We start from the raw sequence: 144,179 nt of genomic DNA, 5'->3' as shown, positions 1-144,179 counted from the left end.
GGTTAGGGTTAGGATTGTTTTTACTGCTAAGACAAAAGCTGAGATCCAACCCCCTGCAATAGCACAATAAAACTCACTAATCTGGAGGGAAGATCTCACAGAAAGACTGTGGGACATCATCAGCCTGCCCAAACCTTCTCCCCTCTCCAGGGACGGACTGGGGCTAAAAAACAGCCCTGGACTTTCTCCCAAATAGGCCCATCATCCGGCCATTCGCCCCTAGCCGTGCGCAACAGAAACTAGCAAGGATGTAGGCTACTATGCCACAATACTGTCAGACTATCAGACAAGGTATTCACAACAAGTGACATCTCAAAACCTATGGCTAGGCCCTATTAATTTTGTCTGTGAAGCTTTCACAAACAACCACCATGTCTTTGCCAATTCCACAATAATAAACACAAATATGAAAGACAAGGAAAAACTGCACTCTGATGGAAGACAGAAAGTGCAAGCTAGGATTTTTTGGTTAAACAAAAACGTAGTCAATTATTTAGCCCCCTTCCTTGTATGTTAGCATGTTTACAGTGGTAGCAATGCATGCCTGATGTTTTCCCGTTTAATTCAATCCCTTAGTCTTCATTCCACCAGAAAATGTGAGCTCACTACAACCTCTCATATACAACAACGTGAATGAAAGAAATGAAAACCAATGCAATACGATGATGAATGTCCAAAAGATGACACCCACAGACTGTTTTTAAATGAGTTTGGATACATATTTTTTTCTTTTAAACTGTGTGTGTGTGTGTGTGTGTGAGAGAGAGAGAGAGAGAGAGAGGAGAGAGAGAGAGAGAGAGTGAGTGGTGTGTGTGTGTGTGTGTGTGTGTGTGAGAGAGAGAGAGAGAGAGAGAGAGAGAGAGAGAGAGAGAGAGAGAGAGAGAGAGAGAGAGAGAGAGAGAGAGAGAGAGAGAGAGAGAGAGAAAGAGAGAGATATTTTGGTTAGATCACAGTTGTAGGTTACAGTTTGACAAAAGCACAATGTTTTGTTTTATTGCGAGTGTACACAAATAGGCCTATAAGCAAACACTTTGCAGTTTGAATGATGTCCTGTATGAACAAAATTACGGAGTATGTATTGTTTTTATGTTTCCACTGTTCGATCGCGGCATCGCGTCCGGGCCTCATCTCTCTCTCTCTCTCTCTCTCTCTCTCATCTCTCTCTCTCTCTCTCTCTCTCTCTCTCTCTCTCTCTCTCTCTCTCTCTCACACACACATCACGTCTCTCTCTAACAGTAGTTCTCCGCATTACATTAATTTTCGCGCAAGTTTTATTTATTTTTATATCGTGTATTCTCCGTGTAAATTCATGCACCGAGCCGTGACGCCCGTGCCAATTCTAGAAATCCGGGGACCAATCACAAACTGGCTACTAGTAGGCCGACTCTTCTTTCTCAGGTTTTTTCTTTTGCGCAAAGCAGCATATAAGTGATTGTATTAGTGCCCCTGCTGTTGGCTGTTCATATTGCGTTATTAGAGTATTTCTTTCTCTCTTTTTTTTTTTTTTTGCCGACGGCCGGGTGACGGCCCTCGGTTGGACGGCCGTTCTGGACTTTTCCAGAACGCACAGATTGTCAATCCGTCCCTGCCCCTCTCCCTCGCCCGACTCCCTGCCCCCTGATTCAAGACACGGAAGCTGTAAAACCACAGATGATGTGTCTTGTGAATCTATTGTTTTTTCCCTTTTATGTTTGGTATCTTTTTAAAGGTCTCAGTGCGATTGGCAAAATTATCTTAACTTCACTGCAGTCACTGGTAGGATGAGGAAGATTGAAACTTATGTTAAAACTAAATGTTAATGTTAACTCAAATGTTAATCTTGATTTATCTTGTATTATTCTGAAATCATTATTCTAGTATAGATCGATGTGGAGTCCTTTATTTCCGCAAATCTCTGTCAGGATAGATCATACCGAGGACCCAATGGATGGAGCATGGGGCACACCATTAGGGCCGAATCCGATTTCTGACTATCACTGTAATAGTTGCAGCTTTCGTGTATATTCCTAAAAATGACATGTGCCATGTACAAGCATGGGCAGGGCCGTCGCTAGTGGGGTGAAAGGTGTGACAATTATAGGGGCCCCCACTGCCCAGGGGCCCTACTAAATTCAGTAGTTATGCTATATATTCCTCTACTCTTATGCATCATTATAATATATACATTTGTATGCCTGATTGTTCAATGAAAACCCCAAAACATGCAATTTAGTTAAACAAGTTTTCCAAAACTCCTCTCTCTCCCCTCCCTAAGAATGGTTTAGTCTGATGGTTTTTAATTATTTCAGCTTAATCAGCGGAAAACAGCAGAGAGACCCAATAAAACCGCAAGTCTCACCCCAGCTAGTAAACAGAAAAAACAATCACAGTTGAGGCTGCTCCGAGAACAGTTGAAGTTAGAAGCAAACTTACAGTGGAAGTGAAACTGACTGAAAATGCAAAGAAAAAAATCTGGGTACCAGTAACGTCATGAAAAGGAAAGGGAGGCCAGGAAAATTGGAAAAGTCTATCAAAACGTTCTTTAACAAGGCAAGTCGGTGTGATGGGATGCCGTGCACCGATATTTTCTCTGCCCGATTTACTCTGCGGGAATCGGTGCGCACCGCTCGAATGATTACGCTCAAAGTCCTCGTCTTTTTTGCGCTATTATGTAGTTTTGTTGGTTTGTATAACATGCAGAAATATTTGCATGTCACAAGCATTACAGACCTGCCGGCTGCTGATGTGATAGATTTAACAATACTGTCAAGAAAACGCGAATACAACTGCTATTGATGGATACATTTATTAGCTTTATTTAATAAAATAGCACATTATCTTCATCAGAAATTAAGACAGTGAGAAACTTCAGTGGTTTTATTCTACATTTGACTGCATACATTTTCATTTCTGAATATTTATCTCAGCTGTTAGACAGACTGACTGGAAAGACATTTTATACTTTTAAAAGAAGTTTATTTTATCATTTTTATCTATTTCTTGTCTTTTGTTGTTATTTTATTTGTTTGTCTTGCATAATTGCTTGATGACTGTAAACAAAGTTATTAATCACTGGCACATAATGGCATTTTTATATAATGTTTTATATACAACTTTGTATATAAAATAAGTAAAAAACAATAACCTTTATTTGCATTTATTTATTTGTCTGTTTAGTTATTTTGCAAGAAATCCCTATTAGAAGCATGGCACCAGAAGTGGGCCTCCATGCCCATATCTTATAGGCCTACCGTTACCGTATATATACCGTATATGATATATGAGTGGAGGGCGTTGGGGGCCCATAATTCCCTCGCTACGGCCCTGAGCATGGGCGGTCTGACATGGTAAAACTTTCACTCTGCAATCCTGGCTATCAGAACTCGCCAATTTGTGTCCGTGAGCTAGCGAATCGCGACGCTTATTTTCTGTGTAATATCGGGTCCCTTGATTAATGAATATTTGAAAATAATAGATACTAGAAAAATCAATGATCTAAATTAAATCACAACTAATCTTATGAGCAGCTGTTAAGTTACAAACGTAAGAAATTTAACGAAGTTACATAAAATTGGAGTCAGATAAAATTATTAATGGAGTCAGAGTTAAAATTGGATATCAATAAATGAAGTGAACTTCACAGAAATGCTGAAAAGGCTCACAAGCAGAATTCCTTCAACCAAGCCATTGGATTCCGTTTTTTGAGATGAACCTTACAAACAGCCAGAGTAGATATAGGAACATCACTAGTGTTTTAGGAGCACCAGTAACAGTTCTGGCTCTTCTTCCTGTGCTGTGAATCATGATACTCAAAGTAATGTTAGAATGGCTCATAAAGATGACGCGACCGTGAACTGATTCGTTTCTGCCCTTTCAACTCTTGAACAGCAAAACAACATGGACACTGTGATTTTTCTGGACCTCAGCGATGAACTTCTCTGCGGTGTTGTCTGTCATTTTAAATGCGCGAGCACTTCAATTAGAATGGATTCTGATTGGCTGACAGTGTTTTATAGCTCAACATAACCGTAGCTCTATATCTTTATAGTTATTGCTGTGGTGTGAACTCTGCTTTTCTTTAATATTGAGAATGATTTTGAGAACTATATCTTTATCGTTATCATTATAGTTGTCATGAACAGGCCTTTAGACATTATCACAAAAGGCTGTTAAATGGATAAAACTTGCCTCATTAAGTACTAAATACTGTTTTATTTGAGTTATGCTGGCAAATTCATATTTTGTGAAGTTGAGCAGATTTCCCCAACCACAGTCAAAAACTCAAATTCACCAAAAGGCAATGGTTGTGGGACTCTATAGAAATTGTAAAAATATTTAATTTTGTCTTTTAGTCTCTAACTCAAGGACCAAATTGGTGATCACCTAAACACTGGATTGTGGAGTTTTGAGGATTTCCATTCCAGAATACACACTTTATTGGATTATCACTGTGGATTGTATATACACCGGTGAACACATTCACATTGGGACTTTCAACACACTAGGGCTGAATCCGAAATTGCCCCATAAACCCTCATTCACTATTGCCTACGTAAGTCCACTAATCAAGTTAGGCCAAGAAGGTTTGTCTGTAAGGATACTGTCTAAACGCACAGTTACCTGACAAATATTTTTAAAGTAAACCTGACTCTCCATTTTCTTCCACCCCAGATAGGGGATTTCATCATTTATTTTATTTTCATTCCTATTATAACTGTTATACTATATTTTATTTTATTTTATTCACTTATGATTATTTTAACTTAATTTCTGTGTAAAGCACTTTGAATTGCCACTGTGTATTAAATGTGCTATACAAATAAACTTGCCTTGACTTGCCTTGCCTACAGTCCACTTGAAGGAGTGTCTCATCTTTTTAAACACTCCCAACATCACACAGTTTAATCTGACCCCAATTTTAACTTCTGTAACTCAGTGTATTGGGCTGAGTGTTACAACTGTTCCACCATCTGACGAATGTGTGAGGAAACACAGCGGCCACCAGACTGAGTGTTGTGCTCTGGCATGGCACTTTATCATCCGCTGGAGCCCGTCATGTATTTTTGTCAGAATCTCTTTCTGCAATGTCTCTGGAATGACACCTGTCATCTTCAACCGCATGTCATCAGGTACAGTCAGTTCTGCTCTCACATGCCAATATGGCATCAGCTCTTTGCTCACTGTGTGTTTTTCTGGCCATCCAGCAAGACAGTGTTCTTCACCTTTTTGTGTTTCTCTTCTTCTTGAGCTTGCTTTATCTGCTCCAATCTGCTGTCTGTTACCGGAAAGCAAGACATTGAGATCTCTGTCTAGCTGTAAGTCAGCCCGTGAAGGACACACATCCAGAAGCACGTGTGAAAGTGTGTCTGCTGTGATTACACTTTTCCCTGGAACATGTTGGATGTTAAAACTGAATTTCCTGTGATTTAACCTGAATAGAATATGATGCTTGATCTCTTTAACTGTTTTTTACACTTTTTTTCCTCTAATGAGGCTTGAGATCACTTTTTTCTTGCTTAAGCATGTAACTAATCCTAAGGAAAGTGTAAATTTGGCGCCTCCTAGTGGATCGTTAATTTTTGCATCTAAAGGGCTGAATTATTGGTTTTGTTGAGACGCATGCAAGGAAGTAAGGAGGAAGATCACATGTCGCTCGGAAATCGTATAAATAAGAGGATATTTAAGCACCTAGCTGGAACGGGAACAAGGTATTATGTGTTTGATTTGTTTCATGTTTATGTCAGTAATATGTGTGTGTTAATCTATTCATCTGTGAAAAGGTGTTTAACTGTATTGTTATCCCTCGTGTTTCAACGTGAAGTCATGCTAACATAAGCCTTTAGCATTGTTAATACTGTCAGAGGTAATGTCACAGAAAGTTGTATTTTTATAAAGTGCTATTTGTAAGGTTAATGTGGACTTTGTGAAATGTGTATGATTATAAGAGCTAATTTTATGTTATTTATCTGTTCTGTAGCTCTTACGGTGTTTCACGGAGAAACGGTGTAAGAAAGGAAAGATATATTTGTGTTTCAAACCAAGGCTGACGGCTGAACATAAATAAAGGCTTCTGGAAACATCAGTACGCTTCACCATTGTCTAGCTTGGGTTTTGCTACAGTAAGAGCTTGACCCGCATCGATACCAACGACTTGTTGTCTACGACGGGCACGGAGGGTCTTCACGGCGCCGGCTACAGCTTCCGCTACATCGCCACAAGGTGTCAGCATTAACCCATCAAGCTGACATCCTCACGCCTCGTGCTTGACCTACTTTGGACAGCGGTCTCACGGAATCGGTGCAATGGTCGAGTACAGCCATACTCACAGACATTGAAGAAGGACTGTGAGTATTAACCCATTATTATACAGTCTATAGTGCAGCAATAAGGCGAGCAACGGATGAATTGCTTCTTGGACTGAACATTTAATACTCACCGGCTCAGCAAGGAGAGCAACAAAAATTGTGGTTGCATCTACACTCATGCCTGCACGCATCCACAAGGAGATATATGCATTTTATTTTGGACTTTGCACTTATCAACTTCGTTAACTGTGTTTATTGAGGCTCACATTTACATTTCTCGCTCTTTGGATTTAAGAACTTATATAACTTTGTTTATTGTGGTATTTTCAGTGACATTTGCAGTTATTTGAGTGTTTATATGTAAATGCATATTTGCTAGCTATTTTTTACACTAATGTTCTGATATTTTATGTTTATGCTGTTCATAACAAGGGCTTAATCATATCTGCTAAGGGGTCTTCTTCCGCCATTAGAGTTAAATTTAAATAGAGAGAACATTTTAGGTGATAATGTCAGAGTCAGGTAATGAGAAGGAGGTGGAGGAGCAGATGGCTGATTATCAGCATGAAGATTTACAAAGTGAAGTCCAGACAATGGTAGACTCATCAGAGAGGCTGTGTCTGAAGGAAACAAATGAAGCTAAACAACAAAGTCCAACTGATCTAAAGGAGCAGTTTAATGAGGATGATAATGCTCTTGAAGGTCCTAGACGCTCTGAACGCACACGCCATCCTACAGAGAAGATGCGCGCGCATCAATATGAAGAGGCCAAGAAAAAAGAGAAAAGGCTGTATGCCATGTACGAGCAGTGGAAGCTCCACACACGCAAGGCAAGAGATCAGCTAAAGACTTATATGTCAGAGAGTCAGCTCTGGCCTCTCATTGAAGAGCTTAAGAAAGATAAAGAAGACATAAAGAAAATTTATTATGAAATTCGAAATCTCACCACACCTTCCACCGACATAAGAAGAAGAGTTGATACGTGTGAATCGGTGACCACAGAAATCACCAACATTGCCTATAACAGGGCTATAGATGATGAAAGCGAGTTTAATGAGCAGCAGGAAAGACGCCGCCTTCATGAACTGCTCCGCCATGACTATGCAAAGTCTGTATATGGATCTGCAGCTTCTTTGATAAGTCACAGCCAGTCTGACAGCAGCATAACTACATCCATGTCAGCAAAACGCGCGGATGCAGCAGTTGAACTAGCAGTAAAGGAAGCAAATTATCAGATGCTGCTAGAGGAGGAAAGGAAAAGGGAATCCATAATGGAGTTAGAGGAACAACAACGCAAAGTTCTAGAGGCACAAAAGCGTGAGTTGGAGCGATTGCAGGCGGAGAAAGAGATAAGGGCAGCTCAAGCCAAGTTGAGGATCTACGATAAGGAGACAGAACACAAGGATGCTAACTATGTTAAAAGGGAAAGGAACATGGAAGCAAAGAATGTGTCTGTAACTACAGTACCCCTCTCACAAGTTGCATCGCCCCGTTATACAGACATTCCCTCTCTCGCTCAGATCCTTCAAGACAACATGGTCTTAAATAGGCTTCCTGTTCCTGAACCATTTGTTTTCAATGGTGATCCCATACAATTCATTGAATGGAAGGCAGCATTTGAAAGATTATATGTGTATATATTCTGTGTATGTTTTCTGCAAACTTCATTTCTGTGAGCATGAAAGAAGAAACTGGTGTCTCCTGTTTTTTCAGCTCTTGGTGTGTGCGCAAGCACATTCCATTATCAGGCCGTGTGTACAGAAACGCACAAACCTAGCTGTTATCATTTCTATGCGACCAGTCTGTTCCTATTTTTTGCTACTACCAAGGACGTTCAACCGTTGAACTTATCTCTACTCTTCTGTTCTTATAACGGACACACACACCTAACTGTAAGGGCGTGGATGAATGGTATAAATATCACTGTCTTTTTGCTGTATCTCTGAGAGCTGCATTCTGAATAAACCATATTGACTTCATTCGTGTGGTTCGTTGACTTGCACTCTCCCAAGATCTTGAAGCTGTAACTGATTGCTGAGCAGAGACTGAAACACACAAAGACACAGGGAATCAAATTTCTTACAGTGTTCTGGGGGCTACGTCCGGGATACATCCAGACAGGTAAGAGATAAATTTAATTTTTTACCTGTTCTGGTTGTATCTCAAACTTAAGGGAAAAATTGTGTAAATTCTACACGTACAATTATAGACTAAGTAAACTGTGTGTGTCAGTGCCTGGCCAGTTAATTTGGGACAATGGGTCAAACATATCCAGAACCAGAACCAAGCGAAATCCCTAAGGGATGGATGGAAAGATATAGTTGGGGATATTACACAAATCCATATTTGGATAATTTAGCCGGCTGGACAGAGGGTACACAATGGCGTAGTTATCCCAGGGAAGGAACTTTCGACCCTGGATTCCTACGAAGTGCGTTCGACCTAATTTATGGGCGACAGGGCGACCCAAATTGGGATTATGACTACATAAAAGGGGAATATGACGTGTGGTATAAAATGGCTGATGTATGGCGAGACAAAACTCGAGCATATGTCCCAAAAGCCGTCTTAAAGACTGTTCCTAACCCTGAGAAATTTAAAAAGAAAAAACCTACAGCTGATAAGTCAGAAGATTTTGCCTTGTCACGGGAAAATCCTCCCCCTTATGTTCCACCGCCTAATTTAGTGTGTGTTTCGAAATCGTCGACGTCTGCGCCTCTGCAAATTCCTAAAAACCCAGAGAAATACCAAAAATCTACCCTTCAATTCTTACAATCAGGTTGAGGGGGGATTGTGTACCAATGTTTATGGTCTTACAAAAACAGATCAGTTGTTAAACTTAAAATGACGAAATAGGTCGACAAACCTGGCAATGTTGGGAAAGAGTTGACCAGGTTTGATGAAAGTATTATAAAAACTCTGTTTATCCTGTAAACCCCGGCGTAATGAAAGATAAAAATGTCTGGAGTCAAAGATCTCAGTGTGTGTCAAAAGTGTGTCAAAGTGTGTGTATAATTTCCGCATTTGAGAGGTTTGAGTGCTGCGCACCTTCTCTGGACCGTCACTTAAGTGTGACCTGGTAGGAACGGACGCAGTACTCGAGCAGCTCAGAGAGGAAGAGAGATTGATGAGACCTCTTGAACTAAGAGGGTCAGAGTGAATGTAATAAAACCGAGTGATTGAGTGTGTGTGAAGAGATCATAAATAAATTGTATTAGAAGCATTGCTATCAAGACAGACAATGCGTATCAAGAATGCACCAAAGTGTTGGATGTGTACAGGTTATTAAGGTTAAGTATACTTGGGTGTATACAGGTCTGAGGAATAAAAGAGAGAAAAACTAGGTGACACAGGTGCGTCAAATATAGGGCAGGTTGCACTGGTGTGCAGTTTTTAAAAAAAAAAAAAGAGAAGAGAAGAGAAGAGGGAGCAGGAATTACAAATTGTTGGAATGAATTAAAAATTCAACACAATTGGTCAGATGAGACAATAGGAAAAGGTGATTTGGCTGAAAATATTAGGTAGGCAGCTGTTATTAGCGAAACGAAATTTGGATGAGACCAAAAGGGGGAACAAAGGGTCATTCTTATGATAACACGAAGGAAGCCAGAGGCAACTCCTTAGCTGACAAAATGGCAAAAGAGGGGGCTTTATCAGGAAAAATGCCTCCATGGTTAAACATAACTGCTGTATCAGCTGACCCACAGGTCCTTACCTGTGGCATGATACCAAATACAGACTTAAGAGCAATGCAGGCCTCGGCATCTGACTCTGACAGGGCTTATTGGGACTACATGGGTGGTGTTGAAAATTCGTTAGGTGTTATTATTGACGGTCATGGCCGCGTTTGTGTGCCAGCCTCATGTGCTTACTTCCTTATTTGGGAGTTTCATGGTGTCACACACCGCGGCCAAAGAGGGGTATATGAGGATATGTCTAAATTTTTATGTATTCAAGATTTGGCAGCAAGAATACAGGACACATTAGGGAGATGTGTGACATGTGCAATGAATAATACTACGAAACCAGTAGCGAAACATCAAATTTTACCGCTACCTGATAGTCCATTACAACAATGGCAAGTAGACTTTACACATTTACCTAAGAAAGGTCCGTACAAATACCTATTGGTATTCATTGATAAGTTTTCAAGGTGGATTGAGGCTTTCCCGTGTGCTAAGGAGGATGCGAAGACAGTTGTAACACACTTAATGAAGGAAATTATACCTAGATATGGCATACCACTCGCCATAGACTCAGACAAAGGCCCTGCTTTCATCGCAAAATTGCTAATGGACAAATTGAGAAAAGCAATGCACACAGCTGGTCATAGTGACTGGCCAAAATTGTTACCTGTTGTCCTAGCCGAAATGAGAATGGCACCCCATAAGGGTCTAAAAGGGTTATCTCCATATGAAATGGTGATGGGTCGTCCATTCCCCGCCCCCTGGAAAGGAGGTGGGATTCTTGGAGGTGTTGGATGTGATGTGCCCCTGGGGGAATATGCTAGATTATTATGTGAGGTACTCCATGAAAACTGGAGGAAGCTGCATTCGAGTTCTGCACCACTACCATTAGACCCAACACACCCATTCAAAATTGGGGACGAAGTGATGGTCAAACAATTCTTAAAGATGGGGGATTCTTTTGAAACTACAAAGTATAGCTCCCCGACAAAAATTGTGGCGGTAACTCGAACTGCAGCACTAACTGAATCTTTTCTACAGTGGATCCATGCTACGAGAATGGAAAAAAATCCCTGGACAAACTGCTAACTAATTTTGTGTGTTACAGGTGTCCCAGGACGTGTGCATTAATGGAAATGCAATAGCAATAATTGTAGGGAATAACCATGTCTGTCTAGGTTTACTAGAGCTGTCCAATACCTGAACAAGGGGCCACTTGGGTAGGGTTTGAAGAAACCACTACTGCGTCAAAGGGCGGAGAGGCTGGGGCTGTGCGTGACCTGGACTGACTGGGACTGACCACGATTCTTTGCTGGCTGACTGTCTGTTATCGCATAGCAGAGGAGCTGAACACGCAGCGCTGCTCATGAAATAACACTCATCAGCACCAATATCTTTTCTGATTTTATTTTTTGCTTTGGTACCATTTTAGCATCATCATCATCATTATTTTCTGTATTGTTATTATTGTTGTATTGATATTAAGCATACTCTCAGAATGCAGCCGTATTATGTGTATGTAATTGTTCTCTGTATGACATGTACCTTGGCTGTAAAGCCAACGGATAATTTGTTTTGGCAATATGCTAGTTCTGTCGCTCGAGACGTCACCGATGAATCATGTTACGTATGTCAACAAATAATGTCATCTGTAATCGGTATCTCTATGCCCGTGCTAGACCAATCTTTATACGATCATTCATGCACATATGTGTACGTATGGCCTGGAGGAAGAGATTATGCATGGCTCCCTCGAGCCCGATGCATGGACCACTCTCAGAATGGCTCCCGGCCCCAACACCCCTTCCTACCTGAACATATCAAAATCAGGCCCGTCTTTCCAAAGAATTTTATATTTACTAAATGTTATCAAGGTATTAGCACCAATCCATCCGACCCCAGGGGTCGGATTAGGCGAGAGATGTGTAAAGAGGTGATCAGTGAACAACCACTCTGGACCTCTTTCAATGCCACCACCGTACACGTCAACACGATGAAAAATACATTATTAAAGGTATTTGAGTCATATGGTAAAATTACTTTCAGATTACACATTGATTGGTGGTGGTATTGTGGCCCAGGAGACCTATCCAAAGATATACCGGAAAACTGGTCTGGTCTGTGTGCCCCACTTCAGTTATCCTACCCAATCCAGATATTCCAGCAAACTAACCAGCCTAGGCCCACGCATCGTCGACTGAGAAGGGACGTATCCATGGATGAAGTCCTAAAGACCACCGCCTGACCTCCCACTGGACTCGTTGGTGGACCTCTATGTTCCCCCAAAAGGGAACTGCAGATCAATGGGTTCACATCGAGGTCCTTCACTATCGACTGGCAAAGTTTGTCAATGACACCACTGATGGTATGACCGGGGTGAGAAAAGAACTAGGTGCCCTGCGCCTGATGACCATGCAAAACCGCCTGGCATTGGACATACTCCTGGCTGATAAAGGGGGCGTCTGTGCCATGGTGGGGGATCAGTGCTGCACCTTTGTCCCAGCTGAGGATGAAGCTGAAGGAGCTGTGGGCCATGCTGTGGAAGAGATGAGAAAAACAGCGAAGAAGTTATATGAGGATGAAACTAGAGAAAAGGATTGGGGTTGGGGCTTCCTGCATTCCGTATTTGGTTGGGTCACGCCATTTGTAACTATGTTAATGCCAATATTGCTGATTCTACTGGCTGTCTGTATTTTTGGGCCATGCTTACTGCAATGTTTGATGAATTGAGTGTACGCTACTGTCTCTAGCTTGACACCATCACATCGTTATGAACCAACTGCTAAACGTTAAGCTTTCAGCTTAAAAGAGGGGATTGAAAGATTATATGTGCATATATTCTGTGTATGTTTTCTGCAAACTTCATTTCTGTGAGCATGAAAGAAGAAACTGGTGTCTCCTGTTTTTTCAGCTCTTGGTGTGTGCGCAAGCACATTCCATTATCAGGCCGTGTGTACAGAAACGCACAAACCTAGCTGTTATCATTTCTATGCGACCAGTCTGTTCCTATTTTTTGCTACTACCAAGGACGTTCAACCGTTGAACTTATCTCTACTCTTCTGTTCTTATAACGGACACACACACCTAACTGTAAGGGCGTGGATGAATGGTATAAATATCACTGTCTTTTTGCTGTATCTCTGAGAGCTGCATTCTGAATAAACCATATTGACTTCATTCGTGTGGTTCGTTGACTTGCACTCTCCCAAGATCTTGAAGCTGTAACTGATTGCTGAGCAGAGACTGAAACACACAAAGACACAGGGAATCAAATTTCTTACAGCATTCACCTCACTTATTGACCAAAGGGCAATCACACCAGCTGAAAAACTATACTACCTGAAAAAATATGTTGGTGGCCCAGCACGGCAGGTTTTAGATGGCAACTTCTACCGAAATGACAATGACGCCTACCAAGACGCCTGGGACAAACTAAATCGTCGCTTTGGCCAGCCATTCGCCATTCAGAGAGCATTCAGAGAGAAGCTCATCAACTGGCCGAGAATTCCATCAAAGGATGCTGAAGGACTGAGACGCTTCTCAGATTTTCTGATTGCTTGTCAAGATGCCATGCCTCATGTCAAGGGTCTCGACATATTAAATGACTGTGAAGAAAATCAGAAGCTCGTTCACAAACTACCTGACTGGGCAGCTTTACGCTGGAACCGACAAGTCACGCAAAGCCTAAATGAAAATCAAGAATTCCCAAGTTTCAAGGAGTTTGCTAGATTCACGGCAACTGAAGCTGAGATTGCTTGCAATCCCATTACGTCGTTTCATGCCCTTCGTTCATCAGATTCTAGCACTGAGAAGAGAAATCTCAGAGACGTGAAGAAAAACAAGGCCAGTGTTTTTACCACTCAAACAGTCACTAAAAATGAAAACCACAATTCAGAACAGAGAAAGGTTAAGACTTCGTGTATCCTTTGTGAAGATAATAGACACCAGCTTCATTCATGCTCCAAGTTCACTGAGATGGTGTTGGTTGAGCGACGCAACTACATAAAGGAGATGAAACTCTGCTATGGATGCCTGAAACCTGGCCACGGCGTGAGAGAATGCCGTCATCGTCATTTCTGTGACCACTGTAAAGGAAAGCATCCTACAGTCCTGCATGATGACAACTATAAAAGAGAAAGGTCTACAACAAAACCAGAGACAAATCGAGGTGCTGCTGCAATGGCACTCAGTGTAGCAGGTGAAGGCTCATCCAACACATCCATGGTGATACCAGTCTGGGTTTCATCTAAAAATGATCCAACCACTGAGAAACTTGTCTATGCGCTACTTGACACTCAAAGCGATACTACGTTTATTGACCAAGAAGTAAGTGATGGTCTTAATGCTGACAAGTATCCAGTGAAACTGAAGTTGACGACTATGAGTGGTAAGGATACAGTTCTCACAAGCGAAAGTGTTTCTGGCCTTCGTGTTAGAGGATATAGTTCTGCAATTCAAGTCGATCTTCCAGTTACCTATACGAAGGATTGCATACCTGTTAATCGCTCTCACATTCCCACTTGTGAGACGGCTAAACAATGGAGTCATCTTGCAGAGATAGTGAATGAAATCCAACCACTGAAGGACTGTGTAGTAGGCCTTTTGATCGGCTACAACTGCTCAAGAGCTATGGCACCAAGACAAGTCCTTTTAGGAGATGACGATGAACCCTACGCTGTAAGGACGGATTTAGGATTACCTCCGGTAACTCCTACCGACGTCATTCGCATTTTAGAGTCTGATTTCAAAGATGGCAGTGACGACAGCAAAATTGTGTCACAAGACGACATCACATTCCTCAACATACTGGATGAGGGAATAAGGAAAAATATACATGGCCATTATGAAATGCCTCTGCCCTTCAAAACCAGACCCAGCTTGCCTGACAACAAAGGCTCAGCTATGACACGCCTCCTTCACCTTAAAAGGAAACTGCAACAGGATGAGAGGTATAAGGAGCATTATGTTGAGTACATGGAGGAAGTCATCGGAAATGGAGATGCTGAGCAGGTTAAGGACGATGGAAGAGAAGGTTAGAAATGGTACATTCCCCATCATGGTGTGCATCATGCGAAGAAGCCAGATAAACTTTGTGTAGTGTTTGATTGCTCAGCCAGATATAAAGGAGCAAGCTTGAATGATCACCTTCTCTCTGGGCCTGACATGTTGAACAACTTAAGTGGAGTTCTCATCCGTTTCCGAAAGCACCCCGTTGCATTGATGTGCGACATTCAGAAGATGTTCCATCAGTTTCATGTGAACGAAGCTGATCGCAACTACCTGCGCTTTCTTTGGTGGAAGCAAGGAGACTTGAAGTCACAGCCCAGCGAGTTTCGCATGAAAGTGCATCTGTTCGGTGCAACTTCCTCTCCGGGATGTGCAAACTATGGGATGAAACATCTAGCTAAGGAGAATCGCGACATCTACACTCAAGGCTCGAAATTTGTTATGAGGGACTTTTATGTAGACGATGGTCTCGTAAGTGTTGAAAACACTGAAGATGCTATTCAGCTTGCCAGGGAAGCTCGCGAACTCTGCGCCACGGGTGGTCTACGACTACATAAGTTTGTGTCTAACAACAGAGAGGTACTAGAGAGTATACCACCCTCCGAACGAGCAACCAACGTGAAGGATATGGACCTCGCTTTTGATGATTTGCCACTAGAGAGAGCTCTCGGGATTCAATGGGATGTGGAGTCTGACCACTTCAAGCTTAACGTCAGCCTCAAGGAGCAGCCTGCAACACGACGTGGTATTTTATCTACAGTGGCTTCTTTGTACGATCCTCTTGGGTTTGTGGCACCAGTCGCCCTTAAAGCAAAGATCATTCTTCAGGAGATATGTAGACGGGGCACTGGCTGGGATGATCCTCTCACTGACGTGCTTCGCCCGAAATGGGAACAATGGAGAAGTGATCTAGCCCACTTGGATAACTTCACCATATCCCGTACCTACTCACCTGCTGGATTTGGAAAGGTCTCGAAGACAGAGCTGCATCACTTCTCTGATGCCAGTATGAAGGGTTACGGTCAGTGTTCATACCTGCGACTTCAAAATGAAGAGGGAGACATTCATTGTGCCTTCGTTGCAGGAAAATCACGTGTCTCTCCAACCAAGATTACAACCATCCCCAGATTAGAATTGACAGCAGCAGTTGTTTCAGTGAAGATAAGCAACATGCTCAAGGAGGAATTGGGATGTATTAACGCTGAGGAGTTCTTCTGGACCGACTCTAAAGTGGTCTTAGGTTATATAAGAAACGAAGCACAACGATTTCACACGTTTGTGGCTAACCGTGTTCAGAAGATTCAGCTCAGCTCAGTCCCACAACAGTGGCGATATGTCCCAACAAATGAGAATCCTGCTGACCATGCTTCTAGGGGCTTAACTGCCAGCGAGCTTTTGTCATCTACCTGGCTCACTGGGCCCAGGTTTTTATGGGACAAGGAAATAAAGCTGACTACAGATGAAGCACCAGAGTTAACCGTCGGAGATCCAGAGGTCAAAAGTGTTCTAGCGCTCAGTACAAAAACCACTGAACGCGTGAGCCTCGTTGATCGCTTGTCCAAGTTCTCTTCTTGGTCGCTAGCTATGCGAGCAGTTGCACGCATTCTCAGGCGCATAAGCAAGAACAGATCAAACAGTCTCACCACTGTAACAGAACGAGAAGAGGCAGTACATCGCCTAATCAAAGATCTGCAGAAAAATGTGTACCAAGAAGAGTTGAAACTGCTGAGCAAAGGGATCCCCCTACCAACTCGCAATCCGTTACACGCTCTTGATGCTTTTCTCCACAATGACGGCGTCCTCAGGGTGGGAGGGAGGCTGTGCAACTCCTCTCTTCCCAACTTCATCAAGCATCCTGCAATCATTCCCAAAGATCATCACATCACAAGGATGATTATTGCCTATCACCACGAAAAGATGAAACATCAAGGTAAAGGTCTTACCATTAATGAAATAAGGCGCAGCGGCTACTGGATTACAGGAATCAACCGGGCAGTCGCATCCTACATTCATCAATGTGTCACCTGTAGACGGCAGCGCAAACCTATGGAAGAGCAAAAGATGGCCGATCTACCCCCTGAACGGTTGGAACCATCACCTCCCTTCACTTTCTGTGGCATGGACTGCTTCGGGCCATTCCTTACAAAACAAGGAAGAAAGGAGAACAAGAGGTACGGCCTTCTTTTCACTTGCCTTAGCTCCCGTGCTGTTCATATTGAGACTCTTGAAAACATGTCGACAGATGCCTTCATAAATGGCCTTCGATGTTTCATCGCCATACGTGGTGCTGTTCGTCAGATCAAATCTGATCAAGGAAGCAATTTCGTCGGAGCAAAAAATGAGCTCAGAGAAGCTCTAAAGGAAGTTGACGCAGATCGTCTGGCTGTATTTCTTGCAGAGAAGCAATGCGACTTCATCATGAACGCTCCCCATTCTAGTCATGCAGGAGGGGTGTGGGAAAGGCAAATAAGAACAGTGAGAAACGTTCTAAGGTCCACTCTTGTTCTTTCCTCTGGAAGACTAAATGATGCTTCGCTACGGGCCTTTTTCTATGAGGCTATGGCTATAGTCAACAGTCGTCCTCTGACTGTTGACAACCTCAGTGACCCCCATAGCCTCGAACCACTCACCCCAAATCATCTTCTGACAATGAAATCTGTTCAGGCCTTGCCTGCCCCAGGTAAATTCGTCAGAGAAGATGTGTATGGCAGGAAAAGGTGGAGACAAGTTCAATACCTCGCAGAACAGTTTTGGAGTCGCTGGCGAAAGGAATACCTTGTCAACATAGCTCTCAGACAGCGCTGGCATGCTCCAAGAAGAAATTTACAAGTTGGAGATGTTGTAATCATGAAGGGAGAGGATGTGCACAGGAATGAGTGGAGATTGGGTAGAGTTTCAGAAACCACTACCGACAAAGATGGGCTTGTACGGAGAGTTAAAATTCGGCTTGGTGACAGTAAGCTTGGCAAGAAAGGGGAGCGTCTTCACAAGGTGTCCGAAGTTGAGCGCCCGGTCCAGAAGCTTGTTCTGCTGTTGGAGACTAGCTAAATCTGCTCCCTCCCTCCATAGTGCATAATATTACATAGTTCTAGTTAAGTTTCTAACTTTAGCTAAGTTATCTTTGTTCTTATACAGGCTTCAAGGAAGGCAACTTTCAGTTAAAATCATTCGTGCCTAATGCAGACTGTATACCGTTCCATTATACACTCATGATTGGTGGGAGTGTAACTAATCCTAAGGAAAGTGTAAATTTGGCGCCTCCTAGTGGATCGTTAATTTTTGCATCTAAAGGGCTGAATTATTGGTTTTGTTGAGACGCATGCAAGGAAGTAAGGAGGAAGATCACATGTCGCTCGGAAATCGTATAAATAAGAGGATATTTAAGCACCTAGCTGGAACGGGAACAAGGTATTATGTGTTTGATTTGTTTCATGTTTATGTCAGTAATATGTGTGTGTTAATCTATTCATCTGTGAAAAGGTGTTTAACTGTATTGTTATCCCTCGTGTTTCAACGTGAAGTCATGCTAACATAAGCCTTTAGCATTGTTAATACTGTCAGAGGTAATGTCACAGAAAGTTGTATTTTTATAAAGTGCTATTTGTAAGGTTAATGTGGACTTTGTGAAATGTGTATGATTATAAGAGCTAATTTTATGTTATTTATCTGTTCTGTAGCTCTTACGGTGTTTCACGGAGAAACGGTGTAAGAAAGGAAAGATATATTTGTGTTTCAAACCAAGGCTGACGGCTGAACATAAATAAAGGCTTCTGGAAACATCAGTACGCTTCACCATTGTCTAGCTTGGGTTTTGCTACAAAGCAAGATTCTATAAAGACACAATTGAAGATCACTTTGCTCCCTGTTTGTGACTATGGTCTATTTCTTTGTTGTGATCTGCTAATGCTCTTGGCAGATCATCACACCATGTAACACTGTTTGCTGCTCTTGACTGTTTCATTTTGCATACTTTTTGAATAACTTTAGCTAATCTTAGCTCTGGATCCAATTGTAAGTGCTCTGACAGTCCCATGTCTCTGATTCCCACAACTATCCGTCTTGGATTAATTCCTCTTTTAACGTTCTGTCAGTTTGTGAACTGCTGTTATAAAATGCTCTGCAGTTTCACCATCATTTTGGAATCTATGATTATAACTGGCATTACGCCGACACAATGCTGTCTAAATGCTTCCACCACAGTCATGTCTGTTTCTCTCTGACTCGCTCAGTGGTAATAGTGCAAAGATACCGTCGGCATCGTCTCCCATGGCATAACAAAGAGCTGATTTGGTATTCCTCAGGTTTTGCACTCAGTCCTGATGCTAGACGAAAGGGCTCGAACCGTCTGATTCATCTTGGTAATCCGCTGAATTGAAGTCAAACTGCTCCGGATGTGATGTCTGTACGGCCAGAGGTGGGTAGAGTAGCCAAAATCTGTACTCAAGTAAAAGTACAAGTACTTACTGAAATATTTACTCAAGTAAAAGTAAAAGTAACAATCGTAATATTTACTTGAGTAAGAGTAAAAAAGTATTCGATGAGAAAACTACTCAAGTAGTTAGTTACTAGTTACTTTCGATCTGATTGATAACGAAAACCCTGAATTTCAGGCTACTTGGAGAGCTTTCACACACCTCTCTGTAACACTTTACAATAAGGTTGTATTAGTTAACATTAGTTAATGTATTAGTTAACATGAAGTAACCATGAACAACACCTCTGTTCAGCATTAGTTAATCTTTGTCAACGTTAGTTCATAAAAATCCAGCTGTTCATGGTTTATTCATGTTAGTTCACAGTGCATTGACTAATGTTAACAATATTTTAATAATGCATTAGTAAATGTTTAAATTAACATAAAGATAAATAAGTGCTTTATAAGTGCAGTTCATTATTAGTTCATGTTAACTAATGTAAGCTAATGAACCTTATATATATATATAATATATATATGTGTGTGTGTGTGTGTGTGTGTGTGTGTGTGTGTGTGTGTGTGTGTGTGTGTGTGTGTGTGTGTGTGTGTGTGTGTGTGTGATTAATGGTTAAACAGTGTAAATTAATGGTGTGCTGGGCTAACTAGAGCTCTTCTTAAAACATACTTTGTTCTTATATTTGTATAAGTATATAGGCTATTCTTTAGGTAGGAATAAAATACAATACCGTTTTTATTTGTATGTATTTTATACACTTCAGACAGGTGTCTGTCCGGATTTGTGTATAAATGCAAGACGTCACATTAGGCTATTCAATTTGTTTCGTTTTGTGAAGAAAAGGAAATGTAAATGTGAAGATGAGAACGTTTGTTCGTGGACGTGTATTGTTTGGAGGATTCAAACGATTCATTGCTTGCACAAGAGCGCATATGAGGAAAACACTCGGACAGTGTGTGAAATAGTATTATAATAAGGGAAAATTTCCCATAGTTACCAAATGACCGTTAATAGTGTTCAAATATAGGCATCATTGTGACACTTACCGCTACATGTTCTTTTCAGGGTGGAATTCTTGTATGCTGAGAGATGTCAGTTCGTTGTGGTGCACACAACATGCATCGCATTATGAAACTATTCTTTTTGACATCTTGGAGTGAAAACATAGACTGAACTTGAGGCCACGGGCAATCTGCCTCCCGTAGCTCACACACATCTTCCGACTAAACGCGCGCTAATTATAAGCGGGTGATGCGTAGCAACCTCTCGCGAAGCAGCCTCTCCAACGTTTCGCGAGACTTGCGAAAGTCATATTCACTTATTTTAATATATATAATATAATTATTACCATTTGACAGTAACGGAGGAACGCCACCGAATGTAACTAAGTAAAAGTACAGTTTTTTCACAAGAAATTTACTTGAGTAAGAGTAAAAGTACCCATCTTTAAATCTACTCTAAAATTACAAGTTACCCAAAAAATGTACTCAAGTAAATGTAACGAAGTAAATGTAATTCGTTACTACCCACCTCTGTGTACGGCTGCAACAGCCATGCTTCAGTTTCTCTCCTGAGTGCGGTTCTGTGTAACCTATTCTTAAGGTTCACTTCTGACACCACATAATATATCCTATAATATCTTTCAAAAAAGCACGTAGTCATGTCTCACTCACATGTGGAACGTCTTTTCTTTATTTACGTCACTGTAATGAAGTCCCTATCCTTACACAAACCACAAGACTTCTGGAACAATGTCCTCTGGACAGACGAGACCAAAGTGGAGATGTTTGGCCATAATGCACAGCACCACTTTTGGTGAAAACCAAACACAGCATATCAGCACAAACACCTCATGCCAACTGTCCATCAGCTGATGGAGGGGTGATGATTTGGGCTTGTTTTGCAGGCATCTTGGGCTGCGTTCACACTGCAGGGCTTAATGCTCAATTCCGATTTTTTGAAAAAATGCGATTTTTTTGCAAGGCCGTTCACATTTCCAATTAAATGCGACCTTTTGTGATCTCCTGTGTGAACGTGAAATGACCCAGAAGTGACCCGCATGCGCAGAAGAGTACTCAACGGTCAACGACGTCACTTGTTGTTTACGGAAGTAGCCAAATATGGGTGTCAGCATTGGAGTTCGTTTAGCTTTATTAAAGTTATTTTCACAACGGAGCCAGCACCATTACAACCTTCTCATTTTAAGAAGAAAATTAAAAAAGAGGAGGAGAGCAAGGTTTTTGGCCATGGCGTTTTGTGGAGCAGTGGTAGCAACGTCGGTACAGAGAACCGTGTGTGTGCGGAGTCGCAGCCAGGAGTGGTGGGATACTGATGTGAGTGGCTTTACTGATACCGAATTCGTCAGTAACTTCAGAATGACCAGATCCACCTTCAATTATGTTTGTGAGCGCCTTCAACAAACTTTGTCACGGGAAGAGACACGTCTGCGGCGGCCCATAACAGTGCAGAAACGCGTTGGAGTTGGAGTGTATTGGCTAGCAACAGGTGCGTACTTCTTCTTTCATTGGCGGTTAGCAACTATTTCTTGTGCATTACCGCCACCACTGGACTGGAGTAAGGAACGGGAGTTACTGACTATTCTGTACTATTTTAAACAAACAAAACTAACAAATAAAACAAAAAAATAAAAACAAATAAAGTAGAGTTTATATCCTTTTAAAAAGGCCTGTACTTTTCAAAAAAGAAAGTAAGAAACCAAAAATGTATCCTAAACTTCTTTTCAATAAGGTCTTAGTATCTAGAGACACTTTCTTTGCTTCCAGCTGAGTAACAAGCCTTTGCCTAGCCTGATTGTATTTATGACAGTAAATTATTACTGTGCTCCCATTGTCCCAGATATATTGACACTTTTGAATGATTTTAACAGGTGCGTGCTATCGTACGATAGCTAACTTGTTCGGCATAGCCAAGTCTACGGTCTGCTCCATTGTACACGAGTTCTGCAAAGCAGTTCGCCGTGTCCTCATGCCCCATTACATAAAACTGCCCAAAGGGGATGACCTGCAAGAGGTCATGGAAGGCTTCCGCCAGAGATGGGGTTTCCCGCAGTGTGGAGGAGCTATTGATGGGAGTCATATCCCCATCATTGCTCCAGAGGATAACCACGCAGAGTATTTCAACCGCAAAGGGTGGCACTCGGTTCTGCTCCAGGGTGTCGTGGATCATCGGTTTTGGTAAGAAATATAGATATTGTTATTATAATAGTTTCAAATTACTGTACTTGCCTCACTTTGTTGTGGTACAACCATACATCTGCAATAAATCTTATCCTTGAAAATAAATAAATTCTACCATGGCATATTCAGTATTTTAACACTGTCTTCCAACAGCTTCACCAACATCTATGTTGGATGGCCAGGGAGTGTTCATGATGCGAGGGTACTCCGGAATTCCCATGTGTACTCACTCGCAGAGAGAGGGGAGCTTTTTCCACCAGTGAGTAATCTAGTAATAGTGATTTATAACGTATACAATCTGTCTTTAATTATTTAGATTTTTTTGTGCTTTTAAATCTTAAGGACACTGAGGAGATAATGGGCGTTCAAGTGCCAATTATGCTGCTCGGTGACCCGGCTTATCCCCTTCGAAGCTGGCTGTTAAAAGGATACTGTGACACAGGGACCCTGACAGTTGAGCAGAAGTACTTCAATGAGCGCCACAGCAGAGCCAGGATGACTGTGGAGTGCGCATTTGGCCGACTGAAGGGCCGGTGGAGGTGCCTTGCTAAACGGCTGGATGTGGACGTTTCCCTCGTCCCCACCATAATCAGTGCATGTTGCACACTCCACAATGTGTGTGAAATGCACGGGGAAAGTTATGAAGAGGCTGGTGGAACTGTTCCTCATGTTGAGAGATGGGCTGAAGGAGGGGGATTTGTAGATGTGCAGCCAGCAAGAGTCAGAGAAGCACTGGCTCAGCTTTTTGTTAGCCAACGTTGAGCTAATATATTTATCTGTACATATATTTGCATTTTTTTTTACACATTTTTCTAATGTAATACTATATTTTTTAACCTGCGTAGGTTGCATTTAATCGTAGTTTGTTTATAGTGGGATATTTTAAGTGTTTAAGTACTTTTCAGCTTTACTGTCATTTTTTGGCTTTAGAGTTAGTTTCTGTTTCATTACAAGGTCTTCAATATCATTTATCGCAATATTTTAATGTCTCAATATATTGAATTCTGTTATCTTGACAGGCCTAACCACAAATTAGTTTTGTGCTGCTTTGCTGAATTGTTACCATAGCTGCAATAAGTTTATAAATAACATTTTCAATACTGTTATTGTTGTTGTTTCATTTTTATTAAGAGAAAATAGTGTGGCTATAATAGTGCAAATTTTTTCCACGTTCTAACACCACAGAATAATAACACTGACAGGAAAACTTCAGTGTATTAGCAAACAAATACAATACAACATATTCAATGTAGCGTCAGGTATTTTCCATCAAGTATTTGCCATCAACAAATCAAAATTACCTTGCATTTCAATAACCTTCACACTTCAACCTGAATATTGTGCAAAACTGCATCATTGGTTATAAAACGTTAATGACAGTCATTCATAACATTGTAAAGTGGGTTTCATCTTCTTCAGACTGGAAAGGTGGCTGATGATCCTCGTTGTTGAAAGCCTGTTGACCCTGAGTATTTGCCGGTGCCTGGAAAAATGACTGCGTGAGACGGGGATGTGGATGAGTATTATTGAAGGGCAGTGGTTGATTTAAATCTTGAAAAAAGGGCAGGGGCTGGGTGGGAGATGGAGAGGAAGCCACAGGAAACCGTGAGGAATGATGAGTAGGAGGATGAATTGGATTGTAAAGCTGAGAGGGCTGAATTGGTGCCTGGTAGAAAGGTGGCTGTGGAGGCTGGGTTGATCGCTCCATAAACTGAGATATCATGGCGAACATTTTACGATCATGCTCATGCTGAGCTGCTTGCATCTTCAACAAAAGATCTGTGTCGTCATCTTTAAGGGCACTGGTAATCTTGTCAGCAAACACCTCCAGCGTTGCCTCCATCTTGGATTTTCTTGTTCTCTTCTTGGCAGTAGTAGCTGTAAAAAGAAAAAAAGAACAGATCAAAATAAGGACTACAATGTTTATTTTTTTTATTAGTATAACAGTAAAAGCGCCAAGATCTCCAGTTTATATCTAGTAATAATTATGATTATAATTAATATGATTATAATTAATATGATTATAATTAATAATTATGATTATTTCTGATTATTTATGGCCATTTATAAACAATACTAAGCTGTTCAGGAGTAGAAGCCAGTTCAACATTCAATTCAAACAAATTAATTTCATATAACATGTTTTAGGTCGAAGGTTGCCAAGACTTATATCAACCTCTTAACTTCTGCCTTAACCGAGTGCATTTTCTTGGGCTTTACCCAAATATAAAAGCTTACATTGATCTCACATTGTCGTGTTGCCGTCACTTTTTGACTGTTTTTTATGATCACTCGACTTTATCATATTTGTTATTTCTTTTTGTCATGTTTTTGTCACTTTTTATTGCATTTTTGTAACATTTTCGTTGCTTTTTTTTTTTTCAAGAAGCTTTTAGATTTGGGTAATGACAAACTGTAGAAAATGTGCTCGGCTCAGGTGGGGGTTGAGAGGTTAATTGAGTAGGAAAACGATCAAAATACAGCCAAGAACTTTCTTACAAGCAGTGGGTGTGGAAGATGCATAGCTGTTCACAGATGTATCTTCACTTGCTGCAGAACTTTCTTCGGAGGTAGAGGCAGAAGGCGAAAAAGCTGCAAGGGTCCCATCACCTGTGTGTGCATTTAACAAACTGTCACGCATCGTATTATAATGTTATAAAGTTAAGTCACAGGTAACTATAGGCCATGTGCAAATAACCCACCTGTATCACCGCAAGAGCTACTAGCTGGGCTGGCCGCGACAGCTGCGGGACCTGGGCTGTTCTCCTCGGGCTCCTCTTGGGCAAAGCAGCTGTCCAACAGTTCTAGTGGCTGAACGCTGGGCTTATCCCCCAAAAGGCGGTCCAGCTCTTCATAAAATGGACAGGTGATACGTTGACGGCCACTTCGTTTGTTCCAGTCTTTAACCTCCTTGTATTTGGCTCGGAGGCTTTTTATTTTTCGCTGGCATTGGAGCCAGGATCGCCTGTAACCACGCTCGGCCATTTCGCTTGAAATGTTTTCAAAGACCGCCCGGTTCCGATAAGAGCCCTCGAGTTTGGCCTGAATAGAGCTGTCCCCCCAAATATGAATTAATTCAGAAATCTCGCTTCCCTTCCACTGACTGGTCTCAGCATCGTCCGCCATAGTTGTTTATTTTTTTTTATTTCCCGCCTACTTCAACGTACAATGATGACGTTTGTCGCGTATCAACGACGTGCGGGTCGGATACATGTGACCTGGCAGTTCAGACTGAAGACGCATTTGAAAAGATCGGATATGTATCGGATTTGGACCACATACCCAAGTGGCCTGGGTCGCATTTGAAAAGATCGGATCTGTGTCGTTCAGACTGTCATGAAAAGATCAGATACAGGTCGCATAAGGGCAAAAAAATCGGAATTGGGTCGTTTCAGCCTGCAGTGTGAACACAGCCTTGCAGTCGTTGAGTCGACCATGAACTCCTCTGTATACCAAAGTATTCTAGAGTCAAGTCTGAGGCCATCTGTCCCACAGCTAAAGCTTGGCCGAAATTGGGTCATGCAACAGGACAATGATCTCAATTTTATATTTATATTTAAACCATTCAAAAGTGTGCCCTTTCTTTTTCACAGGACTGTATATCAGCTGCTTGCCAATCTTTGCACAAAGTCGTTTCACAGAGGCTTAGTAACTTAACCTGCAGGTAATCATTAAAGTGAAAATATTTGATCACACTTTCTATTTAATCATCAATACAAGGCCTATTACAACAGAACAACACCAACAGAAACGAGTAGTATGAAGCTGCAGACTCGGAGCCTGCTGCATCTACAGTCCCGCACCCAGAGTCCCGCATTCTCAGGCCCCTCGTTTTTCGCCTTCTATCAAATTGGATCGTGTAAACAATGCAATTGCAATGTGAAGGATTTAGGCCGAAACGTGAGTATCATCAATTTTATTTAACACATTTATTTTTTAATCAAACCACTTTATAGTCATCGACACCAACATGAATAGCTCATTTAATATTTGTAAAGATAGTTTTTTCCCGAAAATACTTTTTATAGGTTAGCAGACTTTTTGTAGACAAGCCATTGTAAAATCCGATTAAAATTAAGGTAGACCAATTAAATACATTGAGTGTGAGTGTATTAATATCAAAGAATGTCATCATTCATTATTTAATCAGATTTACAGTTTGACCTTTTTTTTATTACCTTTTATCTTAAAACTATAAATTGAATTAATTAATGTCAAATGGAGTAATTTTTTACTTTATATAATTTATGTAGCCTACTTAAATGAGTAGCCTATACTTATACAACTTACATATTAAAATTAATCCATGTTAATTAAACTGTGATATGAAGTTGTTGATATGAAGGATCCTGCAAATGGTGAAATAACTGTATCTGAATATATAAATATGTGAATATATATATATATATATATATATATATATATATATATATATATATATATATATATATATATATATATATATATATATATATACACACACACACACATATATAATGAATATAAATGTATATAATATAAATATGAAATAATGTATATAAAATAACACTTTTTGTTTGCCCCACAGGATGTTCTCAATGGGAAACCAAAGTGGTTTCCCCCAAACCCACCTGTGCCAGTCTACATGGACAATAAGCAACAGCAGACATTCTTTCTGAACCCCTCAAAGCTCTGCTGGTTAAGTCTAAAACTCAACTGAACTTCACAGATGAAGTGGAGTTAATTTGTAGTTTTCTTTTCCTGAGGTGGGCCCAAACATGTTTGTCAATTGGATTGTTTCTATTATTGCCATATATGCAATGTTTTATATGTTAATTAATTAATTAATTTATGTGGACAGGCCATCATTCATGGCCTATGTGAGATGCAGGCATTGTCCTGGCAGGAGGCTGAGGAGGTGTTCCTCAGTGGCCTTACTTATAACCCTAGGTATGCTTGTAATTTGCATTTGCAAAAAATATATAATTTATTATTACACAATATTTTTGACAATGGCAATTATTTTAGTGAAGTCGAGGAATTTGACAGAGCGACTGCCAAACGAATGAAAAAACAGTCACCTACCAGAAAGTAAAGTTATTATTTTACCTTATGCAATTGAAGATGAAAAGTAAAGTCACTAACAAAATTCTTTCTTACTTTTTTCTTTGTCCTTTTTACAGCAACATGATGTTTAGGTGATCGTTAAATAAAGTACAGAATTGTTTATTATTGGTGTTTTGTCTATTCTTATTTGAGTTTTGAGCTTTGCATTGCATTCAAAATATCAAAAAAAAAAACGTTTGTAATGGCATGGTATATGTTAATTAGACCATTAGGTTGAACTGAAAGAAACATTGGAATTTGAAAAACATTGAGGCAATATAATAATCACACAATATTAATATTGATAATAAGATAGTTCAATCTGTAATTGAATCTCTTCCATCAGTAATTTTCTTTCGATTAGGCTAGCCTACCACCCACACTCAAAAAATAACTACTGGGTAATTTGTTAGTCAGAGAACACAGTGTGTTTTTTGGAACATGCACTGAGCAGGGAACGCAAATATGTTATTTTGTTATTATTTTGTGTTAATTTATGTGAAAAACTTTAAAAGAAGCGAGACCGTTATATTGCATCCGGAGTCTGAGAATGCGGGACTCTGTGTGCAGGTGTTATACGATCTTCCGAACAGCAGGAGGCGCTGTCTCGAAAAACGAGGGGCCTGAGAATGCGGGACTCTGGGTGCGGGACTGTAGATGCAGCAGGCTCCAGCTTCATAATGTTGACAGAAACTCAGAAATCCAGTCTGTCTTCAGAAGCTCCACCCTCTTACAAAACCAGGAAATGACTAGTCATTATTTCTAACTTTCATTTTTACTGAAAGCTGAATCGAGTCAGTGTTGTGAAGAACAGAGGACACTTTATATTAGGATACTTGTGTATTTCTGAATTATCCCAGATTAGATTTTGATTGTAATGGTTATTTACTTTTCAAACCAAAGACCAGAAAGTGAAACTAAACTGTAGATCATTGGATATTTTACAAGACGAGGAAATGGATTCAAAATCTGCAGAAGAGCTTTATTGTCCTATTTGCTGTGAAATCTTCAAGATTCCTGTTTTATTGTCCTGTAGTCACAGTATTTGTAAAGAGTGTCTACAACAGTTCTGGAAAACTAAGGAAACTCAGGAGTGTCCCGTTTGCAGGAGAAGATCCTCAAGAGGTGATCCTCCAGTTAATCTTGCATTAAAAAACTTGTGTGAGTTGTTCCTGATGGAGGGAAAAGAGAGGCGTTCATCAGAGTCTGAGGAGATCTGCAGTTTACACAGTGAGAAACTCAAACTCTTCTGTCTGGAGGACAAACAGCCTGTGTGTTTAGTGTGCAGAGACTCAGAGAAACACACCAAACACACATTCAGACCCATCAGTGAAGTGGTTTCATCTCACAAGGTAAGACAAATGTCTCTCATTTCATGCTAAATACAGTGATAAACATAGAAACAGTAATAAATCAGTATTTATTTTTGCTCTGACTAAATCTCCATGACTTACTACTGATATAAAACTCTGCACTGCTTCGACCGCTCGGATGTTCAAATCTTCTTGAATGTAACAGCATTGGCACAAAACATGTTTTGAAAACAATAGAAATGTCATGAGTTATTCATATTTTTTCATTGATAATATGTGATTTATTACAAGACACACCTAAAAGTGATAGTAGTATCTTTTACAACTGCATGGATATAATAATTAAGAATCGGCCGTTGCAAAATCCACATTTGTTTGGTGAAAACAAGATTTCTTGATGTTCAACCTTTCCAAATTATATAAAAAATTGTCCTGAGAATGACCCATTCAACATATAAATAATATAACACGAAAAACATCCAGACACACAATGTTTAAACCTCTTATAGCTTCACAAGTTTCACAGATTTTCATCTTAACCTGTAGGAGGAATTTAATACAGCGCTGACGTCCTTACAAAACAAGCTCAAACATGGAGAAGAAATGAAAGGAGAGTGTGATAAAACAATCCAACACATCGAGGTGAGGATGTGTAAAGAGTTAAACACTCAACATTCACACACACAGTTTATTATTGACATTAGTGGAGTGTGTGTTCACACAGAGCTGACTGAAGTGAATGTGATGTGATTTCAGTCTCAAGCTGAGCACACAGAGCGTCAGATTAAAGAAGAGTTTGAGAAGCTTCATCAGTTTCTCAGAGACGAAGAAGAAGCTACAATCACTGCACTGAGGGAGGAAGAGGAGCAGAAGAAGCAGATGATGAAGGAGAAGCTGGAGGAGATGAACACACACATCTCAGCTCTTTCACACACAATCAGAGACATGGAGGAGATGATGAAAGCCAATGACGTCTCGTTTCTAAAGGTGACCAATCAATCTGGCTTCATTCTTTGAGCAGAAAACAACTTGAGACTCACTGACAATGAGAGTGTTTGATAAGATATTAACATGTTTTCAAACTCTATATTTTCCAGAACTTTAGCGTCTCAATGGAAAGGTGAGTGAGCTGCTCGTATCTCTTCTCTCAGTGGATCTGAACTCAAATTCACTGCAGTTCTGACTCCTGAATGTTCCTCCAGAGTCCAGATCTCACAGCCGGATCCACGGATGAGTTCTGGAGCTTTGATTGATGTGTCCCGTTACCTGGGTAACCTGCCGTTCAGAGTCTGGAAGAAGATGCTGGAAACTGTCCAACACAGTGAGTCTCAGCAGATCTGACACCAGCGCAAAACATCCTTCAGATACAAACACACACAACATTAACATCTGAGAGAAATATATTCAATAATCTCTTGAATTTGTGAGTGAATCTGAACTGTATTTCAGAAGATCATCAGATCATACAGTGAACTCATAATGACTACAGAAGTCTGTTCCTCATGGTCTCTGCTTATGTATTAGGATACAATAGTGTTTATTAAGTTGGCCTGGAAGAGCCAATTAATTAAATTTAATCGGCCAATCCGATTAAACGTAATATTATTATTATTATTTTTCTTACTCTAAATTTCTGACTCTAATGGTGCGTTCACACCGGACGCGAATGACGTGATTGCTCTAGTAGTGACAACAATGAGGAGAAAATCTGTATATTAAAAGATTAGTTCACTTTTAAATAAACTTTGCTGATAATTTACTCACCCCCATGTCATCCAAGATGTCCATGTCTTTCTTTCTGCAGTCGAAAAGAAATTAAGCTTTTGGATGAAAACAGTCCAGGGGTTTCCTCCATATAATGGACTTCAATGGGCTCCAAACGGTCCAAGGTCCAAATGACAGTTTCAGTGCAGCTTTAAACGACACCAGACGATGAATAAGGGTCTTATCTAGCCAAGCGATCAGTTTCTGCGAGAAACCCAGCAGTATTTATGCTATTATTTTACCTCTTAACAGACGAACGTGATCATCTCTGAGCTCCGCCATAACTTCCGCTAAGTGAGGTCAAATACGATCGTGGTCATAGATATATCGATAGTAGATGCCTCATTCTACTGGACCGTGCAGGCGCTAATGAGGCATCTACGTATATACATCTATGACCACGCTCGTATTTGGACCGTTTGGAGCCCATTGAAGTCCATTATATGGAGAAAACCCCTGGAATGTTTTCATCCAAAACCTTAATTTCTTTTCGACTGCAGAAAGAAAGACATGGACATCTTGGATGACATGGGGGTGAGGAAATTATCAGCAAAAGTTTATTTAAAAGTGAACTTATCCTTTAATATCTGGTTCAGACAATATAATTATCACTGTGATAACATGAAATTACATGAAACACAACCCAGTCTCTTTTCGTTAAATGCAATGTATGATCAATAATACAAAAGTAGAAGTAAAAGGTATAATAAGCAGTGTTGGGGAAGCTACTCTGAAACAGTAGTTTGACAAGCTACAAGCTACTTAAACATGAAAGTAGTTCAACTACAGCCAAGCTACCCTTCTGAAAAAGTAGTTAGATACACTACAAGTTACTACCAAAATGTAACTAGCTACATCGAAACTACTTTTATTTATTTATTTATTTTTTACAATTAAATGCATATTTACAAATAACTGAATAATCGTTAATGAAGAATGTTTTAAGTTAAATGTTTGGGGTTTAAAACAACACAATGCAATACAATTATGATAAGAGTAAAGTTTTATTTTGTAAACTATCCAAATATACAATACTCAAATGTAGTCTATATCTCAAACTGACTGTCAAGTGCAAAATCGCTACAAATGTCATGTCCCATCAATGCAGGAACAAAATATAAGCAACTTTGATACACAGGAGTAGACAAAAATGCATATATATATATAGCAGGATAATCAATTTAAAAAGGCTATTATTCACCTGTATGTGCTTTAAGTCTTCGACGCAGACAGCGTTTAAATCTTTTGTTTGTATGAATCAAGTGTGACCTTTACTAGTCGATTTGTGTGAAGTTATCAACCCACTCCTGTACGTCCTTTACATAATCATCAGACGATCTCTTCTCTGTGAACCGTAAAGCCGCAAGATGCGCCATGAAATAAAGATGGTAGTAACGCGCGATTTTATTATGTGATCAAATAAGAAGAAAACACTGAGCTGCTTCAATGCATTGCAGGCTCGTCAAAACACAAAACGTAATGTAGCTTTTGGTCGCGCTACACCGCTACTTGCTGGAAAAAGTAGTTAGCAACTGGAAAAGCTACAGTGTTTTAAAAGCAACTGAGCTACTGACAAGCTACTGAAAAATGTAGTTAAGTTAGTAGCTTAGCTACTTGTAGTTAAAGGGGTGATGAATTGAGAAATCAACTTTCCCTTGAGCTTTTGATTTATAAGAGGTTATGGCAAATATAAGAATATCCTGTAAATTTCAGAGCTGAAAACTTTCTTGTTAGTCAAAGAAAAGCTTTTATAGACACCAGACCCTGAAAACGATCTTGTGCTTCACCTTTACGTCATCGCACGACGAAACACCGCCTCTACAGAATAATAAGCAGGTGTAATTCAGTAGCCCCGCCCACCGACTCATGGAGCTGGTCGGATTGTGCTAACCAGCAGCAATAAACATGCAGAGGATATCACGATATTGCGCTATTCCTGGTTGTGGAAGAACACAGTCGCTGCATAAGCTTCCCTCGGATCCTAATATTAGGAACATGTGGTTGAACTTTATTTTTAATGAAGTTCCAGCTCACGTGGGGATTTGCAGACATATTGAGATTGAAACAATGCTGTGCCTTCTATATTGGATCCGAATGGTGCAGCACACTTATGTGAGTAAAACATGTTTTTTATACGTGATGGTATTGCATTGTTACAGATCGTTTGATATGTGTACGATTGTGTATTGATTATGTGTAGAGAGACTTGTTGTAACATTATGTGTGTCTCTGCGCGAGTGTGTGTGTCTCCGCGCAAGTGTGTGTCTGTGTGTGTCTCCGCGCAAGTGTGTGTGTGTGTCTCCGCGCAAGTGTGTGTATCTGTGTGTCTCCGCACGAGTGTGTGTGTCTCCGTGCGAGTGTGTGTGTATGTGTCTCCACGCGAGTGTGTGTGTGTCTCCATGCGAGTGTGAGTGTGTGTCTCCGCCCGAGTGTGTGTGTGTGTGTGTGTGTGTCTCCGTGCGAGTGTGTGTGTGTGTGTGTGTGTGTGTGTGTGTGTGTGTGTCTCCCCACGTGAGAGTGGGCATGTTTTTGCGAAATATCAGGACAAAAATGTGTATAATGACATGGGTATTACAAAAAGAGGGTGAAATATGAGGACGTTCCCCATGTCCTCACTTTTCAAAATGCTTATAAATCACACAGAACACGTTTTTTTTTCACAGAAAGTGAACTGCACAGTCTCCTGTGAGGGGTAGGTTTAGGGGCAGTGTGTGTGTGTGTGTGTGTGTGTGTGTGTGTGTGTGTGATGGGTAGTTTTAGGGGCAGTGTGTGTGTGTGTGTGTGTGTGTGTGTGTGTGTGTGTGTGTGTGTGTGAGGGGTAGTTTTAGGGGCAGTGTGTGTGTGTGTGTGTGTGTGTGTGTGTGTGTGATGGGTAGGTTTAGGGGCAGGGGCAGTGTGTGTGTGTGTGTGATGGGTAGGTTTAGGGGCAGGGGCAGTGTGTGTGTGTGTGTGTGTGTGTGTGTGTGTGATGGGTAGGTTTAGGGGCAGGGGCAGTGTGTGTGTGTGTGTGTGTGTGTGTGATGGGTAGGTTTAGGGGCAGGGGCAGTGTTTGTGTGTGTGTGTGTGTGTGTGTGATGGGTAGGTTTAGGGGCAGGGGCAGTGTGTGTGTGTGTGTGTGTGTGTGTGTGATGGGTAGGTTTAGGGGCAGGGGCAGTGTGTGTGTGTGTGTGTGTGTGTGTGTGTGTGTGTGATGGGTAGGTTTAGGGGCAGGGGCAGTGTGTGTGGGTGTGTGTGTGTGTGTGTGTGATGGGTAGGTTTAGGGGCAGGGGCAGTGTGTGTGTGTGTGTGTGATGGGTAGGTTTAGGGGCAGGGGCAGTGTGTGTGTGTGTGTGTGTGTGTGTGTGATGGGTAGGTTTAGGGGCAGGGGCAGTGTGTGTGTGTGTGTGTGTGTGTGTGTGATGGGTAGGTTTAGGGGCAGGGGCAGTGTGTGTGTGTGTGTGTGTGTGTGTGTGTGTGTGTGTGTGTGTGTGTGTGTGTGTGTGTGTGTGTGTGTGATGGGTAGGTTTAGGGGCAGGGGCAGTGTGTGTGGGTGTGTGTGTGTGTGTGTGTGATGGGTAGGTTTAGGGGCAGTGTGTGTGTGTGTGTGTGTGTGTGTGTGTGTGTGTGTGTGATGGGTAGGTTTAGGGGCAGGGGCAGTGTGTGTGTGTGTGTGTGTGTGTGTGTGTGTGTGATGGGTAGGTTTAGGGGCAGGGGCAGTGTGTGTGTGTGTGTGTGTGTGTGTGTGTGTGTGTGTGTGTGTGTGTGTGTGTGTGTGTGATGGGTAGGTTTAGGGGCAGGGGCAGTGTGTGTGTGTGTGTGTGTGTGTGTGTGTGTGTGTGTGATGGGTAGGTTTAGGGGCAGGGGCAGTGTGTGTGTGTGTGTGTGTGTGTGTGTGTGTGTGTGTGTGTGTGTGTGTGATGGGTAGGTTTAGGGGCAGGGGCAGTGTGTGTGTGTGTGTGTGTGTGTGTGTGTGTGTGTGTGTGTGTGTGTGTGTGTGTGATGGGTAGGTTTAGGGGCAGGGGCAGTGTGTGTGTGTGTGTGTGTGTGTGTGTGTGTGTGTCTGTGTGTGTGTGTGTGTGTGTGTGATGGGTAGGTTTAGGGGCAGGGGCAGTGTGTGTGTGTGTGTGTGTGTGTGTGTGTGTGTGTGTGTGTGTGTGTGTGTGATGGGTAGGTTTAGGGGCAGGGGCAGTGTGTGTGTGTGTGTGTGTGTGTGTGTCTGTGTGTGTGTGTGTGTGTGTGTGTGTGTGATGGGTAGGTTTAGGGTCAGTGTAAGGGGATAGAAAATATGGTTTGTACGGTATAAAAACCATTACGCCTATGGAATGTCCCCACATCTCACAAAAACAAATGTGTGTGTGTGTGTGTGTGAGAGATTTAGTGTTTGTTTTATATTTTGCGAGTTCTCTGAGCATTTCCCCTAGACGATTCCTGGGACAGACGGTAGCTGAAGCTCATTAAATATGCAAATATTATCCAATCCTAGCCGTGGGCGTTTACTTTCAAGTCTTCAGTTCGACACGCCCATCAAATCCTAGTGTTTCTCAGAGAGCCTCAAAACCAAGGCAGAAAATAGCCTATTACTTATTCATTATGATGTTTCTGAATGTAAAAACCACATAAACGCCATAAGTTGACCTCAGATAACAGTATAAAAAAATTAAAAAAGCCAGTTCATGACCCCTTTAACTACTCCCCAACACTGATAATAAACTATACATGAAATAAAGCAAACAATTCAGTCAAACATTCAAAGTCAGCGCTAGTCGGCTACAACGGTAACGTAAAGCTAAATAGCCTAAAAATAAAAAAGTAATGAAACTTCACTTTGCCCTCAGCCTAAACGATTTGCCAGGGAACAAATTATAGATCCATGAGACCAAAGATCGGCCGTTACATCATCACAAGACGAATTATATCTGGAGCCGCCACAGAGTCATCAGAGCAGCGGCAGAAGAACTGGCTGAGGAAAAGCTGCTCTGTTGTGAAGTGAATGTCACGCGAATGAAGCGAGTAAACTCAAAATGTTCAAGCGTCCAACTTCGCATGAATTATTCGCGTCATTCGCGTCCAGTATCAGACCTTCAGACGGTTCTGGCTTGAGTTGCTATATCTTTTCTAACTGATCGGACTTACGCTTTTCCTAAAAATGCTGATTAAAACTCGGAAAAACTCCCATAGACTTTCATTGACGGAATGTTCAGATTTTCAAACTGTCCAACTGTCAAAAATTAAAATCTAAACACTGAAGCCCAGACTCACTCCAACTGACATTCAATGAACTAAACCATAGAGACTCATTAAACTCTCTATCTATCTATCTATCTATCTATCTATCTATCTATCTATCTATCTATCTATCTATCTATCTATCTATCTATCTATCTATCTATCTATCTATCTATCATAGCAACCACCCAGAACACCGTAGCAACCACCCAGAATACCCTAGCAACCACAGAACATCCTAGCAACTGCATAGCAACCACCCAGAACACCATAGCTACCACGCCAAGTGTACCCTAGCAACCACATAGCAAGACCGTAGCAACCACTCAGAATACCCTAGCAACCGCATAGCAACACCCTAGCAACCACCATAAGTACCCTAGCAACCACATAGCAAGACCTTAGCAACCACCCAAGTATCCTAGCAACCACATAGCAAGACCCTAGCAACCACACAGAGTACCCTAGCAACCACCCCAAATACCTTAGCAACCGCATAGCAACCACCCTAGCAACCACACACCCCCCAAGTACCTTAGCAACAGCATAGCAACCACCCTAGCAACCACATAGCAATACCTTATCAACCACCTTGAGTACCTTAGCAACCGTATAGCAACCGCACAGCAACCACCTGAGTACCCTAGCAACCACGTAGCAGGTCTAAACTACTAACTAATACTCAAACTATTTCAAACTTTAAACTTTTCAAACTATGTCAAACTTTAAACTATTTCAAACTTTTTCAAACTTTCTGGTCTGTCTTTTTCAAGCCAACTTAAAGTTTGTCTCGACTAACTTTTTAATCTAGTTGAATACCGATATTAAACCTGAAGCCTCAATCCATTCTGACAGAAACTGAGAGACCATTGTTATGATTTATGATCTCTTTCAACAAAGTCTTTATATGTGTTTTATATCTACATTTCTGATCATATTTCCTCCTGTAATCTGATGTTCTTCTCTTTGCAGCTCCGTTGACTCTAGATCCAAACACAGCAGCTCCTGATCTCACACTCTCGTCTGATCTGACCAGTGTGTCGCTCAGTGATGAAGATAAAACACTTCCTGATAATCCAGAGAGGTTTGACTGGTGTTCATGTGTCCTGGGATCTGAGGGCTTTAACTCAGGAACACACTGCTGGGATGTGGAGGTTGGGGACAATACAGACTGGATTCTTGGAATAACCACAGCATCAAACCAAAGGAAGGGAGAGGTTTTCTTTAACTCTAATGTCTGGCGTGTGGATTACTGGGACAGCGAATACTTCTCTCAATCCCCAGATCAACCCTTCACTCTCATTACTGTTAAAGTGAAGCTTCAGCGTGTGAGAGTTCAGCTGGACTATGACAGAGGAACAGTGTCATTCTCTGATCCTGTCACTAACACACATTTACGCACATTCAGGACGTCCTTCACAGAGACTGTGTTTCCATTCTTATATAATCTCTGCACAACTTCTCCTCTGAGGATCTTACCAGTTAAACTGATCATTACAGCAGAAAATCACAGTTAAATCTGATTCTGCTTCCAGATTAATTCAGTTTTGCAAATTATGCTTCAATAACACTCTCTAATCAAAGTGTCTTATTCAATCAATTTTGGCACAAGTGTGTATTTTTGTATTTTCTCATTTCCTTTGATAAATATGTTTTACACTGGATACAGAAAAGAGTTACACTCATGAACTTAAAGGGCATATTAAAGGTTAATTTCTTTTTTTCAAAATGAATATAACCTTGTATGAAAATACCATATGAAAAATTTATGCAGGATTTAAAATGTTTTAAAAAAGACATAAGGGCACAAATTTAGTAGATAAAGTGATTAGTTCATCAGAACAAATTTACAGAATTTGGAAAGATCTTTAGATTGTACAGTGTCTTCACTTTTATCTTTTTACACATTCGTTTCCCACATATAATTGAATGAGGAAAGGAAAAACAACAAAAAACAGCCACAACAGACTAGCATGTTGACTATTTGAACTTAAATTTTGCTCTCCTTTCTCTCTGGCCAGCAAATTTCTCAATGACTCTCTGATTAGAGTCAGTCATCTCAGTAGAGTCATGACGTTTGCGTTGTTCAGTCAGATATTTGAGGTCTCTTACCCCCGTTGTTGTCCACAAAACTTCAGTACAGACACTTTGAATAAAAGACAGGGAAAGCAATAAAGGGCATTGCTAACAACACATCCAGCAGCCTCCTCCGTTTCTCATCACAAGCGTGTGGATCTCCGAGTGCAGCTCCTCTGACTCCGGCTGCTGCTGCTGGACCCGTTGGTCCGGTTCGGGATCCCTGGCTTCCCTATTTAACGTATCCCGGTAAATTCCACATCCTTTTCGGGAATTTAACGTAGTTTTTCTTTCTCCCAACTCTGCTTCTCCTCGTTCGATTTGCTGTATGTTTACATTCGCGAGGCCATCAACATGGCCGCCACGTCCCAGAATGCAACGCAACGCCCAAGCCCAATTATTGCAATAAATTGCAAAAAGTTTTCTAATATATGCACGGATTGATTCGGCGCCATCGGCTGGACACTATTCGCTTGTTAGTCAGGGTTCAAAGTCCAAAGGGCGGAAAAATCGACGCTAAAACGCACTCGTCAGTTGCCCGCTAACCTTTTTGTGAATGGATGGATTTGAGAATGCGCTATATGGTTTAGTGCGAATATATTGTCTGACTTGTTTTGGACAGAGTAGACAGCATAGCTTCCAGTTTCTCCCTTGAAATGATAAGTTGTGTAGCCTACATTTTGGAAGTTTTTATTTAGAAAATAAAAAGGTTCTTTCTACACAGTCGAATGGAATACAAAAAAAAAATTTTTATTTCCGCCAAAATAAAAGCTCTGTTTAATGTTTGAAAGAAAACAACATTTCTTGTTTTTAAAATAAGTCTCTTCTTCTCACCAAGGCTGCATTTATTTGATTAAAAATACAGTAAAAACAGAAATATTGTAAAATAATATTATAATGTAAAACAGCTGTTTTCTATGTGAGTGTATAGTAAAGTGTAATTTATTCCTGTGATCAAAGCTACATTTATCATCATGAGGCTACTCCAGTCTTCAGTGTCATATGATTCTTCACAAAACATTCTAATATGATGATTTGATGCTCAACAAACATCTATGATTATCAGTGTTGAACAATGTTTTTAGGATTTTTTTGTAAAGCTTTCTATTTCAGAGAAATGCTGTTGTTTTGAACCTTCTATTCATCAAATAATCCTGGGGAAAAGTGAGCATATTCAGCATAAGAGACTACTTAAAAAAAGTACATATCCCAGTGTAAACAATATTGTAAGACTTACTGTAAGACTTTGAATATTAACGCCTGATCAGTCTTGTGGGTTTGCTACTGTTACAATTAAAAACCGTATAAGGATAAAAACATGACAGGCAGACATGATGTAACCAACACAACTACAACTAATACAATTTATACTGAGCTTGGGCCGGCCCTGAGCTGAAGTGAAATAAATGCAATATTTGGCAATACACGGATGTTTCAGAGACATTATTGTCATGTTATACTTTATATACTGCTTAATACAGCGTCTCTTTGTACAAGAATAAAGTTCAACATATAAGCCTACACTATCAATGAAGTGCGGTCTACATTTTTAATCAGTTTTATTTTGATAAACATGACAATATATCATCGCGACTACATAAAAAGAGGTTTTACCGCTATAGCATTAGTGTATTAGCCGACTGCTCTCGAATCGCTCTCGCTGTACTTTGGATTGTGGATTGTGACACAAATGGATTGTGTCACTACAAGTCAATGGAATCATTGTCCCGCTTAAACTTGATACAGGAGAAAAGGCCAATCTCATAAGCATAAGTGACAAAAAGGAAATGAAAATCAAGCCACAGATAAAAAGAAACCCTGTGTCGCTCAAAACCTACAACGGACAGGACATAAAGACTCCAGGTGTGTGCAGACTCAGAGTGTGTGTCAAGAACAAAACTCATCACCTGCTCTTTGTTGTTGTTGTCCCAGATGATCATCAGTCTCTCCTTGGTGACAAAGCCTGCCAGGAATTAGGACTGGTGAAAAGAGTGTATCTCAACAGGAAACTACAAATAACATTGTTTGCAAATTTGGTGATGTTTTCAAAGGACTGGGATGTGATGTATAGATAGATAGATAGATAGAGTGATAGATAGAGTTGACAGAGTGATAGAGAGTGATTGTAAATATTAATAATTAACTATTAATTAGGCTAAACTTAAACAACCTTTTTTAAAATGCAATATAAAGAGCTAGCCTAGTAAGTGCTCGGCTGTTTGGCCGCTTAAGTGAACCGGCAAGTCTAAATCTAAGTCTTATCTTATCTTGATCATGTAAATGGGAAGCAGAAATTCAGAGCATTGATTGGCGTTTCCATATAAGTTTTGCCCAGTTATTCACAGGATTTTCAATTTTGTTATTTCGTTTCGTATTCGCCTTAAAAAAAATCGAATTATTAACATAGGCTAGGCCGAATAGACATATTAACAACAATAATATTAAATAAAATTTATTTATATAACTTTGTTGTTTTTTCGATATCTTTTGAGTTTAATAGGAATAATGGAACAGTTTTTGTCATTGTTTGCAACCCATTTTTTGTAGAATAAATTATTCAAAGTTTCAGCAAGTTGCGTTTGGACGAGTGTGTTTATATCCACAGACTTTTACCTGAAAAACAATGTCTAAAGAAATAAGAATCGAAGTTTAGCACAACTCATCAGAACTAAGCAATGTTAGGGCAGGTTGAGCTCGACTTGTTCTTTCTGCAGCTTTCTCTTCTTTTCTCAACGGTACGGAATGGCGCCATTTCTTCAGCCAAATAGCGAGTCATGAATAATGTCGTCTGGTGCTAGTGCCATCATCTATTGCCTAAACCGCATAAGAGAAGATCGCCACTTGCAATTAAAATCTATCTCCAATTCTTTACGTTATGCTTTTGTCTTTTATGCCTGTGTTTGTATGTATTTAATTTAACATTATGTGTAAACATCACACGTAGCCTAGGGATGCTCATTCGGTTAATTTTCCCGACCGACAACCGCTGCTCATTATCCGATTATTAACCGTTGACTGATAAGAATTGGCATTAAATAAATATACAATTAATGAATGTCTGTGACCCGTTAAAAAGACGGGTGTATTTACTGTGCAAACAGCAGCATAGGCTACAGAACAGACTGAACAACAGAACCTGGATTCACATGTCCACGCACTTGCAGCGTTTCTGACAACAGAAATATTAATAAAAAGCATAAAATAAATAGGCATACACTAAATATTTTTTAGATATATTATCTAAATTTTGACAAAACGAAAATACACTGAATCCGTTTGAAGCTTTGAAGAACCGGAATTGTTTTTTTCCGTCAAATAAAAATAGCAGGCCTACCTCAATCCTCACCTTGTATGGTTTTTATTTTTTAAAAGTAACATGTCTAAGTGATGTGGGTTAGTCTGGAGCACAGCCTGTTGACAGTTAGACCCGCGGCAGAAAACAGCCTCTCAAGCCTTGCTTACTTTCGTCTCGCTCCGCAGCGCAGGCGCCTTCTCTGAGAAAAATCTTACTTTCGGTTAACGGTTAAACTGTCAATATGAGCATCCCTAATCACAAATACTGAAACCTAGCAGTTAATTCATAATAGGCTAATCAGACACACACACACACAATAAATCCCCAATGTGTTTAATGGACTGTCCCTCCCTTGCTCAGAAAGGTTTTGTTTTCTCCAGAAGCCCTTGAACATATAAAGAGCTCACGGAATACAGTAAATTATAAGCAATGATTATTGTGTTTATAGTTCATATCAAGCACTATATATGCACTCCTGTAACTTTCACCACAGCAAAAAAATAAATAAAAATTGGGTGATGACCTCACACCGCGGTAGGCATCTCATTCCCGCAATATTGTGGTGATGCGGTTATCATCACACCCCTAACCGACAGCCAATGAGAGAGCAAGATACAGGGCAGCTGGAGGTTCAGGGAGGAGTTATAGACCATAATATCAGTATTTAATAGATATATTTACAATTATATTAAACAGAAACAAAGCACAAACATTTGCTTGACCAGCCGCAACAGTAGCACATTGCAAAATGATTTATGTACCTCCAACTCAATCATTGCTCCCTGTGTCTCCCCAACCATTTCCTCCTCCATAATCTTTTTTAATTTTCTCCTTTTTTGCTGCAAATCAGCGCACAGACAATTTGGATCACAAGTTTCTGCACTGCAGTCTATATTTTTAATAACAATTACAGTCTCGCGTGAGAACTCCAGTCTGACGCACTTGTGATCTTGCGCTGTTTCCTTCTCACTTCTTGTGTGTGTTTTGTTGTGAAACGTAATTTGCGGACGGGACAGAGCTGTCTGCGATTCTTCCTCTTGTACAGTCATGCAGTGTGAAACTCCCTGTGGCCGATCCATCGGTCAGTGTGAACACAGCAGAGACTGAATGCTGGCCCAGATAGTCATACAGTGTGAAAAGAGCAGTGATCCGACGAGTTTGAAAATCGTGCAGCCTGAACTAGGCATAAGAGTATCAAAATCTCCACGGACGCATCAAAGGATGGTCTCTAGGCGCAGTCTTACTAAAGCAGATGCTGACGGCTGGAAACCGATAGCCTATGCCTCTAGGACGATGACGCAAACTCAATGCAGATATGCTCAGATCGAAAAAGAATGCCTTGGGCTCGTCTTCGGATTTGAGAAATTTCATGACTATGTCTATGGCTTACCATCGTTCACAGCAGAACAGCATCATAAGCCTTTAACTGCGATTATCAGAAAAAATCTGAATGAGATGTCTCCACGCATTCAGCATCTAATGATGAGACTGCAACGGTATGACTTTGAATTAGTCTATACTCCAGTGAAGATCGAAATTTTATTGTTTAATGTTATTTTTATTTAGTATTATTATGTTTTATTATTTTTCATAATTATTTGTATAATGTACAATGTAAGTCAGACAGTGTTGAACATTGTGTCCCAAGGAGAGACTTGGATGAGCTATATCTGTTACAGGAATGTGTATACTTATAGAACATGTTTCCACTGATGCATACAGTAGCATGCATCTGTTCTATGATGTATTGTAAACTGATTCTTTATAAGGAAAGTGGATTGTGCAACTGATGTAAGCATGATGTATACGCTCTATTTTAAACATAGGACGCATGTTTCTCTTCCTTCTAAGGAAGTCTCTTCCTAGTGAGATCCTCTGTTAGTAGTATATATAATATTCAAATTGAGTGTCCAGCCTCAGATACGAGACTCAGAGGAGAGACGAGACGAGATGAGAGATGGACGAGGGACGAGGAGAGGATGAAGAAGGGAGAGGGGAGAGAAATGGAGGAATGGAGAAACATACAGCTGGCATGAGACAATAACTTTTTAATGTCTCAACTATGTCTGATATATAAAATAATAAAAAGAGATCTCTTGGCAAATTACTGGTATTCCGGTCCTGTGATTCAATCATAACGGGGACAAAAGCTGAATTTTCAGATCTACAATTGGCGTCACGAACAGGATCTGCATTTCAGGCATTTATCATCAGGTAAGACATTTTCTTTTTCTTAAAGATTCTAAGTCTGCCTGATGATATATAAACTGTTGAGACAGTGACTGAAACTGCTAAAAAGAACTGTGTTATTTTGAAATACCAGTTTTGTTGCCAATGAATATGTGTCAGACATAGTTACATTTTAAGTAATTTAATTTGATGTGATTTATTTAAGTTATTCTGATCAGCATTCTGACCTCCAAAATATTGAATGAAGCTGGGTTAAAAGTGGATTCTTTTGTGCAAAAGACCATTTTGTCAAATTTTCGGGAGATTAATCCGTAATGCGATTTAGCAATTAGTTCGTTGTGACTGTAAGGTGGTCGGAACACGGCGAGACTGCAGTTTTGTTTTATTTTTACATTTTGTTATTTTTGGGCAGAGAAAAATCTCTAATGTGTCCTTCGGGCCTTAGAACCGTGCTTAGAAGAAGTACGGGGAAGTGCAACGAACTGTGAGATTAAAGCGGTTTAAAGTGGCGGGTCTGCGCTAAAGGTTGCGCAGCTTTAGAAAGCCCTAAAACGTTTAAACACGCTAAAGGTATAAGGCGCCTTTATGAATAAAAGTGGCTAGAATCGTTGGCCTTCTGATTTTGACAGTAAAGCTGTTCAATATTTGGGGATGAGACTGATCTGAGTTCAACTGAAAAGAAAAATGAAAAGAAAAAAAAAGAGAAAAAATGTATTTGAGTTAAACTGAATTTTAAAGTAAAATACAATTGAAAATATATGAGTTAACTTTTAACTGTTTCTTTTTCCTTTCCTCGAGTTTCTCAAGTGTTCATAAGGGAGAGCAGCCCCTCCCTTTGGAATTCACCCTGTACCCTCTTCTCTCTCTCTCTCTCTCTCTCTCTCTCTCTACACACACACACACACTCATAAATAGATAGCCTGCTGTTTCTCTAGTTCACATAGAGAAATATACAAATTATTTGCAAAATGGCTGCAAACAAAGAAAGCATCTGCAAGATACATTTCTAGATGAGATCAAATGACAGAAATGTCTGGTGTTAATATATATATATATATATATATATATATATATATATATATATATATATATATATATATATATATATATATATATATATATATATATATATATATATATATATATATATATATATATATATATATATATATATATATATATATATTTAAAAAAAAAAAAAAAGGAAAAAGAGAAAAGACAAATATAAACAAAGATGCAATCGAAAACATGAAATTTCTGGTTAAGCCAGAGTAAAAAAAATTGTAGTATGAAACTATGTTAAAAGTTTATGAAAATGCAGTCCTGGGGCATTCTGGACTTTGCCTCAGTGGGTTCTCTCTCATTCATAGACAGCTGAATGCGATTTGAGCCTGTGCTATGAGTGATACGTTATTTATAGTAAAGCACAGTGTTTCAGTTGGAAATCATAGACACAGAGATGTTAAAGAAATGATACTAGGCAATTGATAATTAAATGTTTCAAGCAAAACTCATTCACTCAATCTTTTAAATGAATACAGACCTTAAATGATATAAGTGATCATTTTGGATTTGTTACTCTATGACCAGTAACTTCTTTGTCTCATCTTTGTCTTCACCATGTACAGGGCAGATGGCTCCGGTTACAGATGAAGCAGAACTTTACTATGAACGAATGGCAGTAATAACTAATTGATTTAAGTTATTAATAGTGCTGTTATTAATCTGTCTCCATGTTTTGAAACTATTAGGCATTCCAAATGGTTCTGATGGCTCTTGAATGCAATTCCTTGATTCTGTTGAAGAAAATGCCTGTCAAAGGTTCCGTAATGGAAAGAGTGGTTACCAGTGAGCATGAGGTGATTTCTCAATGACGGATAAGATCCTCTATGGCCAAAAAGGGGACAATCTAAGGCAGAGATTTTACCGCCGATACTGGGCATCTCCTGAAGGGAGGTGTGATTGTGAGATGTGTATGAGAGTGAGAAGATGTTTGTAAGGCCAACAGCATCATTGAAGGGAGAGCTGTGAGAAGTTACAGTAGTCTGCCCTAGAAATGGGAACTCCTCCATACCAGATCACCAGCAACCACATTCCTTGGATGGTGTGACTATGCCAGGGGGACACCCTGGGAAAGATGATCATTCATAAAGAGATAAGGGGAATGGGTTTTCAAGAACCAGCTGAGACCATGAGGGATTGTAATTAATTACTTTGGAGACCATAACATAAAAACTTCTTAATTTATATTAGGAACATGAAGTTGGTTGCCTTATGTGCAATTATTGTTTAGAAGTTTCAGATTCAGCATAATGGGAAATCTCTGAAAGTGTGATATTGAACTAACATGTCTCTGTCAAAGTTTTCACTCCTGTAAATCATTAAGACATGACAGGATAATTCCAAGACATGGTGGTGGTTAAAGATGAAGACTGCTTTTGCTGATTTAAGAGAAGTTCTGGATAAAAAAGGTCAAGTGAATTTAACATTTTGAACTAAAGAAAACCTTAGCAAGATCTTAGCATAAGTTATTTTAGATTGTTGGAATCATTCCAATGCAAAACAATTGAGTTGACTTTTCTACACAACTGACAAACAATCAACACCTGCTTACTGATTTACAACCCCAAGGGATAGGATTCTTTAATATCAACGTTTCTTTTAGTTTGTTATTTTGAACCAGGAACTGAAGGAATTCAGGTATATTTACTGAAAAGTTCAGGTACTGGCGAAGATTTATTAATGTTTCCTTTCTTAGATGTATGGGGTACATTTTAAATGCATACACATAGATGATAAAAGACACATAGTATGCGGGGACATATCATGGGTTTGGGTTATTTGTTTTGTTTGTTTTCTGTTTGTTGTTTTCCTTTCTTTTGCCTTTCCTTTTCTTCACTATTGCTCCACTAGATGGCCACTGGAGGGGTGACGGTGTGGAACTGACTGTCGTAGTTCCAGAGGAGGGACTGAAGATCGAAATTTTATTGTTTAATGTTATTTTTATTTAGTATTATTATGTTTTATTATTTTTCATAATTATTTGTATAATGTACAATGTAAGTCAGACTGTGTTGAACATTGTGTCCCAAGGAGAGACTTGGATGAGCTATATCTGTTACAGGAATGTGTATACTTATAGAACATGTTTCCACTGATGCATACAGTAGCATGCATCTGTTCTATGATGTATTGTAAACTGATTCTTTATAAGGAAAGTGGATTGTGCAACTGATGTAAGCATGATGTATACGCTCTATTTTAAACATAGGACGCATGTTTCTCTTCCTTCTAAGGAAGTCTCTTCCTAGTGAGATCCTCTGTTAGTAGTATATATAATATTCAAATTGAGTGTCCGGCCTCAGATACGAGACTCAGAGGAGAGACGAGACGAGATGAGAGATGGACGAGGGACGAGGAGAGGATGAAGAAGGGAGAGGGGAGAGAAATGGAGGAATGGAAAAACATACAGCTGGCATGAGACAATAACTTTTTAATGTCTCAACTATGTCTGATATATAAAATAATAAAAAGAGATCTCTTGGCAAATTACTGGTATTCCGGTCCTGTGATTCAATCAAAACGGGGACAAAAGCTGAATTTTCAGATCTACACCAGGAAAATACATAGTCCTAGCAGATGCATTATCTCGAGCAACACTAACATGCAAATCCACAGATGTGAGTTCCACGGAAGATGATGTGAAAGTGTTTAGTGCCCACATGGCTTTTCTAAGAGGGTCCGATTTAACAACATCCACATCCAGAGCAGAATTAAAGAAACAAAATTCAGCCACAAATTCACTTTCATTCTGTGAGAACTTGAAAAGTGTCCATGATTTGAAGAGTGATCTGTAAAAGAGACTCAGTCCAGACAAATCCAGTTTGTTAAAGGATTAGTTCACTTTTAAATAAACTTTTGCTGATAATTTACTCACCCCATGTCATCCAAGATGTGTCTTTCTATCTGCAGTCGAAAAGAAATTAATGTTTTGGATGAAAACAGTCCAGGGGTTTTCTCCATATAATGGACTTCAATGGGCCCCAAATGGTTCAAGGTCCAAATGACAGTTTCAGTGCAGCTTCAAAGGGCTTTAAACGACACCAGATGATGAATAAGGGTCTTATCTAGACAAACCATCAGTTTCTGAGAGAAACCCAGCAGTATTTATGCTATTATTTTACCTCTTAACAGGAGAAACGCGATCATCTCTGAGCTCCGCCATAACTTCCGGGGAGTGAGGTCAAAATAGATCAAAGGTGCAAAGGTGAACTTTTATAATACAAGTTTGAAGAGGCGACCTCATTAAACACAATACAACAATCCTCAATAGTGTCAGAGTTCATAGCACGACACCTGTAAGTGGACACACATGATTTCTCCACAGGGTATGAAAGGGAAACGTTGAAAGAATAAGCAGAGTTAACAAGGTAATGAGACAGCTGAATATAATCAAGCATAATGAGTCCAGGCAGTGGGTTATGGGTAATGTAGTCCATGATAAGATAGCACAAAAGTCAGGAGGAGAGCCCCCTAGTGGAGATCATGAGCACTCCAGCTGGAGGAGGAGACAGTCTTATAGTATGACACACTAGCAGGTCATCAAAGGACAATCGGTTTTGTTTTTGGTATCAAATTATGCCAATGTACATGTTTATGTGACTTAAAGTTATGAACAGTCTTAAAGAAAAGAAAAAGAAGACTAACTTGTGACTAGTTTTAGTGGTTTATGTAACCCCAGAAACTCCACCCTCTTACAAAACCTATCAGGAAGTGACTAGTCTTATTATTTCTTACTTTCACTTTTACTGAAAGCAAAAACGAGTCAGTTGTGAAGAACAGAGGAGGACATTATATTAGGATTATTGCGCATTTCTGAATTAGATTTTGATTGTATTGGTTATTTACTTTTCAAAGCAAAGTTTAGAAAGTGAAAGTGAATTGTAGATTATTGGATCTTTTACAAGACGAGGAAATGGATTCAAAATCTGTTGAAGATCCTACATGTCCTATTTGCTATGAAATCTTCAAGGTTCCTGTTTTTCTGTCCTGTAGTCACAGTATTTGTAAAGAGTGTCTACAACAGTTCTGGAAAACTAAGGAAACTCAGGAGTGTCCCGTCTGCAGGAGAAGATCCTCAAGAGGTGAACCACCAGTTAATCTAGAGTTAAAAAACTTGTGTGATTCATTGATAAAGGAGAGAAATGAGAGGCGTTCATCAGAGTCTGAGGAGATCTGCAGTTTACACAGTGAGAAACTCAAACTCTTCTGTCTGGAGGACAAACAGCCTGTGTGTGTAGTGTGCAGAGACTCAGAGAAACACACCAAACACACATTCAGACCCATCAGTGAAGTGGTTTCATCTCACAAGGTAAGACAAATGTCTCTCATTTCATGTGCTAAATACAGTGATAAACACACAGTACTATTTGTGTGTACAATAGACTAGTAGCCTATTTACTTTTGCTGAGACTAAATCTCCATGACTTACTACTGATATAAAACTCTCCACTAAGCTTCAACTGCTCTGATGTTCATATCCTGAATGTAACAGCATTGGCACAAAACATGTTGGGAAAAAATAGATGGGTTATTAATATTTTTTCGATAATAATATGTGATTCATTACAAGACACACCAAAGTGTTTGACACTAACAGACACTATATTGCCAAAAGTATTGTGACGCTCCTCCAAATCACTGAGTTCAGGTGTTCAATCCCTTCATGGCCACAGGTGAATAACTCAAGCTCTAGGCCTGCAGACGCTTCTACACACATTAGTGAGAGAATGGGCCGCTCTCAGGAGTGTGTGTGTGTGTGTGTGTGTGTGTGTTTGCTTCTACACACATTAGTGAGAGAATGGGCCGCTCTCAGGAGTGTGTGTGTGTGTGTTCGCTTCTACACACATTAGTGAGAGAATGGGCCGCTCTCAGGAGTGTGTGTGTGTGTGTGTGTGTGTGTGTTCGCTTCTACACACATTAGTGAGAGAATGAGCCGCTCTCAGGAGTGTGTGTGTGTGTGTGTGTTCGCTTCTACACACATTAGTGAGAGAATGGGCCGCTCTCAGGAGTGTGTGTGTGTGTGTGTGTGTGTGTTCGCTTCTACACACATTAGTGAGAGAATGGGCCACTCTCAGGAGTGTGTGTGTGTGTGTGTGTGTGTGTGTGTGTGTGTGTGTGTTTGCTTCTACACACATTAGTGAGAGAATGGGCCGCTCTCAGGAGCTCAGAGAACTCAAGCGTGGGGCCGTGATCGGTGGACACCTGTGCAATAAGTCCATTCGGGACATTTCCTCACTACTAAATATTCCACGCTCAACTGTTAGTGGTGTTAGAACAAAGTGGAAGCAATTCAGCCACGGAGTGATAGTAAAATCATACAGCACATGCTGAGGGTCACAGAAGTCACCAACTTTCTGCAGAGTCAAGAGCTCCAGACCTCCAAACTCCTGTGTGTCCTTCAGATGAGCTCAAGAACAGTGTGTAGAGCTTCATGGAATGGGTTTCCATGGCCGAGCAGCTCATCCAAGCCTTACATCACCAAGTGCAATGCAAAGCGTGGGATGCAGTGGGGTAAAGCGAGCCGCCACTGGACTCTAGAGCAGTGGAGACGTGTTCTCTGAGTGACCAATCACGCTTCTCTGTCTGACAATCCCTTGGACGAGTCTGGGTTTGGTGGTTGCCAGGAGAAGGGGACTTGCCTGACTGCATTGTGCCAAGTGTAAAGTTTGGTGGAGGGGGAATTATGGGGTAGGGTTGTTTTTCAGGAGTTGTGCTTGGCCCCTTAGTTCCAGTTAAAGGAACTTTTAATTCTTTACCATACCAAGACATTTTGGACAATTTCATGCTCCCAACTTTGTTGGACCAATTTGGGGACGGCCCCTTCCTGTCCCAGCATGACTGACCAGTGCACAAAGCGTCTCCATAAAGACATGGATGAGGAGTTTGGTGTGGAGGAACTGGACTGGCCTGCACAGAGTCCTGACCTCAACCCGATAGAACAGCTTTGGGATGAATTAGAGCGGAGACTGAGAGCCAGGCCTTCTCGTCCAACATCAGTGCCTGACCTCACAAATGCGCTTCTAGAAGAATCCCCATAAACACACTCCTAAACCTTGAGGAAAGCCAGAAGAGCTGAAGCTGTTAGAGAATGGTTATTAAGAATGGGATGTCATTAAAGTTCATGTGCATGTAAAGTCAGGCGTCCCAACACTTTTGGCAATATAGTGAACTTTCACTTCCTGTATTTGCATTTGATCAACCACAAATTTACAACTGCATGGATATAATAATTAAGAATTGGCCATTGCAAAAACCACATTTGTTGATGAAAACATGATTTCTTGATGTTCATCATATGTTCAATATATGTCCTGCCATTTTCAGGCACAAATGCTTCTGAAATTAACACATTCATCATAAAAATATTTATATAACAATAAAAACATCCAGACACACAATGTTTAACTCCTCTTATAGCTTCATAAGTTTCACAGATTTTCATCTTAACCTGTAGGAGGAATTTAATACAGCGCTGACGTCCTTACAAAACAAGCTCAAACATGGAGAAGAAATGAAAGGAAAGTGTGATAAAACAATCCAACACATCGAGGTGAGGATGTGTAAAGAGTTAAACACTCAACATTCACACACACAGTTTATTATTGACATTAGTGGAGTGTGTGTTCACACAGAGCTGACTGAAGTGAATGTGATGTGATTTCAGTCTCAAGCTGAGCACACAGAGCGTCAGATTAAAGAAGAGTTTGAGAAGCTTCATCAGTTTCTCAGAGACGAAGAAGAAGCTACAATCACTGCACTGAGGGAGGAAGAGGAGCAGAAGAAGCAGATGATGAAGGAGAAGCTGGAGGAGATGAACACACACATCTCAGCTCTTTCACACACAATCAGAGACATGGAGGAGATGATGAAAGCCAATGACGTCTCGTTTCTAAAGGTGACCAATCAATCTGGCTTCATTCTTTGAGCAGAAAACAACTTGAGACTCACTGACAATGAGAGTGTTTGATAAGATATTAACATGTTTTCAAACTCTATATTTTCCAGAACTTTAGCGTCTCAATGGAAAGGTGAGTGAGCTGCTCGTATCTCTTCTCTCAGTGGATCTGAACTCAAATTCACTGCAGTTCTGACTCCTGAATGTTCCTCCAGAGTCCAGATCTCACAGCCGGATCCACGGATGAGTTCTGGAGCTTTGATTGATGTGTCCCGTTACCTGGGTAACCTGCCGTTCAGAGTCTGGAAGAAGATGCTGGAAACTGTCCAACACAGTGAGTCTCAGCAGATCTGACACCAGCGCAAAACATCCTTCAGATACAAACACACACAACATTAACATCTGAGAGAAATATATTTAATAATCTCTTGAATTTGTGAGTGAATCTGAACTGTATTTCAGAAGATCATCAGATCATACAGTGAACTCATAATGACTACAGAAGTCTGTTCCTCATGGTCTCTGCTTATGTATTAGGATACAATAGTGTTTAATAAGTTGGCCTGGAAGAGCCATTTAATTAAATTTAATCGGCCAATCCGATTAAACTTAATATTATTATTTTTCTTACTCTAAATTTCGGACTCTAATGGTGCGTTCACACCGGACGCGAATGACGTGATTCGCTCGAGGGATTTACATGTTAAAGGTCCCATGGCATGGCATTTTTCTATTATTTTATAGTGTTTTCTGAGGTGTACTTATATTATTAGTATGATTTTTACATCATAAAATGTCATAATTTAGAAATAAAAGGCATTTTTTCTATACTGCTGTTTGCCCTGTGGCTGAATGCCCTGCTTCAAGAGGCGTGTCTGCTGTGAGACTTCAGTAAAAACGCCCACTGTTGTGATTGGCTGACATCTTTGCATTTTAAATGAGCGGAGGGGGCGTGGTTTAACGAGGTCTACGACGCACGAGCTGCTGCCAGAGAGACGGATGGACCTGAGTTCACTTCTCATCAGTTCTCTCAGCATGTCTCAGTTCAGGGTGAACTGTTGTAGTTACTAGCATATACTTCAGGTTATTAGTCTATTTCTAGTCGGAGGGACTGTCACTCATGTCAGAAAGTTAGTAACTTTAGTAAATTATGGATCAGCGCTGACTCGAGACGCGAACCGTTTAGAACGATTCAGTCCGATTTGGTGAACTGGTTCGGTTCACTAAAAAGAACCGATTCAAAAGAATGATTCGTTCGCGAACCGGACATCACGGAGACGGAGCGATTGCTAACAAAGTTATTTATAGTAACTACTGAGTTATGAGAGCGCTGTCAGTCAGCGCGAGTTTATTGTGTTTGTATCTGAGAGTTCTGAATAAACACGAGTCCCAGTCACACCGAGTCCTCTTCATCATTATTCTACCAACTTTGTAACACATGCAATGTACCATTACAGCGAGATGAACGAGTTAGTAAGTGTTGAGTATAGCATTATTTCTAGATATGTTCCAATCATATGAATAGCGTCATTGACGCGCATAGAGTAACGTTCCACAGCGCAAACAAAGACACAACAGCTGTAATCGAATGTAATCCAGTTTATTGTGGGGAAAGCTGGCTAGCCTAGCCGGATACCCTCACGCTTACCCCCCTTCTGCTTAAACTCACGCCGCGTTTGGTGCCTCCGCAGTGGGCCAGATGCAGTACTGGGGGTCGGGGATGTTGGAGGCCGAGCTTCGGCGTGTGTGAAGTTTATCTCTAAAGATGTGACTGCTGATGTTAAACAGAAAAGACTGTATGCACATTTTAGAACAGATAGACGCGACAAGGACGTACAAAAACACTGACTCACAAGATAGAAAACACGAAAACACCGTTCTGACGGGAGAGAGAGAAGCCACAGCGTGTGCACAAATAATAAATAATAAGCTACACATAAGAAATCAATGATCACAGATCAGAAGGAACTGAAGAAAGACTTCTGTTTTCATTTGTACATCCAAACACTGAGAAACTGCCAGTGTTCACTCGTTCACAAGTAACGTTAATGATCTCTCGAGTGTTTGCTTGGGCGTGCCAGATTCTCTGGGTGGAGGAAAGGGAGGAAACCGTTCCTGCTTGGACGTCAAACCAGGAGACTTCAGGATTGGCTCGTCTGGCCTGTCATTTTCTCAAAGGCAGAGAGAGACAGCCAGAACTCGGGTTTACACCGATCAACATTTCTATCCACTTGGGGACAATATTCAGGCTAGGGGAACTCATATTAATGTTGAAATACCTCATAAAATGAAAATTTCATGCCATGGGACCTTTAAGTCAATGCAAAGACGCGAATAGACATTCTGCGGTGCGATTCGCGCGAATGAGGCGGCGAGAATTGAGCGTTTGACGCGTGAATGGCGCGAATCGCCCAAGTTGAAAAATCTGAACTTTGGCGGATATTCGCGCCACGTTAGCCAATCAGGAGCTTGCTCTAGTGACAACAATGAGGAGAAAATCTGTATATTAAAAGATTAGTTCACTTTTAAATAAACTTTTGCTGATAATTTCCTCACCCCCGTGTCATCCAAGATGTCCATGTCTTTCTTTCTGCAGTCGAAAAGAAATTAAGGTTTTGGATGAAAACAGTCCAGGGTTTCCTCCATATAATGGACTTCAATGGGCTCCAAACGGTCCAAGGTCCAAATGACAGTTTCAGTGCAGCTTTAAACGATATCAGACGATGAATAAGGGTCTTATCTAGCCAAACGATCAGTTTCTGCGAGAAACCCAGCAGTATTTATGCTATTATCTTACCTCTTATCAGACGAACGTGATCATCTCTGAGCTCCGCCATTGCTTCCGCAAAGTGAGGTCAAATACGATCGTGGTCATAGATATATCGATAGTAGATGCCTCATTCTACTGGACCGTGCAGGCGCTAATGAGGCATCTACGTATACATCTATGACCACGCTCGTATTTGGACCGTTTGGAGCCCATTGAAGTCCATTATATGGAGGAAACCCCTGGAATGTTTTCATCCAAAACCTTAATTTCTTTTCGACTGCAGAAAGAAAGACATGGACATCTTGGATGACATGGGGGTGAGGAAATTATCAGCAAAAGTTTATTTAAAAGTGAACTAATCCTTTAATATCTGGTTCAGACAATATAATTATCACTGTGATAACATGAAATTACATGAAACACAACCCAGTCTCTTTTTGTTAAATGCAAGTTTATGTATGATCAATAATACAAAAGTAGAAGTAAAAGGTATAATAAGCAGTGTTGGGGAAGCTACTCTGAAACAGTAGTTTGACAAGCTACAAGCTACTTAAACATGAAAGTAGTTCAACTACAGCCAAGCTACCCTTCTGAAAAAGTAGTTTTATTTTTTTTATTTTTTTTTTACAATTAAATGCATATTTAAAAATAACTGAATAATCGTTAATGAAGAATGTTTTAAGTTAAATGTTTGGGGTTTAAAACAACACAATGCAATACAATTATGATAAGAGTAAAGTTTTATTTTGTAAACTATCCAAATATACAAAACTCAAATGTAGTCTATATCTCAAACTGACTGTCAAGTGCAAAATCGCTACAAATGTCATGTCCCATCAATGCAGGAACAAAATATAAGCAACTTTGATACACAGGAGTAGACAAAAATGCATATATATATATATAGCAGGATAATCAATTTAAAAAGGCTATTATTCACCTGTATGTGCTTGAAGTCTTCGACGCAGACAGCGTTTTAATCTTTTGTTTGTATAAATCAAGTGTGACCTTTACTAGTCGATTTGTGTGAAGTTATCAACCCACTCCTGTACATCCTTTACATAATCATCAGACGATCTCTTCTCTGTGAACCGTAAAGCCGCAAGATGCGCAATGAAATAAAGATGGTAGTAACGTGCGATTTTAGTATGTGATCAAATAAGTAGAAAAATGTAGTTAAGTTAGTAGCTTAGCTACTTGTAGTTAACTACTCCCCAACACTGATAATCAGCTATACATGAAATAAAGCAAACAATTCAGTCAAACATTCAAAGTCAGCGCTAGTCGGCTACAACGGTAACGTAAAGCTAAATAGCCTAAAAATAAAAAAGTAAGGAAACTTCACTTTGCCCTCAGCCTAAACGATTCGCCAGGGAACAAATTATAGATCCATGAGACCAAAGATCGGCCGTTACATCATCAGAAGACGAATTATATCTGGAGCCGCCACAGAGACATCAGAGCAGCGGCAGAAGAACTGGCTGAGGAAAAGCTGCTCTGTTGTGAAGTGAATGTCACGCGAATGAAGCGAGTAAACTCAAAATGTTCAAGCGTCCAACTTCGCACGAATTATTCGCGTCATTCGCGTCCAGTATCAGACCTTCAGACGGTTCTGGCTTGAGTTGCTATATCTTTTCTAACTGATCGGACTTACGCTTTTCCTAAAAATGCTGATTAAAACTCGGAAAAACTCCCATAGACTTTCATTGACGGAATGTTCAGATTTTCAAACTGTCCAACTGTCAAAAATTCAAAACTAAACACTGAAGCCCAGACTCACTCCAACTGACATTCTATGAACTAAACCATAGAGACTCATTAAACTATCTATCTATCTATCTATCTATCTATCTATCTATCTATCTATCTATCTATCTATCTATCTATCTATCTATCTATCTATCTATCTATCTATCTATCATAGCAACCACCCAGAATACCCTAGCAACCACAGAATATCCTAGCAACCACCCAGAACACCATAGAGATACCACACCAAGTGTACCCTAGCAACCACATAGCAAGACCGTAGCAACCACTCAGAATACCCTAGCAACCGCAGAGCAACACCCTAGCAACCACCCTGAGCACCCTAGCAACCACATAGCAAGACCTTAGCAACCACCCAAGTACCCTAGCAACCACATAGCAAGACCCTAGCAACCACACAGAGTACCCTAGCAACCACATAGCAACCACCCCAAATACCTTAGCAACCGCATAGCAACCACCCTATCAACCACATACACCCCAAGTACCTTAGCAACCGCATAGCAACCACCTGAGTACCCTAGCAACCACATAGCAAGACCTTACCAACCACCCCGAGTACCCTAGCAACCGCACAGCAACCACCTGAGTACCTTAGCAACCGCATAGCAAGACCTTAGCAACCACCCAAGTACCCTAGCAACCACATAGCAAGACCCTAGCAACCACACAGAGTACACTAGCAACCACATAGCAACCACCCCAAATACCATAGCAACCACATAGCAACCACCCTAGCAACCACATACACCCCAAGTACCTTAGCAACCGCATAGCAACCACCCAAGCAACCACCTGAGTACCCTAGCAACCACATAGCAAGACCTTACCAACCACCCCGAGTACCCTAGCAACCGCACAGCAACCACCTGAGTACCCTAGCAACCGCATAGCAGGTCTAAACTACTAACTAAAACTCAAACTATTTCAAACTTTAAACTTTTCTAACTTTTTCAAACTTTCTGGTCCAGCTTTTTCAAGCCAATTAAAGTTTGTATCGATGAACTTTTTAATCTAGTTGAATACTGATATTAAACCTGAAGCCTCAATCCATTCTGACAGAAACTGAGAGACCATTGTTATGATAGCAGGATTTATGTTTTATATTTACATTTCTGATCATATTTCCTCCTGTAATCTGATGTTCTTCTCTTTGCAGCTCCGTTGACTCTAGATCCAAACACAGCAGATCCTCGTCTCACACTCTCGTCTGATCTGACCAGTGTGTCGCTCAGTGATGAAGATAAAACACTTCCTGATAATCCAGAGAGGTTTGACTGGTATCCATGTGTCCTGGGATCTGAGGGCTTTAACTCAGGAACACACTGCTGGGATGTGGAGGTTGGGGACAATACACACTGGATTCTTGGAATAACCACAGCATCAAACCAAAGGAAGGGACTGGTTTTCTTTAACTCTAATGTCTGGTGTGTGCGGTACTGGAACAGCGAATACGGCTCAAAATCCCCAGATCAACCCAACACTGTCTTTCCTGTTAAAGTGAAGCTTCAGCGTGTGAGAGTTCAGCTGGACTATGACAGAGGAACAGTGTCATTCTCTGATCCTGTCACTAACACACATTTACTCACATTCAGGACGTCCTTCACAGAGACTGTGTTTCCATTCTTATATAATCTCTGCACAACTTCTCCTCTGAGGATCTTACCAGTTAAACTGATCATTACAGCAGAAAATCACAGTTAAATCTGATTCTGCTTCCAGATTAATTCAGTTTTGCAAATTATGCTTCAATAACACTCTAATCAAAGTGTCTTATTCAAGCAATTTTGGCACAAGTGTGTATTTTTGTATTTTCTCATTTCCTTTGATAAATATGTTTTACACTGGATACAGAAAAGAGTTACACTCATGAACTTAAAGGGCATATTGCAGGTTAATTTCTTTTTTTCAAAATGAATATAACCTTGTATGAAAATACCATATGAAAAATTAATGCAGGATTTAAAATGTTTTAAAAAGACATAAGGGCACAAATTTAGTAGATAAAGTGATTAGTTCATCAGAACAAATGTAGTTAAATAGGATAGAACAGAATTTGGAAAGATCTTTAGATTTTACAGTGTCTTCACTTTAATCTTTTTACACGTCCCTCACGCATGAAACATATTGAAGAACATATAAAATAGTTTACCGATCAAAGCCAGTTTTTATTAAATGCTGAGGCTCTTATCAGCCGGCACATCGTATGAGTAAACTATTTTATTTTTATTTCATTTTTATATCATTTTTGTATACATGTATATTTCTGGAATTTTGATGGTGCGGCGCCCCAGCGTCTCTATTGACCAGCCGCCACTGTGCTCCACTAAACTCTCCTAACACTGGCCCTGATGCAAAACCTTCTCCAACTGGAAACACTGGATTGTCTGAAGAATAGCCTACTTTCATAGGGCTTGGGCGTCTGACGTCATTACTTGGCGTGGCGGCCATGTTGATGGCCTCCTTTACTGCTACTCGGACTACTACGCTCTGTTTATAGACGTACTCCCTCTCAGTCGCGTGTCTTAATTTGATTAATTTGACGTTGAAAATGGATTAACTTTCCACCGCTTTCCTGCTTGGAGGCGCAACCACAGAGACCAAGTATCCGAGCCGAGGGAACAAAGAGTCGTCGGCTTTCACTAAAGGACGCTGTCAGCTGATGCAGGAGATGTGGAGAGCACAAGAAAAAATGCCCACCTCCGAATTCACGTGGAAAGGGTGATTGCGTCCGCAACAAGTGCACTATTTGTCAGATAAAGTACCGATTCACATGGTGTTGCCAAGCAAGGATGAAGACATGACATTCCTCGATAAGATTGTGTCTGTATGTTGTGTCTGACAAACATGAGCCCTAGTGTTGTGCTGAAATAAATGTGCATTAAATACAGCCATAAGTGTCTGTTGCATCCATACCCACAATCTCCACAATAAATATACTTAAATTAAATGCCTGTGTCTTATAAACAAGACGCAATAACAGTATAATCTGCAAAAGCAAGAAGTGTCACACAATCAGATGTTTTTCAGTGTTTATTTGCAAGTAGTGCAACCTGAGAACACAGAACGGTGCAGTTGAAATGCTTCAAGGTAAAAGGTTAACGTTACATCGGCTTCATGATCTGCAGCTCCTGAACCCATCCATTTGTGAACTGCACATTTCATGTGGATCCAAAGCGTTAATAGTTCCGATTTTGTCCATATACCCGTCCCTGTCTTCCCTATTTAACGTATCCCGGTAAATTCCACGTCCTTTTCGGGAATTTAACGTAGTTTTTCTTTCTCCCAACTCTTTTGCTTCTCCCCTGTTTACATTCGCGAGGCCATCAACATGGCCGCCACGTCCCAGAATGCAACGCGGCATCCAAGCCCTATTTCTGCATTATCACAAAACAACATCATAAAACTGGAAATAAAACCTTAAAAAAATAATAAAACATTAGCCTATTACTTTCTACAACATCAATGTCCACAAAACGGTTTGTTTTAGTAATTCCTTTTTATACTTTTACAACCGGTAGCCTATAAGTTAATATGTGACTTAACCTAATCATTATCATCACACTGACTAACTCATGTGAAATCCGTCCCAGATCAGGTTCATGGTGTAAGTATTAAAGCTCACCTGCAGGAGTTCAGACGGTCAGAATCCAGAAGTCTGTCAAACACTTTCGCTTTGAGACTCACCTGAGATTCTAGAGAGTACCACGTGACCGCTGCACCTCACGCCAGAGCCGTTGAAACAACATTAAAAAGTACACTAGTTAAAAACCTGTAATATTGAGTTAAAACATATAGGCTATAAAACACAAACTAACACATTCTCACATGTGAAAGGTTATCCCATTTCTTCGGGAATTTAAATAGCCGGGTTTTAAGGAGTTTTACAGAGGCTGCGCAGTGTTTTTCTTTTATGCAAGTGATGACAGCGTCTGAAGTGTTGACCGTTCCAAAATGGCGGCGCGTCGACGTACCTGAAGCGGTCGAATGAGGTTCTACGTATATACATCTATGCGTGAACAGCACAACGTCACGTGTTGACATCTCAAGATTCCGGTAAATACGGCGTGGTGAAGTGAACGCATGTATGTAGAGTATTTAGAGATTTTTTTTTTTTTTAAAATACAATATTTCAAAGATTATACACAAAAAAAACGTGAGACAAAAAAAGAAAAACGACAAGATATACTAATAACAAAACTAATAACACAGTTTTTTTTACATACCCATAAGACACGATACAAATGTTCATACGTTATAAATTAAAATAGCATAAATTAATAACAACCTCCTGTTCAATAAAAGCAGCTGGAAGAAGAAGTCACGTGACGAGCCGCAGTCACGTGACCGTCCGCAGAAACGGGAAGTTCGTGATTCCCTCTGAGTGCAGCTGTTCAAACTTTATTCTTCCATGAAGACACACCGTGCGAGGATCGCCAGAGGAGAAAACTCAATCGTTATCGGTGTCTCATCATCCGGTAAGTGTGCAGATCTCGTGTTTACACTGGTGTTTGACACGAATACCCGCTTTAATCTGATCAACTCCCGATAGAAACTTGCTCCTGATGCTTTTAATGAGGTTTTATGCTTTCGGGAAAACGAAAATGAAACTTTATTGTGGTGTGGAGAGAGTGTAAAGTAACTCGGACCCGATATAAATGATACAGTATAATCAGAGGGGTTTTAAAACTGTCCTGGTTTAAATATTAAGCAGCTGAATTCCTCCAGAAAGAGGAACTGCTGCCCTGATTTGCATTTTCTATCTGAACCTGTGATGAAGCACGTGATGAGGAGATCACATGACCCACATGTCACCTCTAAGGTCAAACATGAACTGTGTGACCGGTGTGGCCCAAATCTACAAACTGAGCATTTGACAAATACCACACAGTTTCCAGTTCATATCAAGATAATATACCAATCAGGCATAACATTATGAATAACGCTGATGGTCTCCTGTTAGTGGGTGGGGTATATTAGGCAACAAGTGAACATTTTATCCTCAGAGTTGATGTGTTAGAAGCAGGAAAAATGGGCAAGTGTGAGGACTCGGCCTCCAAATTCCCCAGATCTCAATCCAATCGAGCATCTGTGGGATGAGCTGAACAAACAAGTCCAATCCATGGAGGCCACACCTCGCAACTTACAGGACTTAAAGGATCTGCTGCTGACATCTTGGTGCCAGACACCACAGCACAGCTTCAGGGGTCTAGAGGAGGCCATCAGAGACGGGTCAGCAACACAATATTAGGTCATAATGTTAAGCCTGATCGGTGTATATTGAATCTGTTTTTCAGAGTGTTTATGATTATTATTATTATACCAAAATGTAATGTGTAAAACAGCAAAGCTACTGATGCACTCTGGACATTTTCCGGTCTTTCCGAAGGCTTTAGTGTGTAACCCGTGATTTTACAGTCATTACTAAAAGTGTCCTTATGAAAGCCTGAAAAGCCCAGAGAGGAACACACTCAGCCTCACACACACACACACACACACACACACACACACACACACACACTGACTCAGAGCAGAAGAGATGAAAAGCCCAGAGAGGAACACACACTCAGCCTCACACACACACACACACTGACTCCGAGCAGAAGAGATGAAAAGCCCAGAGAGGAACACACACTCAGCCTCACACACACACACACACACACACACTGACTCAGAGCAGAAGAGATGAAAAGCCCAGAGAGGAACACACACACACACACACACACACACACACTGACTCCGAGCAGAAGAGATGAAAAGCCCAGAGAGGAACACACACTCAGCCTCACACACACACACACACTGACTCCGAGCAGAAGAGATGAAAAGCCCAGAGAGGAACACACACTCAGCCTCACACACACACACACACACACACACACACACTGACTCAGAGCAGAAGAGATGAAAAGCCCAGAGAGGAACACACACTCAGCCTCACACACACACACACACACACTGACTCCGAGCAGAAGAGATGAAAAGCCCCGTGAGGAACACACACTCAGCCTCTCACACACACACACACACACACACACTGACTCCGAGCAGAAGAGATGAAAAGCCCCGTGAGGAACACACACACACACACACACACACACACACACACACACACACACACACACTGACTCCGAGCAGAAGGGGAAGTGACGTGTGCCTGTGCTCCAGCAGGTCATGGGCGCTCTGTTCCGCAGTGAAGAGGTGTGTCTGGTGCAGCTGTTCCTCCAGTCCGGATCGGCCTACAACTGTGTCAGCGAACTGGGAGAGCTGGGGATAGTGGAGTTCAGAGACGTGAGGGCACTTCTGCTCGCCTGTCTCTGTGTGTGTTCATAAAGGGGTCGTGTGATGCGGTTTCTAAAGTTATCATCTTGTTTATAGGGTGTAGAATAGGTTAACATGCTTAAAGGGTTAGTTCACCCAAAAATGTAAATTGTGTCATTAATTCCTCACCCTCATGTGGTTGGACACCCGTCAGACCTCCGTTCATCTTCAGACACAAATGAAGATATTTTAGTGTAAATCTGATGCTGAGAAAGGCTTCAGATAGGCCTCCATTGGCATTCAGTACATTTACACTCTCAAGACCCATAAAAGGCACTAAAAGCGTCGTTACAAAGTCCATCTCACCACAGTGACTCTACAATAATTTTACGATGCGACGACAATAGTTTTTGTGCGCAAAAAAAAAAATCTAAATAACGCCTTTATCCAGCTTGTTCTTGTCTTCCGTGTGTCTCCACGACGCATGCGTGAGAATATGAGCAGATCCGGCGTTCGGACACATGACCCAGAAGAGATTTGTTTACGAGCAGAGGAAGACGCGCGTATCTCAGCTGTTGATCTACACTGATCGTGCTTTAGGTCTCGGCGTAGTTCTCAAAATGGGGTTAAAGTGGCATTTCATGGATTCCCGAACGCCGGATCTGCTCATATTCTCACGCATGCGTCGTGGAGACACACACGGAAGACAAGAACAAGCTGGATAAAGGTGTTATTTTTATTTTTTTTTTTGCGCACAAAAACTATTGTCGTCGCATCGTAAAATTATTGTAGAGTCGCTGTGGTGAGATGGACTTTGTAACGATGTTTTTAGTGCCTTTTATGGGTCTTGTGAGTGTAAATGTACTGAATGCCAATGGAGGCCTATCTGAAGCCTTTCTCAGCATCAGCTTTACACTAAAATATCTTCATTTGTGTCTGAAGATGAACGGAGGTCTGACGGGTGTCCAACCACATGAGGGTCAGTCATTAATGACACAATTTACATTTTTGGGTGAACTAACCCTTTAAATTTAGAGATGCACCGATTGATCTGCCAGAGATCGTAATTGGCCAATTTTCTGCATGATCGGCCGATCAGTCTCACGTGTCTCCGATTTTGAGCCGATCCTTCTACATGCGGCTGTGAGCACGAGTGCGGCCGCGACGTTGACGTAACAGCGAAGAAGACACTAATTACGCCATTTGTAAAACACCCCGCGGAACATGTCCAGTTTGAGGAAGGTAACGTTAGTAAAGGTCAAACGGCTAAAGCTGGCCAGAGCTCAGAGACAGCCACAGGTCTGCAGCCTCTCCTATCTTTCCTTGGTATAAGCAGCGAAAAGACCAAAGCAATTACAAAGAAAACAATGGACTTCATAGAGACAGAGCGACACGCGTCATAATCTGAAGGCCACGCCCACCGGGGGGGAAACAATCCAACGCTCTCCATTGACTTTGCATTGCGTGAAGCGGCATCCTTATCATTTCGGACTTATAACAAAAAACAGAACAATGTCTAAAAGCTGATATGTGACAAAGTGTACAGCAAACAAGCTACACAAAACCCAGAAGCAAAAACCCAGACGTTTTTATAAACTGTTGACCCAAAAAACGAGCGTTTAAGAACAAAAAAGTGGAAACATGCCATTGAGACACATTATATTACACTGAGAACTACACACACTGGAGGAGAACATTATCAGAGACAGTAAATATCATATATAAACCTGACATTTGGATATTTGACTTAACAGTGACAAAATGTTTACAGCACACACACTGAGACACACTGAGTGTCAGGATCCCAAAATGTCCCCATTCTTCAGCTGAAGCGTCACGTTTTACTGCCTTTATCTGCTTTTGTCTCCTTAAACTATCGTTTTTTTGGGTCGACAGCTTATAAAAACTTATTTCTGTGATTTTTAGCTTGTTTGCTGTACACTTTGTCTCATATCAGCTTTTAGACATTGTTCTGTTTTTTGTTATAAGTCCGAAATGACAAGGATGCAGCCTCACGCAATGCAAAGTCAATGAAGAGCGTTGGATTGTTTCCCCCCCGGTGTGGGCGTGGCCTAAATACACTCTGTCTTTATGACCAGCCGAACGCATAAACCGTCACTTCATGAGAATTTACCGTTTCATTTGAGAAAACTGAGCACAGACACTCAAGGGTCTTCACGGCAACCCGTCAAAATAAAAGTTCGGTTTAAAATTTTTTTAAATTGACAGAAATATATTGGGCTACTGTTGTAGCCTACAGTAGATTTAGCGCCAGCTCTATGTAATATCTATATACGTCTCCTACTAATAATGATAATAATTATGCCTAGATTGTTGATTATTTTTCACTTGATCGTTTTTTATAAACAATGTTTACTTTTTAAACAGCAGACAGCCTTTAAATGTTTATGTATTATTTACTTATAATGATTATCATCATAAATAATAAATTATTAAATGTATTAAGTTTTTTTTAAAATGGTTAAATATAAAAAAAATATAAAAAACATTTAGCTGTGGTACCGAAATTGGTACAGAGTACCGTAAAATTATGGTATTGGTACCGACTACTGTAATTTTGGTACCGTGACATCCCTAGCTGGCAACATTTATTACCCAAATTACTGAACTATTATTTGCAGGAGTACTGTACACTTCAGGTTTGTTCATTCATAGGATCTTTTGACTTTTGTAAGACAAGTAAAAAAGAGGAAAAGGTCAATTTATAATGTTTTGTTTCATAAAACATATTTCTACTTCTTTCCAGGCACAGAACACTTATTTTTTGAGAGTTGTTCAAGTGCGAGAAGATCCTGTTGTAATGTTTAATCATTTATTTTATAATTAAAACAAAAATTTGCTTTGAAGAAAAAGTGGATTTTTGTTTATATATGCTGTCAATTATAGTTCTTAGAAAGAAAATCGGAATCTGCAAAAATTGGTATCGGACGATCTCCCTAACAAAAAATCGGCCAAGAAAATTGCAATCGGTGCATCTCTACTTTAAATCTAAAAAACCCCATTATTTCTACATTTTTGCGGCACCTCTATTCTCAGTCCGTCTGAAACGCTCTGATTTCTACAAAGCCCCGCCTTCTGGAAGCTCAGAGTGCTCTGATTGGCCAGCTGAACCAGTGCCTTCTGATTGGACGGTGTTCAGTATTATGCGTTCGGGAAGCTGTCCTCTGTAAATTGCACTGCACACACAAACGTTCATCCATTTTCACAGGGCCAGGGTTTTGCTTTGGCATCGACTCAGCGTCTGATGCAACTCTACAGTTCACTGAGGCCTCGCCTTCTTTCTTTGAGGACACATTGGATGGCATTATGATAATATTTCACACTGCTTTGTAGGGCTGCACAATTTGGGGAAAATATCCAATTGCGATTATTCTGAATAAAATTGCGATTGCGATTATTATTATTTTTTACAAATGAGAAGTGTGTATATAAAATGTTTTGTTTATATATTAATATGACTAATAATAATGATTATTATTGCTAAATAAAAATAAGAAATATTACTATTGCAATAACATTTATTATTAAAAAAATAAATAGAGCATTTAAGAATATAAATAACAGTATAATAATAATATTTATATTTTACAGAAACTAAAAAATTATGGGTTTCCTGTTAATATGCAGACTGCTTATGACAAAAAATCATCAGAAAGGTCTAAGGATTTATTGTAAAAAACAATTATTATAATAAAAATCTGTGCTTTTTATCTGTGAAATCAATTTCTTAAAGTCTATGTCTTTAATATGAAATATGAGCCTTTTATGCATCCACTGTGGGGATTAAAACTCCTGTACATTGAAGAAAAACACATGGATTATCATATACATTTATTTAGAGAGAAGTTTTATTTTTCTTATTTTCTACCCAAAAGTTTAATTCATACTGGAGGCCAGAGGGCGCCCTCGAGCAGAAACTCCACAGACGCCTCAGAGAAGTCATAATTTCAGGAAATCCCTGATGTGAAGCTCGCGCTGTAGCTGAAGAAAACAAGATAGAAACGCTTTGACTGATTAAATATGAAGATAATACTTCTGCCACAAGACATGGTGTATTTGAGTTCTTCAAGCCTTCTCGGGTATTTTCATCATAATAAAGTATTCAGTGCTGATTGACATTCTGTGATAAGAAGCCACATCAGCTCGACTGACGATTTAAAGTGAGTCTTAACATGTTATTAAACGTTGTATTTTGTTGAACGGGTTTATGAACGCTTCACATTACTAGTTTGTGAAGATGTTTGACACATGTTGTTCTTTCAAACACACATTATAAGTGACTCAAACTGCTAGTGCTTTCAGACGGAGCAGCGTTTACTGATATCAGAGCCGCTTTTCACACACACGCTGGGCATTTATTTATTTATTTAAAATCGCAGCCTTTCATAATCGCACAGAAGCCAAATCGTGATTGCGGTTCGATTGCGATTAATCGTGCAGCTCTACTGCTTTGTAACATTATAGCTGGTAAACATGCGCAGATTAAAGGAAAGCATCATATGAGCCCTTTACGACCCCTGTGCTTCATGTTCATGTGTTATGAAGTGTCTTGACATCACGTAGAGGATGATGATGATGATCTTTGAACTCTTGATCCCAGCTCAATCCCAATGTCAACGCGTTCCAGAGGAAGTTCGTGAATGAAGTGAGGCGATGCGAGGAGCTGGAGAAAACCTTCGGTGAGTGTCTCTCTCTTCTTCCTGTTAACCGTAGAGCGTGAGCTGGGACGCCAGTCATCCGTGCACATCATCCCAAACAGAGCAAGCTTTGGTCTGGGAAACTCTGCCTTTGCAGCATTATCAGCTGGCATCAGCCATAATAACCACTGTTCAAGGATTAGTTCACTTTTAAATCAACTTTTGCTGATAATTTACTCACCCCCATGTCATCCAAGATGTCCATGTCTTTCTTTCTAAAAGAAATTAAAAGTAATTAAGGTTTTTGATGAAAACATTCCAGGGTTTTTCTCCATATAATGGACTTCAATGGGCTCCAAACGGTTCAAGGTTCAAATGACAGTTTCAGTGCAGTTTCAAAGGGCTTTAAACGACACCAGACGATGAATAAGTGTCTTATCTAGCCAAACCATCAGTTTCTGAGAAACCCAGCAGTATTTATGATATTATTTTACCTCTTATCAGACGAACATGATCGAACGCTAAGTGAGGTCAAAATACGAGTGTGGTCATAGATGTATACATAGATGCCTCATTTGCACCTGCACGGATCAGTAGAATGAGGCATCTACGATCAATATATCTATGACACCCTATAACGATGATCACGTTCGTTCACGTTACAGCAATTAATCGCAGCACCGGCACATGCCTATTACACACATACACACCACACTCTGACATCCATACTAACACACACACAGTTATAGCTGCATAATTTATCAAATTGTCTTTATAATATGCATAAACAGAAAACAGGAATAAAGTGAGCATTTGCTTTATACGCCAAACCTGAGAAAACGGCTCCATCTAGTAAAAAAAATATAGTAAAAATTTACATTTTGAAGCCTTTCCAACAGAATGAAAGCCTATTAACAAAGATTACATAATTTTATAGTTAAATGGCCCTGGGATTAAAAATAGCAGTTTTAATGGAGTTCAATGGGGACATTTTTGTCCAAACGACAAAGCACCACATCCTCTAGTACCACTGTTTGAAGAATTCATCTTCCAGAATCTGGCAGCACGTTTGGGAGTTCATTTTTAGTCCATCTCTGCAAAACGGACTTCAGGATGGACTAAAATGAAAAATTTCTAAAATTCTGGAAGATGAATTCTTCAAACAGTGGTACTAGAGGATGTGGTGCTGGTCCTTCAAGAGTCACTCTCCACCTATCTGTCCATAAAGCCTATAAAAAAACCTTCTTCATGTATTTTACAACACTTCAGTTTGTGATTCTTATCTAGTGGGGGTCATTTTTTAGGATTCTTTACCTAACTGAAGTCTCTGAGATCCTGACACCTTCACTTCTGGAGACTCCAGGTAGGTTCAGCTCTGGAAAATGGTGGCGCTGGAGACTAAAGGGTTCCTGATGGTTTCACCCTTAATTCTTCACCTTAATTCTTAATTCTTTTGCAGTTAACAGGTGTCTTTTCTTCACCACCTGTTTTTGTCAGATCCTGCTGACCCAACGAGCATTTCACTGTCCAATGGTCACGCCTTAACTGCAATGTCTAGTATTGCATTAGTATTGCATCCTTCTCATGGGCATTTAATACTTTTTGACTTTTCAGTCTGAGTTAAATCTCTTTTTTGGCTCAATTTATCTGTAAAAGAAAACATGCCTAATAATTCTGCACACCTGAATATAAGGTGATTTTCATTTCCAGCCTTCATGAACAATTATATATCACTTATACATTATTAAATACTAAATCAATAGTAGTTATTAGGATTACTGTGGTTTGGAATTGGTCAAATGTGCCTGAAAAAAAAATATGATCAGAAAATCAACGTGCCTAATAATTCTGCACTCCCTGTAATGTTAGACCTACCTGAAAAATTGTTTTTAAAAACAAAAATGCACTGCATGATCAAATATTTAGGTGAGATAATTATATACATTTATTATATACATTTATTTGTGAAAGGTAGCCTTAAGTTATCTCATTTTCTAAAATAAACACTTGGTGGTTCTTCAAGATCTTGACTCAGTTAATTTAGAGTTAGTTTCATTTCTACAAATGGTGCAAACTCTGCAAGATTATAGATAAAAGATTCCCATTCCCCTGCCATTCTGTGATCGGCAATCGGCAGATCATGATCTTGGTGATCGGTGATCGGCCCCAAAAATGCTGATCGGAGCATCTCTACCTACGGCTGATGTCACGGACCCTACATCCATGGTTTGATAAAGTCTGTGGTCCAAACATACTGTGGCATCTTCAAAGAATGATCGTATTAAGATATTAGCATAATATTCCTTTTTCGAATTGGCTGAAAAACCACCACGCAAGAGCGCAACTTTTTTGCGAATTTTTCCTAAATTGGCATGTTTTCATTGAACATGTTTTCAATTTGCTCATTTTAAAGAGAAATGGCAGAGCCGGCCCAAGGCATAAGCAAACTAACTGTGCGTTCACACCGCCGCCGGCGAGAGCGTCAAACTTCGCTCTGGCCGCCCTGCCATCGACGCTGTAGAAAGATTCGTGGACGCGCTGCCGCTCTGACGTAGATCGAATGCTTGGTCTTTTTTGAAACAGCATTTAAAGGGGCTGCAAAGCAAACAATCATGTTGATCGGCGTTTGTGCTGACTGACCACAAGTAGGGTATAACCGTATAATATAACCTCATGAAATCATTTAAATGTGAAAGTTTAAAAAAGCAGATCGATGGAAAGAACTTAACAAATATAGTTACATGTGTGCTAACGAAATAAACCAATTAAAAGCCATTTGTGTGGTGTATAAATAATGTTGCACGTCTTCTTATCAAACCCGCCGCACCAGCAGTGATCAACCTCCTCTATTTTGCTTGGGAACTAATGTGGTAGGAACCGAAGTTTACAGCGCTGCGTTCTCTAGAATCATCTCAAGCGGAGCACTTCTACATTCCCATTGGTTGCCGCCGGCTGCCGCCGAACCGCGTCATAGCTCATTACCATAAAGTTGACCTGACTTCAAGGCTGCGTCCCAATTCGCCTACTTATACTACGTCCTAAAAGTATGTACTCTTTTTGTGAAGAAAAAGTACATACTTTTGAGTGTGTAGCAGAAGAGTATGCAAGCTTTGGGACATACTACTTTGTCATCTTTAACGGACTCTGTTACGTGCGTCCCTTTTAACTGTCAATCATCGTCACAGGTCAAATCCCCCACTTTAAATTTAATTTCCTACCGTATCGGAGAGAAATGTAGTCGCTCGTTGATCTGCCTTTCGTGGGTTCTCCTCTCTCGTTCTCCTCTCATGTGTTTGCAAAGTTAATGGCCAAACGTATCATTACAAAATTTCTCAATGCTGCTGCAGGTGAAATGTAATGTGGATAATATTGAATAAATATCCTTTTGTCAGGTTAAATACTGATAATTGCTCACTTAAACCACTTTATCTAATCCTCTCCACTTAACCGTCAGACTCGCGTAACCGTCATGTTTGTAGTTTTTTAACACTTTTTATCCGCGTTTGTAGTTCTAATCGAATCCTCGTCCATCTCGCAATGGGTTGTGGGCAATATCAGCCGTTAGAGTGCGCATCGATCTGCACTTCGGATTCTGACCGGAAATAGTAAACCATCCGGGAATCTTTGGAATACTTTTTTCAACATACTACGATTTGGGACATACTAATTCTTTTTTCGAATACTATTTAGTACGGATAGTATGCGAATTGGGACGCAGCACAACTCTCCTTGACGCCCAAATCGTCCAAGACGCGCCGCGCCGCTCTCGCCGGAGCTCGCCGCCGGGCTCCCATTAAAAATGAATGACTTCCGGCCACTTTGACGCTCTCGCCGGCGGCGGTGTGAACGCACAGTAAGCGGCTGCTTAGGGCCCTCTTCGCCACCAGGGGGCTCCCAAGAGCACATTAAATTACTTGATGCATGTTGCTTTATTGAAATCACGAAATGGCCTTAAACACAGGGTTCCTACGGGGTTTGGAAAAGTATGGAATTTGATTTGAGTAATTTCCAGGTCTGGAAAAGTATGGAAAAAATAAATCAGAGTATGGAAAAATATTTATGTTTCCAGACTATTGTCCCTATTTAGTTTTCTAAAAATAAAATTAAGAATTTCTAAATGTATATAATAAATATATAATATATACAATTGTTTTTTTTTTCATGGCGTTTGGATCAGTCTGCCAGCGCTGCCGATCATTTTTACACTTGATCTGCTGGAGTTTAGGTCTGCAGTGATTGGTTGTTAGGTTGTTAGGCGGCAGTTGCCATCACAACGCCCCTACCTCAAACTGCTTGACTAAAAACACCTGGAACGTTGTGCTTGATTTTTCCATTTGAGTGTGGACTTCACGGCAAACAAAATGGGAAAATGCAAGTTTTCCGAGGGCTGGCTTGCCGATCCTAAATATAAAGCCTGGTTAGCCAAAGAATTCAAATTTTACAAAGAAAGCTATTTGCAAACTTTATGTCAAATCATTTGACATCTCCAACATGGGGGAGGCGGCAATTGTAAGCCATATGCTAGGCCAAAGTAGTAGTGGGAAGTTCGGATCAATTTACTGACTCGGCTCTTTGAATCTCGTTCAGCAAAATGAACAAATCTTTTTTCAAGTCATTTCGTTCGTTCATGACATCAACGTCGCAGCCGCGCTCGTGCTCACAGCCGCATGTAGACGGATCGGCTCAAAATTAGAGACACGTGAGACTGAACATGCAGAAAATCGACCAATTCCGATCCCTGGTCGATCAATCGGTGCATCTCTAATTTAAATGTACAAAATTACAAATATGAATAACATTGTATTGATTTAGAGCTTTGAACTTGACTGGGTTTGGTGTTAAATTGACTTGTACAAGCAACAGTAGCTACAATTTTCAAATTTACAAATTTAACATGATAACCTACATAGAGGTTTTGACTCAGAGTGTAACATACTTGTCGGAGCCGATAGCATTGTGGGCATTGTGCTTCGGGAGACCCGAGTTCGAGTCCTGCCTCATGGACTTTTCCCAATCCCGCCCCCCTCTCTCTCCCTCCTTACTTCCTGTCTAGCTACTTTCTATCCTATCCTAATAAAAGGCAAAACCGCCAATACTAAATCTTTAGAATGTAACACTTGTTAGCAGTTGAATTTTAAAACAATTTATCAGAACAAGTTGAATATGGTCTGAAAAATCTGTAGGGAAGTCTGGAAATTTGAGTCTGGAAAAGTATGGAATTTTGAAATGAAAATTGTGTAGGAACCCTGTAAACAGTTACTAGATAAACTGCACTTTTTTTGAAAAAAGCTTTCTAATAAATGCACGGATTGATTCTGACAGCGCTGCACGAGCTTGCTGCACCATTGGCTGGACACTATAAGCTTGTTAGCCAGGGTTCAAAGTCCAAAGTGCGAGAAAAATCAGCGCTGAAACGGTGCTACGTGTTGCCCGGTAACCTTTTTATGAATGGATGGATTTGAGAATGTGATATGGTTTAGTGCGAATATCTTATCTGACGTGCTGCATGTTTTGGACGGAGTACAGCATAGCTTTCAGTTTCTGTTTGCAGTAAATGCTTCTCTGCAAGTAGGCTACTACATGTTTGAGTCGCTCCAAATGATCATTTGAGAACGCAACATGCAGCAAACATCTTCCCAAATTCATAATGAGAATCATTTATAAATTAATAAAAGGTCTTCCTGCGTGTTTCTGCCAAAATAAAAAGCTATATCAACATTTCTTGTTTTTAAAAGGAGTCTCTTAATGCCCACCAAGGCTGCATTTATTTGACCAAAAAATACAGTAGAAACGGACAGTAATATTGTGAATTATTTTTGCAATTTAAAATAGCTGTTTTCTATGTGAATATATAGTAAAGTGTAATTTATTCCTGTGATCAAAGCTGAATTTATCATAATTACTCCAGTCTTCTGTGTCACATGATCCTTCACAAATCATTCTATGAGGATTTGATGATCAAGAAACATTTATGATTATTATCAGTGTTAAAAACAGTTGTGTAAAAAAATTGTTTTTAGGATTCTTTGAAAGCTTTCTATTTCAGATAAATGCTGTTCTTTTAAACTTTCTATTCATCAAATAAGTCTGGGGCAAAAATTGTGAGCATATTCAGCATAGGCTTCTTTTAAAAATATACATATATATTTTTTTTTAAAGTGCACATATCCCAGTATGAACTGTAATGGTGCGTTCACACCGGACGCGATTCGCGCGAGTGATTTACATGTTAAGTCAATGCAGAGACGGGAAATGGCATTCTGCGGCGCGATTCGCACGATGCGAAGGAGGCGAATTGAGCGTTTTGAAATCGCGCGAATCGCTCAAGTTGAAAAATCTGAACTTTGGCGGATATTTCGCGCCGCGTTAACCAATCAGGAGCTTGCTCTAGTAGTGACAACAATGAGGAGAAAATCTGTATATTAATATCTGGTTCAGACAATATGATTATCACTGTGATAACTTTAAATGACATGAAACACAACCCAGTCTCTTTTTGTTAAATGCAAGTTTATGTTTGATCAATAATACAAAAGTATAAGTAATGTATAACAAGCTATGCATGAAATAAAGCAAACAATGCAGTCAAACATTCAAAGTCAGTGCTAGTAGGCTAACGTTACAACTGCAACGTACAGTTATAGCCTAAAAATATAAAGTAATGAAACTTCTTTGCCCTCAGTCTAAACGATTTGCCTGGGAACAAATTATAGATCCATGAGACCAAAGATCGGCCGTTACAAGACGAATTATAGCTCGAGACGCCACAGAGACATCAGAGCCAGCGGCAGAAGAACTGGCTGAGGAAAGGTTACTCTTGCCGGAGTTAATGAGCGCCGCTGATCCACTGGAGCTCACAACTCTGAAAACGCCAGATAAAATGTTCAAATAGGCACTGTTTATATAAATAAACCACAGATTTGAGCTTTAAACAACTACATTATCGACTGAAAAAGTCTTAACTACGTTTTGTCACACATTAACAGTAGATATTAACAAAAAAAAGACATGTAAACACAGCCCATGTCAACCATTTCTCAACGAGACGAGCCGCTGGCGGAAGCCCCGCCTATGACGCGAATTCGCATCTGTTGTGCAGTGAATGTCACGCGCGAGTAAACTCACAATGTACACGCGTCCACCTTCGCGCGATTAGCGCGAATTATTCACGCGAATCGCGTCCGGTGTGAACGCCACATTAGACTTTGAATATTAAAGTGCAAGTTAACATCTGATCACTCTTGTGGGTTTGCTACTGTTACAATTAAAAACCGTATAAGGGTAAAAACATGACAGGCAGACATGATGTAAGCAACACAGCTACATCTAATAACATTAATAATGGGTGCGCGAATTATCAGGAACTGACAATAGTCAGTCGTATTGGTGGCACCAAGGGGCCCCCAAATAAAATTCTGCTTAGGGCCCCATAAAGGCTTGGGCCGGCCCTGAGAAATGGAAACACAGCTATTGTCTCTGTGAATTGAGTCATTCGTTCAAATGGCTGATTCATTTGGCGTTGGAATAATTTGTTAAACTGATTAGTTTAAAACACAGTAATGAATTGCAATCGTGCTGATATTCGGGAAAAACAATACGCTTGTGTGATATTGCTTAACTATATAATTTGGTATAAATATAAGACAGACGTGCACTCTCAAGGCATGTTTGGTTTTTGCAAAGTGATGGACATCATGTTGAATTAAGGGTCATTAAAGGTCATCGTCTTTGTCCCAGTGTTTCTGGAGCAGGAGATCGTCCGCAGTCTCTCCCAGACGCTGCAGCCCCCGATCCCCATGCCTCCGGCCCCTCAGCCCCGAGATCTGCTCACCATCGAGGAGGAGAGCGAGCGCCTGGCCCGAGAGCTCAGGGAGGTGTGTAACTCCGACCTGCCTCTTAAAGTGACACCATCATGCGGTTTTAAAGGCTCCTAATGTTGCTCTGGCGTCTCCTACAACAGGTTTACAATGTTCTCATAATCTCCACTGCAGCATCAGCTCTTTTCTCTCAGCGTCTGAAACGCTTCATTTAAAGATTCAGTCTCTCTAAACCCTGCCTCTCTGAGAGCTGCTCTGCTCTGATTGGTCAGAAAGCAAATGCTCATTATCATAATTATGCAAATGACCTGTAGTTTGTGAGGGTGGGGCAAAGAGACGCTGTTCAGCCAATCAGGACCAGAGGTGGGCATTATGCAAATTAACTGTAGTGTGTGAGGGCGGGGCAAAGAGACGCTGCTCAGCCAATCAAGACCAGAGGAGGGCATTATGCAAATTACTACTGTGTGAGGGCAGGGCAGAGATGCTGCTTAGCCAATCAGGACCAGAGACGTGCATTATGCAAATTAACTATAGTATGAGGGTGGGGCAAAGAGACGCTGCTCAGCCAATCAAGACCAGAGGCGGGCATAATGCAAATTACTATAGTTTGTGAGGGCGGAGCAAAGAGTCACTGCTCAGCCAATCAGGACCAGAGACTGGCATTATGCAAATTACTATAGTGTGTGAGGGCGGGGCAAAGAGACGCTGCTCAGCCAATCAGGACCATAAACGGGCATTATGCAAATTAACTGTAGTGTGTGAGGGCGGGGCAAAGAGACGCTGTTCAGCCAATCAGGACCAGAGGAGGGCATTATGCAAATTACTATAGCGTGTGAGGGCAGGGCAAAGAGACACTGTTCAGCCAATCAGGACCAGAGGTGGGCATTATGCAAATTACTATAGTGTGTGAGGGCAGGGCAAAGAGACGCTGCTCAGCCAATCAAGACCAGAGGCGGGCATTATGCAAATTAACTGTAGAGTGTGAGGGCGGGGCAAAGAAATGCTGCTCAGCCAATTAAGACCAAAGGTGGGTATTATGCAAATTAACTATATTGTGTGAGGGCGGGGCAAAGAGATGCTGTTCAGCCAATCAGGACCAGAGGTGGGCATTATGCAAATTAACTACAGTGAGTGAAGGCGGGGCAAAGAGACGCTGCTTAGCCAATCAAGGCCAGAGTCGTGCATTATGCAAATTAACTATAGTGAGTGAGGGCGGGGCAAAGAGACAGCCAATCAAGACCAGAGGCGGGCATTATGCAAATTAACTATAGTGAGTGAGGGCGGGGCAAAGAGACGCTGCTCAGCCAATCAAGACCAGAGATGGCCAATATGCAAATTAGTTACAAACCTGTGTCGGTTGAGACCTGTTAGTTGGTTTATCCGCGTTTTAACAGACCGAAACAAAAACAGACATTCCCACATGGAGAGCACATTTCAATGAAAGCAGAATAAATGGCTGACGAGTAGGCATGTTTCCTAAATATCTGCAAACACATGGTATTGCTATGCTTTAGTAAAGTGAAAAACTTACATACAGCACCTTTAAGTGTTGCAGTAGTGAAGCGTGTGAGCTTGTGCTGTTTGTGCAGGTGTCCAGGAACAGAGACAGTCTCCGCACTCAGTTCACTCAGCTGTGTCAGTACAGAGGCGTTCTGAAGCAGACCCACTCCCTCACAGCCTCACAGGTGCGACCTCTTCACCCTCCATCCCTCGTGTGTGTCGGTCAGTCTGCTTCACGTGTGTGTGTGTGTGTGTGTCACAGGCCCCGGTGTCGTTCGAGCCGGCCGCTCTGGTGGAGAACAGACAGGACGTCAGGCTGAGTTTCGTGGCTGGCGTGGTTCACCCGTGGAAAGTGCCTTCCTTCGAGAGGCTGCTGTGGCGCGCATGCCGGGGATACATCATTGTGGACTTCCATGAGATGGAGGAAAAACTTGAACATCCCGATTCTGTGAGACCTAAATCATTAATAATGAGCTGAGTGATGTACATGCAGTATACGTCGGGTTGAATGTGGGATTTAACACATTTGTATGAACATGTACAGCACAACTCTGTGAAAGCAGAATATGATGTTTCCACAGGGCGAGGAGGTGCAGTGGACCGTGTTTTTAATCTCGTTCTGGGGAGATCAGATCGGTCAGAAGGTCAAGAAGATCTGTGATTGGTAGGTGATCTGGATATGGGGGTTTGGAGCGAGAGCAATGGTTTAACCCTCTGGGGTCAAAAATGACCCGAAGCGTTTTATAAATCTTTTTAAAAAATTGTAGCTTCATCGGAATGGTCAGAAACTTGGTGACTTTATTGGTACTTGGTATATGAACACCCAAAAAAATTGTATGCACAAAAAAACTCTGTATTTTCATATTTTTGCCAATTTCCCATTCATTTCCTATGGGGGTCATTTTTGACCCGAAGGTCCTGAGTGTGACTATTTTTTTTACGACCACTTAGACTTTTCAAATCCTGTCCCCAATTTTTTTTGGTGTTCATATACCAAGTACCAATAAAGTAACAAAGTTTCGGATCATTCCGATTAAGCTACGATTTTTTTTTTGTATAAAACACAAGATCCACTATAGTGGTAAAAATGTGCTATTGTGTGATAAAAATGCTCAATGTGTCCACCGGATGGCACCGATCTCATTTAAAAAATTGCTTTCATGAGGCCTGGGCTTGACTCTAAAATGAAATACAGCTTTAATAAAACATTTCAAAAAATTATTATAATATATATACAGTATATAATTTCTTATTATATTCAATGGGAAAAAATGGGTCATAATTATTGCATAAATATTAATTATAAATCATAAAATTACCTCAAAACACCAAAAAAGAAAAGAAAAAATATTATTGAACAAAAATATATTTCATTGATTTTACTCAAATCTTTCTTTATCTTAATCCCGCCCTCTGGGTCATTTTTGAGCTGAAGGTCCTGAGTGTGGCCCATAAATGAAGAACCCCAGAGGGTTAAATTAGGGATTCTGGGAACATGAATGTACACTAAAGAAATTAAACGGTGTGATTTACAGGCTGAAGATCTGTCGGATCCTAGGAAAGTCATAGAAAACAGGGGCCGGATTCACCAAAATCTTCTTAAGAAAGTAGTTAAGAAAATACTTAAAGATACATTTTAAGAAGTTCGTAAGAATTTTCCTAAGTGCAATTCTTGAAAAATTCTTAATCTTAATTAGTGGCACATTAACAGTAGTGTTTTGAAATTTCGCTGGGTTTCTCGTCCGCTATTGACGCTTGCTGGTTGGTGCGAGCTGGTTGCTGGTTTTATACTCGTCCATATGGTGCTATTAGTTATAAATATTATATTTAGCTAGCTACTGTTATGTTGTAATGCTTAATATTTGAAACAACCCAATAAATTCGTTAAACATCTTACATTTGGGTATTTAAGATAGGTTGGAGGTTATCCTAACTTTAAGTTATTTACGATGATTTTAAAGAACATTCTTTTCGTGAATATGAATACTACTTAAATTTTATCTTGAGAAAAAAGATAAGAACATTCTTGAGAAGTTTTTGGGAATACAAAATATTCTTATATTTTTTCTGAAGTTAGAAAATAAGAAGAATTTGGCAGTTAAGAATAATTTAATTCTTCAGAATGTTTTGTGAATCCGGCCGCAGATCTTAAAAGGTCACAGGAATCTCTCTAGTCAAAATAATGTTTCTAAGCACTGAAGGGCTCTTTTTAAGTTTCTCTCATCTCTGAAAAAGCATTTTTAAGATTCATAACAAAACATTAAATGTGTATGAACCTTGTGGGAAATGAGTATTTTCCATATTTAGCAGCCTCAGTCACATTATGAGAGTTTACAAATACCGTTTAAAACCTGTGAGTTTTACAGTCAGCACAGTTGCAGCTCTCCAGGGTCCGGTTGTTCACAAGTCATGTGATCGGATTGGGTCAAATCTTGAAAATGGGTTGTTTGAAAGGATTCTGAAATCGGATTAGATCACAAAATCCAGTCTTGGTTTTGATCTGGATCAGATCGTCTGTTTGTGTTAGTAAGACTGGAATACCTGATCCCAGGAGAAGGGTGGATTTCAGGAACAAAAATGTAATCACTTTAAAACAACATTTGTATCATGTTATTTATGTATACATACACTTAATCCGTAGGGTTTAATATGGAGTCGGCCCACCCTTTGCAGCTCTAACAGCTTCAGCTCTTCTGGGAAGGCTTTCCTCATGGTTTAGGAGTGTGTCCCCAAACTGTTCCCACAAAGTTGGGAGCATGAAATTGTCCAAAATGCCTTGGTGAAGCATTAAGAGTTCCTTTCACTGGAACTAAGGGACCAAGCCCTGAAAAACAACCCCACCCCACCAAACTTTACACATGGCACAAATGCAGAAATAAAAAATAAGATATTTAATTTTAAGGATTTAAATCTCAATCATCAGAGATGAAACGGTCAAAAGTAGTGTCTAACAGTTGCATTCCGTATTGCACATGTATTTGTTTGTTTTTGTTGTGGGTCACATGAGGGGCTACGGAAGCTCTGAAGGGACAGGAAACATGAATTTGAATGCTTTTACGTTCCCCAGAGAAACTTTGCATTCTCTTTTCAAATCTTTTGAGTATTTGCAAGCAAATGCAAAGTTTCACGGGACATGAGAGAACTCCCATCTCATGTTTTCCCCATCACCATGTCCCTTTAGTGCCTCCGTAGCGGTCTGATAGTTTAAAGGAAACTGAAAATAGTTAGTTTGTAAATGTTGTTTTAATTCTCCTCATATAAAGCGCTTAAAGTGACCCATACTGACTCTTCTATCTGTTGTTTTTTACATCCTACACTGTGAGCACTGCTAATCCAGATGTGCGATATATGTGTGTATCAGGATCAGGGTGATCCAATCCGATTTTGCTTTGAAAAACCGGCACACAAAGTAGGAAGGATTACTTGATCCTGAATGACAAAACATGGGATTTCTGACTTTTTGAACAACTGTGCTCTGGACTGTTGTATGGTACAGAAATGAGTGTGTGAGCTGTTTGAAATGTACAACATGCTTCTCCTCTGATGTTCCACGTACACCAGCTTCCACACGCAAACCTTCCCCTACCCTGAGAACCAGGCGGAGCGAGAGGACACCCTCAACGGCCTGCGAGGGAGGATCGAGGACATCCGCTCGGTGAGGATGATCAGCCACACTCGCAGTCAGAGCACGTGTGTGTGTGTGTGTGTGTGTGTGTTTGCTGATGGAAGCCTGTGCTCCTGCAGGTGATGGGCGAGACGGAGCAGTACATGCAGCAGCTGCTGGTGCGAGCGCTGGCCCGGCTGCCCGAGTGGCTGGTCCAGGTTCAGAAGTGTAAGGCTGTGCAGGCGGTGCTGAACCTCTGCAGCCCGTCCGTCACGGACAAGTGTCTGATCGCTGAAGCCTGGTGTCCCGTCAGCCAGCTGACCGCCCTGCAGAGCGCCCTGAGAGAGGGAGGGGTGAGACTTTAGTGCCATTATGGGACTGCATATTTCATTGTTCGTTTTTTTTGGTCTGAACTTTTGCGATGCTAAAAATAACTCAACCAGAGGTCCCCGGCTAGAAATTTAGATCTAAAGAAATGCATAAACAGTGATGAAAGCCAGAATAGTAAATGTCACAGATGTGTATTGACTGTTTTGTAGAGGCTCAGTTTCCACCTGAGCTCTGGAGCCAAATCACAGGGGTGTAAACATGACTTTAGAAAGATGGCAGCATCATTATTTTATTTCCACACAGAGATTGGTAGATCTATTAGTGAAATCTGTTGACTTTATCGATCTGTGTCTCATTATATGCCAACGCTGACCGCTCAAACATGGGGGAAAAGCACTTCTTGTGTGTCTGTGCCTCAAGTTTGAGTGCATGTAACTCCAGAAGTATTTCAGATATCTTACTATCCTTTTAGATTCTGCTTCTTAAAGGGTTAGTTCACCCAAAAATGTAAATTCTGTCATTAATGACTGACCCTCATGTGGTTGGACACCCGTCAGACCTCTGTTCATCTTCAGACACAAATGAAGATATTTTAGTGTAAATCTGATGCTCTGAAAGGCCTCCATTGGCTCAATGCACTTTACACTCTCAAGACCCTTAAAAGACACTAAAGACGTCGATACAAAGTCCATCTCACTACAGTGGTTCTACAATAACTTTATGAAGACGAGAATAGTTTTTGTGCACAAAAAAAACCTAAATAACGACTTATATAGTGATGACGATTTCAAAACAATGCATCATGAAGCTTCGAAGCGTTATGAATCAGTGAGTCGATTCAGCGGTTTCGATCGCCAAAGTCACGTGATTTCAGCAGTTTGGCGGTTTGACACACGATCCGAATCATGATTCGACTCATTGATTCATAACGCTTCGAAGCTTCATGAGGTTTTGAAATCGTCATCACTATAAGTCGTTATTTCGGGGTTTTTTTGCGCACAAAAACTATTCTGGTCACTTCATAAAGTTATTGTAGAGCCGCTGTAGTGAGATGGACTTTGTATCGACGTCTTTAGTGTCTTTTAAGGGTCTTGAGAGTGTAAAGTTGAGCCAATGGAGGCCTTTCAGAGCATCAGATTTACACTAAAATATCTTCATTTGTGTCTGAAGATGAACGGAGGTCTGACGGGTGTCCAACCACATGAGGCTCAGTCATTAATGACACAATTTACATTTTTGGGTGAACTAACCCTTTAACTAACTTTTCTTTTGGTATCTACATTTTAAAGACCCTCGATGGTTCAATACCAGAGATATGATGATCTCAATGCGGCTCCATGAGTAAATTGTTGTGTTTTACCCATTTTAATGGCCAAAAACCAAATGTGGGTCATTTTGCTGATAGTTGTTGCATTTAAAGGGGAATGTCGGAACAATAAATCATGTTGAAACTAGAAAAGTTACTTGTTTCTTTCTATCAAAACAATTACATACATCACACCTCTATTTTTTCCAAAGTCCCATCTTCCAAATATCACTAGAACTGATTTAGATATAGATTCTTATAAATATACTTTTGAGAGAAAGTTAAAGTGCCTCAACTGTACCATCTCAGTGGATTTCTGGCACACAAGCTTTGGAAAAACAATATTTATGGCACTCAGACAGGGGTGTAAAGCAGTTGTGTCGATGGAAAAACAAGATACATTTCTAGTTTTAACTTTATTTGTTCTTCAGATATTCCTCTTAAAAAAAAAGAAAGAAAAAATGACCCACGCTTCTTTGTTTTTTTTACCCCTGAAAATGCACTCTTAGAGCCATCTTGAGATCTCCATATCTCTGGGACTGAACCATCGAGGGCCTTTAAAATGCAGAAACCAAAAGAAAAGTTAGTTAAGAAGCAGAATCTAAAAGTATAGTAAGATATCTTTAATACTTCTGGAGTTACAGGCACTCAAACTTGAGGCACAGACACACAAGAAGTGCTTTTCCCCCATGTTTGAGCGGTCAGCGTTGGCATATAATGAGACACAGATTGATAAAGTCAACAGATTTCACTAATAGATCTACCAATCTCTGTGTGGAAATAAAATAATGATGCTGCCATCTTTCTAAAGTCATGTTTACACCCCTGTGATTTGGCTCCAGAGCTCAGGTTAAAAGTGTCATTTTGACCCTCCTCTACAGAACAGTGATTACTCAGTCAATACAAATCTGTGACATTTAATATTCTGGCTTTCTTCACTGTTTATGTTCATCTGTCTCTCAGAGGAAGAGTGGCAGTAGTGTGGACTCGTTCTACAACCGCTTGCCGGCCACCACGTCTCCGCCCACAGTCTTCCCCACCAACGCCTTCACCGCAGGTTTCCAGAACATCGTCGATGCGTATGGGGTGGCGAGCTACAGGGAGGTTAACCCAGGTAACACACACACACACACACACACACACACACCACTAACACAAGCTTAAATCCACTCTCACGCATGTTTAACCGCCTGCAGCCGTCTACACCATCATCACGTTCCCCTTCCTGTTTGCGGTGATGTTCGGGGACGTTGGGCACGGTCTGCTGATGGCACTGGCGGGTCTCTGGATGGTCCTGGAGGAGAAGGATCCAAAAATGAGGAAAAACACTAATGAAGTAAAAATATGACGCATCATGCACACGTGTTTTCACAATACTGGAATCTCTGAATTTCACAATAATGAAACTTCACTACACTGTCTTAAAACAGGATAAATGATGTGAGTTTGAAAATAAAGTACAACTGCCACACATAGTGTCCCAAACGCACGTTAAACTGTGTGTGTGTGTGTGTGTGTGTGTGTGTGTGTGTGTGTGTGTGTGTGTGTGTGTGTGTGTGTGTGTGTGTGTGTGTGTGTGTGTGTGTGTGTGTGTGTGTGTGTGTGTGTGTGTGTGTGTGTGTGTGTGTGTGTGTGTGTGTGTGTGTGTGTGTGTGTGTGTGTGTGTGTGTGTGTGTGTGTGTGTGTGTGTGTGTGTGTGTGTGTGTGTGTGTGTGTGTGTGTGTGTGTGTGTGTGTGTGTGTGTGTGTGTGTGTGTGTGTGTGTGTGTGTGTGTGTGTGTGTGTGTGTGTGTGTGTGTGTGTGTGTGTGTGTGTGTGTGTGTGTCAGATCTGGAGTATGATGTTTGGAGGCCGGTATCTCATTCTGTTGATGGGGCTGTTTTCGATCTACACCGGAGCCATTTACAACGAGTGTTTCAGCCGAGGACTCAACACCTTCTCCTCAGGGTGGCACATCCGGCCTAACGCAGAGTTCTACAACTGGACGTACGACACACACACGCACAGACAGACACACACACACACACACACAGATAGACTCACACACATGCACACACACACACACAGAGACAGACACAAACACACACTATCACACACACAGACAGACTCAAACATGAGACACAGACACACACTCGACACACAAACACAGACAGACTCTCGCACACAGACAGACAAACACACTATGATACAGACACACTCTCTCAGACACTCTCACACACACAGATAGACTCTCTCTCACACACACACACACGCATACAGACTCGCGGGCACACACACACATAGACAGACTCAAACACACTCCGATACAGACAGACACACACACGCACTCAACACAAACACACTCTCTCACACACACAGATAGACTCTCTCACACACACACACACACACACAAACACATAGACAGACTCAAACACACTCAGATACAGACAGACGCACTCAACACAAACACACTCTCTCACACACACACACACTCGACACACAAACACAGACAGACTCTCACACACACACACACACACACACACACAGAGAGACACACACACAAACACACTCCGACACAGACATACACTCACACAGACACTCGACACACAAACACGCACTCAACCGACACACACACACACACCCAAATACAAACACTCACACACACACACCCAAATACAAACACTTACACACACACCCAAATACAAACACTCACACACAACCAAATACAAACACATACTCTCACACACAGACACTCTCTCACACACACACTCTCACACATACATACTCTCACACACTCAAATACAAATACACACACACAAACACAGACAGACACACACTCTCTCTCTCTCTCTCTCTCTCTAACTCAGTCAAAGAGAGACACAGATAGACACACACTCACACACGCATACTCTCACACACTCAAATACATACACACACACACACACAGACACACAGACACACACACACAGACACACACACACAGACACACACACACAGACACACACACACAGACACACACACACAGACACACACACACAGACACACACACACAGACACACACACACAGACACACACACACAGACACACACACACAGACACACACACACAGACACACACACACAGACACACACACACAGACACACACACACAGACACACACACACACAGACACACACACACACACACACACACTCACTCACTCTCTCACACACACACACACACACACACACACACACACTGACCTGTCCTCAGTCATAGGTCACATGTGCTGTATGTAATGTCTGTTTCTCTGTGCAGTGAAGCGACTTTCAGAACGAATCAGTATCTCTCGCTGGATCCCAACATCACCGGCGTTTTCACCGGCCCGTATCCTTTCGGGATCGATCCCGTAAGTCGATCGCGTGAGTGTGTGAATGACACCGCAGCGCCTGCTCTGCTGTAATAGACTAACACTCTTCCTCAATGATCACAGATCTGGGGTCTGGCCAACAATCACCTGACCTTCCTCAACAGCTACAAGATGAAGATGTCCGTCATCATCGGAGTCATCCACATGAGCTTCGGCGTGTGTTTATCCCTCTTCAACTTCATGTGAGTGGGCCTTTCAGTCTCTCAGGAACTGCACTGTTGCCCTTTGAAGCAGAAGTGATGTGTCCTGACATGTGTCCGCTCTGTTCCTCCCCGGCGCAGACACTTCCGGGACCTCGGGAGTGTGTTCCTGGTGCTGATCCCGGAGCTGTGCTTCATGCTGTGTCTGTTCGGATACCTGATCTTCATGGTGATCTATAAGTGGCTGGCGTACGGCCCTGTGAACTCTGACTCCGCCCCCAGCATCCTCATCCACTTCATAGACATGTTCCTGTTCACTGAGAACGCGGACAACAAGCCTCTCTATACGGACCAGGTGTGTGTGTGTGTGTGTGTGTGTGCTCGCGGTCAAGCGTCTCTCAGGATGATGTGTGCTCCTCTTTATGGCGTGTGTTAGGGACTCGAGTTGCGTCTGTAATTCTGGGCGGTTTATAACAGACGTGAGGATGGAGATAATGCAGCACTTTAATAAAGCAGTTTCCTGTCATATATCTGATCAGTGTGTGTGTGTGTGTGTGTGTGTGTGTGTGTGTAGGTGGTGGTGCAGAAGGTTCTGGTGATCGTGGCGGTGCTGTCTGTTCCTGTGCTGCTCCTGGGGAAGCCGACGCAAGAATACATCACACACAAGCTGAAGAGGAATCAGCCTACAGTGAGCGCACCTTCTGGATTTATGAGAGTGTCTGTGAGAGTGTGTGTCTGTGTGTGTGTCTGTCTGTGTGAGTCTGTGTCTGTCTGTGTCTGTCTGTGTCTGTGTCTGTGTGTCTGTGTGTCTGTGAGGTGTGTGTGTCTGTGAGGTGTGTGTGTCTGTGAGGTGTGTGTGTGTGTCTGTGAGGTGTGTGTGTGTGTCTGTGAGGTGTGTGTGTCTGTGTGAGTGTGTGTCTGTGAGGTGTGTGTGTCTGTGAGGTGTGTGTGTGAGTGTGTCTGAGTGTGTGCGTGTGTGTGTGTCTGTGATTGTGTGAGTGTGTGTGGGCATGTTTTCGTGAAATATCAGGACACAAATGTGTATAATGACATGGGTATTACAAAAAGAGGGTGAAATATGAGGACGTTCCCCATGTCCTCACTTTTCAAAATGCTTATAAATCACACAGAACAAGTTTTTTTTCACAGAAAGTGAACTGCACAGTCTCCTGTGAGGGTTAGGTTTTGTGTGTGTGTGTGTGTGTGTGTGTGTGTGTGTGTGTGTGTGTGTGTGTGTGTGTGTGTGTGTGTGTGTGTGTGTGTGTGTGTGTGTGTGTGTGTGTGTGTGTGTGTGTGTGTGTGTGTGTGTGTGTGTGTGTGTGTGTGTGTGTGTGTGTGTGTGTGTGTGTGTGTGTGTGTGTGTGTGTGTGTGTGTGTGTGTGTGTGTGTGTGTGTGTGTGTGTGTGTGTGTGTGTGTGTGTGTGTGTGTGTGTGTGTGTGATGGGTAGGTTTAGGGGCAGGGGTTGTGTGTGTGTGTGTGTGTGTGTGATGGGTAGGTTTAGGGTCAGTGTAAGGGGATAGAAAATACGGTTTGTACGGTATAAAAACCATTACGCCTATGGAATGTCCTCACATTTCACAAAAACAAACGTGTGTGTGTGTGATGGTGTGTGAGTGTGATGGTGTGTATGTGTGTGTGTAACTCCACTCTGGTCTTCTGTAGGGAGACAGGCGTCCTCTGCTAGCAGAAAACGGCTCCATTAACTCTCATCAGGGAGAGGCGGATGCAGGAGGAGGAGAAGAGGAGGTAAGAGGGAAATGAGTTAATCAATGAGTTTTTCTTTTTAAAGATTCATTCAAACTGATTTGCACAGCATTAGTTAATGATGAGCACACACACACTCTTACAGAGCCCCTAAAGGGACATGGTGGTGGAAAAATTATGGGATGGGCGGAAAAAATACTGCGTTCCCCCTGAGAATATTTGAGTCCGGAGTGTAAGCACTTCCTGTTTAATGTTTCACAGCTCCATACGTTAACAGCAGCGGCTCAGTGCTCAGTTCAAGGAGTTCAGTAAAGCTGCAATATATTCTATATACCCTATTCATTAACAACATGTATTCTTATTTCTGTGCCATAGTTATTATATTGATTAATAATAGATAGTTCGCTAATTTGTGTGCTTTGTATATGTGCAATTCTAAAATGCATAACATGTACAAATCACTTTAAATTGTAATGTAATGCATTTTCTGTGAAGCTGCTTTGAAACGATATGTATCATGAAAGCGCTATACAAATAAATTTGAATTGAATTGAATTCACAGATTCAAACTTCCCGGATCAATAACTCGTGAGATAAACGTTAAAGCACAAACGACAGCTTTTTGTAGTAACACTTTTCGGTAGGGCTGCAACAACGCATATCAATCATTGAAAATAAGACATTGTGTTCTTCTTTAGGGGGAGTAGTTTTATTTAATTGTTACATAATATTTTTTTATGTCACAGCAGTTGTCACAACTGTGTCTGGATTGCATGTTTAAACTTTAATATCATTCATATTAATAGGTTAATACAGTAGATGTTTTCTCCAGGAGGATATAATGGGTTTGGACATTTTAGAGGAATTCTTAATGCATTACAATTTAACTAAACCCATAACGTTTTGTCCGTGAGTGTGTGTGTGCGTCTGAGTGTAGTGAACAAGTTCTCTGATTAGTTTTCTGATTAGTATTTTTCTTTATTAAAAAAAATATATATATATATATATATTTATAGATTTATTTTTGCAACCTGTGCACTTTCTGAAGATGTTTTGCACTGTGAATATGCACTGTCAGTTCTGTTTTTGAATAAAGGATTGGAAATTAATGCTTTTTTATTTTTTTATCTGATTCATCGAAAAAATAATCGACATATTAATCGACTATTAAAATAATCGTTAGTTGTAGCCCTACTTTTGGGGTTTTGCTCTTTGCAGACGGTCCCTTCAGATCTGATAATATGAGATCAGTGTGTTTTGTCCAGGCGTTTTGAGGAAAACTAGCTTGTTACACCGTCACATCTCTCCTGCAGTTTCTTTCACACACTTTCACGTCATGTGTGATCTTCCCACTCTCTCTCTCAGGAGTTTGACGCAGCGAATGTGTTCATGCATCAGGCCATCCACACCATCGAGTACTGTCTGGGCTGCATCTCCAACACCGCCTCGTACCTGCGGCTCTGGGCCCTCAGCCTGGCTCACGCCCGTAAGTGCCCGCGCGCGCGCGCGCGCGCGTGTGTGTGTGTCAGAGGTGGACAGTAATGAAGTACATTTACTTGAGTACTGTACTTAAGTATACTTTTTGAGTATCTGTACTTTACTGAAGTATTAATTTTTAGGGAAACTTTTACTTCACTACATTTGAAAGACAAATATCGCACTTTTTTCTCCACTACATTTCTATCAAGGTCCTTGAAGTCAAAAGTCGTTTCTGTTGCAGCTTTGCAAGTCAGTGGATGAAATTTATTTATTTTTTTATTTTTTTTGCAGACAGCCTATAAGTAATCACTTTTGTAGAGTCATAATTTCCCAAACATTTTTGAACACTGATCAGTTTACAGCAAAATGGAGGAAGACGGTTCCTCGGCACAGTGTGTGCACCCATGGCCATATTAGAAAGTAAGTTTCAGTTTTCTGAAAAGATTAAAGATTAGTTTCGTTGGCATACACTTGATGAATGTCTCATAAAATGTTAAAAAAACGTAAATGTCAGGGAGAAAGAGAAGCATAGACAAATGGATGATGAAAGAGCTCAGTTCAGTCTGGTTTTTTGTGCATCTGAGATGCCAGAGCACGAGTACTGAATAGAGCTTTCTTTTGTGTTTTTTCACACTTAAACAGACCAATACACACACAATGTCAATTTTAATTTTGGAAAGTATTCATGTAAACAAAGTTGATTATGTCTTAAGTGAACGTAAAGAGTTGGGGGAATATCGGATGTGTATCGGTGTATAGGATTTGTGCATTCTGCCTTAAAGTGACAGCAGCTTTGTAACTTTTATACAAGTATTTAAATTAGTTTAAGGTGGTCGTATGGAGCATCACTGACTGGCTTAAACCACCTTGGCATAGCGTGCATTCATACAACAATGCAACGATAATAAAATAATGCATTGACATAAGTATCAAAAGTAAATTTCCTTTTTTAAGTACTTTTATAAACAAGTACTTCTGTACTTTTACTTAAGTAAAAATAGTTTTTTACAACTTTCACTTGTAACAGAGTAATATTTGACCAGTAGTACTTTTACTTTCACTTGAGTAATGGAGTTGTGTACTTTGTCCACCTCTGGTGTGTGTGTGCTGCCGCCGTCCCTGAGGAGCGGCTCCTCACCTGTGTGTGTATGTGTGTGTGTGTGTGTGTGTGTGTGTGTGTGTGTGTGTGTGTGTGTGTGTGTTTTTCAGAGCTGTCCGAGGTGCTGTGGCTGATGGTGATGCGACAGTCCTTCAGGGATCTCAGTTATGTGGGCTCCGTCATCACGGTGGTCGTCTTCGCCGCCTTCGCTGTGCTGACCATCTCTATCCTGCTCATCATGGAGGGACTGTCCGCTTTCCTGCACGCGCTGCGACTTCACTGGTGAGAGGCTTACACACACACACACACACACACACACACACACACACACACTCACTCACACACCCACATGGACACGCACACACACTCTCTCTCTCACACACGTGTACACACACACATGCACACACTTACACACCCACACACTCTCTCACTCACACACCCCTGAAGGTGTGCTGTGGTGTCTGGCTCCAAGATGTCAGCAGCAGATCCTTTAAGTCCTGTAAGTTGTGAGGTGTGGCCTCCATGGATGGGACTTGTTTGTTCAGCTCATCCCACAGATGCTCGACTGGATTGAGATCTGGGGAATTTGGACTCAAACTCGTTGTTGTGCTGCTCAAAGCATTCCTGAAGCATTTGTGCTTTGTGGCGGCGCATTATCTGCTGAAAGAGCCACAGCCACAGGGAAAACCGTCTCCATGAGAGGCTGGACATGGGCTCAACAATGCTGAGGTAGGTGAGACGGGTCAAAGTCACATCACATGATGGAGGACCCAAGGCTTCCCAGCAGAACATTGCCCAGAGCATCACAGCCTCCGCCGCCACGCCTTCTTCCCATAATGCACCTGGTGCCATGTGTTCCCCAGGTAAGCCACACACACACACCTGGCCATCCACGAGATGTAGAAGAACACGTGATCATCAGACCAGGCCTCCTTCTTCCATTGCTCCGTGGTCCAGTTCTGATGCTCACGGGCCACTGTTGGTGCTTTGGGCGGGGTCAGGGGTCAGCATGGGCACTGGTCAGCGGCTGTGCCGCCCCATACACAACAAACTGAGATGCTCTGTGTATTCTGAGCCCTTTCTATCAGAACCAGCATTAACTTCTGGAGCAGTTTGAGCTCCAGTAGCTCGTCTGTTTGATCGGACCACACGGGCATCAATGAGCCTCGGCCGCACATGACCCTGTGGCCGGTTCTCCACTGGTCCTCCATGACCCTGTGGCCGGTTCTCCACTGGTCCTCCATGACCCTGTGGCCGGTTCTCCACTGGTCCTCCATGACCCTGTGGCCGGCTCTCCACTGGTCCTTCATGACCCTGTGGCTGGTTCTCCACTGGTCCTCCATGACCCTGTGGCCGGTTCTCCACTGGTCCTTCATGAGCCTGTGGCCGGTTCTCCACTGGTCCTCCATGACCCTGTGGCCGGTTCTCCACTGGTCCTCCATGACCCTGTGGCTGGTTCTCCACTGGTCCTTCATGACCCTGTGGCTGGTTCTCCACTGGTCCTTCATGACCCTGTGGCCGGTTCTCCACTGGTCCTCCATGACCCTGTGGCCGGTTCTCCACTGGTCCTCCATGACCCTGTGGCTGGTTCTCCACTGGTCCTTCATGACCCTGTGGCCGGTTCTCCACTGGTCCTCCATGACCCTGTGGCCGGTTCTCCACTGGTCCTCCATGACCCTGTGGCCGGTTCTCCACTGGTCCTCCATGACCCTTTGGCCGGTTCTCCACTGGTCCTCCATGACCCTGTGGCCGGTTCTCCACTGGTCCTCCATGACCCTGTGGCCGGTTCTCCACTGGTCCTCCATGACCCTGTGGCCGGTTCTCCACTGGTCCTCCATGACCCTGTGGCCGGTTCTCCACTGGTCCTCCATGACCCTGTGGCCGGTTCTCCACTGGTCTTCATGACCCTGTGGCCGGTTCTCCACTGGTCCTTCATGACCCTGTGGCCGGTTCTCCACTGGTCCTCCATGACCCTGTGGCTGGTTCTCCACTGGTCCTCCATGACCCTGTGGCCGGTTCTCCACTGGTCCTCCATGACCCTGTGGCCGGTTCTCCACTGGTCCTTCATGACCCTGTGGCCGGTTCTCCACTGGTCCTCCATGACCCTGTGGCCGGTTCTCCACTGGTCCTCCATGACCCTGTGGCTGGTTCTCCACTGGTCCTCCATGACCCTGTGGCCGGTTCTCCACTGGTCCTCCATGACCCTGTGGCTGGTTCTCCACTGGTCCTCCATGACCCTGTGGCCGGTTCTCCACTGGTCCTCCATGACCCTGTGGCCGGTTCTCCACTGGTCCTTCATGACCCTGTGGCCGGTTCTCCACTGGTCCTCCATGACCCTGTGGCCGGTTCTCCACTGGTCCTCCATGACCCTGTGGCCGGTTCTCCACTGGTCCTCCATGACCCTGTGGCCGGTTCTCCACTGGTCCTCCATGACCCTGTGGCCGGTTCTCCACTGGTCCTCCATGACCCTGTGGCCGGTTCTCCACTGGTCCTCCATGACCCTGTGGCCGGTTCTCCACTGGTCCTTCATGACCCTGTGGCCGGTTCTCCACTGGTCCTCCATGACCCTGTGGCCGGTTCTCCACTGGTCCTCCATGACCCTGTGGCTGGTTCTCCACTGGTCCTCCATGACCCTGTGGCCGGTTCTCCACTGGTCCTCCATGACCCTGTGGCCGGTTCTCCAATGGTCCTCCATGACCCTGTGGCCGGTTCTCCACTGGTCCTCCATGACCCTGTGGCCGGTTCTCCACTGGTCCTCCATGACCCTGTGGCCGGTTCTCCACTGGTCCTTCATGACCCTGTGGCCGGTTCTCCACTGGTCCTCCATGACCCTGTGGCCGGTTCTCCACTGGTCCTCCATGACCCTGTGGCTGGTTCTCCACTGGTCCTCCATGACCCTGTGGCCGGTTCTCCACTGGTCCTCCATGACCCTGTGGCCGGTTCTCCACTGGTCCTTCATGACCCTGTGGCCGGTTCTCCACTGGTCCTTCATGACCCTGTGGCCGGTTCTCCACTGGTCCTCCATGACCCTGTGGCCGGTTCTCCACTGGTCCTCCATGACCCTGTGGCTGGTTCTCCACTGGTCCTCCATGACCCTGTGGCCGGTTCTCCACTGGTCCTCCATGACCCTGTGGCCGGTTCTCCACTGGTCCTCCATGACCCTGTGGCCGGTTCTCCACTGGTCCTTCATGACCCTGTGGCCGGTTCTCCACTGGTCCTTCATGATCCTGTGGCCGGTTCTCCACTGGTCCTTCATGACCCTGTGGCCGGTTCTCCACTGGTCCTTCATGACCCTGTGGCCGGTTCTCCACTGGTCCTTCATGATCCTGTGGCCGGTTCTCCACTGGTCCTTCATGACCCTGTGGCCGGTTCTCCACTGGTCCTTCATGACCCTGTGGCCGGTTCTCCACTGGTCCTTCATGATCCTGTGGCCGGTTCTCCACTGGTCCTCCATGACCCTGTGGCCGGTTCTCCACTGGTCCTTCATGACCCTGTGGCCGGTTCTCCACTGGTCCTTCCTCTGAGCACTTTTGATAGAGACTGACCACTGCAGACCGGGAACCGCCCACAAGAGCTGCAGTTTTGGAGATGCTCTGACCCGTCACAATCTGGCCCTTGTTAAACTCGCTCAAATCCTTACACTTGCCCATTTTTCCTGCTTCTAACACATCAACTCTGAGGACAAAATGTTCACTTGCTGCCTAATATATCCCACCCACTAACAGAGATCATCAGTGTTATTAGTATGTATGATCGGTGTACTTCCCAACTGTATGAGTGTGTGTGTGATCTGCTGCCTCTTTCTGTGTTTATATACACATATTTACTTTGATATGATTCTCTCTCTCTCTTTCTCAGGGTGGAGTTCCAGAATAAGTTCTACAGTGGATCCGGGTACAAGCTCGCCCCGTTTGCCTTCTCGTCAGGATTCAGCGGCGTCTCCCTCAAGTGACCCATGATCCTCCTCTAGTCGTCACAGGACTGAAGACAGAGTGCTAGAATCACTTTCCCGGGGCCACAAAACATTTTTAAATGCATCCTTGAAGAATCTTTCGTTTTCTTTTATTTTAACTTTGACTCCAGACACAAACCGTTATGAATCCACATCCATATCTCTGAGGCTTTGCAACACTATCTGTGAAACACAGAGTCTTTTAGTGCAGGTGGTTTTTAACTGAAGTTAAAGATCTTTTAACTCTCCTCACGTGATCATTCTGATGACGGACATCTACTGATGGTTTAACGCTGCAAAGGACAAAGTTATGAAATGATTTGGCAGTTATACATGATTGATTTCAGCTTGTTGAACGTCTTGATTTATCATTCAAAGGGAATAATCTTCCGTCCCGCTGTTCTTTTATTGTTGCTTTTCCATGATTTCAATGAAACTCTTTTAATTTTGGAGCTGATTCACAAAGTGCTTACAGTGACACTCGATCAATAAAGACCAAAGTCTCTCGCTACACGACTGTGTGTGTGTGTGTGTGTGTGTTTGATGTGTGATTGACAGGCTGAAAAAAGATCTTGCATAGGCGAGTGAGCAACTGCTGCGATAACCAGTCAGTAATGATTTTTTGAATATTTATAGGATATTATTTTGCGTAGTAATTAAAGGTACAGTGTGTGAATTTTAGCGACATCTAGCGGTGAGGTTGTGAATTGCAATCTTAGAAGCTACGGTGGCCCACACAGGACAAAGATGTGGTCGTCTGAGACAGCAGAGACTAGCTAGCGATCTGAAGAGAAGTTTGTCCCTTTAGGGCTACTGTAGAAACATGGCGGCACAAAATGGCGGCTTTACTGAACCTATCGTGTGTGTAGATAGAAACGGCTCATTCTGAGGTAATAAACACACAACGGTCTTTATACTCCACTGAATTTGTGTATTATATAGCATTTCTGTTAATAGATCCTCATAAATATTACACACTGCTTCTTTAACTAGTCAAAGGTCCATATTAAGTGGTACTCACAATTTGTAAGGCCCTCAATTCATCCAAATAAGATGTCCGCAATAAAATAGTGAAACTTTAAAGCTTGAGTGTGTTTGTGTGAGAGTGATATAAATTATGTCAAATTAATCTGCCAAATTTGCTGAATGAGAACAACAATAAACGAAAATGCGCATATAAGGGCCTGCGTTGCACTCATCTTTCTTTTTTTTTTGTTTTAAATGTAAATCTTGTGTAGTCTTTACTGTCACTTTTGCTCAGTTTAAAGCATCCTTGCTGAATAAAAGTACCGCTAGATGCCGCTAAAACGTACACCCTGCACCTTTAAGGTTGAACAGCCCTTTCTGCCGAGATTTCCAACTCTCAACTCCAAAAACCAAGAATTACAGACAGGTGTGAACTGAGCTCTGCAGGTCTGAGCAGCTCTGGACCGAAGTGAAGATTAAATAATGATATTTAATCTTCTCAAACATTACAGATCAACCTCAACACATTAGATTACGAACAGCTGCCAAATATATAATTGTTGATGAAAGACTGCACCAGAATGCTTTATAACTGAATTAGGTTACACATCTTAAAAATACAATACAAAATAAATCAGAAATGTTAAAGAAAAAAAGACTTGTATGTTCTGTTGTTGTTGTTGTGTAGTTCTTTCCTTTAGGGGGCGGTGTCCGCTGCGCGAGGGAGGCGTAGAAGAAGAAGACGGTGGGCGGGAAACACAAATATGAGCTCTATGTTTATATGTTTATGGTTTATCCGAGTGAAATAAATGTACTTTTATTCTCCGGACTAAACTACCCAACATGGGTCAAGAGTTTCATGTTCTGAGGTGTTTTTCCTGTCAAGTCTTTCAAGTACAGCAGGTAACGGCTTTATCTGTCGCTTTAAACCGCTTTATAGCATTCATTCGTTAGCTTGATTAATAATGTGCGCTTTATATTGTATATTCATTATGTTTTACTGAACCTGTAGTGATGTCTCATTTATTGTGTCATGATAAGTTTTAATGACAGAAACCGTTTATATGTTCAGAGTAGAAACCATTCCTGTGGTTCGGTCATATTTCATCCTGGATTTGATTTTTATTTAAAATTATAATTAATGTATAAACGTATAATTCATTTTCTAAAGACCCCACTTCATTAGGCACATATCAAACCTCCAACTTTCACGGTTTTTGTTGTTGTTGTTTTCAGATTTAAACTTATTTATCATATATGTGGGTCTTTTATTTATATGTAGGTCTGTCTGTTGTCTCTTTATTTTTGTTTAAAAATATATATATATTTAGATGTTTAACTAAAACCAAAATTGTATTGTTAGTCTCTTAACATGTGAGGTGGTGATCAGCAAGAAATGTCTTCAGTTTTAATAATCTTCCCTATTAATCCCACAAGATGGAGACATTGCCTTCAATTTATATTTCTAATTTGGTCTTTTTTATCTCATATTGTGCCCTTCTTTCTATTTATAGCAAGATTATGAGTTGTCATGATTTTGGTAGGTATATCTTCACTTTTTAAATTAAAATTATTCATAAATGAGGTGAAAAACTCAACCCTGTCACAAGTTTTCAACCCCGAAACAATGAGAAATACACAGATGTGTGACGGGGTTGAGGTGTTTTTCTCAAAATGGCCACTGCTCATGTAGTGTAGGAGACCATGAAAATACGTGTATTGTGTTTACTTGTGAATTAAAATAACATTTTAAAAATTATTTTCCATCTTAATTTTATGTGATGGAGTTGAGTTGATAAGCTTGACAGTAATACACCTCAAAAATATGAATAAAAACTATGATACTTACTATATTCTGCACCGCTGGATTCAATAACTATATTCTTCCACCTGGATTTGGCCTCCCCAAATGTAAAAGCTCCCCATACACACATACAGTGTCTCTAAATACACAATACTGGTGTAATTTTACAGGAAACCATCTGAAGTTTCATAAACCACTGCTAAAAGTGATAAACATGTGAGTATATGTTGTCTGAGCTGTAATAACCCCCCCAAAAAAGAGACGCTTTTTGATTTTTTTGGTTATAAATTCATTGTTGAAAGTGTGTATCTCAGGCCCTGTGAGCTCTAGCACCCTGCAGACAGTTTGGGCTGTTTCCACTGAATTTATAACCAAAAAATCAAAAAGCGCCTCTTTTTTGGGGGGGTTATTACAGCTCAGACAACATATACTCGCATGTTTATCACTTTTAGCAGTGGTTTATGAAACTTCAGAGGGTTTCCTGTCAAATGACACCAGTATTGTGTATTTAGAGACACTGTATGTGTGTATGAGGAGCTTTTACATTTGGGTCGGCCAAATCCAGCCGGAAATGGTCCCAGAGTAATTTAGTGTAAATAAGTCACTTTGTGTAAAAGTGATGCATATCTCCAGAAAGTAGAGACTCTAAGCTTTCAAATGACCACATATGAGGCCAGAGCTCCTCCACAGATGTTTAACATTTAAAGTATATATACTTGATGATGTCATTCCGGACCCTGTACAGAGTTTAAGTGGTTAAAGAGACCTGAATGATGTCATTTCTGGTGAATGATGTCACATATGGGCGGAGTCTAAATTATTATAGGTTGGCATGAGGGACATAACATTACAGCCGCACAAATAAATACTTACAATATTGACTAAATAATACACACTGTGCACATTTTGTTAAATATTTTTTAAGAACTAATTCAGGGACATGACAAAATGCTTAGTGTACGATAGAACTTGTTTACATTCAATAATTATTTTTATAAATTATAACTAACATACCAAAGGTTTGTCAAAAGCTTTTCAAATGTAATTTTGGCGAACCACTTTAAAAAGTCTGGGGGGACTGAAATATTATCAAATCCCAGGAATGACCCTATTATGTAATCAAAAATGTGCAATTTTAATATTTTGTATATATATATATATATGTATGTATATGCAGTGTTGGGGGTAACGCATTACAAGTAACTTGAGTTACGTAATAATATTACTTTTTCCAAGTAACTAGTAAAGTAATGCATTACTTTTCAAATTTACAACAAAATATCTGAGTTACTTTTTCACATTAGTTTGACTGATAGCTCTCCTGCCCCCATGTGGAGAAAAATAAGTGCAGAGGCGTGTGTGTGTGTGTGTGTGTGTGTGTGTGTGTGTGTGTGTGTGTGTGTGTGTGTGTGAACATGATGGTTATTGTAGTTCTAGACTAAATGAGCATTTATTTATCTCACTTACACAATAAAGATTCTGTACTCCTCAAAATGAATAAAATCAGTCAAATGCAAAATCAGAATAATATGCAAACCTCCAATAATTAAATGATAAATAAAACAACTATTTTTATGCATAATCTACCTTTATATTTAATTTACCAATGTCTTGCTGCTGACCTTTGATGATGAAAATTACTAGATTTTTTGTTTTTATTGGTAAAACTTTTTTCTCCTGCGTCCTATTCTCCCATTATCCAGAGCTGCGCCCTCTAGTGTTCATGCGGGAATCTGCATTTTTGCCTCAGCCTCAGCCTATAACTTTTTTGTTATAAAACAAACAAAAACAAGCCCAGCCCAGGTGAGAAAAAGTAACGCAAAAGTAACGTAACGCATTACTTTTCTTAAAAAGTAACTCAATTAGTTACTTTTTAAGGGAGTAACGCAATATTGTAATGCATTACTTTTCAAAGTAACTTTCCCCAACACTGTGTATATATATGTGCATATATATATATACCCAGCAGTACTTAAAATCATTCTCGCCCTCAGTAATTGTAGCGTTAACTTGTTCTCCTCCAGGTGAAAAAGAGTAAGAGATGGGTGTGTAAAGTGTGTGGTGAGAAGCAGTCGCTGCTGAAGGTAAAGTACACACACACACACACACACTCTCAGTGGTGTGAGTCCCGGCTGTGTGTCAGTGTGAGGTGTGTGTGTTGCAGGAGTTTGGCCGGGGCGGGGCAGCCGACTGCAGACGGCATGTTCAGAAGCTCAATGGCCTGCGAGGGCGACTGCAGGAGGTCACGCCGGGGTCACAGTGGTGAGTTACAACACGCCCCCGAAGTGGTGCTAATTCTAAACCGAAACTAAAATGAGCACGGCCGCACAGTCATTCGTTCACGCCCGCATTGTTGTTCATTCATTCACGGTGTGTGTCCAGTCTGGTGTGTTTTCAGGTCATGCCTATTAGTGTTGTCACGATACTGGAATTTCTAACTTCGATACGATACCTAAAAAAGTATCTATATTCGATACCATTTTCGATACCACTGGGAAAAAAACGCTTATATACTGTCAAATAGATATTTTTAATATAATTTAGTTTTTTGTCCGTCTATTGAAAGTCTAGGCAATTAAACATTTCTGAAAATTTCCTCACTATCACATCCCTACTCTCCACAGAGAATGGGTCTGTTAGCTTAGCTTAAAAAAAAAAATGTCTGACACTATTTGTACATTTCGTGCGTGAGATCGCACCCCTATGGGCGGGTTGAAAACATGCAGAACTAGCTCTACTACTGGCTGTAGTCTCTAGCCTCTGGACAAAAAATCCTCAGATGATGCAAAATGACGATATTTGCGTCATCGGAGGATTTTTTCCAGGTCAAAATACATAAATCTCTCATCTCAGGGGGATATGAGGGCGGGAAGCACGATCATTCGAATATACTACCGGGTTTCTACTGATACAACGCTTAATGCTAATCACTGAAGTAACCCTTTACACAAGGTAAACTTTAACATTTACATCTAAATATCTGAGTTACTTTGTCAAATAAGTAGCGCAGGTTGCTTAGTTTCCCAATGTAGTGACTGTCAGCTCATGTTGAGAGGAATCATGGGTGTGTGAGCATGATGGGTATTAGTTACTCATCTCACTTGCACAAACACATATTCAGTGATAACAAATGTACATTTTATTTTGTAATTAGGCAAGTAAAGCCTAGCCCAGGTGAGAGAAAAAGTGACGTAACGCATTACTTTCCATAAAAAAGTAAATAAGTAACACAATTAGTTACTTTTTTAAGGAGTAACACAATATTGTAACGCCTTACTTTTAAAAGTAATAAGTAGAAAGTTTTTTAATATATTTGTCAGGCTAAACTTTTTCCTTTCACCTTGAATGCATGTGAGTGTACAAATCATAATCAATATTAAAGAGCAGTTTTAATGTATTTTCCAAGATAAACGCACTATATTTACCTTGTCATAAAGTTAAAATGATCTGTTTTTTTTAAAGATGTAAAGTAGTTTCAAATTACTATCATTTTTCCAATAATTTTATTATTTTATGATGTCAGGACAGTTTAACCACTGTCACTCCAAAAATATAAAAAGTTACAGAAATTAAAAACAAGCTCATCATATGTGTGAATTACATTTTTGAGTAAATGAAAGAAACCTCGCTGACCCTTAGACTAACATGTGTTAAAGGGAAGAGGATGACGAGAGTGAGAATGAAGATGTTGATGAAGGTCTGGATCGAGATGCGATGGATAGATCCGAGGTAAAGCACCGATGTCCCGTCTGGCCTTTCGTCTGCTCCGTTATCATGAAGAGAGAAACTCCGATTGAGACACAATGTCACTAGTCATATCTCTCTCGCTGTAGCAGGAAGTGTCTCATCACGTCAGCCGCTGGAGTAAATACACCGATCCCACAGCTGAGGGTCCAGATGAAGACGAGGAAGAAGAGCAGAATATTTCTACAGAAAGACAGCGATTCAGAAGCCAAGGATCCAGGTCAGTGGTGAAGCGTTTCATCTGTTAGCAAAGCAAATTACTGCGGATATTAAAGGGGTCATGATTTCAGAAATCAACTTGAGCTTTTGATATATAAAGGTCATGGTAATATAAGAATATCCGGTACGTTTGGGAGCTGAAACCTATTGTGTTAGTCAAAGAAAAGCTTTTATTGACAGCTGGCTCATAAAACGAGAGATCTGTGAATGTGCGACACGCACTTAACATGTAACAGGTAAATAACAGGCCTACGTGACGCTAAATCGGATCGGGCTCAAGCAATAAACATGCTGCTGAAGATTACACAATAGTGTGCAGAAGAACACCGTCGCGGCATACGCTTCCTTCAGACTCTAATATTAGGAACGCGGTTGAACTTTATTTTTAATGAAGATCCAGCTCACGTGGGGAAGACATTGAGTGTTTGTTCGCTTCATTTCACCGCGGATTCGTTTGTAAACAAGAGACTGGATTTGCAGACAGGATGAGATTTAAAAAAACGACAACGGCAACACACTTATGTGAGTAGCACTTACACTAATATGTGATAGCATTGCTACAGATTGTTTGATATCCACTGATTATGTGTACGTGTCTAATTAAACATAATTAACGATAACTTACCGCGCTGTCACAAGCCGCGTTTCCATTACAGATTTGCGCAAAGCGTTTGCAATGTTTTCTAGATGTCGATAAAAAACTATTGCGAAATGACTGTTTCCATTAACCGATGTCATGTGACTGACATTCAAAAAAGTCATTCAATAAATTATGCCACCGCACTGGCCGTTATTATTAATGGAAGGAGACGTAAGCGTGTAATCCAAACATTAATGGCAAGGAAAGCCCCTTTAGGAGCGGCCACGGGTGAGGTGTGTGTGTGTGTGTGTGTGTGTGTGTGTGTGTGTGTGTGTGTGTGTGTGTGTGTGTGTGTGTGTGTGTGTGTGTGTGTGTGTGTGTGTGTGTGTGTGTGTGTGTGTGTGTGTGTGTGTGTGTGTGTGTGTGTGTGTGTGTGTGTGTGTGTGTGTGTGTGTGTGTGTGTGTGTGTTTCTCCCTCAGATCTGCTTCAAGGTCTTGATGATCATTTGTGGTATTTCTGTGTTGTCTAGAATCCAGTATTCCTGTAATTCTATTGTGTTTTATGAGGAGTTTAATAAAGAACTCTGTCTCGTCTTCTGTCTGACATACGGCATCATCTTTAAAGAATCATCCACTTTTACGTATGTCAGGTGACCTGTAAATGTGAAAAAACATCGCAGTTGTGCAAAAATGTCCTTTTTCGAATTGCGAACGTAAAAACCTTTTTGCGATTATATGAGAGTTTTTGTGAAATTGCCACATTTCCACTGGGCTTTTTTTTTGTTGCAGTTTCATTTTGGGGTAATGGAAACGCTGTCACAGGTTGGAGTATCCTTTGTGTTTGAGGTGTTGTTGGTTCAATGTCCTGCGATTCAGGATCAGACTCTGGCTCTGCCATTTTTCCACATCGGAAGCTTTCAAAACAATTCCCCAAGTGTACTGACAGGGGAGCCGAAGCTCATTATAATATGCAAAACTGTTATCCAATCACAGCACTGGGCGTTACCTCCAAGTTTTCACTGCGGCACGCACATAAAAACAGAGCGTTCCGGGAGCTTGGCTCAAAACCAGGGCAGAAAATCGCTATTACTTATTCATTATGATGTTTTTGAATGTAAAAACATGCAAATGTCATAAGTTGACCTCAGACAACTGTATATTTAAAAAAAAAAAAACGTCAGATCATGACCCCTTTAAAGAACCTGTAATATATATAGCATATTAGTATTTTAAATGTATTTTCAGATTGCCAAACATCTTTATTATTAACCATGTGAAGAATTCCCACTGTTTAACGCTCTTTTGTTTTTCTAAACAGAAAAAGGAAGAAAATCTCTGATGTAAAGTGTTTTGCCGGCACTCATGATGTGTGTGAGGATGAGGAGGCATCGACCGGCTGCTCTGGGTTGAAGAGGCCGTATCTGGTAAAACACACACATCTACTAGGAGAACACAAAATGCCCTAGAAAACCCATTTCACTTTGATTTGTTGTATCTATCGCAGCCAGTGCAACAGGACAGGAGGTTGGGTTCAGCCTGGAATAAAGGATCTGCTTCCTGTGGCCAGTCAAATGACGTGAACCCTTGCAGGAGCACAAATCTCCCATCATCCCGTCAGGCTGTTCGCAGTCACCCTCCAGCCTGCAGTTCCACATATACTGCGGAAAACCCGGGACATAAACCGCAACATGCCGACAAAAGTCCTTCTGTTTCGCTTGGTGAAACCTCTGACTCCAAGTGGAATAAGTTCCTCCCTGTTGTCTCCTCTCAGCGGGATGAGGATGATTATCAAGCGCTCTCTCAGTGCAATGATAATTCTGAGATGTCTTATTTCACAGAACTCGCGGAGACAGGTGTGGATTGTGAAGAGCGCAGATATCATCCGGATGAAAAGACGAGCGGTGGCGTTTGTGCGGATGGAAGTTTATCCAGAACAACCAACTCTCACACCGCCAAGCCTTCGGGATTTGAACACACGCCTCCACTGGCCAAGACGCCACGCCCAAAGCTCTCCTTTAACCCCATGTTCCTCACCGATGAAGACTTTGACGACACGTTTTAAGAGCAAGACGAACATTTCCTTTCAACACACAGTTTCAATGTGTGCATTAGTAGTTAAACTGCTCCCCAAAGTCTTGACATTTCAAAAACAATCCAAATACGCCACATATTTTGGAGAAGCTTGTTTATTGTGAAGAGAAAGGACAGGAAGTTCAGAAGACCTACAGTTAGAGTTACTGAATCCCACTGGTTTATTCAAACTGATAATAAAAACACACCCAAGGCAATCAAGAGTCGAAACATGTTTGATATTAATGATATGGGATTGTGCAACGCGATTGGGAGCAGCAAAATAATCGTAATAACTAGGGCTGGGTATTGACACAAATTTCACGATTCGATTCAATACGGATTACTTTAGATATCAGGTGCAATACAAGGCAGATTTTCTCAAGGAATCAAATCTCTAATGCTGTAAACTACAGGAGTCAGTTGTAGCCTAGGCTTCATTAGCCTACTATATCACATTTGACTCTCTTAATGAGTGAGTCGTTGAGATTCAACCGATTCATTCAGGAACAACACATTTGACCCTCTTAATGAGTGGGTTATTGAATCATTCACTCAAACGATTCATTCAAACAGCTGATTCATTCAGGAACGAAGCGTTTGACTCTCTTAATGAGTGGGTTTTTGAATCATTCACTCAAACGATTCATTCAAATGGCTGATTAATTCAGGAAAGAAGCGTTTGACTCTCTTAATGAGTGGGTTATTGAATCATTCACTCAAACGATTCATTCAAATGGCTGATTAATTCAGGAAAGAAGCATTTGACTCTCTTAATGTGTGTGTTATTGAATCATTCAGTGAAACGATTCATTCAAATGGCTGATTAATTCAGGAACGAAGCATTTGACTCTCTTAATGAGTGGGTTATTGAATCATTCACTCAAACAATTCATTCAAATGGCTGATTAATTCAGGAAAGAAGCGTTTGACTCTCTTAATGAGTGGGTTATTGAATCATTCACTCAAACGATTCATTCAAATGGCTGATTAATTCAGGAACGAAGCGTTTGACTCTCTTAATGAGTGGGTTATTGAATCATTCAGTGAAACGATTCATTCAAATGGCTGATTAATTCAGGAAAGAAGCGTTTGACTCTCTTAATGAGTGGGTTATTGAATCATTCACTGAAACGATTCATTCAAATGGCTGATTAATTCAGGAAAGAAGCGTTTGACTCTCTTAATGAGTGGGTTATTGAATCATTCAGTGAAACGATTCATTCAAATGGCTGATTAATTCAGGAAAGAAGCATTTGACTCTCTTAATGAGTGGGTTATTGAATCATTCAGTGAAACGATTCATTCAAATGGCTGATTAATTCAGGAACGAAGCGTTTGACTCTCTTAATGAGTGGGTTATTGAATCATTCAGTGAAACGATTCATTCAAATGGCTGATTAATTCAGGAACGAAGCGTTTGACTCTCTTAATGAGTGGGTTATTGAATCATTCAGTGAAACGATTCATTCAAATGGCTGATTCATTCAGGAACGAAGCGTTTGACTCTCTTAATGAGTGGGTTATTGAATCATTCAGTGAAACGATTCATTCAAATGGCTGATTAATTCAGGAAAGAAGCATTTGACTCTCTTAATGAGTGGGTTATTGAATCATTCAGTGAAACGATTCATTCAAATGGCTGATTAATTCAGGAACGAAGCATTTGACTCTCTTAATGAGTGAGTCATTGAGATTCAACCGATTCATTCAGGAACAACGCTTTTGACTCTCTTAATGAGTGGGTTATTGAATCATTCACTAAACTGATTCATCTGGAACGTAGCATTTGATTCTCTTAATGAGCGAGTCGTTGAGATTCAACCGATTCATTCAGGAAAGAAGCGTTTGACTCTCTTAATGAGTGGGTTATTGAATCATTCACTAAAACGATTCATTGAAATGGCTGATTCATTCAGGAACGAAGCATTTGACTGTCTTAATGAGTGGGTTATTGAATCATTCATTCAACCGATTCATTGAAATGGCTGATTCATTCAGGAAAGAAGCGTTTGACTCTCTTAATGAGTGGGTCATTGAATCATTCACTAAAACGATTCATTCAAATGGCTGATTCATTCAGGAACAACACATTTGACTCTCTTAATGAGTGGGTTATTGAATCATTCTGCGACATCATGTCACAGTTTTGAGTCTGGATGTCCTGTAAAGAGCACATTCAGGGCTTTGTTTGGAGGTTTCACCAGGACAACTTCTACTTCTTGGTCTTTAAAAACGGCTGACATTAATGTTTAGCACTCTTATGGAAATATGATCATATTTTGTAATTATAATTTAAATCGGATTAAATGTTAAAATTGTTTGTTATAAATCAACACCTCAGGAAAATGTTATGGGGTTTCTAATCAAAATATGACTTTCTGTTACAAAACAGGACATTGATTTCATAAATGTGCACTGTAGTGACGCCAGGACTTAAATCATGTTAATCAGGCATTCTGGAGACATAACAAGTGAATACATATCAATATTCCTATGAAATATTAGATATTATTATGAAAATGTTGCCAATTATTACTCCCATTATTACACTTCTATGTTCATTACATGTTGCTCCAAGAACACATTCATATGCAAATTAGATGCAGTGTATATATGCATTGTATTGGATGGGAGAATCCAAGTATGGCCATTTTACACACATATTGCATAAATGTAAAATTGTATATCAATGCATTATACCTTTCATAACATAGTTCAGAATCAGCTTTAAACAAAGTTGTTGTTTTTTTTTAAAATACTTAAACCTAAAAATGTTTGGTGAATTAAAAATAAATGCCATTGTTTTTGCCTATACATGCAATTTCGTGTCATTTTATTTCTTAAATAACAGAGTGAACTACAGAGGACATATAACATATGAATAAAATATAATTTTTCAAAAATGTTTTTTCCCCAAGTGTTTCTTATGCTCTTAACAATGTAATGGCATGAAGAAATGCTAAATAAAATAAAAAATTCTGGGTCCCAGGAGGATAATATTGAAGGATATTATACTGATTTGTATACAAACACTTAAATTACACTTAAAAATGTTTTTATAATAACAAACGTTATACATTTAAATGGTGGCTGTCATAAAACCTTGCCAGATTTATTCAAACATGCATTACATACTGAAGAACATTAAAAATGATAATGAATATGTAATGATGTGCATATATTTATCAAAATGCTCCTCTCTAGAGTTCATTTTTCTGGCTGACCAACGAGTTTATGGGGTATGGCTTTTCTGAGGTAAATGTGACGTCACATGACAATGTTTACAAGCCGTATATTGTCGTCTTTCCGCGGTTGAAACACTGATTGAGCGATTACATGAGACATTATATGGATTGTAGTAAGTTGTCCTGTATCGTTAACACACTTTCAGATGTTCATTCATGTTTATTTGGCGCTGTAACTGCTATTAAAGCGGAGGAGAAGATGCTTCCCTTTAGCTGAGCCAGAGCGATCTCACGCTTTGGCGCCAAAACGGTATTTATGCTTATGAATTTCGTAATAAAATGGACGTAATTTGAATTCTGAGACTTTTTCATATCAATAGTAACAAAGCACAAAGATTAATATGCAATTTATTGGACGGGAGGCGTTCATTCGTGAACTGAAAACAGGATGACTAATCGATTCTTGGGATTAAAGAATCGATATCGGTTTGTAAAAAATGAGAATCGATATTTTTACCCAGCCATAATAATAACACCACACAATTGAGAAGAAAAAGTTGTTTGTGACAGGCCACGCTCTTCAATCTGTAGTTTGTTCTCTTGTTGAACCATTAAAACAATAAAGACTGCAATAGTTCATGTCTCTTTTCTCATTGGAAAACAGCAAATGCTTACTTTAGAGTAGGGAACATAATCTGAAGTAATAGTGCATTTATTAGTGAGAAATGTGCTTGTTACTTATTAACACATTGAGGGAATTATTATAGAACTGTGTTTTTGCAATGTCAGTGTTTATCAGCTAATGTAAATGTGTGTTGAAATGCCCATTCTATATTTATTTCATACTTATAAGCTGCACATTCACACAGTGTACTGGGAACTTATACAATACAACCTATTAGTTTGTTTTATTTTTAGCTAATTGAGACTGAAACAAGTATAAAGGGGCTATAAGCCAACAACAGCCAATAAAGGCCTTATAATAGCCAGTGCATAACTAGTCATTTACAAATGCAGTTATTAGTCATTAATTACTGTCTTATTTCTGATCCCTAAAATAAAGTGTTACCCAAAAAAACACAGTTTTCGCATTATCCAAAACTGTCTCTATCCTTGAGCCTTGAAGACGTCACCGTTATTGGTCGAGGTTGAGCTCTCTCTATCCTCTGATTCCCACCGTTCAGTCTCAGGAATACATCAATAATCACATTTGGACGCCTGGTTTGGGCATCAGGAAAGTCTGCTATTACCATTGACTCATTTCACTTCATTTGATTTGCAGTTTGATGACACACTGACACTTTCAGGTCATCCGCCTCATTTTGTGTAAACCTGCAGTTCTTCCAAAATGGCATCCATCCTAGTTTGAAGGTATGAAGGTGTGCAAACAACCCTTAAAATAGTTGTCTTGTTGTAGCAACGGATCTTGCTTTCTATTGCATGATTAGTCTTCCGCAGGTGTTGCTATCAGCTTGTTTCAGGAGCAACGGCCGACCAACAACAACTGAAGCGCTGGGGTGTAAATGCACAAAGGGAAACAGGTTAACAAGGGGGAGTGGCTGAGAGCAACACCTGGGGAAACTAATCATCATGAAGAACTACAAGACCGGAAATAACAGAAGTCCTCACACAGGCTGGGGTCATGACAATGAGACACGCCTGGAAAAGTACAGTAAATGTGCCATTTATGTTTAGTTAGAAAGTGTTGTGAACTTCAGTTGTTTCTTAAAGTAGAGACCAGGGGCCCGTTCTTCGTACCTCGCTAACTCAGGGACTAACTCAGTTAGCTGGATTTGATTGCTGATGATTTGGCATGATCTTGGATTGTTTGGTTCTTCGAGGCTCATCCTGGACTTGTTGTCATAGCAACAGCTCCGTGAGATTAAACCTGCTCGAGCGGCTTATTTCATGGAAACAGGATTAGATTCATCTTGAGGTGATGCTTAAAATCTGTCCCAGCCACTGCTACTTTATTACAAGAGTTCATTACTGAACCAGGGGCAATACTAATCATTTTAAATAATAATATAAAAATGTTATATTGTATATGTACATGAGAATGTATAATACTATAGACAGCCACTTGATTGAGCGATTTATTTGTGATGGAATAATTACTTTATATAATTTTGTTTTTATTGGTTTACACACATGTTGTACAGTTACTCTGAGCCGTGCATTAAGTGATCACGGATATTATGGGATGGCTTGATGCAGCGCAAGAGATGCAGATAATTTGATCTTGACCCATAAGAAACTTAAATGCTGTCACGTTACAAATCTGCTTCAAATTGAATTAAAAATTTTATTACAACATTAAAATAAAAATGTAACGGGTGTACAAATACTGTATAAAATCGTGAATATAAATAATTGGTAATCATGTTAAAAAAAAAAACATTTATCATTGATCTATTATAACTGTTTTGGTCGTTTGGCTGTTTCCTTATAAAGGTCCAGAAATTCGTGGGTTTTTTTTGTGTAATTTGTCAAGTTTTTTGCCAGGTGGTTTTTTTAATTATATGATGTCATTACGTTGCTGTCTTGACGCCAGCCAATCGCTGCACTGCTGATCGTGGTTTCGAGTATCGATGCGTCTGCCCTCTTCAGGGAACACAAGAACGCGCAGTGATCTTAGATCATTTAATCCAGATACTTTAATCCAATCCGCAAATTTGTTTGAAGAACCAAATTAGCCAGAGATCAGTTATCACGATTAACAGATCTGGGATCTGTCAAATCATCTCAGATGTAATAAGCGAGGTACGAAGAACGGGCCCCTGGTCTCTACTTCAAGAAACAACAGAAGTTCACAACAGATGGTGCCTTGTGACCCGGATGAAGTTCACAACACTCTTTTTGATTCTTTTAATTCGCAAAGTGAAAGCAAAATGATACAAAGATCTTTTGTACATTGTTCTAAGTATAGTCTCATTGTTAAGCAATGTTTTGGCTCAAGTATACATTATTTCTTTATAAAATATAAATCATTTTATTGGTGTCCCCTTATTTCAGGTCAAAAACTCTTGTGAAATAATGGTACATTCCAGTGACATCACTTCCAGGAAGTTACATCATCTCCGGACCAGGAGTCAACAGTTAAAACACAAGCAAGTTTCTCTCTCTCTCTCTTTTCTATAATGCTCTGTTTTTGATGATTTATGAGGTTTGACGGAGGGGGCAACATCAAAACGGTTGCTATTTTTCAAGTATAAATTTAAACAATTATTTATTTAATGTGATATCATTGAAAGGATATTACTTGTAGATTTTAAAGTGTACAACATGTGCTATTGTGCCTCTGGCCTATTAGCAAATTAGCTTGAAATGGTCAAACTGGTTACTTTTCTAGAGTAGCAGGTCTTTATGAACGACGTCATTTTGAACGAAATCAAGCCGAAACCAAGTTTGTTTTGGGAGTTCGACACAGCTTGCCTTCCGGAAGAGTTCGCTCCGGTGATGCATTGGGAGTTAAACTGCTCCCCAATGTCTTGACATTTCAAAAACAATCCAAATACGACATATTTTGGAGAAGCTTGTTTATTGTGAAGAGAAAGGACAGGAAGTTCAGAAGACCTACAGTTAGAGTTACTGAATCCCATTGGTTTATTCAAACTGATAATAAAAACACACACAGGTTTCTGCTTTAACTAAAAACTGCTTATCGATTATGGAAATAGATCCATAAACTGCGATTACACAAATATAGAGCTTTACTTAACCTTTAAGTAATGTGCATACATGATCATTATAGCAGGAAGTGTTCAGAAACTCTGAATATATATATATACTTAGCATAAAAGCCCAATAATGAACGTGAGTGTGTGCTAGTCACCTGAGTAATTAACATCTACGGCAAACATCTTGTCGTATAAAAGTATGGAAAGAGTAGAAAAGAGACGCCTCAAACATCCTCAGGTCTTCCGTACTCCTGCGCTCCTCCTCTACTTCTGTGGGCCGGGGGTTTTGGAGTACTGGATGGTGTCCAGAGCGGACCCGATGTCGAAGTTCTTGGCATGGAGCAGTCTGGTTAGCCACCCGGCCTCATCGGTGAAGCCCATGGACAGCATCTGAGAGAGCGACTCCACCAGTCTGGGGTCTGCATCTGAGGGAGGGAGGGCACACAAGTTAGGCTTCCTGGATTAACCCCCGGAGAGCTGGGCTTTGTGCCCAATGGAGACGCACTGTACCTTGGGGAAGGTGTGGGTATAGAGCGGCCTCGCGCAGACCAGTGGGACCCGGTGTGCTGGTGGCGGTGCTCAGTGGGGTGGGAAGATCTGCCCCGTCCTGCTCCAGCCTGAGGGACTGCAGCTCTCCTGTGGAGGGGTCCACCTCTTTAGAGCTGAGGTGAGTCCACTCCTCATCACTGCCTTGGTCTTTCTGCACAACAATAGAAGGACTGCATGTTAGCAGGACGTGTGGGCTTGAATGTGCCTAATGTGGCGTTCACACAGGACGCGATTGACGCAAAATCGCGCTATTCGCGCAAAGTTGGACGCTTGAACAGTTTGAGTTTACTCGCTTCATTCGACATTCACTTCACAACAGACGTGATTCTCCTCATGGGCTTCAGCCAGCGGCTCGTCTTGTAGAGAAATGGCTGACATGGGCTGTGATTACACGTCTTTTTTGATCAAATCTACTGTTAATGTGTGACCAAACGTAGTTTTAGGACTTTTTCAGGCGATAATGTAGTTGTTTAAAGCTCAAATCTGTGGTTTGTTTATAAAGAGAGCGCCTATTTGAACATGTGATCTGGCGTTTTCAGAGTTGTGAGCTCCAGTGGATCAGCGGCGCTCATTAACCCGGTGAGAGTAACCTTTCCTCAGCCAGTTCTTCTGCCGCTGCTCTGATGTCTCTGTGGCGGCTCCAGATATAATTCGTCTTGTGATGATGTAACGGCCGATCTTTGCTCTCATGGATCTATAATTTGTTCCCTGGCGAATCGTTTAGTCTGAGGGCAAAGTGAAGTTTCATTACTTTTTTATTTTTAGGCTATTTAACCTTACGTTACCGTTGTAGCCGACTAGCTCTGACTTTGAATGTTTGACTGAATTGTTTGCTTTATTTCATGTATAGTTTATTATACCTTTTACTTATACTTTTGTATTATTGATCAAACATAAACTTGCATTTAACAAAAAGAGACTGAGTTGTGTTTCATGTCATTTAATGTTATCACAGTGTCTGAACCAGATATTAATATACAGATTTTCTCCTCATTGTTGTCACTACTAGAGCAAGCTCCTGATTGGTTAACGCAGCGCGAATATCCGCCAAAGTTCAGATTTTTTAACTTGAGCGATTTGCGCGAATCACGCGTTCAAAATGCTCAATTCGCGTCATTTGTGCAAATCGCGCCGCCTCATTTGTGCGAATCGCGCCGCAGAAAACCATTTCGCGTCTTTGCATTGACTTAACATGTAAATCACTTGCGCGAATCGCGTCCGGTGTGAACGCACCATAATGCTGCGTTCACACCAAACGCGAATAGAGCGGCTGGCGCGAGTGATTTCAGTGGAAAGGCGCGTTGACGCGCGTCTGGAGGTCCCGCGGCGCGAAGGACGCGAATCCGCCTCATTCACGCGTCCAGTTCAATACGCGCATTACACGCGAGTGGTGCTTTTGTGCATTCACGCGTTTTAAGCGAATTTGCGTCTGACGCCTGAGTTGAACATTTTTAACTTTGGCGTCAATTCGCGCCGTGTTAACCAATCAGGAGCCTGCTCGCTGCGGTCACGTGGTAAAGTGATGTGATGAGAAACCCTGCATAATTTAAAAGTACTACTATTGTGTCACAAAATGTATGTTTAAGAGTCTTTTCAGGTGAGAATGTAGTTGTTTAAAGCTCAAATCTGTGGTTTATTTATAAAGAGAGCACCTATTTTAAAATAATAATCTTGTGTTTTTGGAGTTGTGAGCTCCAGTGGATCACCGGGCGCTCAGCGCTTATTAACCCCAGCGAGAGCAGCCTTTCCTCGGCCAGTCCTTCTGCCGTCTGCCGCTGGCTCTGATGTCCTGTAGTGGCTCGTCTTGTGTGGATCTAACGGCCGATCTTTGGTGTCATGAATCTATAATTTGTTGTCTGCCTAATCATTTTGACTGAGGGCAAAGAGAAGTTTCATAACAATTTTTTTTTAGGATATTTAAATACACATGCAGTGAAGATAATTGTATGAGTTGCCTGGACCACATTTGTGTGGCTATTAATGTTTAATATATATTTTTAATGAAAATGAAAAGAGGCAGAGTGGTGTTTTATGACATATTTCTCCTGGAGCGCCTTGAATGCGCGTCAATTTCGCTTCAAACGCTTGATTTCTACGCGCGTCTGTGGAGTATGGATTCAAAATGTTCACGCGTCAAACTAGGCGCGGTAGACTCGATTTTGACGCTCTATTCGCGTTTGGTGTGAATGCAGCATTAGTATCTTATGATCAGGCCTTCCAGAACTGCTTAGGTATGGATTACCTTTGCTCCCTCACTGATGCTCTCCTCTGTGACCTGACTTCCTGGACCTGAGCCTCTGGAGAGCAGCCCTACAGAGCCACTGTCACTCCGAGCGCTGGATGGTCCACTGGAGGCCGGAGGGGTTGGTGTAACTTTGGCCCGCTTCCCCTCATGCTCAACGTCGATGTCCACATCTATGCCTGCAAAGGAAGAAGCATTTGTAGCCAACATGCCAATCAAAGAAGTAGCAGGACGGTCTGATAAAACCACAAATGCTTGGTAATAAACCCAAGCAGGGACTTACCAAGTGGGCTCAACATGGCCGCCACTTCCTCTCCAATGTTCTTCAGGTACTCCATATTAGCCTGGGAAGAGGCACCTGTGGACAAACACATGGGACTGTTAGTCTACAGCATTGCAACGATAGTTTAGAGCTTAAGATATGCGTCATCCACTCAGATTTCACATAAATGGGACAATGGCTGCGCCCATTCAGGCGATGACTATGCGGATTTGGTGATAGCTAAGCAAATGTGACCCTGGACCACAAAACCAGAGATTTGAAATTGAGATCATCTATAAACAAGCTTTCCATTGATGTGTGGTTTGTTAGGACAATATTTGAGAATCTGAGGGTGCAAAAACATCTAAATATTGAGGAAAATCTCCTTTAAATTGGTCCAAATGAAGTCCTTAGCCATGCAGATTACTACTAATAATTCATTTATGATCAGTGTTGGGGAAAGTTACTTTGAAAAGTAATGCATTACAATATTGCGTTACTCCCTTAAAAAGTAACTAATTGAGTTACTTAGTTACTTTTTAAGAAAAGTAATGCATTACGTTACTTTTGCGTTACTTTTTCTCACCTGTTTTTTTTTTATAATATAAAAAGTTATATTTTTGTGCAACGGTAAAGACCTCTTCATACCAAAATTGAAATAATAAGTAAAAATGCAAATTCCCGCATGAACAGTAGAGGGTGCAGCTCTGCTGCCATTCTGGATAATGGTAGAATAGGACGCAGGAGAAAAAAAAGTTACCAATAAAAACAAAATCTAGTAATTTTCATCATCAAAGGTCAGCAGCAAGACATTTAATTAAATATAAAGGTAGATTATGCATAAAAATAGCTGTTTTATTTAACATTTAATTATTGGAGGTTTGCATAGTACTCTGATTTTGCATTTGACTGATTTTATTCATTTTGAGGAGAACAGAATTTTTACTGTGCAAGTGAGAAAAATTAATGCTCACATTTAGTCTAGACCTACAATAACCATCATGTTCACACACACACCTCTGCACTAACTCTCAACATGGGGGCAGGAGAGCTGTCAGTCAAATGAATGTGAAAAAGTAACTTGCATTACTTTTTTAAAAAAGTAACTCAGATATTTTGTTGTAAATTTGAAAAGTAATGCGTTATTTTACTAGTTACTTGGAAAAAGTAATATTATTACGTAACTCAAGTTACTTGTAATGAGTTACCCCCAACACTGTTTATGATATGAAAATGAACAAAATATCTTCATGGAACATGATCGGAATATGCTAATGATTTTTGGCATAAAAGAAAAATGGATCATTTTGAACCATACAATGTATTTTTGGCCCCAAATTGCCCCAAAATTGACTGGTTTTGTGCTCCAGGGTCACAAATGTATAATTCCTAATTCCTGGAGAGTCCAGATCCATCAGGTTTGTAATGAGCCTCCGGACACAGCCATTGTTATATTTCCGGCTACTTTTGATAGCATCTCACCGTCTGTGTTCTCAGGAGCTTCCTGGTTCTGCTGGTCTCCGGACGGATCTGGCTGAGCCTGGTTTTGGGCCTGAGCTTGAGCATGAGCCTGGTTATTTGCCCACATGCAGTGTCTCATCTTACGCCACAACTTCCCACGGGGGAGCCACTGCACACAAAAGCTTTGGTTTAATCAGAGCGGTCACACATTCACTAGTGATGCACCGATCATGATTTTACATGGCCGATTCCGATACCGATTTTTTTCAATAAAACTAGCCGATTCCGATACCGATTTCCGATTTCTTTTCTTTTTTTTACACAATAAAAGAATGAAAGTATACATGAACAAGATGTCTATTTGGTATTTAACAGGCTAAATTGGCTTTTGGCTAATGAAAACAAGTCCGCAATCTGAAATTAACGTGAAATTGAATTGGAAATGAAAAGGCTGAAAGGGGAAATTAAAGGCAACAACTGCATATTCTGCAATCCAAACAAAGATGTTACTTAAATCAGCATTTGTTTTTAAAGTCAGTGTAAAGAAAAAAATTCTTTACCAGTGAAATTAAATAAAACCAAAGTATATAATGGTTCCAAAATGTTAAATCAAATAATGTTTAGTGCAACGAAAAAAACTAAGATGCTACAGCAGGTGCTTTTTAAATCAAATTAAGTCAATGTAATTTTAAGGTAAAATATAAATGATCATCCTATAGGCTACAGAACTGATGGTATTTCATTTCAAAAGTGCATGCATGTTCTTCTTTAGGCTACAAAAAGAAGTATTTCGGCTTTGTCACAAGTTAGTCTGTTTCGTTCTCATCCGATCCAACACGTGAGAAGCTGAGCTGAACAAACGCTCACTATCTGCGCTTGTGCAGGGCGGAGATATCAGCTCGCGCAACTTCAGCTCGCGCAGGAAAACGGCTCTTCATTCCCTTCAGCGTATCTCATCTCTTCCCTCAGTTCTCCAGTTTCTGTTTGTAACACAGTGACATGTGACATGTGACATGTTCGTGTTCGCGAATGATTGCAATATAGGCGTATGTGCACGCGGGCGCACTTCCGGAAAAATCGGCAGAAAAATACAAAGAAAACCGGTTGCCGATCGCGCGCTAGAAGCAAAAACCGGCCGGTTCCGGTTTTTGGCCGGTCAACCGGTGCATCCCTAACATTCACATCATGTGTTAAAACCTCACCTCGCACATGCTGGCCATGGGGTGGAAGATGGGCAGGAGAGCGTGCTCCTTGTGGAGGCCTGCGCCCTGGCAGGAGGAGCACAAGTCGTAATTGGGGCAGACGGTGCACTTGAAGCGAGTTCCAGCCACCGGCCCTTCGCACCCGTCACAGGTCACCCCAGGGTGCACCATTGGAGGATGATGAGGGTGAGGGTGAGGCCCCATGTGAGCGGGTCCCGGGGGCCCCATTGGAGGTGGACCCATGTGATTGGGTCCAGGAGGGGGAAAGTGGGGCCCGGCGAATGAGAACCCAGGGAACCCATGAGGCGAGGCATCACGTTTGTGCTCCTTCCTTTCTGAAAAGGGGAAGAAATATGACAGGATTGTTATTAATTGGAGACATTTAAGGGTCTAGTGTGGTCAAATTCCTCTCAGATTAATACATTTCTCTTAGCATTCTTTGAATTTAAAGTCATCATCATACACTTTTCCCACCAGAAGAGCTTATAATCAATTGTACATATCATCTAAGTGCAGACTTTATAGTATTCTAGGCCTCGAATGCCAAGAATAAGTCATTGCAGAAACGCTGTGCGTCTCATATTTCAGGCTGTTAGTATATAATCATAGGGACAATGGAGGAGAGAGATCAAATTGTACTACCTTACACACCATGGATGTCATATCTTTGTTTTTTATTATTATTATTATTATTATTAAGGCCTTTGGACCCTGTCATTGACCCATAAAATCATGGATGTCCAAGATGATCAAAACACGTACTAAAGGCCCCATACATAGAATGTAATATATCCTTGTTGGTATCATACACTTCTTAAATAGTTAATGATATAGGGAGTATATATATAATTAAACAAAATAATTAAAGACTGGTAGTGTAACCATCAGGTAAAAAGGAAGTATTTTACTTGAAAACACCCGTGTACCCATTTTTTAAAACAAAGAAATCACTCATTTTTGGAATCATGACTAATTAAATTTCTTGCAATTACAAAATTTGACCTGAACTAATAAAGCCCTTTAGTATTCTAGGCCTCGAATGCCAAGAATAAGTCATTGCAGAAACGCTGTGCGTCTCATATTTGGCCAGGCTGTTAGTATATAATCATAGGGACAATGGATGAGAGAGATTAAAATGCATACCTTGGATGTCATATCTTTGTTTTTTATTATTATTGAGGCCTTTAGACTAAAAAAAATAATTGACCCATATAATCATAGATGTCCAAGATGATCAAAACATATACTAAGTGCCCCATACATACTCTTCTTAATACATGTATATGATATACAGGGTGTTTATATACAATTTAACAAAATAATTAAAGCCAGGGAGTGTAACAAATCAGGTAAAAAGGAAGTATTTTCCTTGAACACACGCGTGTACCCATTTTTTAAAACAAAGAAATTACCCAAAATGACCAAATTTGAGCCTTTTCCTAAAACACCTACTTTTCCACTAACATCCACAGACTTTGACACGTGGGTTACGTCACTCAGAGCTCAAAGTACAGTAGGTGAAGACGAGTGACGCAACTGACACCGCTAGGGTCAATGACGACATGAAGAATGCAGAACGTCCAGATTACACCCCTACTAAATACTGTAATACGCACTTCTCTAATGCTCGTGAGGTAGGGCTGTCCCTTTATAGTCGTCGAGGGGGCTTAGTCAGGCAAGTCTGAGTTAGTGTGTTAGCCGCCGGGGAACACAAACCTGCACAGGACAAGGTCGGACAGATCGATAACACGCTGGTAATCACGTCAGGCAGGACAGCCAAGCGCTTGCCCTTTCATTCAACAACATCAGACGTGGCTTATTTGAAACATGATAGCAGCTTAACATTAGTCGCTTAACATGGCCGCTCGCGCTGACATTAATGTTCACCTTGATCATGTGCGCTATTATTAGCGGAGTGAAACTGATCAAATGTGTGTTTTTTGGCAACTGCCGCGTAAGTGCATATAATGTGAACAATACAAACATATAGTGTGTGTGTGTGTTGTTGCCAATCAGCGCGTAAGTGCATATAATGTGTAAACAACACGAACATATAGTGTGTGTGTGTGTGTGTGTTTTGTTGGCAATCGGCACAAGTGCATATAATGTGAACAACAGAAACATATAGTGTGTGTGTGTGTTGTTGGCAATCGGCGCGTAAGTGCATATAATGTGTAAACAACACGAACATATAGTGTGTGTGTGTGTTGTTGCCAATCAGCGCGTAAGTGCATATAATGTGTAAACAACACGAACATATAGTGTGTGTGTGTGTGTGTGTGTTTTGTTGGCAATCGGCACAAGTGCATATAATGTGAACAACAGAAACATATAGTGTGTGTGTGTGTTGTTGCCAATCAACGCGTAAGTGCATATAATGTGTAAACAACACGAACATATAGTGTGTGTGTGTGTGTGTGTGTTTTGTTGGCAATCGGCACAAGTGCATATAATGTGAACAACAGAAACATATAGTGTGTGTGTGTGTTGTTGGCAATCGGCGCGTAAGTGCATATAATGTGTAAACAACACGAACATATAGTGTGTGTGTGTGTGTGTGTTTTGTTGGCAATCGGCACATAAGTGCATATAATGTAAACAACACAAACATATAGTGTGTGTGTGTTGTTGGCAATCGGCACATAAGTGCATATAACGTGAACAACACAAACATATAGTGTGTGTGTGTTTTGTCGGTAATCGGTACGCAAGTGCATATGATGTGAACAACACGAACATATAGTGTGTGTGTGTTGTTGGCAATCAGCGCATAAGTGCATATAATGTAAACAACACGAACATATAGTGTGTGTGTGTGTGTTGTTGGCAATCAGCGCGTAAGTGTATATAATGTAAACAACACGAACATATAGTGTGTGTGTGTGTGTGTGTGTGTGTGTGTGTGTGTGTGTGTGTGTGTGTTTTGTTGGCAATCGGCACATAAGTGCATATAACGTGAACAACACGAACATATAGTGTGTGTTTTGTTGGCAATCCGGTGTGTGTGTGTGTGTGTGTGTGTGTGTGTTTTGTTGGTAATCGGCACTTAAGTGCATATAATGTGAACAACACCAACATATAGTGTGTGTGTGTGTCTCTTTAGCTCCACCCACTGCACTATCGGTTCAGTGTTTCTGTCTTTTATAAATCTGATAAACTAAAGACTCTCTGGAGATATGAAGGATCAACACTACTATATAGACTCAAGACTAACACCAGACTGGCACAAACTGTGTGTTATGACCCTTTAAGTAATTAAATTAATATCATAAACATGCGACTAGTTGACTAATGGCTTAAATGAACAACTATTATTAATCTTCAGTTGACTTGAAGTTAGTTCTTATGAAGTAAGTTATTTTTGACACAGTCATACGGCTCTATATTTCCTGTTTATGGTTTTCTAGTCACATGACTGGCTTTGTGCAGTCTGATTTGGCTTTAGAGCTTTTTATTACGGTCTTACAGTTACACTACCTAGACATTGTTTTCAGAGACTGAATCAGGTTCATCATAGAAGTGTGTAATTGAGTTGTGAAAATGGTATTGAATCCGTTGGGATGATAGAAGAGTTGCAACAGATTCACTGTGGCTCTGAGGCAAATTGCACTGAGATCTATGTTCAATAATCAGATATGTAGACCTTACTCAGAGTCTGTTGTGTGTGACTTACGCTTGATGAAGAGCCGGAAGGTGTCGTCCTTCACCAGAGCCAAACCCATCATGAGCTCATCGTCAGAGGAGAAGGCGATCATGTCCCCGTCCTCATCTACAGAGAATAGAGTTTAAGTCACTATTATGGGCATCATGTTTTGATAACTCTGTACACACTCTGGATTTAAAATTCGTTTCAACAATCACATGACATGGTCAATAGCATTATAAATCCTCACAAAACTTTGTCAATAAGCAAAAACTAAAATTAAAAATGATATTTTGAAGATATTTATTTTCCTAAAAGTGACATGTTGTGTGTTTACAGTATTGCCACTTTGTGGAATCTCATTAAACTTCGGCTAGTTGAGTTAAACCGTCATGTTAAGGCATTAAAATTGAGAGATGACAATAATGCGTGTTTTAAACACAATATCTTACCTTTATAGTGCATTTGGAAGGGCGCAGCCCCGAGACCGACGAAAACATCGAGCACTTTTCTCTTCAAATACTCGAAACTTGTTGAGACATCCTGATCCACGGCGAAGCGACGGATCTCCTTGTTGCAGTCGTCCTTCCCGAGCAGGTAAGCTTTCACTGTCATCGACATCCTGGCGAGAAATATCGTCTTCAGTTGAGTCTCTGATGTGTTGCGCAGCAGAAAATACGCGTCTTGAGCACGAGCGTCAGCGCTGAGTGCGTGAGAATGCGTTTCCTACCTCAGCCTACAGTTCCGTATATAATCCTTGGACGTCATATGCAAATGAGCGCGAGCGATCAGCCAATCGTTGAGGCGAGCGCAGGTTTGGAGGCGTGTCCAAGCGCGTCTCTCAGGACAGAGTTCGTGTTGTGGTTGATCATGTGAGTCGGAATGGACGAGCTTCGGTGATCTGAGGAATGACATGGCAATATGTGAGGGAAATTCCCTCTGAATCACCAAACAATACAGCATCATCATGCTCACAACATATTAATAAACATACCTCATTCTCCACTCGTTCACTTTTACAAATGGTTTCTACATTTTTTTATAACTCGGGTCATTTTGAGACTGCGAATGCCACACAAACTTTCTCTAAAATAGCCATTCTCTGTTATGTAACAATATAAACAGGTTTTTCCACATGTATATATCCATTTATTGTAATATTTATATTGGTTATGTCAATCGGTTAAAATAAAATAACTCATGAATCGCACATTTAGCCTTTTTAATATTTTATATATTGTAATAATTTCATATGAATGTAGAAACAACTTAAAGTCAGTATATTTTTAATATTTGTATAATGGCATGTTTTTATGAATGAAGGCCTGATACTGAAACATTAATGATAGACATTCAATATTACAGTATCACTGAAAGCTATCAATTTCAACATTTAAACACCTTTTAATTTAAGTGAACTTAAAACAATCTTCACATAAACCCATTATAATGTCATATTTACCTGTGGACAATATACACAAATTTAATAAATGTATCAAACAGTCTGCATTAAATATAGATTAATCCTCATTAAAGCAACAGTTTTCTCTGTTCCCGTTCTTCTGTGATGAACATTAAAGGTGCAGTGTGTAATATTTATGACAGAAATGCTATATAATACACATAACTATGTTTTCAGTGGAGTATAAAGACCATTATGTGTTTATTACCTCAGAATGAGGCGTCTCTATCTACACACACCGCGGGTACAGTGAAGCCGCCATTTTGTGCCGCCATGTTTCTACAGTAGCCCTAAAGGGACAAACTTCTCTACAGAGCGCTAGCTACTCTCTGCTGTCTCAGACGACCACATCTTTGTCCTGTGTGGGCCACCGTCACTTCTAAGATTGCAATTCACAACCTCACCACTAGATGTCGCTAAAAATCACACACTGTACCTTTAATGACAGATATCATTAGTGTCACTGATAGGCAGCTCAACATTCTTGGAAAAATTTGGGATAATATACACAAGTCAACACAATATATAACACTGATCCAGTGGCTTTTGAATATTTAAATCCAAACATCTTACATATTGTGCCTTTACCGGGTTAAATGAAAAAAATCATATTCATATCATATTTTGATGTATTGCTACACGCGTGATTGACAGCCATATGTGCTGTAAGCATGACATCTGTTTTTCCATCATCCTCGCTCTACTAACCCGCATAAGTCTGATCTGTGTGACTGCTGTTTCTGCTACAGCTCAATAAAGTGCTGTGTCATCATGAACGACGGCCTGCTCAACAGACTCCCTTAAACACACATTCAGTAAACTACTGTGTGTGTGTGTGTGTGTGTGTGTGTGTGTCCTGAACAAACCTTAAGCTTCAGGATTCAATCAGTATAAGATCAGTGTGTTCTGAAATGAGGAGGCAAAGTCCTTTTTTTATTTGTTTATTTATTTATTTTTTATATATAAATCAAAGGTAAGTTCATGTCCCAGCTACCCTTAATGTTGTCACATTTTCCCGGTTAAATAAACTTTACATTTAAAAACAACGAAACAAATACTATTTTGTATTTTTCTATTTATTAAAGGTGCAGTGTGTACATTTTAGCGGCATCTATGTCGAGCACATAGCTACGGTGGCCCACACAGGACAAAGATGTGGTCGTCTGAGACCGCAGCGACTAGCTAGCGCTCTGTAGAGAAGTTTGTCCCTTTAGGGCCACTGTAGAAACATGACAGCACAAAATGGCGGCTTCACTGTAAAGGACCCGCGGTGTGTGTAGATAGAAACGGCTTATTCTGAGGTAATAAACACATAACGGTCTTTATACACCACTGAAATTGTGTATTATATTGCATTTCTGTCAATAGATCCTCATAAATATTACACACTGCACCTTTAAAACCAGGTGTACATCTCATCAATTTAGTTTTTTAAGCATTTTCACTGTTTTACAGTGTTAAACGAGTGACTTTTACACTTCTTAATGGCATATTTTGTAATATATGCATATCCAAATATGGATTATTTTAAAGATATAAATAAAGATGTATATATGTGTTTGTTTGTAATCTCAAGACACCGTTATTTCTGTAGTGCTTCATCCAGTAGATAAAGCTGCAAACTTCTCTAAATATAAGCAAAATTCAGATTCTCTGTAAAGCAGCTCTAAAAATACAAGTCGTGTGTATGGGAACTGATGAACTGAACATGGATGAAGATTATCATTAGAATATCCTTATCTTTCAACTTTATATTTGTATATGTGAACTCAATTTCAGCTTAATTGTAATTGTTGGTGCACACATCTCGCGCTTCTCCCGCCCTCGCGAACATTTTCCACAGAGTTCCTGTTTATTCTCGAAGCCTCCTGAAGAGTCCCAGCGCGGGAAGAATGCCGTCATTCCGGAGGCGCGAGGCGGGACTCGATCACCTGACTCTGACTCAGCGCGTCATGTGATTCCCTTTGTTTACAAAGCAACGTCAGTGCAATCGAATAACAACGATAACGAGCGCTCTCTCTCTCTCTTTCTTTCTTTCTTTCTTTCTCTCTCTCTCTCTCTCTCTCTCTCTCTCTGTCACACACACACACACACACACACTCACACTCTCTCTCTCTCTCTCTCACACACACACACACACACACACACACACACACAGTTTTAACAGCGCTGTAAATGTGCAGACACGATCATTAGAGACGCTTTTCTCTGAGGCTGTATGTTCTTCTGTTCCCCTGCCTTTGTGTAGCGCTTTCCTTCTGATTCAATTAAACTGTCTTGGACTTCAGGCTTGTCAGAGCTTTTACTAACAGTATAAGTACCAGGGCCCGTTTCAGAAAGGAGGTTAAGTGAAAACTCTGGGTTTTCTGTTTCAGAATGGGAGGTATGTCAAACCCGAGAAAGCAGGGGTTTGTTCTTCGTACGTCGATAACTCAGTTAGCTGATGATTTGGCATGATCTTGGATTGTTTGGTTCTTCGAGGCTCATCCTGGACTTGCTGTCATAGCAACAGCTCCGTGAGCTTAAACCTGCTCGAGCGGCTTATTTCATGTAAGCAGGATTAGATTCATCTTGAGGTGATGCTTAAAAACTTAAAAGTCCCAGCCACTGCTACTTTATTACAAGAGTTCATTGCTGAACCAGGGGCAATACTAATCATTTTAAATAATAATAATATACACCTTTTAAATTGTATATGTATATGAGAATGTATAATGTTGTATAATACGACACAGCCACTGCGATTTATTTGTGACTTTATAATTTTATTGGAGGTTTACACATGCACATGTTGTACAGTTACTCTGAGCCGTGCATTAATTTAAGTGATCATGGATATTATGGGATGGCTTGATGCAGAGCAAGAGAAGATAATTTGATCTTGACCCTTAAGAAACTTTAATATTTAATTTGTCACGTTACAAATTTTACACGTTACTTTATCCTAAGCTAAGCTAGCGGCGACCCTGCCAAACTAAAACAATGCATGCACTGAGACAAAAATGCATTTGCCCACATATCTAAATGAAGGAAAGATGTTGAACGACAATAGAAAAGCATTTTCTTGCAGTGCAGGTTCATTTATTCACTGCAAATATTTTCATCAAGAGGACAGTGTCAAAGTGACAGAAATAGCCTGTATCTGTAATATCCTGTAGACGAGGAGGCTGCAATCATTTGTAGGGACTTACAATCATGTCAGGAGAGGATTGTTTTGCTTGCTATATCCACATGCATATTTATTTGAGCAGTAACATGTTTTAATGATATAGTTTTCTATATAATATCAGGGCATATTAGTAAGGCTGCTGTATGTACACTCTAAAAAAAAAGGTTCCAAAAATGGTTCTTGGCTCGTAATCATAGGGGAACCTTTTTTAGTGCTATATAGCACCAATTTTGGTGCTTCAGTGGTTCTTCAGCAGTTCTTCAGAGGTGCTATATAGCACCTTAGTCAAAGAACCGGTGAAGAACCGCTGAAGAACCTCTGAAGAACCTCTGAAGAACCAAAATTGGTGCTATATAGCACTAAAAAAGGTTCCCGTATGATTACGAGCCAAGAACCATTTTTGGTGCAATATAGAACCTTTTTTTTTTTAGAGTGTAGAGAGGTAAGCTAAGCTAGCCTCACTCTCACCTGAGCTCTTTCTGAATATAGTTGTGTTGTTTCCTGCACTCTCAGAAATAAAGGTACAGTGGGGGTACAATTTTGTTTTTCCTTGGGGAACAAAACTTATAACTGTACCTTTAAAGGTACACAATTGGTCCTTAGGGTACAGTTACACCATTGGCAGGCAAGTTCAGTCCTAGAGAGCCGCTGTCCTGCAGAGTTCGGCTCCAACCCTGTCAGACGTCCATAGAGGATCTTATTGAGAATGAACAGAGGTTTAGATGTTGAGGTTTTATTATTTATGGAGCCATTATGTCACCATTATGGTCACCATTATGGAGATCAGTGTTTGCTTTATTCGGCCAGTTTGACTCTTGGCTTTTTGTGTGAGCTTGTGGTTTTTGTTACAGTGTTAACAACACACATCATCTGTTCAAATCAAAAGAAGCCATAAACAAAAATAGTCATGAAGAAAAGTGTTTCACTAAACTCATCACTGACTAAAAATATTAATAAATAATATTCACCGACAATACTTTCTTGCCACAGTTCAGGAGTCCGTTCTTCGTACCTCGAGATGATTTGACAGATCTTCTAATCCTGATAACTGATGTCTGGCTAATTTGGTTCTTCAAATGAATTTGCGGATTGGATTTAAATATCTGGATTATATGTTCGCATCGATACTCCAAACCACGATCAGCAGTGCAGCGATTGGCTGGCGGCAACTAATGACATCATATAATTAAAAAAGCCACCTGGCAAAAATCTTGACAAATTACACAAAAAACCCACAAATATCTGAACCTTCATAAGGAAACAGCCAAACCACCAAACCAACATAACAGTTATAATAGATCAATGATAAATGTTTTTTTTTTAACATGATTACCAATTTTGTATATTCATACAGTATCTGTACACCCTTTACATTTTTATTTGTAATTTTTAACCATGATTAAGAATTAAACTTGCGTTTGACCCGGAAGTACGTGGACATCTTTTTGTTGGGTGCTGTTGCCATGGTGAATCCTAATTTCTGTTTCCCATCTCAGGGTAAGTTCAAGTTTAAACTCAGAGTTGGTTGAACATCCTCACTGAAACGGCCCCAGATGTCTGAAATGGAATCAGAATGCTATCATTGAAAGCTCATATTGAATAAAAAAAAAACATGTTTTAGGTTTTTTAATTGTCGTGGGTTCCAAATTCTGTGAGTTAAAGGGATAGTTCACCCAAAATTAAAATCAGCCCATGATTTACTGACCCTCAAGTCATCCTAGGTGTGTATGACTTTCTTCTTTCAGACGAACACAATCAGAGTTATATTAAAACATATCCTGGCTAATCCAAGCTTTATAATGGCAGTGATTGGCTGTTTCTGTTTTGAAGTCCAAAAAGTGCATCCATCCATCATAAAAGCGCATCCATCCATCATAAAAGCGCATCCATCCATCATAAAAGCGCATCCATCCATCATAAAAGCGCATCCATCCATCATAAAAGTGCATCTGTCCATCATAAAAGTGCATCCATCCATCATAAAAGCGCATCCATCCATCATAAAAGCGCATCCATCCATCATAAAAGTGCATCTGTCCATCATAAAAGTGCATCTGTCCATCATAAAAGTGCATCTGTCCATCATAAAAGCGCATCCATCCATCATAAAAGCGCATCCATCCATCATAAAAGTGCATCTGTCCATCATAAAAGTGCATCCATCCATCATAAAAGTGCATCCATCCATCATAAAAGTGAGTGCATCTATCCATCATAAAAGTGCATCTATCCATCATAAAAGTGCACCTGTCCATCATAAAAGTGCACCTGTCCATCATAAAAGTGCACCTGTCCATCATAAAAGTGAGTGCATCTATCCATCATAAAAGTGCATCTATCCATCATAAAAGTGCATCTATCCATCATAAAAGTGCACCTGTCCATCATAAAAGTGCACCTGTCCATCATAAAAGTGCACCTGTCCATCATAAAAGTGCATCTATCCATCATAAAAGTGCACCTGTCCATCATAAAAGTGCACCTGTCCATCATAAAAGTGCACCTGTCCATCATAAAAGTGCATCTATCATCATAAAAGTGCATCTATCCATCATAAAAGTGCATCTATCCATCATAAAAGTGCATCTATCCATCATAAAAGTGCATCTATCATCATAAAAGTGCACCTGTCCATCATAAAAGTGCATCTATCCATCATAAAAGTGCATCTATCCATCATAAAAGTGCACCTGTCCATCATAAAAGTGCACCTGTCCATCATAAAAGTGCATCCATCCATCATAAAAGTGCATCTATCCATCATAAAAGTGCATCTATCCATCATAAAAGTGCACCTGTCCATCATAAAAGTGAGTGCATCTATCCATCATAAAAGTGCATCTATCCATCATAAAAGTGCACCTGTCCATCATAAAAGTGCATCCATCCATCATAAAAGTGCACCTGTCCATCATAAAAGTGCATCTATCATCATAAAAGTGCATCCATCCATCATAAAAGTGCATCTATCCATCATAAAAGTGCATCTATCCATCATAAAAGTGCATCCGTCCATCATAAAAGCGCATCCATCCATCATAAAAGTGCATCTATCCATCATAAAAGTGCATCTATCTATCATAAAAGTGCATCTATCATCATAACAGTGCATCCTTCCATCAAAAAAGTGCATCCATCCATCATAAAAGTGCATCTATCCATCATAAAAGTGCATCTATCTATCATAAAAGTGCATCTGTCCATCATAAAAGTGCATCCTTCCATCATAAAAGTGCATCCGTCCATCATAAAAGTGCATCCATCCATCATAAAAGTGCATCTATCCATCATAAAAGTGCATCTGACCATCATAAAAGTGCATCTATCCATCATAAAAGTGCATCTATCCATCATAAAAGTGCATCTATCCATCATAAAAGTGCATCTATCCATCATAAAAGTGCATCTATCCATTATAAAAGTGCATCTATCCATCATAAAAGTGCACCTGTCCATCATAAAAGTGCATCTATCCATCATAAAAGTGCATCTATCCATCATAAAAGTGCACCTGTCCATCATAAAAGTGCATCATATTATCCTCATCATCATTATTTCAGGCTCAGCTAGAGCGCGCCCTCTGCTGGTGAGGATCATCACTGCGCCGCTGTTCTGAACGGTGTATTATGGGCTGTTTTGAACGTGCTGTGATTTCCGGGTACAGGAACACCAAACACCGGGAGTGTCCCGGGGAATCGCCCTCTAAAGTGCATTATGGGATTGAATGAGTGCACTCAATAATGTCCACTAGTCTCGGACACCACTACAGATGGCTGTCGTCTCAAATACTGCCCTGTCTGAGGGTGTAGGGTTCAGCACCTCTCCTCCATCAGGACCGACAGGGTTCGCTAGATGGCGCTGTTGACCTGCAGCTCGTGGTTCTGTCGGGGCAGCTCCATAAACGCGTGTTTGTTTGGAGTTGAGACTTTAAATAGGTTATGTAAGTTGTTTAGTTAATGTATTGTCTGGTTAAGCCTCTGGAGGTCCTCAGATGACTGGAGGAGAGGCGTGTAGGCCAAGGCTGACTCTCCGCAGTTTGATGAGCAAACATGCCTTTAAACCAGCGAGATGTGAACAAAAGCATGAGGAGAAATGTGTGATATTTCTGTCATCATAGGCCTACATGTGGTGAACGAATAAAGAATCTGTTCACGTCTTTCACGTTTTATCATTAAAGCTTTTTTGCATTCGTCAAAAGATATTATTTGTCTTAATATTAAATAATTATTCATTAATAAAACATATTCATTTCGTTTTCAGGGATGAAAACACTTTCATCTTTTCAAGTATTTCTGCAGAAATGTCATGATATGGGCTTAAGAGTCACAAGTTTGTGTGTTTTAAGATAACTTTTTTTGCATGTTTTTATTTTTTATTATGTGCCATTTAAATTCGTTTTAAACCTATTATTTTAGAAATATTTGATAAATGTCCTATTTGTTTTCTTTCAGAGAAACACATGTTTCACTTTAAGGCCTTGTATTAAATGGTTATTTTTATTTGACATTTGAAAAATAGAAATGTCTCATTCTCCGTCTATTATTTTCAATCGAAATAATATGATTGAATATAGAGTCAAATGGGAAACACTTTATAACATGTTATAAATATATTAGGCCTAATATTTTAAAATAAAAAAGTTGTAGTATTGTTAAAGTAACAATAAACTACAGTATTTGTGTCCATTAACATTAAATCTTATAGACTATTTTCTGTCAGTATTATTTGTAACAACATGAATGTGAACGAAATAATACTAATATAGAATTATTCTATAGTCAATGGGAAACACTTTACAACATGTTAAACATTTATTAATATTTTTTAAAGAAAAACTGTGTATAGTTTTAGCCTGTTTCCATGAAGTATAAACTACTGTCTTTGTATTCATTGATTTAAGCATGATCAATAGACTATGTTTTAAAATGTTGATCATTGTACATTATGACATGCATATTATATGAACAGAAAAGTGACTATTTAAAAATATTGTTGTTAAATATTGTAGACATCGATCCGATCAAAATCCATGTGAAAACAGCTTATATTTAACAAAAGAAAATTACATATATGGATAGCGCAACTATGACTGTTTAAGCCCCGCCCCTCACTTCCGGTTCTGTGGATGGTGTTCTGAAACTGGTGTTCTGAAACTGGTGTTCTGAAACTGGTGTTCTGAAACTGGTGTTCTGATACTGGTGTTCTGATACTGGTGTTCTGATACTGGTGTTCTGATACTGGTGTTCTGATACTGGTGTTCTGAAACTGGTGTTCTGATACTGGTGTTCTGAAACTGGTGTTCTGAAACTGGTGTTCTGATACTGGTGTTCTGATACTGGTGTTCTGAAACTGGTGTTCTGATACTGGTGTTCTGATACTGGTGTTCTGAAACTGGTGTGCTGAAACTGGTGTTCTGAAACTGGTGTTCTGATACTGGTGTTCTGATACTGGTGTTCTGATACTGGTGTTCTGAAACTGGTGTTCTGAAACTGGTGTTCTGATACTGGTGTTCTGAAACTGGTGTTCTGATACTGATGTTCTGATACTGGTGTTCTGAAACTGGTGTTCTGAAACTGGTGTTCTGATACTGGTGTTCTGAAACTGGTGTTCTGAAACTGGTGTTCTGAAACTGGTGTTCTGAAACTGGTGTGCTGAAACTGGTGTTCTGAAACTGGTGTTCTGATACTGGTGTTCTGATACTGGTGTTCTGAAACTGGTGTTCTGAAACTGGTGTTCTGATACTGGTGTTCTGAAACTGGTGTGCTGAAACTGGTGTTCTGAAACTGGTGTTCTGATACTGGTGTTCTGATACTGGTGTTCTGAAACTGGTGTTCTGAAACTGGTGTTCTGAAACTGGTGTTCTGATACTGGTGTTCTGATACTGGTGTTCTGATACTGGTGTTCTGATACTGGTGTTCTGATACTGGTGTTCTGATACTGGTGTTCTGAAACTGGTGTTCTGATACTGGTGTTCTGATACTGGTGTTCTGATACTGGTGTTCTGATACTGGTGTTCTGAAACTGGTGTTCTGATACTGGTGTTCTGATACTGGTGTTCTGATACTGGTGTTCTGAAACTGGTGTTCTGATACTGGTGTTCTGAAACTGGTGTTCTGAAACTGGTGTTCTGAAACTGGTGTTCTGAAACTGGTGTTCTGATACTGGTGTTCTGATACTGGTGTTCTGAAACTGGTGTTCTGATACTGGTGTTCTGATACTGGTGTTCTGAAACTGGTGTGCTGAAACTGGTGTTCTGAAACTGGTGTTCTGAAACTGGTGTGCTGAAACTGGTGTTCTGAAACTGGTGTTCTGAAACTGGTGTTCTGAAACTGGTGTTCTGATACTGGTGTTCTGAAACTGGTGTTCTGAAACTGGTGTTCTGAAACTGGTCTGCTGAAACTGGTGTGCTGAAACTGGTGTTCTGAAACTGGTGTTCTGATACTGGTGTTCTGAAACTGGTGTTCTGAAACTGGTGTGCTGAAACTGGTCTGCTGAAACTGGTGTGCTGAAACTGGTGTTCTGAAACTGGTGTTCTGATACTGGTGTTCTGAAACTGGTGTTCTGAAACTGGTGTTCTGAAACTGGTGTTCTGAAACTGGTGTTCTGATACTGGTGTTCTGAAACTGGTGTGCTGAAACTGGTGTTCTGAAACTGGTGTGCTGAAACTGGTCTGCTGAAACTGGTGTGCTGAAACTGGTCTGCTGAAACTGGTGTTCTGAAACTGGTGTTCTGATACTGGTGTTCTGAAACTGGTGTTCTGAAACTGGTGTTCTGAAACTGGTGTTCTGAAACTGGTGTTCTGAAACTGGTGTGCTGAAACTGGTGTTCTGAAACTGGTCTGCTGAAACTGGTCTGCTGAAACTGGTGTTCTGATACTGGTGTTCTGATACTGGTGTTCTGAAACTGGTGTTCTGAAACTGGTGTTCTGATACTGGTGTTCTGAAACTGGTGTTCTGAAACTGGTGTTCTGATACTGGTGTTCTGAAACTGGTGTTCTGAAACTGGTGTTCTGAAACTGGTCTGCTGAAACTGGTGTTCTGAAACTGGTGTTCTGATACTGGTGTTCTGAAACTGGTGTTCTGAAACTGGTGTTCTGAAACTAGTGTTCTGAAACTGGTGTTCTGAAACTGGTGTTCTGAAACTGGTGTTCTGATACTGGTGTTCTGAAACTGGTGTTCTGAAACTGGTGTTCTGAAACTGGTGTTCTGATACTGGTGTTCTGAAACTGGTGTTCTGAAACTGGTGTTCTGATACTGGTGTTCTGAAACTGGTGTTCTGAAACTGGTGTGCTGAAACTGGTCTGCTGAAACTGGTGTGCTGAAACTGGTGTTCTGAAACTGGTGTTCTGATACTGGTGTTCTGAAACTGGTGTTCTGAAACTGGTGTTCTGAAACTGGTGTTCTGAAACTGGTGTTCTGATACTGGTGTTCTGAAACTGGTGTGCTGAAACTGGTGTTCTGAAACTGGTGTGCTGAAACTGGTCTGCTGAAACTGGTCTGCTGAAACTGGTCTGCTGAAACTGGTGTTCTGAAACTGGTGTTCTGAAACTGGTGTTCTGAAACTGGTGTTCTGAAACTGGTGTTCTGAAACTGGTGTTCTGAAACTGGTGTGCTGAAACTGGTGTTCTGAAACTGGTCTGCTGAAACTGGTCTGCTGAAACTGGTGTTCTGATACTGGTGTTCTGATACTGGTGTTCTGAAACTGGTGTTCTGAAACTGGTGTTCTGATACTGGTGTTCTGAAACTGGTGTTCTGAAACTGGTGTTCTGATACTGGTGTTCTGAAACTGGTGTTCTGAAACTGGTGTTCTGAAACTGGTCTGCTGAAACTGGTGTTCTGAAACTGGTGTGCTGAAACTGGTGTTCTGATACTGGTGTTCTGAAACTGGTGTTCTGAAACTGGTGTGCTGAAACTGGTGTGCTGAAACTGGTGTTCTGATACTGGTGTTCTGAAACTGGTGTTCTGATACTGGTGTTCTGAAACTGGTTTTCTGAAACTGGTGTTCTGATACTGGTGTTCTGATACTGGTGTTCTGAAACTGGTGTTCTGATACTGGTGTTCTGATACTGGTGTTCTGAAACTGGTGTTCTGAAACTGGTGTGCTGAAACTGGTGTGCTGAAACTGGTGTGCTGAAACTGGTGTTCTGAAACTGGTGTTCTGATACTGGTGTTCTGATACTGGTGTTCTGAAACTGGTGTTCTGAAACTGGTGTTCTGATACTGGTGTTCTGAAACTGGTGTTCTGAAACTGGTGTTCTGATACTGGTGTTCTGATACTGGTGTTCTGAAACTGGTGTTCTGATACTGGTGTTCTGAAACTGGTGTTTTGAAACTGGTGTTCTGAAACTGGTGTGCTGAAACTGGTGTGCTGAAACTGGTGTGCTGAAACTGGTGTTCTGATACTGGTGTTCTGAAACTGGTGTTCTGATACTGGTGTTCTGAAACTGGTGTTCTGAAACTGGTGTTCTGTTACTGGTGTTCTGATACTGGTGTTCTGAAACTGGTGTTCTGATACTGGTGTTCTGATACTGGTGTTCTGAAACTGGTGTTCTGAAACTGGTGTGCTGAAACTGGTGTTCTGAAACTGGTGTTCTGAAACTGGTGTGCTGAAACTGGTGTGCTGAAACTGGTGTTCTGAAACTGGTGTTCTGAAACTGGTGTTCTGATACTGATACTGGTGTTCTGAAACTGGTGTTCTGATACTGGTGTTCTGATACTGGTGTTCTGAAACTGGTGTTCTGATACTGGTGTTCTGTTCACGTTCTGATACTGATGTTCTGAAACTGGTGTTCTGAAACTGGTGTGCTGAAACTAGTGTTCTGAAACTGGTGTTCTGAAACTGGTGTGCTGAACCTAGTGTTCTGAAACTGGTGTTCTGATACTGGTGTTCTGATACTGGTGTTCTGAAACTGGTGTTCTGAAACTGGTGTTCTGATACTGGTGTTCTGAAACTGGTGTTCTGAAACTGGTGTTCTGAAACTGGTGTTCTGATACTGGTGATCTGATACTGGTGTTCTGAAACTGGTGTTCTGATACTGGTGTTCTGATACTGGTGTTCTGAAACTGGTGTTCTGATACTGGTGTTCTGAAACTGGTGTTCTGATACTGGTGTTCTGAAACTGGTGTTCTGAAACTGGTGTGCTGAAACTGGTGTTCTGAAACTGGTGTGCTGAAACTGGTGTGCTGAAACTGGTGTTCTGAAACTGGTGTTCTGAAACTGGTGTTCTGATACTGGTGTTCTGATACTGGTGTTCTGAAACTGGTGTTCTGAAACTGGTGTGCTGAAACTGGTGTGCTGAAACTGGTGTGCTGAAACTGGTGTTCTGATACTGGTGTTCTGAAACTGGTGTTCTGATACTGGTGTTCTGAAACTGGTGTTCTGAAACTGGTGTTCTGTTACTGGTGTTCTGATACTGGTGTTCTGAAACTGGTGTTCTGATACTGGTGTTCTGATACTGGTGTTCTGAAACTGGTGTTCTGAAACTGGTGTGCTGAAACTGGTGTTCTGAAACTGGTGTTCTGAAACTGGTGTGCTGAAACTGGTGTGCTGAAACTGGTGTTCTGAAACTGGTGTTCTGAAACTGGTGTTCTGATACTGATACTGGTGTTCTGAAACTGGTGTTCTGATACTGGTGTTCTGATACTGGTGTTCTGAAACTGGTGTTCTGATACTGGTGTTCTGTTCACGTTCTGATACTGATGTTCTGAAACTGGTGTTCTGAAACTGGTGTGCTGAAACTAGTGTTCTGAAACTGGTGTTCTGAAACTGGTGTGCTGAACCTAGTGTTCTGAAACTGGTGTTCTGATACTGGTGTTCTGATACTGGTGTTCTGAAACTGGTGTTCTGAAACTGGTGTTCTGAAACTGGTGTTCTGAAACTGGTGTTCTGAAACTGGTGTTCTGAAACTGGTGTTCTGATACTGGTGTTCTGATACTGGTGTTCTGAAACTGGTGTTCTGATACTGGTGTTCTGATACTGGTGTTCTGAAACTGATGTTCTGATACTGGTGTTCTGATACTGGTGTTCTGAAACTGGTGTTCTGATACTGGTGTTCTGAAACTGGTGTTCTGAAACTGGTGTGCTGAAACTGGTGTTCTGAAACTGGTGTGCTGAAACTGGTGTGCTGAAACTGGTGTTCTGAAACTGGTGTTCTGAAACTGGTGTTCTGATACTGGTGTTCTGATACTGGTGTTCTGAAACTGGTGTTCTGAAACTGGTGTTCTGATACTGGTGTTCTGATACTGGTGTTCTGAAACTGGTGTTCTGATACTGGTGTTCTGATACTGGTGTTCTGAAACTGATGTTCTGATACTGGTGTTCTGATACTGGTGTTCTGAAACTGGTGTTCTGATACTGGTGTTCTGAAACTGGTGTTCTGAAACTGGTGTGCTGAAACTGGTGTTCTGAAACTGGTGTGCTGAAACTGGTGTGCTGAAACTGGTGTTCTGAAACTGGTGTTCTGAAACTGGTGTTCTGATACTGGTGTTCTGATACTGGTGTTCTGAAACTGGTGTTCTGAAACTGGTGTTCTGAAACTGGTGTTCTGATACTGGTGTTCTGAAACTGGTGTTCTGAAACTGGTGTTCTGAAACTGGTGTTCTGATACTGGTGTTCTGAAACTGGTGTTCTGAAACTGGTGTTCTGAAACTGGTGTTCTGAAACTGGTGTTCTGATACTGGTGTTCTGATACTGGTGTTCTGAAACTGGTGTTCTGAAACTGGTGTTCTGAAACTGGTGTTCTGATACTGGTGTTCTGATACTGGTGTTCTGAAACTGGTGTTCTGATACTGGTGTTCTGATACTGGTGTTCTGAAACTGATGTTCTGATACTGGTGTTCTGATACTGGTGTTCTGAAACTGGTGTTCTGATACTGGTGTTCTGAAACTGGTGTTCTGAAACTGGTGTGCTGAAACTGGTGTTCTGAAACTGGTGTGCTGAAACTGGTGTGCTGAAACTGGTGTTCTGAAACTGGTGTTCTGAAACTGGTGTTCTGATACTGGTGTTCTGATACTGGTGTTCTGAAACTGGTGTTCTGAAACTGGTGTTCTGATACTGGTGTTCTGAAACTGGTGTTCTGAAACTGGTGTTCTGAAACTGGTGTTCTGATACTGGTGTTCTGAAACTGGTGTTCTGAAACTGGTGTTCTGAAACTGGTGTTCTGAAACTGGTGTTCTGATACTGGTGTTCTGATACTGGTGTTCTGAAACTGGTGTTCTGAAACTGGTGTTCTGAAACTGGTGTTCTGAAACTGGTGTGCTGCGGGGCTGCAGCTGGATACTATTGATAATAACTGATCCTGTAATAAACACAGATGTGTGCATCTGTCAATCCCTCCCTTCTCTTTAAGAAGAAGCTGTGTGTGCACTAATCAGCTGAAGCACACAAGTAAGATAACATCCGTCCATCCATCTGTCCACTCTCGGTCCACCCATATATACATCCATCCATCCATCCAATCTATCTGTCTATCCGTCCATCCATCCATCCATCCATCCAACCAACCACCCATTCATCCATCAATCCAAACACCCACCCATTCATCATTCATCCATCCATCCATCCATCCACCCACCCACCCATTCATCCACCCATCCATCCATCCATCCAACCACCCATTCATTCATCAATCCAAACACCCACCCATTCATCATTCATTCATCCATCCATCCACCCACCCATTCATCCATCAATTTCATCCATCCATCCATGCATCCACCCATTCATTCATCCATCCATCCATCCATTCACCCATCCATCCATTCACCCATTAATCCAACCACCCATCCACCCATTAATCCAAATTCATCCATCCACCCATTAATCCAAATTCATCCATCCACCCATTAATCCAAATTCATCCATCCACCCATTAATCCAAATTCATCCATCCACCCATTAATTCACCCACCCATTCATCATTCATCCATCCATCCATCCACCCACCCACCCACCCATTCATCCATCCATCCATCCATCCATCATTCATCCGTCCACACACCAACCCTAAACCTCGTGTTGTTTTAGCATAAAGAATAGCCAATAACTTGACACAGAAAAGTCTTAATAATATTAAATTAATAATAATCATTTTGCCACAGACACATTGTCTATGAGAGGTTTCTACAGGTCAGGCCACACTCTCAAACGCCATCTCTTTCAGACACACCAGGACAACACACACTAGGCTGTGTGCTTTCTGAGATATGAATCGAAAATTAGCGCACAACATGAACTGAAATAAACCGTGAGAGTGTGTGTGTGTTTCCTCTCTGACCGCACGGAGGAGCAGCAGCATCGCGAGCACGAGCCCGAACACATACACTCTCTCTCTCTCTCTCTCTCTCTCTCTCTCTCTCTCTCTCTCTCTCTCTCTCTCTCTCTCTCTCTTTCACACACACACACACCCTCCTGTATAAACGGCATCTGTCTGTACACAGGCTCTCGCATTCTCACCCTCCCTCTCATCTCTCATGTGCGCGCGCTGTCATTAACGCACGCACGCACGCACGCACCGCGACAGCGCACGGCAGACGCGCTCGAGCACACGGTTCGGTTCGGACATGATACCGGCGCGGACCCGGAGATGAGGCTCAGAAATGGCACCTTCCTAACAGTCATAGTGTTCGGGTTATGTGGCTTTATATCGCTGTCCTGGTATACCGCATTCAGCAATTCCAAAGGTAAGACCCGCGTTTACTGTTCCTCTGTGTGTCCGGACGCGTCGTGCGCGCGAGCAAACGCGTTCTGTCATGCATTCAAATGCGGCAGTGAAGCGCGTGAGCTGCAGAACACCGAGCAGCTGTGCAATGTCTCCAACTGCTCCTCAAACTATCAGGCAGGCCTGCGGATGTCCCCGAAACACAAAGAGCACATCCAGAACCGGCTCCCGCGGAGGCGCGTCTCTCTGCCCGGGTCCGCGCGAGCCTCACCCGGGGCTGGTTCTGTTGTGAGACGCATGAGTCTGTGGAGCAAACCTCTGATGGTGAGCATGTCTGTGATGGAGCATTGCATCTGCTGGGATGTGATGGGTCATTCCTGATTGATATCTCATATGAGGAGTGGGCATGGTGTGTGAGCAGTGGTCAAGCTTACAAAACTGCTCCCGGTTGTACGTGTGTGTGTTTGTGAAGCTCTGCAGTGTGTGTGCATGAATGAAGCCGTACGGTTACACCTGTGTGCATGAGTGGAAATGAGTTTCTCCTCAGGAGAAGTGGAGCTGGACTCGCATCAAGTTGTCTAGTCGTTTATGACACAAGTCTTTCTTTACTGTTGCTCTCACTGGAACACGGCCTGGCTCTGAATCGATTGATGGATGGACTTTAACCCTCCTGAGTTGTTGTGTTTTCTCGCTCCAGATGTGTGTGTGCTCCTGAACATCTGCTTTGGCTCCTCTCATCCTCGTTTGAGCAGTCTAATGGTTAGAGAGTCCCAGTGGGAACCCGAAGGTTGTGGGTTCGATTCTCGGCTGGAAATGCCCTTGAACAAGCCTCTGAACCCCTGGCGCCACAGTGTGTGTGTGTGTGTGTGTGTGTGTGTGTGTGTGTGTGTGTGTGTGTGTGTGTGTGTGTGTGTGTGTGTTTGTGTTTGTGTGTGTGTGTGTGTGTGTGTGTGTGTGTTTGTTTGTTCACTACTCACTGCTCCTAACGTGTGTGCACTTGGATGGGTACACTCTAAAAAAATGCTGGGTTAAAAATAACCCAAGTTGGGTTGAAAATGGACTAACCCAGCAATTGGGTTGTTTTAACCCAGCGGTTGGGTTAAATGTTTGCTTAAAACAACCCAATTGCTGAGTTAAAACAACTCAATGGCTGGGTTAAAACAACTTAATCGCTGGGTTAAAACAACCCAATTGCTGAGTTAAAACAACCCAATTGCTGAGTTAAAACAACTCAATCGCTGGGTTAAAACAACTGAATCGCTGGGTTAAAACAACTGAATCGCTGGGTTAAAACAACTCAATGGCTAGGTTAAAAAAACTCAATTGCTGGGTTAAAACAACTCAATTGCTGGTTTAAAACAACCCAATCGCTGAGTTAAAACAACCAAATTGCGGAGTTAAAACAACCCAATTGCGGGGTTAAAACAACCAAATTGCGGAGTTAAAACAACCAAATTGCGGAGTTAAAACAACTCAATGGCTGGGTTAAAAAAACTCAATTGCTGGGTTAAAACAACTCACTTGCTGGGTTAAAATAACCCAATCGCTGGGTTAAAACAACCCAATCACTGAGTTAAAACAACCCAATTGCTCGGTTAAAACAACTCAATGGCTGGGTTAGTCCATTTTCAACCCAACTTGGGTTATTTTTAACCCAGCATTTTTTAGAGTGTAAGGACACATCATGAGTACGGGTTACCATACTTGGCCTTCACATGCCCCTTTCACTCCTTCCAAACATTATTCAAATGTGTTTGTTTTAGTTGTTTCCTGTTATTTTGGACTGTAGTGCTGCTGTGGACACACACACACACACACACACACACACACAAAGCTTGACACACACATGAGGAAATGTATGAAAATGAGCTTGTATAATAAATGGTTCGATTGTACCTGTGTAATGTGGACAGTTGGAGATGGTTTGTGAGTTTGCCCACTCCTCCTTTCCAGTGTGTGTGTGTGTGTGTGTGTGTGTGTGTGTGTGTGTGTGTGTGTGTGTGTGTGTGTGTGTGTGTGTGTGTGTGTGTGTGTGTGTGTGTGTGTGTGTGTGTGTTATACAGTCCACATCACGTTGGCCTTATTTCTGTGCTCAGCTCCTCAGGGTTTTCGTCTCTGAATGGGCTTGTCACAAACGCTGACCTCCGAGTTTTCCGTTACAATAGACACACGTGAGCTGGGTGAATCTCACTGCAGCTGTCAGGATCTGTCTGTCATATTTCAACTCAAGTATTATTATTTTAAAAATGTTTTGCATATAGCAATTTAAGCCTTTTTAAGGACTAAATACTACCTTTTACTACCAGTAAAAGTGTCCTGCATTATTTTAAATGTATCTAGTCAGTGACCGAGTGCAAGCATATCTAAAATAATTCAGTGTTTTCATCTTCAGAATCATGAATGTGTTTGTGCACTGGGTTTCCAGCACTAAGTCCAAGCCTGTTCATTCACACACCCAATGTAATGCCAAATTTAGCATTTTAATCAACGGTACAGTCATTTTCCATATGTCTTGGGGTATCGCAATAATATCGTATCGTGATATGTGTGACATGAGGGTATCACTACACCCCTCAGCCAATCAGAGTCCATCCTGCTTTAAAGGGCCAGAGCATTTAAAGAGACAGGCGACAAATCTGCAGCGCTTCTAATAAACAGAACGATATCATCCGCTGATGTAGTTATTAAAGGGTTAGTTCACCCAAAAATTAAAATTCTGTCATTAATGTCTGACCCTCATGTGGTTGGACACCCGTCAGACCTCCGTTCATCTTCAGACACAAATGAAGATATTTTAGTGTAAATCTGATGCTCTGAAAGGCCTCCATTGGCTCAATGCACTTTACACTCTCAAGACTTTTAAAAGACACTAAAGACGTCGATACAAAGTCCATCTCACTACAGTGGCTCTACAATAACTTTATGAAGACGAGAATAGTTTTTGTGCACAAAAAAACCCTAAATAACGACTTATATAGTGATGACGATTTCAAAACACGGACTCATGAAGCTTCGAAGCGTTATGAATCAGTGAGTCGATTCAGCAGTTTGGATCGCCAAATTTCAGCAGTTTGGCGGTTTGACACGCGATCCGAATCATGATTCGACTCACTGATTCATAACGCTTCAAAGCTTCATGATGCGGTGTTTTGAAATCGTCATCACTATATAAGTCGTTATTTAGGGTTTTTTTGTGCACAAAAACTATTCTCGTCTTCATAAAGTTATTGTAGAGCCTCTGTAGTGAGATGGACTTTGTAACTTTAGTCTTTAGTGTCTTTTAAGGGTCTTGAGAGTGTAAAGTTGAGCCAATGGAGGCCTTTCAGAGCATCAGATTTACACTAAAATATCTTCATTTGTGTCTTAAGATGAACGGAGGTCTGACGGGTGTCCAACCACATGAGGCTCAGTCATTAATGACACAATTTACATTTTTGGGTGATCTAACCCTTTAAGAAATTAAATAGTAATCATAATTGTCAATAGTTTTTTGCTATAGGTATATAACCCAGACATTTCATCACAGGATTCACTGTTACTGCTTGGCAGGACGCATATAAATGAGCTCATTTAATCCCAGTTTAGATCTGCATGTGTTTTATTACTAGTTTTGGGCTTATCACAGAGCGGCTGTGGTGATGGAGGAACTAAACACAAGCATCTCGACCTGTCCAGACACGCCCATACACCAGCGGATACACACAACTCAGCCTTCATAACACCCGCCGATGTCCAGCTCCAGAACCCCAGCGTATAAAAGAGCTCAGATCAGGGGTTGTGGTCATACAGCTTTGAGAAGTGAGGTGTACTGTGTCTTTAAGTGTGTGTTTGTGAAGCGGTGGAGTTTCTCCAGGTGAGCGAGACGGAGAGAAAGCTCTCTTTATCTGCATCCTGAAAGAGATAAAGATCTGGCTTGACCTCTGGCTGCTTGGCATTTACGTCTTGTTAAGTCTCTTTTCTTTCTCCTGGTGGCTCAGCGGAGGACTGAGGCTCAGCCCGGATCACGTTGCCTTTGATTCCGGCTCGAGATGATGTGATTTCTCAGCGATACTCCCCAGTTACCCACAATCCTCCCCGCAGAGATGAGGCCAGGAATCCGAGCAACCTTGTATTGATTTAGTCTTTTGAGGGAGAAAACGGTTGAGTAACCAGAGACTCTTCTTGCAAGAATTAGCGTAATTTATTGGTTTTTCTACGACTGCAGCTGCTACCGAAAGTCTGGGTTCACTAGACCTGTGTTTCTACCAATATTATATTTCAAACGCTGATAAAAGATGTGCTCAATTTTATTTTCGGATTAGCTTCATATACTTTCAGAGCAGATGTTCTCACACGAGTGCTTAAGATGATATGGTCACGGACATCTGTAACGTGAGGAAGTTTTGTGCTACTCAATCATCCGTTTTACTTCTGTCATGATGGAGAAATAGTTTTGTAAACACTCCTGCTCGGTGGATATCTATAGATGACCATAAATATCTATTTTTAGTACTGCGGTTTGTCATTGTCACAGTATGTGCGGCGGGCCTGCAGTGTGTGTGAGCTAAATATTGTTGTGTACTGCACTTTTCTAGCATTGTTTCCTTTTGGAGAAACAAGAACGGTCTGTGATGCTTCGTTCCACACGTCTCTCCTGAAGCAGCAAGTCTACTTTGGTAGAGAATCACGTCATCCCACCTGCAGTATTTCAGTCGGACCCTTTGAGAGTGAAGATGGAATCAGAATCCAGTCACAAATTAAAGACGTGAAAGATTTCTGGATTAAAATATCCAGAAGCTACTAGATCAGTGTTATATATTGTGTTGACTTGTGTACATTATCACAAATGTGTCCAAGAATGTTTAAATTCAGACAAATCAGTGATTTTAACCAGGACCCGTGTTACCCAGTGTTAATTTTGACAGCAAATTTTGATTTAGTTTTAGTCATAGTCTTTTGACTAAAATGCCATTTAGTTTTAGTCATATTTTAGTCACCTGAATTGTTTTTAGTTTTAGTCAACTAAATATCATAAGATTTTAGTCGACTAAATCTACAGTAGATTTATTCTCTTAAAATCGAATGAGTTTAGTTAAATTGTAATACATTAAGCATTTAAGCGTTACATAACCGACTGTCACTTGACATTTTGACATCATTTTGTTTTTGACATTAAAATACACGAAACAGAGCTCAATTCACTTTTGTGTTTGTTTTTTAAAAACATCTATATAGTTTTTTATAACTTTGTATTTCTGTTTTATTCAGTAGGCCAAATCAGGTTAAGCAAAAGCTTCAAATAAGTTTATTAGTTTTTTTAATTTCAGTTAACATTTATTTAATTTCAAGTAATGAAGATTTTTTTAATGGTTTTAGTGAACTATTATAACCCTGATACTTTATTGAATATCTGTCAAATACTGGTCTTTCCTCCTGACTATGAATTAAATGGGAATGAAATTAAATTCAGTTTATTGTGTAACCAAAAACAAATATATAATGCGTGACTTTTAATTACAAACAAGCTGGAAATACACCGGGACTCTTATTTTGAAATGTCTGCGCCTCTATTGCAGTTGCAGGAGCTCATTCAAGTTCAGGAGATCAAATCTGCATTGTTACAACCGTCTAAAACATATTACTATATAATCATGGTAAAGTGAACACTGTCATTATTCATCAGCATTAGTTCATAAACACTGGTCTGGCATAAATGTGTGTTATTGATTGAGCCGCTCTGGAGCTGGATTGGGGATGAGCCGTGTTTTCCAGTGGTTAGATCAGTTCAAATCAAATGTGCTGAAATCAAATCAAAAAGTTCTGACTGGATCTCTTCCCTAATCGTCCCTCCCTAACATTTTCGTCTCGTTTTTATTTGTTGATTCTATTGATTTTTGTAATAGTTTTTGTCATCCAACACTAGTTTTTATTTAGTTATCGTCTCGTTTTCGTCAGGGAAAAAAGGTTGTTTACGAAAATGATGACAAATTATTCGTCAACGAAATTAACACTGGTGTTACCCTCCGGTTTCTGTGTGCATTTTACTTTCAGTTTAGAATTAGCGCCAATTCGGGGGTGGGTTGCTCAACGTCACACAAACCCATCATTTCACCAAAGATGGAAGTTTATCAGAAAACGAATCAGAAAGAAATCACTGGAAACTATAGCGAGATTGCAAAGCCAACATGATTAAATCGGCCGTTTTTGCGCATTTTTGTTGTTTACTTAAAAGATTTAAATGTTTTTTACCACAGTTTTACAATACTAAGTGATACATAATGAAGTAATTTGTGTCGAGATTGCACATTAGTCCCACAGAAATGAAGTGGTTACCGTTATTTCATTAAAGATGACACACGTACTTATTCAGTTGCGTAGTTTATTGGTAGTCTGATCAATAACAGGTCTTTAAGGGCTGTGGACAGCTCTTCCTCCCTTCTTTCTTTCAAAAACCCCTCAATTTTACTCTCAGTCTGTAAATTGTCCCTTGTTACGGATCTTGTATTCCTCAGTCCTGCTTGTTTTCTTGTATTTGTTTGTATCCCTAATCTACCTTTGTAAGCGTTCTCTGTGTATAACTCTTCCAACCTTGGGCTTTGGAAAGGCACTAAATAAAAATGTGTATTATTATTGATGCACACATGCACTGTAAACCTGAATAAGTTGGCAAAACCCCCCAAAAATGAGACAGCCAGTTGCCTTACTTTTTTTAAGTTAAGAAATGTAAAGTTTAAGTAAGCAGAATTTGATTTTTATTTTGTAATCATACATTTGAATTGCTCTGAACTTGAAATATTTGAGTAAGCTAATTCATACATTTAACTTAAAAATATCATGTAATCACATATTAGTTGGCTAGCTTAAGCTAGCTAATTCAGTAAATGCTCCTTGCTAATTGGTTACTTTGGTAGCATAATACATTTATCATAAATCTGTTCTCAATCTAAGCTCATGCTCCACTCGTCACATGATGGAAACCCTACAAAAACCCAAAATAGCAGTAACTCTTCTAAACTAGCATAACAAAATATGAAACACTACTAAATCTCTCATTAATCTTGCACAAAAAAAACACTTCATTTTGCCGTTTATTCTCCCTTTCGAGTGTCATGGCAAAGAATGCTGGGAAATAGAAATCCCAGCCCAGTTTCAGTTAAATTTAAGTCTAAATTAAAAGAAACAAGTTCATAAAACTCAAAACAATGAAAGTTAGTTAAAATGTGTGATCTCAAAAGAAAAAGGAAGTGCTAAATACTCGTGAAAGTGAATCTGATTGAACGGATGTGTTTATTTTGAGCAGTGTGTGTACAGTGTGTGATTCCCGGAGCGTTTCCTGTGATGTTGAGGTATGTCTCGAGTGCATGTCTCAGCATGACTGTGTGACGCGCGCGTTCTCACTCCGGATAATTTATGCATTATCATGTTACTCTGCCGTTTATCATTGCTGAGGCGGCGCACCATCCGGTTTCAACACATTGGAGTCATTGGGTGGGTCAGGTGGACTCATCGTCCAGGCTAACAGCAACCCGACCCGTTAGTGAAGTCCAGTAGTGAGTTGTTAAGATGATCTCTGGGGTTTTCAGCATGCTTGACTGTGTAAATGTCGAACTGTCAGCACCCTAAAAACACTATAAATCCTATTGGCTTTTGTATGTTGGTCGCGTTTGGCTGTGTTATCATCCATCAGGGACACTCTGTACCACGAACACCGGACAGGTTATTCACCAGAGTTTACTGCTTGTTTAACGCTCTTGGGTTTACTGTTGCTGGGAGACTTTTGTCTCTCCGCTCAAGAGCGAGTAACAGATGCACAACAGCACGCACTTAGTACACTTTTAGAGTAATAGATTAACAAAATTAGTGACCGATAAAGAAAAGATTCACTTGTTTTAGCAGGGTAAGTGTTTTTGTCATCCATGTTGACTGGAGTGCTAATCTAGTTTTGTTGTTCTGGTGTGTATTGCTTGTGTTTAATCCAGATTTGTGTGTCTCTCTCTCTGTGTGTGTGTGTGTGTGTGTGTGTCTCACACCTTT

At 40.8% G+C, this 144,179-nt stretch overlaps 8 protein-coding genes across 11 annotated transcripts in view; 7 read left to right on the top strand and 1 right to left on the bottom strand.

The window, feature by feature from the left end:
- Positions 1–5,582: 5,582 nt before the first annotated feature.
- On the top strand, positions 5,583–8,263 carry LOC307139848 (uncharacterized protein). Its single transcript, XM_079838970.1, has 2 exons — positions 5,583–5,687; positions 5,957–8,263. Exon 2 carries the CDS (start codon positions 6,794–6,796, stop codon positions 7,958–7,960), a length of 1,167 nt encoding a protein of 388 aa, XP_079695096.1. The 5' UTR covers positions 5,583–5,687; positions 5,957–6,793; the 3' UTR covers positions 7,961–8,263.
- A 13,569-nt stretch (positions 8,264–21,832) lies between these two features.
- On the top strand, positions 21,833–23,709 carry LOC307139850 (uncharacterized protein). Its single transcript, XM_079838972.1, has 3 exons — positions 21,833–22,601; positions 22,758–22,863; positions 22,947–23,709. Exons 1-3 carry the CDS (start codon positions 22,282–22,284, stop codon positions 23,364–23,366), a joined length of 846 nt encoding a protein of 281 aa, XP_079695098.1. The 5' UTR covers positions 21,833–22,281; the 3' UTR covers positions 23,367–23,709.
- A 4,707-nt stretch (positions 23,710–28,416) lies between these two features.
- On the top strand, positions 28,417–39,571 carry LOC307139843 (nuclear factor 7, brain-like). The gene is made up of 6 exons (XM_079838963.1): positions 28,417–29,041; positions 29,549–29,644; positions 29,759–29,989; positions 30,100–30,122; positions 30,205–30,323; positions 36,944–39,571. The coding sequence occupies exons 1-6, from the start codon at positions 28,646–28,648 to the stop codon at positions 37,486–37,488; spliced, it is 1,410 nt and encodes a 469-aa protein (XP_079695089.1). The 5' UTR covers positions 28,417–28,645; the 3' UTR covers positions 37,489–39,571.
- Positions 39,572–48,283: 8,712 nt separating this feature from the next.
- LOC307139841 (zinc-binding protein A33-like) lies at positions 48,284–58,922 on the top strand. 2 transcript variants are annotated; one of them, XR_013818178.1, is made up of 7 exons: positions 48,312–48,903; positions 51,049–51,144; positions 51,259–51,489; positions 51,600–51,622; positions 51,705–51,823; positions 57,189–58,109; positions 58,709–58,920. XR_013818178.1 is itself a non-coding variant. In XM_079838961.1 (6 exons), the coding sequence occupies exons 1-6, from the start codon at positions 48,508–48,510 to the stop codon at positions 57,731–57,733; spliced, it is 1,410 nt and encodes a 469-aa protein (XP_079695087.1). In that variant the 5' UTR covers positions 48,284–48,507; the 3' UTR covers positions 57,734–58,922. The 2 variants fall into 2 exon arrangements, 1 of the variants encoding a protein (XP_079695087.1); XM_079838961.1 differs by having other exon boundaries at positions 48,284–48,903; positions 57,189–58,922.
- Positions 58,923–60,348: 1,426 nt separating this feature from the next.
- tcirg1b (T cell immune regulator 1, ATPase H+ transporting V0 subunit a3b) lies at positions 60,349–94,845 on the top strand. 2 transcript variants are annotated; one of them, XM_079839520.1, is made up of 20 exons: positions 60,349–60,507; positions 62,201–62,320; positions 66,912–66,990; positions 74,686–74,822; positions 76,355–76,450; positions 76,528–76,713; positions 76,847–76,929; positions 79,827–79,920; positions 80,010–80,222; positions 82,469–82,619; positions 82,702–82,841; positions 83,333–83,490; positions 84,780–84,870; positions 84,955–85,073; positions 85,173–85,386; positions 85,606–85,719; positions 86,695–86,778; positions 88,102–88,222; positions 89,425–89,596; positions 93,173–94,845. In XM_079839520.1, exons 2-20 carry the CDS (start codon positions 62,204–62,206, stop codon positions 93,264–93,266), a joined length of 2,463 nt encoding a protein of 820 aa, XP_079695646.1. In that variant the 5' UTR covers positions 60,349–60,507; positions 62,201–62,203; the 3' UTR covers positions 93,267–94,845. The 2 variants fall into 2 exon arrangements, with proteins under 2 accessions (XP_079695646.1, XP_079695645.1); XM_079839519.1 differs by having other exon boundaries at positions 62,198–62,320.
- Positions 94,846–94,948: 103 nt separating this feature from the next.
- On the top strand, positions 94,949–105,468 carry mrnip (MRN complex interacting protein). Of its 2 annotated transcripts, none has more exons than XM_079838844.1 (7): positions 94,949–95,135; positions 98,061–98,120; positions 98,201–98,298; positions 99,693–99,765; positions 99,870–100,000; positions 101,898–102,003; positions 102,084–105,468. In XM_079838844.1, the coding sequence occupies exons 1-7, from the start codon at positions 95,076–95,078 to the stop codon at positions 102,639–102,641; spliced, it is 1,086 nt and encodes a 361-aa protein (XP_079694970.1). In that variant the 5' UTR covers positions 94,949–95,075; the 3' UTR covers positions 102,642–105,468. The 2 variants fall into 2 exon arrangements, with proteins under 2 accessions (XP_079694970.1, XP_079694971.1); XM_079838845.1 differs by having other exon boundaries at positions 94,959–95,135; positions 99,873–100,000; positions 102,084–105,459.
- Positions 105,469–109,364: 3,896 nt separating this feature from the next.
- On the bottom strand, positions 109,365–119,779 carry sqstm1 (sequestosome 1). Its single transcript, XM_079838941.1, has 8 exons — positions 119,329–119,779; positions 118,907–119,002; positions 115,234–115,568; positions 114,053–114,200; positions 112,592–112,666; positions 112,309–112,487; positions 110,028–110,217; positions 109,365–109,942 (listed from the first exon to the last, which is right to left on the bottom strand). The coding sequence occupies exons 1-8, from the start codon at positions 119,495–119,497 to the stop codon at positions 109,782–109,784; spliced, it is 1,353 nt and encodes a 450-aa protein (XP_079695067.1). The 5' UTR covers positions 119,498–119,779; the 3' UTR covers positions 109,365–109,781.
- A 16,263-nt stretch (positions 119,780–136,042) lies between these two features.
- Positions 136,043–144,179, top strand: part of mgat4b (alpha-1,3-mannosyl-glycoprotein 4-beta-N-acetylglucosaminyltransferase B) — a 160,718-nt gene continuing 152,581 nt past the window's right edge. Inside the window, exon 1 of the mRNA XM_079838942.1 lies at positions 136,043–136,188. Within this exon, the coding sequence (XP_079695068.1) occupies positions 136,092–136,188 (97 nt within the window). The 5' untranslated portion in view covers positions 136,043–136,091. The remainder of the gene's footprint in view (positions 136,189–144,179) is intronic.

Source organism: Gobio gobio, assembly GCF_949357685.1.
Source record: "Gobio gobio genome assembly, chromosome: 16".
In the NCBI taxonomy this organism is placed as follows: domain Eukaryota; kingdom Metazoa; phylum Chordata; class Actinopteri; order Cypriniformes; family Gobionidae; genus Gobio; species Gobio gobio.
This window is presented reverse-complemented; position numbering and strand designations above follow the sequence as displayed.

Bases quoted from the DNA above. Each gene is read 5' to 3' on its own strand.
- LOC307139843 (XM_079838963.1), top strand. From the start codon at position 28,646: ATGGATTCAAAATCTGCAGAAGAGCTTTATTGTCCTATTTGCTGTGAA. The intron at 29,990-30,099 runs GTGACCAATCAA...TATATTTTCCAG, and splicing joins ATGACGTCTCGTTTCTAAAG to AACTTTAGCGTCTCAATGGA. The intron at 30,123-30,204 runs GTGAGTGAGCTG...ATGTTCCTCCAG, and splicing joins TTTAGCGTCTCAATGGAAAG to AGTCCAGATCTCACAGCCGG.
- tcirg1b (XM_079839520.1), top strand. From the start codon at position 62,204: ATGGGCGCTCTGTTCCGCAGTGAAGAGGTGTGTCTGGTGCAGCTGTTC. The intron at 76,451-76,527 runs GTGCGACCTCTT...TGTGTGTCACAG, and splicing joins ACTCCCTCACAGCCTCACAG to GCCCCGGTGTCGTTCGAGCC. The intron at 83,491-84,779 runs GTACGACACACA...TTCTCTGTGCAG, and splicing joins GCAGAGTTCTACAACTGGAC to TGAAGCGACTTTCAGAACGA.
- mrnip (XM_079838844.1), top strand. From the start codon at position 95,076: ATGGGTCAAGAGTTTCATGTTCTGAGGTGTTTTTCCTGTCAAGTCTTT. The intron at 98,299-99,692 runs GTGAGTTACAAC...CATGTGTTAAAG, and splicing joins GTCACGCCGGGGTCACAGTG to GGAAGAGGATGACGAGAGTG. The intron at 102,004-102,083 runs GTAAAACACACA...TATCTATCGCAG, and splicing joins GGTTGAAGAGGCCGTATCTG to CCAGTGCAACAGGACAGGAG.
- LOC307139841 (XM_079838961.1), top strand. From the start codon at position 48,508: ATGGATTCAAAATCTGTTGAAGATCCTACATGTCCTATTTGCTATGAA. The intron at 51,490-51,599 runs GTGACCAATCAA...TATATTTTCCAG, and splicing joins ATGACGTCTCGTTTCTAAAG to AACTTTAGCGTCTCAATGGA. The intron at 51,623-51,704 runs GTGAGTGAGCTG...ATGTTCCTCCAG, and splicing joins TTTAGCGTCTCAATGGAAAG to AGTCCAGATCTCACAGCCGG.
- sqstm1 (XM_079838941.1), bottom strand. From the start codon at position 119,497: ATGTCGATGACAGTGAAAGCTTACCTGCTCGGGAAGGACGACTGCAAC. The intron at 110,218-112,308 runs GTAATCCATACC...ATTGTTGTGCAG, and splicing joins GCATCAGTGAGGGAGCAAAG to AAAGACCAAGGCAGTGATGA. The intron at 109,943-110,027 runs GTACAGTGCGTC...TCCCTCCCTCAG, and splicing joins ATACCCACACCTTCCCCAAG to ATGCAGACCCCAGACTGGTG.
- LOC307139848 (XM_079838970.1), top strand. From the start codon at position 6,794: ATGTCAGAGTCAGGTAATGAGAAGGAGGTGGAGGAGCAGATGGCTGAT.
- LOC307139850 (XM_079838972.1), top strand. From the start codon at position 22,282: ATGATTTTAACAGGTGCGTGCTATCGTACGATAGCTAACTTGTTCGGC. The intron at 22,602-22,757 runs GTAAGAAATATA...GTCTTCCAACAG, and splicing joins GTCGTGGATCATCGGTTTTG to CTTCACCAACATCTATGTTG. The intron at 22,864-22,946 runs GTGAGTAATCTA...TTAAATCTTAAG, and splicing joins GAGGGGAGCTTTTTCCACCA to GACACTGAGGAGATAATGGG.